Here is a 130,472-nt window from a genome sequence, read left to right on the forward strand (position 1 = left end):
AATGCTTTGATGGGGAAGGAAGGACAAAGATGAATGTAGCAAACGTACAGGAGCAACTACTTGTTTCAGAGGGTGACTTTCTCCTGCTAGCCTTACCTCTGAAGAGGATGATTTCAATCAGTTCCACAAGGTTTCCCATATTATTTCCCTATCACCTTTTTCTAAGCAACTAATTCAATTTTAGGCCCATTCACACGTGTATCACTTCAATGCAGGGCACTGTCATGTGCAGGCCAGGCTAGAAATGCTTTTCCACTGACATCAAGAGTTGAATTTGGTACAGAGGTGACTTTACAATCTCAAGAGTCATCTGTTTCCTCCATTGAATGTGGCCTCCTCTGTTCACAGAAGAGAGTGACCCATGCCAGCTATTGCTCAGCAGAAAACAAACAGGGAAGGAAGGATTTGGATTTCTTGGGTTGCCTACAAGCTGCATTTGGATTTCATGGGTTACCTACAAGCTGGTTCTTAAAGTAGCAGTGAAGGCAACAGAGTTTAAATATGTTTCTTAGTCTTACAAGAAGGAAGCAAGATGATAAGTTAGATTATCTCATCATTATCTGTAGTAAGGAGGGCAGCTTGGTCAGCACAACACTGCTTAGCATTGACAGCCAGTGTATAAATAGGATCAGGACTTACAGATCAGGAGGTTGCTGCTGACCAAGGTTAAAAGAGTAACTAATGTATAAATACACTGTGATCATACTCAGAGTCTGCCTGTGTTTTCTGTGCAGGGGCTGAGCATAACGAGAGTTCATAAATGACCTTGTTATGAGCACCAGGGGACCTCTGAAGGCACCACGGGCAAACAGGGGAGGGCTGGACTCCTGCTAGCTGGTCAGGGTGGATCTGTGCTCCCCATCATCTCCCGAGGCAACAATGGAAATCAGCTCTCCCCTCCCCCTGACCTGGAACAGATGTGTCACAGGACTGTCATGAGGACCAATTAGTTGATAAGTACCAATGTCCCCCAGGCAGGCAGAAACACGGAGGGATGCAGGGATGTGCTTGGGCTGTGCTGTGAATGCAGGGATGCTGGCATGGATCTAGAGGGCTTTTCTTGAGTTTGTGCTCCAATGAAAGCCAAGCCAATGTGTCTCCTGGAGTTCACAGCACCATTCACACAGCACAGGAACCTGATTTAATCACTGGGACTGCTGTGAAGACCAAGAGGGATGGAGAGGGAGGCTCAGGCTGCTCCTTGCCAAGGAGCAGACCTTGCTCCTCTACACTCAGTTGGCAAAGGCAGGGAATAAGGGTCAAAATGATCCCCAGTGACTTCAAGAGGCTTTTAGGCAGGTGAACAAGGAGCCAAAGCAAGAACTCAGCTTGGCTCACAGTCTGCATGAATCACTGTGCCTTGGGAAGCCAAGAATCATGTTTTCTCTTCCAAAAGATGTTGGCACTAAGTGCATGTTGCCACAGAGGGCTCCAGTTCATGTATTTCCTGAGAAACTTCCCTGCCTTAATGGTGACCTGCAGCTGATGAGCACAGCCTTAGCTTTTGATGGTGATTTTCCATCCTTTACTTCCCTCCCCCTCAAAAAAAATTATATAATCCCATCCATTTTTAGAAACACAGCTGCTCAGCAGATCAGGCTGATATTGATCATTTCAGCCTCCATGATTTCAGAAAGCCAAACTCTCCACAGGGCAGGGCAGGGCACAAGTCAGAATGGGAGGGAGGGTGAGCATAGAGCATCTAGGGGGCACAGGCAGCATTTTTTGTGTGGCAGTATGTGCCTGGGTGGAACAGAGAACATGTTATCCTGCTTGCACAGCCTTTTCTGACCTGCTTGTGACCCCAGAAGCATTTGCATTCATAAATACTGGAGCTGTACTCTTGGGAGGTGAGGGAAGAAGAGGAAAGGAAAAGAGTGGGTTTACCAAATCTGAGATCGCTACAGGACTTGAAAAGAAAACTTTCTTCCTCTCTCTTCCAGCCCAACTGTAAACCATACTGCATCCAAGAGGACTTGTTTATTAGTCCTTGAACTGGGCAGTTTTTGCCAAGACAGATCCACAGTGGTGGCCTCTGGCTGAGAGGACAATGAAATCAATTCATGGGATCATCCTGCTCCCCACCATGCCTCCAGGAAGGTGTTGACTGGATTACTTAATTCTGGAAGACTTTAGCCAGTGCTGCTGTTCTTTCAGGGAGAAAAAGGCCTGAGAAGGTTGTACACCAGAAACTACCCACCTCTCCATTTTGCCACGAGAGATGAAGGAACAGTCTGGGGACACCTCAGGTGGGTAGTGAAAAAGGACACTGGAAGAATGGGAGTAAAAGTCAGAATGTAAAGTCAGAAAGGTCAAAATACCACAGACATCCAGGCCCTTCTCCACAAATAGAATATGAAGCACAATTTTTGTTCTCCAAAAAAGACAAGCAAAAGTGGAAGAGATACAGGGAAGCGAAATAGGCCCCTGCAGTCAAGAAAGTAAGTATTTCAGCAAGAAATGGGGTGCTGCAAATGGAATAAAATGCCTAGATGATCATGAGTGGCCTGAAAGAGGTGAATCTGGTGGTGAAGAAGTGATCACTGGATCTCCAGCCTTGTTATTAATGGGGAAAGGATGGGCTACTAAGCCCTTTGGCCCTCCATACCTTGACTACTCCTGTACAATGCTGTGATGTGTGCCAGGCATGGAGCAATCTCAACACAGAGAATCATAGAATCACAGAATGGTTAGGGCTGGAATGCACTTTAAGGATCAACTAGTTCCAACCCCCTGCCATGGGCAAGGATATCACCCACTATATCCTGTTGTTCAGGGCCCTATCCAGCCTGGCCTTGATCTTTGTAATTCCACCAACTTTTACACAGAGAAAGAAGAGGAGCTATTGGAGAAACTCCTGGAGAGCCCAGCAGACTTCTTCAAACTAGCCCAAAGTAATACATCAGGGAGCTAAAAGCAACAGTTTGGGAAAACAGAAGTGATCACCAATCAAACCTTGCTTTACCACAGCTGTTAGACCAAAATCCGGGGGGAACATCAACCCCACCTCCAGCTCCTGAGCCTTGGTTGTGCCACCACTGTTGACTGACAGAGCTATCAGTCCCATATCTATGTGTCCTGACAAGAGGCCTTTGTTCCCAAGGGATTACACTTGCTAACTCAAGCAGGCATAGCTGAAAGGTAATGTTTTTTTCTGTCAAAAAAACAGGCTGGTTTTTTGCCTGCAAGAACAGCCAAAGCATGCTATGCAAAATGAACCAGAAAGCCCTAAGGATGCACCTAAAGGACATCTATTCAAAATTTTAAGATCTTTAGGAACTTGCTCTTGCTACAGGAGTACTATGGCTTTTGTTTAGGATTTGTTTCAGATAAGGCAGCTCAGTGGCAAGTAGAGATCTAAGTTCAATTCCCTGCTTTCTTTGTTGGTTATTTCCTCTGGGGTCTTCAGTACATCTCTCAGTGCGCTTCAATTTTCCCAATGGCTGAATGGAAATAACTCTGACTGTCTGCCTGAAGAGTTGGAGGAGATACAATAAAGGTTGTAGAGTTGAGATAATGTTGTAACAGGAGCTGTAAAGATACCTACAGAAAACAGAGAGCCCTTGATGTCACCACTGGAGCTGACACGTGACGCAGCTTGTGTAAAAGGCAGGTGACTGCTGGAGTGTCTCAGGCTCACTGGGAGATCCCAGTTACATTCAGCACTAAAATCACATCATCTTGTTTCCCAGCCTTTGACAGAGCAGCCAAATGTTCGCACAAAGCTTCCACTTTCGCTTCAGATGCTGTCTGAAAGCTCATCTCTGCCTGGGGAAGCAGCTCACATCTGAACCCACCGCCCATTGTTTTGTTGCTGGTGGTGGTTTTAGGGGATTTTAAAAGGGTTGGAAAAAACAGGGAAAGCATCTTTTTACATAGGCAGAGATATGACAGAGGGTAGCAATTTTAAATTAAAAGAGGAGAGATTTAGATTGGATATTTGGAAGAAATTATTTACTGTGAGTATGGTGATGCCCTGGAACATGTTGCCCAGAGAAACTGTGGTTGCCCCATCCCTGGAAGTGTTCAAGGCCAGGCTGGATGAGGCTTGAAGTAACTTGGCCATGGTAAGAGGGTTGGAACTAGATGGTCTCTAAGGTTCCTTCCAACCCAAACTATTCTATGATTCTATGACTTTTTTTTTTTTTTAGGTAATCACATTGCAAAACAAATTTTGTTTGCACAAAAGCAAGTCCTAAGCATAAGGGTGAGGGAAAACCTGATTTATCATCACCAGAATACACTTTCCCCCTCTTTGCAGCTTTAGCTGAGGTGATGGACTCCATGCAAGGACACGTTCTTCAGTGCCAGATCATGTGTTGGGAACCTGGAAAGGAGTAAGAGACCCAGTCCTGTTGCACTTCCATAACTGTTTTCAGAATTTGATTCTTTGCCTCCCAGGAATTTTGTGCACGAGTAATTTCCCACATGGAAATTTTGGAATGTTCCATAAAGCCTAGTTGCAAAAGGACAGAGTCCCAAGCCAGGTAGGACCCAAAAACATCAACAGCAGAGTCAAAGTGCTCCTCACAGAGCTGAATGCCACCTGAGGAAGAGGAGGGGACATGCTGCAGCCTCGGGGAAAGCCACTAGATGGGGGCACGAGCACACACCTCCATAGGGCTCCAGCTGGACCCCAAGAGCATGAACACCAGGAGGTGACACATCACTGACCTTCTCTGCCCCTTGGCATGGACCAAGACTCTACGGGAAAGTGGATCTACCAGCCATCCACCAATTCATCAGTGAGCCATTAATGCATCCATGAGACATCAAGGCACTCACAGTCTCTCCGCTGGAGTAATGAGACTTGACTGCATTATGATTTTGGGCAGCTTAGGCTGGGCCATGAACACCAGTTAGAGACCTCAGGTGCCCCCCATTTGAGATAATTATGGAGCCATAGAGCTTTGCTCTTGGGATCTGCTCCAAAAGATTTCTTTACCCAATACTTCCAGCCAGCTGATTCTCTCTCAGGCTATAAAAAGTCTGCCCACTTCTCTCAAGACCTCAGCTCTTCCAAACCCTCACTGGAAACAGCCTGTGGGTGCTCTCTGCCGTCTGCCTTTTGACAAGGTGTCCCACAAATTCATTCAGCTCTGACTGAATGCAGCCCTGCTTTCACGGAGCCTGCAGGGATCGGAGCATGTGAAAGCTCCTCCCAACCCCGACACATCCGAGGTGCCCTCTTGGTGAAGGAGCAAGTTCAAGAGGCTGCCAAACACATCAGCCCTGGAGCCTGAGCAAATGTGTCATGAACTGCAGTTTATATGTTCACAGATATATTTGTCCCTCCAAGGAGGGAGCGGGAGTTTGCCTCCTACCGGGAATGCTAAGCCCTGTCTGTCTGACCAGCTTTGCAGAAACATAAGGAGGCCTAAACAGATTCCACTAATAATGTGTCATCAATTAAGCAGTTTTACGAGGGAAGAAGGTTTGGCTAGTGCATAGTCCTGATGATATATCCATGGAAAGGGTCCCTGAGCAGGCACCACTTCATAATCATCCTTCGAGTGATGAATAACCCAATAAAACTATGTTGGAGGCCACTTGGCTTCTTGACCCCATGGAGGGCCAAGACAGTGCAGAGCAGCTTCCCTCCTTGTGTGCTCAAGGATGCTCATATCAGTTTTTCCAGGAGCTTACACAGCCAGCCTGTCTCCTGAAATAACTTTTCTGACCCCCAAAATAGAAAGATCCCCATCATTTCTTCTGTCCCTGCTGACCAACACTGGTCCAGCAGGTTTTCCCTCTGCTCCAAGGCATGAGAATCCATGCCAGTCACTTTGAAAACCTCTGGGAATTTAGTGGTATATGGCAAGACCATATGTCACACAGAGGTTATAATAAATCCACATCCGTTTTCATTCTCCAGCATCTTGTGGTCACCATGGTCTAGGAACACTTGATCTGAGATTTTGGAGCTGCAAATAATTCCATCCAGACATTTCTCAACTAGCCTGACCCTTGATAGCCTCTGCCAGCCAAGGAAACAGAGAGTTTTTCAGATGATATTGTTTTCTCTCTGTGACTGAAGCTCCCTGCTCAATGCAAGAAGAAAACAGCTCATTGTCAAGCCTGTCTTTGCCACCAATGTGTGAACAAAATATAAGTTTCTCCTTTTTGCCAAGGCCCAGCTGCCCCTTTGCTGGCAGAAGGGAAATCCCTGCAAACAGAGAGAAAAGTCAACGACATGGAGTCTGTACCCCGTGAGTCAGCATGGCAAAGTTCTCCTCATTTCCCCTCTGTCAGCCCAAAGCTGCTGAGAAGACATTGCTGTTGTTTTGGGGTGTGTTTTGGTTTTTTCAGCTCAGCATTTTCTGGAGTTGAATGCCCGACCTTGACTTCTTCAGTTATGCTCGTAGTGTCTTCATGCGCAAGTACTGAAGAGCAAGTCTGGGTCTACTTAGCATTTGAATTCAGAGAAAAAAAGCTGTTTTCAACCCTCAGTGGCAAAGGTCCAAGGAGTCTCAGTTCTGCAAGTTGGTATCTTTCACTTCAGGGTGAAGTTAGAAGCAACTTCTCCTTTAAGACCTTCCCTTGCCTTGAAACACCCTTTTCTCTTTCTCTTGTTTTCTCCTCTTTTGTATTGAGATACAATCTTTACTGTGGCTATGTCAGCTGAGGATGGCAGCCTCTGTTGAAATTTTGGCTTGACTCCCCTTCTTGAGGAACTCAGAGGTCTTAGGTCTGCATGCTTGGAAAGCCTTTTGCCGATAGCTGGGCACTCCAGGAGGGCTGTCTGGGCTTTGTGCCCTAAGATTGACAAAGATTTTCTGCTTCATCCAAGGAGTTCCAGGAGAGTGGAATGGGCTTATTTGGCCAAGGTCATCAGCCTCTCTATTCTCTTGTTTATATGCTGACTGAAGAAAAATGCTGTTTCAGCAGGCACAGGAGAAAATATTAACAGGGGAAAATGCACAAGGCATATGTTGGCTGCACTCCTGCTGCTTATTTCTACCTTTTTTTTGGTCTTGTTTCCTTATCTCCTGCATCCAACAGATGCATTTGAGAAAGTCAGATTTTCAAAGCCAATGATGCTCCATTTTACCTATTTTAAACACTTCCTATTCCAAATCACAAAGGGGATTGGTAACTGTGCCCAGAGACAAACTCAAACAGAGCTAGTATTGCTCAGGAAATTTGGGCCATGTTGTAATACAAACAAATAGAGAAAAAAATAGGTGGCAATGGCTTCTGTGAAGGTTTTTGTGATCAGAGGTTCTTTTGGGAGGGCTCTCTCTTGGTCCTCCCTTGCAGGACATGCAGAGTAGGGGCTAAAAAGAGAGGCTGTATCCATGCATCCCCCTGCAAGTCCTGAGATGTTATTCATAGATCCACTTTGTGCTCCAGCTCTAGCACCGGGTGCCCCAGTGACCCACTCTTGGCCCTCCCTCTTGCAGACTGTCAGTCTTGGCTCATTGCTTGTATTCATTTCCAAAAACAACTCTGTGTGAGCTGTCACATGCTCAGGGCAATTGTCCATCTGAAAGACTTCATTAAACATTTCTGGTAAAATGTGTTTGTCACTAAATGGCTTTAGGATGAGACTTTCAAATGAGTCTATGTCTTTCATTGGGTCTGTGCTCCTAGACTAAGCATAAAATTTCTTCTCACATAAGTAAACTCAGATATTTAGGCTGCAAGTGAGATTCAGGTAGTTCAGTCAGGTCAGGGAGATTTGGATAACTCTCTCTTTTCAGGCTCTCTGAAAAAATACGTCTTGCTGGAAGCAGCACAGTTAGAGCAAGACTGAGGTTTCATCAGCTGCAGGGGACCTTTAGAGTGAACTTCAGCAGACATTTTACTTCTATACACCTCTGTTTCCCTGCCTGCAAAATGAGGATCTTGTTCTTCACCATGGTCTCCCCTTGCTTTGTAAAGGTCTCTGAGATCAAGGGCTGGAAACACTGGATAAAACCCTGACAACATTATTATTTACTTAAACAAACAAGGGAACTTGTTCTTGCAAAGAGAATATTTGGCTTTAAGTCATTCCCCAGCTCTACAGGAAAACAGTCTCTTACCAGGCACAACATTAGTCACAAGAGGAAAACAAGCCATGGGGCAAGTTTTGTTTTCCTTTTATCTCCACCTGCTACCCAAGTTTTAGGTGTTTCTCTCAGGGAAACATTTTCAGCCACTACTGCTGCTGTTAGAGAATCACAAAATCACTAAGGTTGGATACCACCTCTACACAGGAATATATGAAAGTGTGAAAGACTGAGAGTGCTGCCTTGTTCCACATTATTTCAAAACATAATGAAATAATGTTTCCAATACTCATGGTCTCAGGCAAAAAAAAAAAAAAAAAGATAGCACTCCAGAAAATACTTGAAAATAATTGACATCCTTTTGGATATTACTTGAGGCAACAAAGATGACTTATGTGTGCATGAAATGTTTTGTCTTTGCATTACTTTCTTTTTATTGCTGTATAAGCACACATTTCCTTTGCCTTCCCCTCTTCCCATGCCCTCAGATGCTTGTGCTGGACATCCACCTTCTGCATGGTTTCTGCTTGCACACTGGGCAGTGAAACTGAAATTGTCTTCTGTCACCCTTGGCATTTGGAGCCACAGTGCTGTGCCGTAGGTTTTAAATGAAGCAAAGGGCAAAGATCTCGAATTGCAGCAGGGCAGAACTTTATGGGCTCGTTAGAAAATTGCCTGTTATTAATCCCGCTGGGAGTAAAACTGTCCTGGTGTAAAACAGCTCAGCAACAATCCTTCCGATCCATCATGTTGATTTATTCCAGTGTGTAGCTCAGGCCAAACTCAATCACAGTCAGACTTGCTGGACCCTTAGATAACAGGTGCCAATCTGCCATGTGTGAAACATCATCAGCTTGAAACCTGAGATTTAACTGAAGCAAGAAAAATCAGCCTGAAGCTGAAACCACTTGAATTACCAAATCTAATTTGCGAGGGAGCAGGCAGCGAGGAAGATGACAGGGGATGCAATGCTCCATGGCGCTTCTTCAGAAGCATTCTCACACCCATTTGTCAAGCCAGAGCATAAATCAGACCCTGCTAAAAAAATTTTTTCTGCTTTTGGCTTCAGGCATCTGCTAGAAAGAAACCCTTGACTCTGACTATGTTATGCACATCTTGTGAAACTCGCAGCGGTTTTATTCAGAATTAGGCAACAATACACAATTCATCCCTTTTTTGTGTGTGTGTTATCAGCCTGAGAGAAGGGGAATAAATTAACAAAACACTGTGAGATCATTCACAGCACCCTCATTCATTAAAAAATGTATCACTGCAGCCTGACCCGGTCAGGGGACTTTAGCATGGCTGTGTGACAGCCACTCCAGGTTCCTTGCCAGAGTCCAGAGCTGGAGTGCAAAGCCAGGAGAGGGATTCATCCCATGTAGCCCAGGGCAGGTATTGCAGAGTCTGTCCCTCCTCCCTCCAGAGTGCACTTGGGATTGTTGACTTTGCTGCAGACAGTCGGGCTGGGGCAGACCCAGACAGCAACAAACCCTTTATGAAAGCAGCCGGGAAAGAGAATCAAAGACATCCAGTAACCACCAGTTCCTGCGGGGCAAATTTAACCTGTTAAGCGTTCCCAAATGTCCAGTTTTCCTGATTTACACCCACTCAGCCTTTGCCTTGGCTCAGTTAAACCCTTAAATTCAATGTCTCCAGAAACACAGGCTACAAAGCACTTCCAGATTCCACTCCATAGTCACTTCATAATCCCATCCCCAATTTAAGTTTCTACCACATCTTTTAAAAGCTGGCGCATGCCAGAGGCAATTTCCCCACTCCCTGAGCTTACTGAGAAGAACTCCCTGAAGCTGTCACAGAACTCCCTGACCTGGTGAATAGAACATATCCTTGGCCCTAAGATCTTGTGGCTTACCCAGGGCATAGAGCACCTGGGAGAACATGGGGAATAACGTCCCATGTTCATTCTTTTCTCCGAGAAACTGTAAGCCAGGGTGGCCCCCAGCTGTAGATGGTGACCCCAATGAGTCAGAAAGGTTGGAGAAGACCCTAGGAAATTGAATCAGAGCAGAGCTGGGGGAAAAGGCTACCTTCAGCCTTGAGGAGCATCTTCTTGGACCTTTAACTTCTTCCACAGTGCTATGGGTGCAAATATTGGCTCTCTGGAGGACAAAACACCTCTCAGTTTATTCTGAGCTGGAATAACTCAGTCAATGCTGGACCAGCAGATGGGTGGACAGAAGGTGACATCCCAGGCAAAGCTTGACACTCCCATAGAGTTCCCCTGGAAGGGAGATGGGCCTGCATTAGAGGTGATAACATGTCTGTGCCCATCTGTTGCAGGTGTCACTGTGCCATTTCACAGCTTCATTTCACTAAGAGATGCTGGACTGGGGCAAAAACTTGCTCAACCCTGCCAGGGTTTCTGTCCCAGAGGCAGATGGTGACCTCTGAGCAGGCAGTAAACCAAGTAAAACTGAGGGAGAAGTGTGGTGGGCTTGGCCACTGGAATCACAACTTGAGGTGAGGTGTTGGATGAGCCAGCCTCCAAATACCCTTGGTGAAAACAGTGCCTGTTTTTCCTCAGCCACTGTGATAATCACAGTCCTTGTGAAGGATCCCAAACCCAAGCTGCACGTGGATTTTTTGCCAGAGCAATGCCAAAGAACTGGGAGTGTTCTCCTACCTTATCTGTTTTGGGTATGTCTTATCTCTCCCACTTTATTATGTCTGGAATAGGTCTTTGCTTTTAGGGCCTCTAAAACTACTATACTTTGCTGTCTATGCACTGCTGAGGAAGTTGTCAATATTGCAGCATCTGCTGAAAGATGCAGAACTGATAAATATCAGTTCTCTGTGGCAGGTCCTCATTTTAAGTCTCAGTTCAGTGCCTCCTCTTCCTTAAAAAGGCCCTCAATGAGATATGCTGGATGGTGCTTTCTTAGGTCACACTAGACATCAGTCTGCAGGAGGCACTTTTAGAAAACAGGAGTTTCTTTAGTAATCCAGTGCATTGAAGCAAAATCTGCTGCATCAGGGCTTAAAATTTTATTCTCAGCTTACAGATTGATCAAAAAATTACATATATGTATTTAACCACTATCATATATATTTATATATATATGCATTACAGAGTGTGTGTGTATAAATATCTATCTATCTATCCCTCATCTATCTATCTATCTATCTATCTATCTATCTATCTATCTATCTATCTATCTATCTATCTATCTATCTATTTATCTATCTATCTGTCTATCTATCTATCTATCTATCTCCATGTGTCTCCATGTACCTCTCTGCATTTTTCAGGAGATTTCTTATTTATACCAAGCAGATTCTAACTGGGATTTGCCCTAACACTTGCCTATAAGCCTTTAGGGCATTCCTACATTCATCTTCCCACTCCTTGCACAACATGTAGGTAGAAAAAAAAAATTAGGTTTTAACACTTGTATGTACCAAAGAGATGCCAAGTGCTGAAAAGCAATTTTCTGAAGAGCTGAAATTGTGATCTCACATGTAATAACATTGATAATTGCAATGATAAGGCTTAGCTTAGGTTATGCACAGCCCTGTTCCTCAGCAGGTTGCAAAGTGCTTTCAAGGAAAGTCACCCTCTTTTCCCTTTTTTAGGACGAACCTGATTCTGCCTGATGCTGGGGTCCCAATGTGGGGATGAGATGCCAGGCTGTCTTCCTTTCACACCAAACCTCCAGACACTAGATCCCTCACTGTAGGAGAGACCCTTGCCCCATCAGCTGGCATGAAGCACCTGGTATATTTGCTTTTATAAGGTCCTGTGCCCCAAGAGATATTTAAGATTTCTGTTAAAATGCCCTGGAAAAGCCTGGGCTGCTCTTCTCCAGAAGGAGCCAACTTTACGTCAGGTGTAAATATGTTGCTCCTTCTGCTGTGCTAATTCAGCAGCACTTGGCTAAAACACTGAGGAAGTGCTTGGAAGTGTTCAAAAGACATGTGGATGTGGCACTTGGGGACACGGTTTAGTGGTGAACAAGGTGGTGCTGGGTTAATGGTTTGACCCAATGATCTTGGAGGTCTTTTTCAACTTCAGTGATTCTGATTCTGGGAGAGAACTCCTGGGCAATATCACAGAAATCCAGGTGTGTTTTAGGTCCTTTCGGCACAGGCAAGGTCAGCATGATGGGAACATATTGCTGGGGTGTGTTCCTCGAGGGAAACAAGGTCCCTCCTGCTTGTGGGACCTCCACCTCTTTACTGCAGAGGACTACCAGGACAGCTCACACGCTTGGAGAGGCCTTCTGATGTGAATTATTTACCTTTCCCATTTTCGTTCCAGTAAACTGGAAGACTGAGCTGGCTCTGTGACAGCCACAGGAGAGCTTCATTTAAATTCACTGGAATTAATTTGTCTGATCGGTGTGAGTGATGTTAATGGTCAGGGCATGAGCAGCCAGCTATTTGGATATTTTTTGGCTCTGGGAGAGGTTAAGTGAGGACAGTGCTGGGAGCTGCATTGAGATTTGGCAGCCCCAAAGGGGAAGTCTGTCTCAGAGAGCAACCGCCTGTTTTTCAACTGAAAATATATTTCCTCAGCTGTCTCTGAAAGCAAAGGTTAAATTTAATTTAAAGTGGAGCTTTAGCAGCCTGGAAAATAAAAGCAGCAGAAAAAAAAAATCAATCTTGTTTCTCTTTCCTGCAACTTTAAATATCTTTTTTCCTATCGTTGTCTTCTCTCCTGTCATTGTAACCACTACCCATCTTGCTCTAACAGAGATTTTTTTCTTTCGAGCCTCAACAAATCAATCATCCAGCACTTCCAGCCACTGCAAAGAGCTTCCAGGTTTCCTCACTAAAATCCAGGAAAGCCATTCACCTGAATACCCCTTGAGCTTCCAGGTTTTGTTACTCCTGACACTGGCTTCTCATGCAGAGCAATAACAATCCCCACTTCATAAGCTTGTTGTGGAAAAAACAATGGAAATACAACAAAATATGTGGGAATCGTAGCTTGTGGTAAGTGGAAACATGCCTGCAGTGGTGATAAACAAGTTTTGACCTGGGATAATTTAAAATGTTGTCATTTTACTGGGGGAATGAAAGGCAAGGCAGGTGATCTGCTTGCACAGTCACACTTGTGCCAAAGCACAGACCTGAACCCATCTGGAGTGTCCAGGGAAAGGGGAAAGAAAGGGATAAGTGAGGAAGGGAGATGACAGGTTTTTGTTTGACCTTACACTAAAATATATAACATCAGGCACTGTCAGATCCAGGATATGATGCAAAAAGAAGATAAATCCAGCAGCCTTTGCTGGGGCCATTATTGATGATGATTATGGACACAGTGAGTACCATCAAACATCCCACACCACAAATAAGGCAAAAGGCTTTTTGAAGGAATTTCCTAACATAGAAAACCTGATAACAGGAGTAAGGTAACCACATATAAACACACACAAACACACACACAAAAAAAAAAAAAAGGTGTAAAAATCTTAGAATTTGAGGTTTCCCCCCTCCCTGTATAAATATGAACAGTAAAACTCTGACAGAACAGGGGACAAACGAGGAGAGATCTTGCCACCATTGCTCTGTGTCACTCAGCTCTGCAACCACTGAGTGTGACTTCAACTCAGGGTGGATGTGATGCAGGACGACAGCTGGCCTTTGAGATCTGGGAGAGCAAACTGCTCTGAGTCTCATTAAAACTGTGGCTTTGCCACTCAGCAGTGATTATTCACACACACAAAGGTTGGAGCCCGAGGGGGGTCATTGGGACCATGTCATCAGCCTGGCGGTGACTCAGCTCTGCTGTCCTGATTGAGCAGGACAACTTTGTAGGAAAATATCCAGCTTGATTTAAGGTGTAGGGATGGCACTCGCTGGCTCACAGATGGCTCTATCAACATCTGAGCTAGTTGTTTCCACTGTCAATGCAGAAAAACAACCGTGTCCAGACTGTGGGTTATTTAACCTAAATAGGGCAAAAGAAACACACTTTCAAGTGCCTGATGTCTTCCAGGGATTAAGAAGGAAACTGTCAGTGGTTGGCTCAGAGGTGACTCTGAACAGTAAACACCAAGAGTGTGATTTAGTTGCCTAAACACTGTTGTCTAAGGAAGGCAAGTCAACTAAATGTTTTCCCCCCTGTTTCTCACATCGTTTCCTGGAAGTGTGTGGTTTTCTGGGATTACAGAAGGGTCAACTGTTCACTGGGAGCACTGGGCAGCTGGAAGGAAACACAGGTCAGGAGCTGGACAGATGGGTTTCAAGCGCTGCCCTGTTGGATTCCCACAGCTCCACAGATTTTGGAGGGCAGGTCCAACGTGCCCTTGCCTCCAGCTAGCTCCCCATCATTCCTTGGCCTCTCTCATCAAGGACAGTATGTAAGGAAACAGCCTTCCCAGTGTGAGTAAAACCAACATGTGTGGTCAGCACTGGCTTTTCAATGGAGATACCTTGTCTTGGGATGAGACATGAACCACATGGATGCAGTGGGATTGTGAGAGAAGGAAAAGAAAACCTCTGGCTCTTTACTTCCTTTTTCAAAGCTGTTTTTATTGTCCAGAATGCCTCCTCACCTCTAGAAAGGGGAACACACCAGGTTAGGGGCCAGAAAATACCTTCAAATCCCTTCTCTGGTCCCTCCATGCCAGGAAAGAGAGAACTTTCCTCTCCTAGGGCATAGTTTCAAGTGCAAGGTCAAGGAATGCTGATCTGAAGGCCTTGCTACAGGACTGAAATCGCAGGGTGAAATCACTTGGCTTCTGATAGGTGTGAAGGTCAGATCAGATTATCATGATGCTCCTTTCTGGCTTACAAAGCTGTGCCTATTTGAAAACCAGCACTCCAAAAGGGTCAGAGAGCTCACACTGACAGGTTTGGTTTTTACGCCGATGTGTAAAGACATGTCCAAGCCTGACCTATTCCACGTGTCATCCAGGATATCAGTTACAACAAAAAATAAACAATTGATTTCATTGGTCTGAGTGAAGTAACTGTGATCACAGCATTGTGCCCAGGACTTATCTGATGATTTTAGGCACTAAAAATGCTTAGGTTGATAAGGGAGACAATAAATCCTGGCAGTCACAAGTGTATTGATGCAGCTGATGAACTGACAGAGGGCGGGTTTAGATCAGGTGTTAGGAAGAAATTCTTGTCTGTGAGGGTGGCAAGGCCCTGGCACGGGTTGCCCAGAGAAGCTGTGGGTGTCCCATCCCTGGAAGTGTTCAAGGTCAGGTTGGATGGGACTTGGAACACCATGGTCTAGTGGAAGGTGTCCCTGCCCATGGCAGGGCGGTTGGAATGAGATGATCTTTAAAGTGCCTTCCAACCAAACCATTCCAGGATTCCTTTTGCCTCACAGCAAGGTTAAGGCACTCCAGTGTAATAACACCCAATGGAATTCATGCCTGTGAGTCCTGGGAGGAGACCAGTCATCTCCATCCAGCCCAGAGCAGGTTTGTGTGATCCTGCTGTGCTGTCAGTGTGAGCTACACCAGTCACAGCACGGCGGGGCAGAAGAGATGAAAGTATCTGTAGCATTGTCCACCCCTCTTCATCTGTCTGGTAAATCCTACCGAAACTAGTTTAGGGAGAGAAGTTGGTTTGCCTTTGGGTCCATCCCCTCCCATTTCTTCCTTCAACCTCTTAGACTCTTCTCTTTCTTATCACTGCTGTCCTCAGCCCTCCACATTCCCATCCATCTGCATTGTTGTTCATGATGTTGTTTTATTTCTCCTCATCATCTTCCAGGTCAAGAGTGAAGCTGAGAATCTGCTCTTCTTGCTGGATGAGGATGCTTTTTTAACTTTTTTTTTTTCGTTTTCATTAATTTCTCTTGAATGCTCACGAAATCAAGCATGTCTGAGCAACCCCATCACTCCACTGGCTTGAGGATTGTCTACCCATTTCTGTGCATTAGGTTAACGGAAAATACTGTTTCTGTATCACTGAAGGTTTATATAATTTGCCTGTGAATTTGAATTCCCACATGTACACACAGTTTTACTTGTTTCCCTTGGGGAAAATGAAAACAAACAACTTCATTTCTGCTTAAAATCACTTGAATCCATTTGTTTTGTTTTGTTAAGCAGAAATGAAGCATTTTGCTTGGGTCATGCTGACCTCTTGCTCTGCCATTTTCATTGCACAGAGACTTCATAAAAGTGCTTTCCAGTGTCTTAGACCTTTTTCTTCAGCTGTGAGGCAACATTCCAGCATGGACAACATTTTCCATGGTACACCCTAGACCTTGATTCACACAGTGTCCATGGTCATCCAGTGAGAGAGGGGAGGGCAGTGCCTGGCTGGGGGTAGATGGGAGCCTGATACCATTAAACCCAAACACAGATGGTCTCTGACAGCTCAGAAAGGTTCAGGTTAATTGTTTTGGAAAAATACTCCACCAGAAAATAAACACAACCAAAAACAATAATTAAAAAAAAAAAAAACCAAACCCAAACCAAATCCAAACAAACAGAAACATTATTAAATTCAGGAATTTGAAAATATTTCCTTTGGACTGGAAATACAAGAATAAGATCTTTCCAGAGACATGTTTTAGGGGAGGGGCAGCTATTCTGGAAGTGCTAATATTTCAGACTGGTTTTGACTTATTTGGGAAGAAAATAATGACATTCCTCTAGGCCCACAGTTCTTGTTTTGACTCTCTGTAACACAGCCCCACATCCAGCATCTCCATACCTTCTGGGAACTGAGCAATCCAAGTCTTTCATGAGAAACACAGTTCACCCAGGCTTTTTGGAGGCTGGGTCCTGTGCAAGAGATGGAGCAAGTTTGAGGAAAACACTGGAAGAAAAATGGGGAAAGAAGATCTTTGGACAGTTTCTAAAGCCAAAAGAGGAAATCATGAGTGTGGACTTCTTTTTGTCTAAAAGGGGAAGGTATAAGTTGAAAGTAGAGCGCACAGCTGAAGCCTGGACCAGTGACACATTCTCTTTTCAGGATCATATGAGAGGCATGAGTCACACGCTGTCCCCATCCCTACCTTGGAGGGATGAAGTGCAGCATCGCAGTTTGCAGTGCAATCTACTGGAAATAATCTCATCGGGACAAAAGGCGTTGTTGGAAGCGGCTGCCATTTCCAAACGCCAGCATTTGGAAGCGTGCAAAGAATGACAGTCACAGGAACTGGTATTTGAACAGGAAAAACAGTGCCAAGTGCTATATTTGGGCATGATTATTGCCCTGTTTATTATTATTATCACCGCTGGAATTAAAGTTCTGGTTGGAGACCGTGCCTGAGATCAGATCTCCTTTTAGCAAGGGCTGTCTGCAAATATTGCAAGAGACAGACCCTTCTCACAGGGAAAAAATAAACTAAGCTATTAAAAAATATTCCTTTTCAGTAACAGCAAGGTTGCCCTGCATGTAGAAGGAGAGTGGACTTTGCAAGAAAGTTCTGCAAAGTGTGGCCCAAATTGTGTATCTGAAAAGTAGCTCCTCTTATCAAGGAGTTTCATCTCCTAGTAGACAAGATGTGGAAAGAGTGAGGTATTTTCATCTCCCTCTGAGGCAAAGTGAGATGAAGCAACTTGCCCCAAAACCTACTAGAAGATCTCCCTAAGGTCAGCTTTCCTAGTTAAGAGGAGCAGAGACCTAGTTTCTTCTAAACTGGAGCTTGGTGGAAGGAGGATTTGACTACAAAAAGCAGTCCCGGGGCTACTTGACCCAGGAGAACCCATCTCTTAAAGTCCAGCTTTCAAGGAGAGCCACTAAGGGAATCTGGTTGGGCTGGTCTCCCATAGCAGAGACTTGATTCCATGCCAGTCTCAGCCCAGTTTGTGCTTTTAGAGATTGTTTCAAAATAGGCACCTGTTTTCTAGGGCACCGGGGTAGTGGAGTGTATGGGAGACCCTGACAGCCCAAAATGACACAGGGACAGGACTCAACTGACTAAACATAAGCATCGTGTGTTATTTTTAACACCCAACACTTTCCGAGGTTTCCATCTGCTGCTCTCCAAGGCATGGATCTCTCATAGACCTCTGTCATTTCTGCCTGCCCCATGTGAGAACACCTCAAATGGCAACAGACACCTCTGTTTAAGCAACAAATCCTTCTCTATGTGCAGGTGTCTCCCAGTGAGGTGAACATCCCACCTCCTGTTACAGTCAATGGAGACCTGGGACTCAACCAAACTCTTGGAGGTGCCAAGAGCCAGCTGAGATGTTCTGGCTTACCTGAAACACCTAATCAGCATAAATGTGCAAGGCATGAGACCTTCAGGAAACTTATTCCCTTTTGGAGTGGCAGCTGGATGTTGGGAGGTACTGTAGGGCCTCACCTATGGCACCAGCCACTTCTGTTGGGAAGCTGAATCACATCCCTACCCTCTGAGATAAATTCCATCCATCCAGTGTGTGCTTCCCTGTTGGGTCTTAGAAATCTCCCATGATCTTTCTTATGAGCTCATCTGTTCTTGTGGCTGGTTTTCAGCAGCACTCCAAATGACTTTTCAAAGGAGAACAAGCTGTTTCACGGATGAGGAAAGTGTGGCACAGAGAGGTGAGCTAAGGTGCCTGTGGTCATCCAGAAGACATAGCTGTGAACAAAGCCCAGTTCTCTTGACCATCAATCCAGGCTTCTAACTATGAGGTGAAACTGTGCATCCCAGCCTCTGATCCTCAGATCCAGCACAGGAGTTAGTGGACTCAAGCTGCTGACTGAAAGCTGTCTTTTTTCCCATAACCATAAATTGAAAAGTAGGGAAGTTTCCAACACTCAGTTTATCTAAGCCCCTAAGCCCAGCTTCACTCCTGAAGTAACTGGAGGACAGGTGTCCATCTCATTAATATTTTGGGAGCCTCAGAGGAAGGTTTAGAGCACGTGGCCATATCACACTGCTTTGATGCACAAGGAATTCCCACTTCTCTTTGCTGCTAGGCTCTGAAAATTTGAAAATTCCCTCTGCCTATTCCTCCCCCCCCCCCGGCTGTGTGCATTGATATTCTCCACCATCCCAGTGCACTGATGTGATTCTGTGCACTGAATTTCAATTAGTGGGTAGGGGGTACAGTCCTCATACAGAAATCCATTAGAAGCTGCCTGCTATTGAAGGGCAGTTAGCAGATAAATGTGATTGTCTATGAGTCTGAAAACAAAGAGAATGTGCTGTGATTTTACTGGAAGCAAGGTACTGTCGGTGGACATGGTTCAGTATAAAAACTCCTCTCAGCTGCTGCATGGAAAAGCTTGGGAAAACTTAGATGAATAAGGAAAGCAATTTAGCTAGGAGGGGAAAAAAAAGGAGGGAAAAAGGAGTTTTACTTTATTAAATTACAGCTGTAACTTTCCTGTTTTTTAAAAAATTCATGGGGTGGTTGAAAGAAAGGTCAGGAGCCTCATTCCTCAAAGCTGATGTTCAAGCCCCACGCACAGCAGTTCAGAGCAGAGGTTGCCTTTTCACACTGTGTTTCTAATGTGCCAGACATCCCTGTGGCTTTCTGGGCAGCTTCCTGAGAATTTTGTGCCGAAGTCTCTCAGCTTTAGCTGGAGCAGCCGCTTCCCCTGGCTGCAGGCGAGTCAGATAAAGCCCCCAGAAAGACCTCTGGGTGGCTGATGGAGGTCCCACACCTGGTTATGTCTGTGGATCCAGCCCTTAGAATTCCATCCTTATGGTATGGAAGCACCTTGAAGGGGGTACCCAGTGTCAACCAACATGACCTGTCTGACCTCCAGCTGACAATCCCAAAGGCAGCCTTGTGATCCTGTAGGTTGTGGGTAATAATTGCCAGCCCCATGTGGATGTCTCATACCTGGGGCAGGTTTGAGCACATGAATCAAGGTCCTGAAGTGGGGTAAGATTATTGTCACTTCCATCCCAAAATATCTTTGGGCAATTCAACTGAAATTGCCAAAAAATGCAAAAGTAAGGCAGAAAGCCTTGCCAGCAGCAAGCTCCACAAGCTGTACTGACATCTTCACCTGCAGGTTCCCAAAGAGGAAATATATATTTAATTTTGACTCTGCATGATGCCCCTGAGTGATGGAAAAACACTATTCCCAGCCAGGGCAGGATGTGTTGGAAGCTATAAATTTACCCAGACTCATCTCTGCTTCACATTCCTGTGCCCTCCAAGCCTGAAATTTCCACTGTTCTGCCCAGCAGTCCCTATTTTCCAACCTTCAAACAACAGCCATGGCACAACATATCTGTCTCTAAGTATCACAACTATAACTTACACTTCAGTACACCCCTCCAGAGTTTTACAGAACCACCAAATAGCCAGGATGACTCTCTGAAAAGCAGGGAAGGTGTCTGTGCATTGATGGTGTTTTCTGCACTTTGTCTTCCTTTGACTTTTTTGTGGACTAGCAAGAAGAAAACTTGTAATAATGACACAAACTGCATACCCAAGCCACACAGCTTTCTGCACGGTCCACAGAGCCACCAGCACCAGTGCCTGAAACAGGAAACAAGTCAAATGAGGAAGGAACCACAGAACAAGTGCAGAGACCTTGTTTTGCTGCCAAGGCATTTCCCTCCTGCCCTTCAATTCTGCTGTCAGTAATAGTTACATGCCCTCACTGCCTTGAGGCTCCCTGCCTTGACACATTCAGACCCTGCTGATCATCTCTTCCAAGCAGACACAGAAATCCAGCTTATGATCCCTTCTACCTTGTGGAGTTGGCTGGGACCAAGTTCAGGAGCTTGATCCAGTTGGTTGTTTCTATAGCACAGAGGCACCCAGTGCAATTTGAGACACCCTTGGGCATCAGAAACGTCTTCAAAGGACTTGAAACATCATCTCTTGGAGGCCAGGAGCAGATGAAGAAAGTCTCTTTCAGGACAAAATTCATCCTACTTTGATGCAAATACCTATGAAATATATAAATAGCTCTATGGTAGACACATAATTCCCAGACATCAGAATAAAAAAAGTGTGAACCCTTATTGCTCTTCCTGCCTGTTTCTCCATACAAAACACATCAGATGACATCCATTTTTTACTGACTCTTAGTCTTCCATTTGCCTTCTGCATCTCGTTCACATATCTCAGCTTTCCCTTCCTATCACGACAGGATCACACATCTGCTCTCATTTCCAACCCTTTCCCATCCATGCAGCCTTTGCTTCAATAATAAAGGTACTTCATGCCTCCATCCTCCTCCTGATTCCTCCTTCAGGGCACCCTGTTCCCTGCCAGGCAGGGCTTCACTCAAACACTTCCTTGAAGCAGACGCTGGCGTGTCTGTTTTAAGATGACACATCCCATAATTGAAACAAACAAGGGGGAAAAGTTCAACAGAAACTAAATTTGGATCAGTGCATGATGTATCACCACTTAAAGACCCAAAGACCTGGTGGGGCTGGAGGAGAGCACAGCCCCAGCATTGGGGTTTTTTTCTCTATTTTTGCAGAGAGTACAATTTTATGGGTACTGATTTCACTTTAAAAATCACATGGTGAGAAATATGCGTGTCCTGCAGGCTAAATAAAAGAACTGAGAAACCCCTTGTGTGTGCCTGATCCTTTTGGAAGGGCAGATGACCAGTTGTGATCAGTCAAGTCCTGGTTTCACCTTTCTATCACATGGTGTGCCACATCTTTGGGCTCTCTTCTAGAGACAGAACAACTAGAAATGCTGCTGCTATCACCCTCTTTTTTTTTTTTTTTTAGCTGGGCTACAGGAATGAAAGATAAGACTGGGATTGCTGGATGGTCAAAATAATGGAGCGGCATGAAGTCATATGGCATTAATGCACCAGAGAGCTTAATGCTAAACTTGTCCTTTAATCATTAATCATCTTGTAAATAACATTAATCTGAGTCTCAAAGAAATTGAGGCTTTGATGCCAGCCTTTTGGGGAATAAGGCCCTTTAGGAGTGATTTTAAAACCACTTTCATTCTATCACATATGATGAATTGAAAGGAATCAGCACCTCCCCCTGTTTTCACCGAGCTTTAAAATAGGACAGAGATTTTTCCAGAGTTAGCCAAAAAAAGAAAATTGCAAACATTTGAATTGTCCTTGTTTTATTCAAAGTTTTATTTCCAGATGTACCTACGAGAGATTACGCCAACCATGTCTGCCTTATCCAGAGTCAGCTGTTCCAGCTTCCCAGAGCGTTTCACAAGTTGGCATGAGGCAGAGATAAACCTCGGAGGAGGTCAGAAAGAGTTCAGAAGAGCAGAACGAGGACAAGAGGCAAGAAGGATCTACGATACAGAAATGCAAATGCATGAGACTGAACAGAAAGGCACATGAGGTGCAGCTGTATCCGCTCACTTTGAACCTCGGGGAAGGGCAGGTTGTCTAGACCGTGCAGCTGTGGGAGTCAAGAGGGATGGAGCCACGTGTGACAGGAGGAAGAACAGCTGGAGAACAGAGGGGAACAGGGTCTGATAGCAGGCACTGCAGTTCCCATCTGCCGAAACCCATTTACATCCAGGCTTCTGGGTCCCTCTACATCTTTGGGCACATCTGTGCCTCTAACCTTTGGGGTTGTGAATGCTCCAGGATGAGGGTTTGTTTTTAATCTGCCTGGTGGGGTGTCAAACAGTGGAGTAGTCCCCGTGCCTGTGACTAGCAGTGGGCACAGAACGTAGGATGGAATCATAGAATCATGAAACTGTTTAGATTGGAAAAGCCCTCTAAGATCATCAGGTCCAACCATTCCTCCAGCACTGCCAGGACACCGCTAGCCCCTGCCCCCAAGTGCCACATCTACACAGCTTTTAAACACTCCCTGGGCTGGTGACTCCACTACTGCCCTCGACAGCCTATTCCAGTGCTTGGCCACTCTTCAGTGAAGAAATTTCCCCTAATACTCCATCTAAACTTCCCCTGGCACAACTTGAGGCTATTTCTTCTTGTCCTCTCCCTTTTTCCTTGGGAGCAGAGCCTGATCCCCACCTGGCTGCACCCTTCTGTCAAGGAGCTGTAGAGAGTGAGAAGGTCCCCCCTGAGCCTCCTTTTCTTCAGGCTGAGCCCCCCCAGCTCCCTCAGCAACTCCTGGTAATCCAGACCCTTCCCCAGCTCCCTTCCCTTCTCTGGACTCACTTCAGCACCTCAATGTTTTTCTTGTCATGAGGGCCCAAAACCGAACCCAGGATTTCAGGTGTGGCCTCACCAGTGCCGAGTACAGGGGAAAATCACTGCCCTGGTCCTATGCCACACTGTTGTTTTTACAAGGCAGGTGCCATTGGCCTTCTTGCCCACCTGGCTCATGCTATGGATGCACCAAAATCAAAATGCACCATTCTTGGCATGACCTCTTTGCAGTCCTTCTTCCCCTTGCAAGGAGGAACATGTGCCCACAGTATCAACAGGGCCCAGATGTCCTCGTGGATGTGGTCTCAAGGTCTTTGGCATGGGCACCAGAACTGTCTTAAGGTTGCTCCTCTTTTTAGAAGTAGCTGCTTACCTTTGGGCTCTGTAAAATACCACAAAAATAATTACAATAAAAAAGATACCATTGCTGAGCATCTCAATAAAAGTTCTTCTCTACCCACCAGAAAGTTCAGTTAAAAAGAAATGCAACCAAGATCTTCACTGAACCACAGCATCAACTTTGGGATTTCTGAGAGGCTGAAGATTGTGAAGAGCTTCTCTCAGTGACTTTGAGAAACTGAAGAAAAAGTTCATGATTTCTGGTGCAGGTCAATCTCACTGGGACATTCCTCTTAAATTTGTTCTCACACCACTCCACCATCTCTATATTGCACACACACATCCCTCAGAGGCAAGAGATGTTTTTATTTTAGACAAAAAAGATGTAAAAAAAAAAAAATCACGTGGCAAAGATGGACACAAAATAAGTCATGCTGTAAAAGAATGCACCTGAAAGGAAACCTAAATCAGCAGCTTCCTCCTTGTTGCAGCTGCAATCCGCTGCCACATACAAGGAGTTGAGAGGAAAGTGAGAACGTGTCCTTTCTGCTCCATGACCAGGCACATCCAGCGTTGAAACCAAAGTCCTGGACTCTCCCTGTGCTCACACCCTCCATTTCCTCACTCAGGGCTGCAGTTGCAGAAGTAAAATCCAATTTAAATCTGCTGTGCTTCGGTGTAGGCAAACAAAAGCTTTGTATAGAAAAATACGAGATGTTGCAAGTGACGGCAAACTCAGACCACAGGCAAAGTTCCCACAGTGAAGTGAAACTTGATTGTCTTCAACAGATCAGGCAGAAACATGCCAGCTCCACTTGAAGGCACCAGGCAGACTTTTTCACTAACGCAGGAGACAAAAAAAAATCTTCTTCTCTCCTTACCTGGTCCTCTGCTTGTCTCTACAAGGCCCTGCACCACTATAACTAAGATGATCTCATTGGGCAAAACTGGAATTTAAAATAAAAGTTAAAAAAAACAGCCTTGGGGTTTTGTTCATACATTGGTTTTGTGGGGTTTTTTCTACTTTTTCAGAAGCCATGGTCTGCCTTAGCCCTGTGTGGTTGCAGACACCCCACCAAGCTATCTGGAAAAGAAGAAGCTCAGTCTGAGTTTATACTCAGTGCAGAGCATCAGGGTCTCATGGGTCCTTGGTTTATCTTCTCCCCGCAAGATTTCCCCCTTTCTCCTCTTTCTCTAGTGATAGAAAACCTCCCACCAATAAAGTGGGTAAAAATGGAGGAGCAAAATTAAAAAACTGCTTAAATTTTAGCAGTCAGTGGCTACTAAAGGATGTCTGAACTCTACCTTTTAAAAGAAATGATGTTTCCAATTTTTTTTCATCTGCAATCATTTGCTGAATTCAGGCAGGATCCACAGCAAGCTTCTGCCCATCCAAAGCTGTGCTTCGTGCCAAGACCACCCTCTCAACCCAAATCCTGAGCCTTTAAAGTCACCAAAGCCCTCAGCATCATCCAGACCTAATCCACATATTGCAAGGCTGGGTCTGGGAGGAAAATGAACAGAGGTAGAAATGGGTTGCACTTCCCCCATCCCTCCACAGAGGCACTGATTGTTTTTCAGCCATCTGAAGTTGTGAAGAAAAAGGACAGTTTACAATCCAGGACCCTGGGTCACATTAGAGCACGTTGTCTCCCTTCTCCTCTACACCCTTAGGCAACATGACAGGGAGACATTACGCCTTAATTTGTCAACCAAGCGGAATATTGACATTTAATCCGCTGCTCTCCAGCTTCCCACAGCTTCTTACAGGAAGCTGCCACCAGCTTCTAACGTGTTTCACCTCAGTATTTACTTCTCTTTCTTCTGCTGACATTTCCTGGCTCTGCATCTTCCACATGACTCAGAGATTTCCCGGACCCCGACTCAGCGGTGACATCAACTCCAAGAGCTGAAGTTAATAAACACCACTCATTATGTCAAACTGTAATTACAGGGGAGGCGGGGGGAAGTTGTTCGGTGGGGTGTTTTTTCTCCTTTTTTTAGAGAAAGGATGTTGAGTTTCCTCTAAAACCGTATTTGGACCTGAGCTGCAGCATGCCTGCTATAAGGAATCAGTGTGATTTTTAATGACCAAACAAGAGAAAGTGGATCACAGTGCTTTGTTTTGGTTCCTGGTATCTCAAGAGGCAGAAGTATGTATAAAGCAAACTGTGCTGCAGAACACCTGGTATAGACATAAGGCAGCTTCGAGGTGATTTCCATGTCCTGAAGTTACCTCTGAGAGTGACTTCATCTCCCTGAGACTCTGTGACTTGTAAAAAAAAAAAAAAAAAAAGAAGCAGTAAAGGTATTTGAGACATGCCCAGCATCTGCTGCCTCAAACAAACGTTAGTAACTCTTTAAACACATCTACTTTCCCTGCTTGATGCTGTACACTCACTTTTTCTTTTAAAAAGAAGCATTTATCCCATCCTACGAGGGCAAGGTGAAGCCAACATTGATGCAGTGTGTGTTAATATCCAAGAGTCACTGAAAGATTTGGAGGGAATTTTAAAGATCATGTAGTTCCAATCCCCTCTCCCTGCCATGGGCAGGGATGCCACCCACTAGATCAGCTTGCTCAGGGCACCATCCGACCTGGCCATGAACATTTTCAGGGAAAGCCCCTGTACATCCAGTATTGGTGTTGCTTATGGTGTGTTTCAGCACAGCAAATTTCGCACCAGCCTAAACACAAGTCACCTAAAATCATTCATCATTTTACAGATTCTGGGTTTCCACTGAAATTTACCTGGAACCACAACTTTTCTGTGTTGTTTTTTTAATTATTTTTGTATATATAAATATATATATATAAATATATATATATTCTTTCCATGATTTTCAGGTTCACTTCCCTGAAATCTCAATTCTTTGTCCAGGTAGAGCCACCTGTAACCTCATCCCCTTTTCTTTCCAGGACAAGGTGATCACCTGCCCATTGCAAACACTACCTGGGGCTGTGACTCAGCACCACAGGGAGTCACAAGCCCCAGGGAGCTGCCCTGCCACAGGTGACACGTGCTCACACCAAGGGTGAATTATGAGCTGTCACGAGAACATGGCATGAGCCTGTTGGAAATGCAAGCAAGGCATCTCCTGTTAGTACAGGAACCAACAAGATTACAGGGCTGGGGAGATTCTTGCTGCACTATACAAGGAGACTTTTAATCTGGTTTATCAGCAGGCTGTATGAATTTCAGCAAAATAACTGAGTCTACCTCATCCCTTAAAAAAAAAAAAAAAGACAAATTAAAAAAAAAATCAGACTTCATAACATTAGCAAGATGTTATGAGAAACGCCCCGGAGTTCTGGTAGGGATATTTGTTTTTTCACCCTGGATTTCTTCTTTTTTTTTTTTTTTTTTTCCTTTTGGGTGTGTTTTTTAATCTTTTAATAACTCTGTCTGGAATTATTTTGCTGTGAAAACTGGCACCCTGTTCATAAAAGGTATAAATAATATTCCAAGCAAGTGCAAAGGGGCACTTTTTCAATATCTTTAAAATATTTGGGGAAATTTTGTGCTGAGGGATCAGAGAAGACATGCCCAGGTCTGATTTGGCTGATGTCAAACTTTTGATTTTGGCTGATATTAAGCTTTCAGGGCAGGGATTTTGGGTTGGTTTTTCCTCCAGGGCTGGTGGTCTATTGACCAGGGATGACAAAGCATCAGCAGCACCTGCTGCCCCTCTGTCACCGATGCAGGTTGAAGCACCTCTCCTCCAGCTTCCCACATTTCCAGGCTTGGGATTGAAGATGGTAAAGCAACTCTTCAGTGCATGCAGAGGTGAAGCTGTCCTCTTCCCTGAGCCATCTCAGCTCTCCCAATTTATCCTCTCCAGTGCCTAAATATGGATACAACCACTTTGACACCCACTGATCGTCATCCTGCAGATCCCCATGAATTTCTGCATAGTTCCCTTGCTGATATTTAAGTTCAGTGCTTTAATCTGAACAGCTGAGACACAGGGTAGAAGAAACAGGATTGAAAACAGCCAACAGCTATGTCCAGAGCTGATCAACCTCACCTTCCAAGCAGCTCAGGCCAAGACTTTCCCTACAACCTCAGCCCTTCCCATGAGTATTTCTGTATATGCCTTGGTCTCACCAACTCTATCTCCACTACAAAGAATGCAGGACTGAGTTGTTTGAGCCTCTGGATACATCAGTTTGGGTGACAACACAACAAGGATGCTGAGTTCAGCATGAGTTAGCAAACACCAGAATCCAGGATGGGCTCCCACTCTGCTTGTTGTTGGCAACACTTGTCCATGACTGCCAAACTCACAGCCACAGGCCACTGGAAGGCTTTCCTAGGAGAAGGCTCCCATATTCTGCTCATTCACTGCTGGCAATAGTCCATGTGGACCATCAATCTGATCCTGTACATCTGCTTTTGTGCTCATCATATTCTTGCATGTTTGTTTCCCCTCATTTCAGGGGTGACATTGGACTGATCCTCTCTCATCCCACTCTTGTGCTCATCCTGTGCACTGTGGACTGGAATCAGAGAGTACAAACAACAAAAGTGTTGTATTTATGTGTAGAAAACAACATAAAAATGACTACACTAGGGCCATCTAGCCCAGTATTTTGGTTGACAGCAGTGACCTAAGGGAAAATATGACAAGATAAACACACAGCCACATTTTTCCTGAATGCTATCCCAGTAATTCGCACAAATAACTTTCAAAACACTGAAAGCAGCAAAATTCTGTCCGTGGCATGTTTGGTGATGGAAAATACGTCCCTGGCAATGGAGAACATCTGTGAATACACACAGATTTGCTTTTCATCCACTGTGATTTAAAAAGACAGAGACAAGGACACTGCAGCTCCGAGAGGAGCACCAGGGTGGGAGTGAAGGTCCCGGGGAAACAGGACAGCAGAGCACAGCACAGGAAAGCCTTGGATGCTAACACTGTCCCTTTTCTATGGTCAGATTTGGGTTATTTGGGTTATTTGGGACCATTACTACTAGATAAATAAGGTTTTGCCTGAGATGGGTTATCTGGAGTAACTCTGTGAAGGACACTCCTGGTGCATGAGCAACAAAGAGTGAATCCAGTTGTTTGATATGCTAGATAAGAAACTCTTTGTGTCCCCAAAAGTAGCCACATCTGTGCTGAATGTCCTCATGGGCAGATGTTAGATTTTGCTGCTGGGTGTGTTGGTTATTCCAGTGTTTGGCTGCAAATATCCCAGAAGAGAGGTTACAAGTGGCTCTGCCTCTTGGAAAACAAACAAACAAAAAAGTCTGAGACTTTAAAGACAACTGAATCATTCTGGAATTTCAATAGTGTGGAAAAAAGTCTTGAGGAATTGTGAAAAGAAAAATGGAACAGGGTCCCCAAGGAAGTGGTGGAGGCACCATCCCTGTAAGTTTTCAAAAAACTTGTAGATGAGGCACTTCACAATATGGTTTAGTGGGCAAGGTGGTATTCAGTCAGAGGTGGGACTTGGTCATCTTGGAGGTCTTTTCCATCCTTAATGATCCTATGATTCTATAATACAGCAGGATCGAATAACTCTTCTTTAAACCTTAAAAACTAAAGGAAAAATTACTTAAAATAACTGAAACTGTCAGGGCATTGCCTGAAAAGCAAAGTCAAAGTTTGGTTCAGATCCCGTTGCGAGGGAAATATGAAAACTGCAAACCTGAGTGATGAATATCTGGTTCTCAGCCAACCTGCTACTTGAACAGGGCCTACCATAGCAAAATAGGTCCCCTCACACCACCTCACTGGAATAATGCTGCAGGAACCATTTTTACCTTACATGTGGCAGAGAAGCAAAGGATTCAATGGACATAAGAAAACCATCATTTGGAAGACCTTAGTATGTCTAAAATTTGTGTAAGGGCATAGTCATGAGAGCAAAACTCTTGGCGGTGACTTGGTCCCTGGAGACTCATTAGTGGGAGCTTTCCACTCTCTGGAGATAGCAAAATGAGCCTATAAACACCAAAATGAATCTGCTTTTTCTCATCCTATTGCCAGAGTTGGGAGGTGCTTATCTCCAAGGAATCATGGATCAGCACCATGTTTCTACCTTGAGCTTGTTTGAAACCCTCATGGCTCACTTGGTTGGACACAGTAGATGCTTAAGTTGTCCACATGTTGTTATAGATAGTTGAGGTCTTGTCTCTCCTCTCTCCAGGGGGAATGATTCTCCCTGTCCAATATCAGCCAGATCTGTGTGGATGTCCAGGGCAACCATTGCATTTGGCAGCTATGTTTAGACAAATGAATCCCACCCAGCTGTGCCCTTTGGGGCAGGATCAATGTCTCTGTAGACACCACTGGATCCAGTGGTTAGTTGCCTGCTGATGAGAACCTAGACCCCCACCTCACATCTAAAAATCTCGGTGCAGGGATCTCCCTGTGCAAAAAAGAGGGAAATTCCACCGATTTCTGCCCCTTGTTCCTTTGTAGCCACTAACCTGGAAAGGTAAAACTAATGACAGCAGGACTCAGCTAATCTGACATGCGATAGGAAGCTTTCAATGAGTCTGACCCATTAACCCTAATCTCATAATTACCCCTCTATTGATCAGGAAGTGTAGGCTAATTAGCAGAGCATTAGAGCTGAAATTCGCACCCTCATGAGTCAGAGTCTAATTACCAACATCTCCTCCCAGGCCTCACAAAGGGTGGAACTGCAGCAGGTAATCTTATTGTGTCTCTCTACTTTTTGGATGGAAATAGCACACAATTACATGAGAAAATGAGTCTTGTCCCTTGTCTTGCATCATGTTGTCCTTGTCAGCTGTTTTAGTGGCAACATGGTCCCAAAGGAATTTACGTGACAGGAACGTCATCATAGAATCATAGAATGGTTTGGGTTGGAAGGGACCTTAAAGATTATCCAGTTCCACCCCACTGCCATGGGCAGGGACACCTAGATCACTAGACCAGGTGGCTCCAAGCCCCATCCAAGCTGGCCTTGAACAGCTCCAGGGATGGGGCAGCCACAGTTTCTCTGGGCAACCAGTGCCAGTGCCTCACCACCCTCACAATAAAGAATTTATGCCTAATATTTAACTTTAATCTACCCTCTTTCAGTTTAAAGCCATTCCTCCTTACCCTGTCTCTGCACACCTTTGCAAAAAGTTCCTCTCCAGCCTTCAGAGTCAGCCAAGGAGAGTCCAGCCTTGCTCTTTGGATGACACTAACCCGAAAGGGAAGGCTGGGGGACTGATTCTCATTTATGCTGTCTCATTTTCTTATGCAAAATAACCTAATGGCCCAGCATGGTTGATCCTTGAAGAGGTCTCCCACTGGAACTGAGTTTCTCTGGATTTGTTCCTCCTCAGGAGGAGCATGGGCTTCTTCCAGCAAGGTGCCCATCAGGTGGGGCTCCTGTGGAGGTTTCAGGGAAGGGGGGATGAAAGTTTTTATCAAGGCAGGACCAGCTCTGTTCCCAAGGCTCTGTTCTCACCAAGATGAAAGGAGCTTTTGGGAAGAAAAATCCTTCCTCCTGAGCTCTGCTGGGCCCAAGGGAACAACAGGTCCATGGGAGGAGCATCCTGCTATTGCTGTGCAGTCTGACCTGGGATTTACCTCAGGGGTTTTCAGATTTCTAGTAGCAGGTACAAGGTGTACAAGGTCCAGGCAGAGGCATCACCCTTCCCTTCCACGTGTTGGTTATCTCCAGGGGAGGAGCTGACTCTTCCTGCCATCTTGAACTTTAGCCCCAGGAGGTTTCACAGAGCATTGGGAGCTGGGCCAACTCCAGAGCTCAGTGTGGATCACCACAGAGGAGAGAAGAGCTTTGGACTCTGCAACTCATCACTTTTTGGCTCAAGTTGTCAGTGCATGCACCACAGAGGTGAATGGGACCAAACAACCTGATTTTCATCTGTAGGGTCTTGTGCAATGCTCAAGGGGAAGAGCCAGAGGCAAATAGCCTTTTGACACAACCATTCCTACTGAAAATAAAGCATTTCTGGTCAATGAGTCTGATGGATCCTGGGATCAAGGGTTCAAGAAAGACCAACTGTAAGCCAGGGCTGCCTTTCCCTTTCCCCTTCTATTTCTTCCAGGGATGTCACAGTGACCATTTTACCACCATACACAGCATTTTACAGTAACTGTGCACACCAGTCCTCCCAGTGCTTTCCACAGTGCTCAGCGTGCAGAACTGTTTTGGGGCAGTGACCAGTACCTGGGTGCCCTGAGCCTTGCTTCTAAGGTGAAAACACATGTGGAAATGCCACACTGGTGAATTTGCAGCACCCCTGCCCCTGCCAGGAAGGACCCTGTGGTGCTTCTTGCCAAAATAAGGCATGCTTTTTCTCTTTTGTTGGTTAATTTTGCAGCCAGAGGCAAGTGCAGTGCAGGATTGGAGCACTTCACAGCTAAGGGCATCCCTAAATCGGTGCTCCAGTATTCCTCAAATCCAGGCAATAAGCTTCCAGGAATGAGTACATGTAGCTCCTTGTTTGCTGAAGTTTTACTTCTGGTTTCGTTTCTTAAAAATTTCTGATGTGGAAGGAAAAAAACAAACAAACAAACAAAATCACGCACACAAAATACATTATTTTGCTAATATCTGAAAGGTGAGAATAAAATCTTCGGATATTCCAGGAGCTAAATCCAGGTCAGCACCCAGACCAAGAGATTAATTTGCTAAAAACGGTGTTATTCCGCCTTGTGTCTTTGAGAACTTCTCGAAATTAAATCTCAGGTTTTTCATCCCAGGCTGACAAATTATCTGCTTGCTTTAAAACTCCATTTTCGACTCTCGCAGGCAACTTGTGACTTTGAAATGTTGTCTGAGGTGGTACAAAGTCCAATTAGCAGCTCACCCTGCAGCAAGGATCAAGTTCCACTGCTGCACGAGGCCTGCAGCTCTCTTTTGCCCTGACCTTGGGATACTTCACGCGCCTGGAAGGCAGAATTTAAACTGCTAATAATGATGTTCTTGTCCTTACAGTCTGTCTTCCATCTAAGGATCTTCAAGTGCTTTAGAACTCCTGGGAGGTTCTGGCCAAGTTCAACATCACACCTCTCTCCCTGAATTGTTTTTGCTCACTATTGTTTCAAGCATCACCATGTTAGCAGTCTCTAAACATCAGGGAGTGGTGAGAAAAATGGAAACTCTCTGTGTTGGATGACTTTGTACCACACGTGTGACTCACATTTGTTCCCCATTATTTTGGTGTGATTCCTCTCAGCACCGCAAGTGACCACAATTCTGTACAATACATGGGTAAAGTGGGACTGAAAAGGCAATTCTACCTCAAGCTATCACTGAAGATGGGTGAAAGACACATGGCAAGCTGTGTCCTTCACAGGATCATTTGTTACTCTTACAGGTCTTCCACAGATAATTCAGAATAGACAAGAATCTGGAAAAAAATGAAAAGGAAATAAAGGAAAAAAAATTGCTAAGGCACTACTGACAGCAAAGGATGAAGGGCAGGTGTAAGAGATGACCCTGTGGTGGATAAGAACAGATTGAAGATGTCCCTTTTTTTTCACAGAGGAAATTGTATCTATTTTTAACTCTTTGTTTGTCCTGCAGAGCCTATTAATATACAGAACTTTAAAAATGTCTGTTACTGTGTGTTTAGGATAGAATCACAGCATGGTTTGGGTTGGAAGGGACCTTTGAAAGGTCAACTAGTCCAACTCCCGTGCTGTGGGCAGGGACACCCTCCACTAGACCAGGTTGCTTCAAGCCCTATCCAGCCTGGTCTCCTGAATAGGGCAGAGTAGTCCAAGTTTTTTTCTTCCTTCCCCTGATTTTGGAGCATTTTGTACCAGCAGTGTGGATCCCTTTGTTCCTGTTGGTTGTCATAAGCCAGAACCAAACTTGCTACCCCAGCATGGATGCTGAGGTCGAAAGTTGAAGCCACAAATTGGAAAGTGATAAGGATCTTTACATTCCCTGGCACTCAAGGCCTCTCTACTCACCTTGCAGACAGTGAGGAATTCACCCTCCTGCAGAGTGCTCAGTGTTCCCTCTGTTTTACGTAGGGGTAATGTGACCCACAGAGACGTTTGAATGTCCTGGACAAGGTCTTGGAGGAATCTCAGTCACAGATTCAGAAACAGAGCTCAGATGTCTCCTTTCCAAATCCTGCTGATTGAGCAGCGTAAAAATCTCCTTGTCCCATCACCTCAGGTAGATTCCTTTGTGCCGAATCACTGGTAGTAAAAAGGATTTAATAATTAGAATAATTAACTCCTACATAAGCAAGACATGATGCAGTTTGAAGAGATCTCCAAGAACTTCTTATCGGTAATTTGCATCTATGTAAGTCGAAGCACTGGAAAGTCAAATAATTCAATCCCAGGCCTGTCCTTTTCAGTCACAGAGATGTCTGGGATCAGAGAGGTCACTGTGAACTCCTGAAACCCAGCTTTCCTCACACCAAGGTGCTGGACTGCCAAAGAAGGATGTAGTTGGAACACCAAAGGTGAGTGAGAACATGTGTTAATCTTATCACATGCCTACAAGGCGTCCCAGAAAGACTGATTAAAACACCTCATCCCTGGAGCATTCAGCAGTGTGATCAGGATCACATTTTGCATGTCAAATTTCCCAGCTGGAGACCTGGGCGATGCCCACGAGGAATTTGGGCCTGTTTGCACAAGTGTACCTTCATCCAGACATTCAGCACACCAGGAGCAGCAGCACAAGCATGTCAGAAAAGGTGCTGCTAAGAATTTGGTGAAAACCATAGTTTTTCAGGAGGTTTTCTGTGGTCTAGAGGAGGCTGCATTACTTGTGCCCTTTCAGACGTGGTCAACAGGACTGCATTTCAGAAGAGGGACAAAGCCAGTGTTTCAGCTGGAGTTTCATTCCTGCAGAAACCACACTGAGGTTTTTTGTTTGTTTTCCTTGGAAAAAGCCTACACGTTGCTATACACAGCACTCCTAATTTACCCAACCATCTGCAGCAGAAGGCTGGTGATGAATCAACACCAGCTGGAGCTCAGCAGAAGCATTTAGGTTGCAATTATACTGGGATACGTTCTGAACCTCCATTAGTGGAAACCTCCTAGTTGTTTCTAATATCTACTGCTGTCCTGACAAATCAGGTTCAGGTTGATCAAATCCTCACTAGAAGGATATGCATGTATTTATGCATCGTATTTAACTCCCAGTCCACAAGCACTCCTAGATGACTGTTGGTGTCACTAAGCAAACTGTTTTTATCAAGCTCAATCTCCAGTTTTCAGTTTCTCCTCCAAAATCTACACTCCTTTTGGGCTACAAGTTCTTCAAAAGCTGCTTCCTTCTATTTTCCAGGACCCAGAGAATCTGACAGCGTACCAGACCTTGGGGAAAGCAAAGTGTTTGGTGTGGGAGCATGCTGAGATCAGTTCCCAAATCTTTCAACCAAGACATTAGATCAAGTCCAGGCCACTTGTAGGATTACCTGCCCTGTTCATGGATCACAGGAGAGGTATTTAAAGTTGAATGTGCACATTTTGTCAAAATTGTGACTTGGAGCCATCCCACAGCCCCTGTCATTAGCTCAAACTGATTTCAATTCCTAGTAATGGTTTCACTAACCCGAAGAATTAAATGCAAACAAATGTAAGGAGCTTTGAGCAGCCTGGTCTAGTGCAAGGTGTCCCTGCCCATGGCAGAGGGTTGGAATTATATGATATTTAAAGGTCCCTTTCAACCCAAACCATTCTTTGATTCTATGATCCTTGGCTACTGGCAAACACAGGAGCAGAAAATTTTGCTGAGTTGGGATCAGCAATTTATGCACCTGGAAGACTTTGTACTCCCTAAATAAGGGCAAGTTCCACTAAAAATGATTGGCATTTTTTTCTGGAGCCCCAGACCACACCTTTGCTCACACCAGAAGATATCCAAGTGCTGCTCATTTCCATTATGCTGAAACCCTTTTAATTCTCTCTGATGGCTTTACAAATGATGTGAAACACTTTAACTTTGTGGTTCGTCTTCCCCCTTGCCTCAAGTGTAGAATGCTGAGGACTTGGAGACGCTGAAGCTTCTGCCTGGCCTTTGACTTCATTCTACAGAAGAAGGAGACTTGAGCAGACTCAATAGACCAGATTACTCCAAACCCTATCCAGTCTGGCCTTGAACACTTCCAGGGATGGGGTAGCCACAGCTTCTCTGGGCAACATATCTGTTTCCCTCTGACCTTCACTGAATGATCTTCTCAATCTTCCCTTCATAACTTTATGCAAACAGTGGAGAAGATTCTATAGGCAGCCACAGATCAGAAAAAAACAACACTGCAGTTCCCAGTTGTTACCATTTGCCTGGCTTTTATCATTGCAAGTTACCAATCCTCAAGCATTTGCTTTTTCTTTCCCTTTCTATGAATTTTTAAGGGAAATGGCACCAGGTTTTTGCCTCCAGACACTGGCATGTTTTTTTAATTTGCACTGAGCCTACAGAAACTCGAGGCAGTTCACATCTTATGATGCCGAAAATATCCTCTAAACCCATTCCTGGAGGGAACACAAGGAAGCGGAGACTTAGCGTGGCAGTAGATGGCGCTGAAGACCTTGGAGCCCATCAAGGAGCCCCGGTCAACCCACTCCCACCCTCCCAAAAAGCCTTCTCCCACTCTGTTGCCTTCTTTCAACAGAACACAGGGAGACTTTGTCACTGAAACCTGGGACACTTCGGGTTCAGTGCAGAGCAGGATTTGAAAGTTCTGAGAAGTGGGACCGTATGCTGTGGATGATGGCTAGAGGGTCTAATTTATACTGGGAGTATGAAAATGGCAACAGGCCATGGATCACAGAAGATCCCTGTTCCTGAACAGCAGCCCTCTATAATGCCTTCCCCACTCCCAATCTCTTTGGAAGGTTCTACATGGCCACAAAGCAGCTCATGGCCTTCCTTCTCTGATCTCAGCAATCTCTGGAGATGCAATTTACATTTATAGCCTCTGAAGTGTGTCTCCAGTTACAGAAGTGCTGCAAAGTCAGCTCCAAGCCACTGTCTGCCACTGTTACCATGAAACCGCCTGGAACTTGTGACAGCCTGTGTGCCATGGGATCAGGTCAGGAGCCAACATAGTTCCTCTTATCTGATAGAACATGCTGTATCTTAAATGGAACTTGACACATCTGATTGAAAAAGAGTACCTTGACCTCCCAGTCTTCCCTGGCCTATTCTTCTGATGGTTTCATGAAAAAAAAATAGGAAAAGGTGCTCCTTTGGCCGGCAAGGTAGGTGATGTACATGTGGTGGTATGACTGGAGAAGGCCATACCTATGGTGGCTGGGATCTGGGACCACAAAGGTTTCTCAGCTAAAAAATGCAAATTTGTGTCTGTTCCATACATGGATAGATACCTACCTGTGGAAGAAATGCACATTTACAGGCACTCACAGCAACAAGCAGTGGAAGGATGACTTCAGGTGCAGCACGTGTCATATTGAACCACTTTCTGGTGTGACTAAGATGAGTTGTGCCTTCTATCCCTCTTTAAAGCAGTCTCCTGATCTACCTGACCCTGGCTCCCTATGAAATCAATTGAGTCAGTGGCACATGGACATTTTGTCACCTAAGTCTGAACTGGGTATCACACCCCCTACTTTCGCTGGGAGCTGGGCATCACTTTCCTTTCTCTTGAAGTTAAACTGCAATGTGGGCACTGCAGGTGCTGGGACAACTCAGTAAAGTCTTGTGTCTTCCTAACTAATTGGTGTCATAAAGACTATAAAAGTAGATTGTCACTGCTAAGGGTAAACATGCCCTTATATAGAGGCAGCCAGACTTGGGCCAGAACAAGAATCTCCATGTTGCCCTCAATGCTTCTTTGAGTCATCAATTCAGATTCACGAGTCTCACCAGGGCAAAGGAGAAATGCCCCAAGGATCACATCTGAATACAATCCCAGATCCACAAACTACTCAGAGTAGCTGACAAATCCCCTCCCTTTCACTTCCTTGGAGACAGTGAAAAAAACCTTCCCCTGGGGCCAGTTCCCTGACCTCTAGCAGTCCATCCTTACTCATCACATCAGCAAGTCATCATGACCATTTTAGGTAGGAAATTAAGCTTCTTACTGAACACCCTTATCTAATCAACATGGTCAACATTTCCACCTTGCTTACCCTAAAGACATTTTCCCTAACATCCATAAAGCTGGGACAGATCAAAGGGTTGTTATCACTGGCTGTGTGTGCTCACAGTTAAAGCTTTTCTCCCAGGTGCCACACCTCCAGGTTTTACCTGCAGCCTAATTAAGTCAGTCTGTGGATGAAGTGCTTTAGTGGTCGTGGGGTCAACCAGGAACTTATCCTCTTTAGTCCCACAAGGACAATACATTCTTCTCTTAGCAGTTACATCCAGATGATCAGGATATTGGTGCCTGCCGTTGGGTTCATATTGATTCTGCCGAACATAGCAGGCCTGTGATTTTTATTTTTTTAGATGAAAAGAAACAGTTTGCAAAGGCATGTAGTGATAGGACAAGGGGGAATGGCTTCAAAGTGACAAAGAGTAGGTTTAGATTAGATTAGATAGTAGGATGAAATTCTTCCCTGTGGGGGTGGTGAGGCGCTGGAACAGGTTGCTCAGAGAAGCTGCGGCTGCCTCATCCCTGGAAGGGTTCAAGGCCAAATTGGATGGGGCTTGGAGCCACCTGGTCTAGTGGAAGGTGTCCCTGCCCATGGCAGGGGGGTGGAACAAGGTGGTCTTTAAGGTCCCTTCCAACCCAAACTATTCTGTGATTTTTAATTATTGTTTCTGCTGAGGTTTACTCTGGCATGGATAACCAGCGCTGTGTGCTAGCTTAATTCATCCCATAAATATTCCAGTAAAAGTACATACTGGTGTTAAGCACACCTATATGCTCATAATTAGACAGATGGAGAAAAGATGTATATGTGTGTATGCCAAGACTGAAATGGCATCATCTGCTACGTATTCACTTCTGCAAACATCAGATTTATGCATCATTAATGCCAAGGCATCCAGATTATCATTTCCAGCACTGTGTTCATACGTAGGTGAATGTGGGTGGATATATACACATGTATGCTAAATACATACGCATGCATACATATGTATGCAAACATTTGTGACTGCAAGATTATAAATGGATAGACAAATGTGTAGTGCAGAAGTTCAGATAGCCAAAGAGAAATATCCTTGTGCATCTAGATGTCAAATTGCTAGAAATCACAGCTTCTTTATAACAGATCTTGCAGGCTCTTTTCCTCCCCTGCCTTAGCAGACAGAAGTGTGCCCAGGGTTGCTGGGAACGAAGGCATCATCCCCATGGATGTGAGTGTGTGCCCCCGTGACACACAGAAACAAATATTTGGATGCTGAGTGGCGATGATGAATAAACACCTACCAGTGTTTATTCCACACCCCAGGGTGGGGCTGGCACTTAGGCTGATCAAGTGAGCCCTTTTTGTGTTTGTTTTGTTGGTCTCCGGGGTTCTTCCTGTCCTTTCCCAGCCCTTCGGGGGGGATTTGGGAGGCAGGTCCTGTTGGACAGCGCTGCTTGGTGTAACAAGAAAAGCTGCAGAGGTGGACTGGGGACCAGCTGATCAGGGAGGTTTAATGAGAGGCGTGGGGAAAGAAGAAACATCTCTCTAAACACAGAGTGAGTCAAAGTCACCTCTGGCAAAGGGAGAAGAAGACCTGAAGCAGAGGAGGCGATGAGGCACCGTGTGTGCTCTCAGTCACATCCTCTGCTGCTTACTCAGGCTGGAGGGATGTGAGCAGAAGTAAAACCTGATTTAGGTCACATATGCCTTTCTCTTTGCTCAGTGCTGGAGCTAAAACATCCCGTGGGCAAGAGAAGGAGGAGACAAGGAGCCAGTGCATTGTCTGGGAGATGAGATAGGACTTGATGCACAGTTTTTGCATCTCTCTAAAAGCTATTTTTCTGTTGTTGTTGTTGTTGTGGACTTCATGACTGGGTAGTTTGGCTTATCTGAGACTTTATTTTCATAACCAAGCAGCTTTGCATAACTAATGAACCCTGTTCCCAGCATGTTCTGTAATGTAAGCAGTAGCTGGCAAGGGATTTGCTAGATTTGTGCACCTAAAGGACGGGTATAGTTTGGATCCTCATCTTCTCCCCTCCCACCCACCCACACTACCTTCCCAGTGCACAGCCTCTGGGCTCTGCATAAAACCATCTGGGTTGTTAATTCAGCATGGCAAAGGCCTATCCACAGCTCCACATCCATGGAAGTCCCGGTGCAATAATGGTGGCATCTTGGTCAGCCTCTAGGTACTGCCCTCATGACCTAATTGTCCTGTAATTTCCTGACTTGAGGACTTGAATTTCCAAAGGCAAAGTCAGGGAGTTTGGCACCTCTGACATCCATCTCCTGAGCAAAGCCAGAAGGAGCTGTGACTGCAGCTCCATCACAGGTAACCCAAAGCACCTGGCCCCATCTCATGCAATTTAGACGTGGGGCATGGGTAGGGCCAAATCCAGGTCCAACAATGCCTCTCCTCAGGCATCCAGGGCCAAGACCAGTTCTGCCAGACCAGCAACTCATAAAATTGTAGAATCACAGAACGGTTTGGATTGGAAGGGACCTGAAAGATCATCCAGTTCCAACTCCCTGCCATGGGCAGGGACACCTTCCACTAGACCAGGTTGCTTCAAACCCCATCCAGCCTGGCCTTGGGCACTTCCAGGGATAGGGCATCCACAATTTCTCTGGGGAACCTGTTCCACTGCCTTACTACTCTTTGAGTAAAGAATTTCTTCATAACATCTAATCCAAATCTCTCCTCTTTTGGTTTAAAATGGTTCCTCCCTGCCCTCTCACTATCTGCCTGTGTAAAAAGTCACCCTCCCTCTTTTTTATAAGCCCCCTTCAGGTAACAGAAGGTGCTTTAAGGTCTCCTTAGAGCCTTTTCTTCTCCGGGCTGAACACCCCCAGCTCTCCCAGCCTGTCTCCACGGTACAGGTTCTCCAGCCCTCTGAGCACCTCTGTGGCCTCCTCTGTACTCTCTCCAGCAGCTCCAAATCCTTCTGCTGTTGGACCCCAGAGCTGGAAGCAGCTCTGCAGTTGGAGTCTCACAAGAGTGGAGTAGAGGGGCAGAATCCCCTCCCTTGACCTGCTGCCCACACTTCTTGTGATGCGGCCCAGGATGCACTTCAATCACAATTCACATGAATTGACTAGAAGAAACCTTCTCACTAAGAGACCACATGAAGAGACATATCATAAGATCAGTGTTGCTGGTTGCCTCTGTTGCAGCAACAACAGAGAAGAAAAAAGGAGACTTCAAGCCCTGTGACCAAGCAGTGGGAAAGCTTTCCAACATCTGCCTGGTGGTAAATTAAACATGAGCTTTGCCTAAGCACACACCAATTACTGGAAATGGCTGCCTGTGACATGTGGTGACATCCTCCCCCTCGCTTCCCCTCTTCCCCTCCCTGTGCGATCGCAGCCGTGACTCTGGTTTTGAGCAGCTGAGCTGCTTCTCGCCTCCAAGCCAGTGCCAGGCAAAGATGCAAATCTCAGTCACTTCTTCCACTCACCGCATGTGAGAGGGCTGCATTTACTGGCGGAAACTGTCTACCCACAACCTGAAATACCACTGTACTCACAGCCCCTGAAATACTGCTGTACTCACAGCTCCAGAGCTTCTCCTTCAACAGAGGAGCCAAACCTGCCTGCCTTCTGCAGGCTTTATACAAACAGATGGACAAAATTCACATGAAGTCCAAGAGTTTTATGGCTTAGGCTGGTTGCTGATAACCTTTTCCAACCCATGGGAGAGTTACAAATACAACAATTAAAGCCTGGTTGTCGACTGCTAAAGAAGCTGCAACCTTTTGCCAGTGGCAGCACCTGCCAGGCAAGGCATAGGTTGTAAATCAGAGCATCAGCACTAATAAATGCAATGTCAAGAAGCTAAAGAGAGGGTAAATATCCAGTCTGGACATTAGTTACAGGTTCTTCTCTGTTTTATGACTCCACTGGTCCATTGGTAGATAAGGAGAGGATAGGAGGGAATGGTTTTAAACTAAAAGAGGAGAGATTTGGATTAGATATTATGAGGAAATTCTTTAATCAAAGAGTAGTAGGACACTGGCACAGGTTGCCCACACTATCAGCTGTGGCTGCCCCACAGCTGGTAGTGTCAGGCCAGGTTGGATGGGGCTTAGAGCAACCTGGTCTAGTGGGAGGTGTTCCTGCCCATGGCAGGGGTTTGGAACTGACTTTAAGATCCCTTCCAATCCCAACTACTCTGTGATTCTATGATCATCTGCCCCATTAGACAATGTCACTTCTGCTGCAATCCCCCAACTCCAGTAGATCCTAAACTAGAAGGCAGTGACCAAAGTGAGGTGAGAGCACAAGGTTGATGTGCCCTGTGGGAACTCTGTTTGATTGGGATTGCTTAATGACAGGTCTCAGGATTGTAGAAAATCCATAACTGGGGCCATGGGGGGGGGAAAGGAGGATATTGTTTTTAGAAAGCAGGAAGGATGTGTTTCCACCTTGGCTTTCTTTTGAGAGATGCCCTGGCTATGTTTGAAAGCAAAATTGGAGTCACATCTGAACCTTGGGTTTGTCATCTTCCCTATAAACATTCATCAGTCACTCAAACTGCTGAAGGTCCAGGCAGACAGGTAACTCTCCCTGGAGGCTATAGCAGATATTTATCCCTCTAGAAGTCAGTGAAATAATCCTGGGGATCACAGAGGATGAGAAATGATGAAATTTAGCACTTCTGTTCCCGGCCCCTTCCTGGACAAAGAAAACAAACACAGGGTTTGGGCACCAACACAGCTATACTGAATCCACTCTCTGGATCCCTCTATGACCTCCTGGCTCCCAAGATGCACGATGAGCTCCTGCCACTGCCAGACATAATAACAGTGATAGTAACAAAGACAACAATAACAATAGTAATAAGAAAAATATGGCCATCAAGGGCAGACCTGCCTTAGGGTGATTTAGCCATATAACAGGCTCAGAGACCAGCACAACAGGCAACTTTCAGTGGTTCAAGGACAAGAGCTGGCAGGCAGCTGAAGGGGAAAACATTTTCTGCTTCTTCCCCTAAATCCTCTGAAACCCTGTGGTTTCCCACAACCATGCCCCTCCACATGCAAGTAATGGGGACACAGCTGTTGGGATGGAGTTTCCCTCTGAATGTTGGGACTTTCCTGGGGCAATGAGTGGCATGGCCATGATGTGCATCATGCTCATGTGGCACCTGCTCTGCTCCTCACCCAGCTGCTCTCAGTCATATCCAGTTTGTCCATCATGTTCATTGTCCTCCTGACAATAGGATACTGCTCTCAGCTGTGTTCACAGACCCTGTAGGTATAACCCACATAATCCTGTGGTCCACAGACCACATCTCTAGCCAAGATTTATCCATGTGCTTCAGAAAAGTAGCTAATCTGAGCATTCTGATTTATTTTTGGAGAGTCCCTTTGGACAGGAGATCCCCCCCAGGTGATGCACATACCCAGACTGGGTGGTGGGTATAGTGTGGCTGCATCCAGGAGCCATCCCTGAGCCATGGCATCCCCTGTACCCATCAACCACTGGTCCTGGTTAGTCCAGGCCATGCACCAGGGATACACCAAAACACCACTTGTGATCACAGCCCGTGCCCTGACCCTGTTGGTTTGCCCATATAAATATAGCCTGGCACGTTGATGCAGAAAGCTTCAACATTTGACAAACCAATACTTTCAGCCAGGACAAAAGCTCACCCAGAAGAATCCCGTATGGCTCTGCCTGCATTCCCAGCCTTACTTAAACACAGATGATTTCCCCCAGCAGTCACAGCCCCTGCTATGCTCCCTGCCTGCTCAGACGAGCTCCTACAGACAGTGGCTATAAATAATCCCAGCCAGCGCCAGAAACGACCTCAGTGACAGTTTTATTTACTGCAGGCATGACCAATCCACAGTGATTTAATCTGCTCTTTGCACATCGTTGCTTTGGTGCCTTGGTTAATTACCTAGAAGAGGATGCTACTGCATTTCCACCCTGGAATATGCCAGTTTTGTAGCTGATTGCTCCAGTGTTGTGCTGTGTTTCAGCTGAGGTGATAACCCAGAGTGACCTGGTTGCAGCTAATGGGATCTACCTAAAATACAGCCAGTACACCAGATGAGACAGAGCCTGATTCTGATAGACCTATTAGGTCCATATCCTTCTGTGGATTTATTCCTAAGCCCTGGCTCATCCAGAGATATCTTAGCCACTGACATTTGTGGACTGAAACGTGAGATGAGATGGTGAGTTAGTGTGGATCTCCCACGCAGCCTGGCCACGGACTTCATCCTACGAAACAGGACAAGACCATCTCCAGCAATGGGTCCCACAGCTCTTTATCTCAAATCAGCTCTGCAAAACAATAGAGGGAGGCAGCAGCTGCTTAATATCTCACCTGACCTTTGCAGAGGGGCAAACACAGCCCCTTTTGGAGCAGATGGCCAGTTTGCTTGTGCTCATTAGCATTCAAACACGGATTTTCTGGTCACTATGTGTTTATTAGTGGTTGCTTATGTTTCCTTCTGCATTGATGATTCAGTTTTAGGTAGTTCTGTGAGGAGTAGGGAGTTGGACACAATGATCTATATGGGTCCCTTCCAACCTGAGATACTCTATACTTCTGCAACTTCGATCCATAACCTGCAAGAGATCCACAGACATGAGAACACCATTCACAGCCAGTGGATGGGGTGGAGATTGTGATTGTGTGGGGTCCTGCATGCTCTTGGCAAACATCACACTTTGGGAAAAATCTTGGCTGTGCCAAAGACAAGCCATGAAGCCAAAGCCCCTCCCCCAGACAAGCCCAAAAACACACCAGCTCAACCAGAAAGGGAAATACTGTGTAAAACATTGCACTGCCATCAGGAAATACCAGAGGGGCCAGATTCCCAGCTCAGATTTGTGAAGAAAAAAAATGAAAAAGGCTCCTACAGAAGCTGCAAAACTCAAATTAGTCCTCAGACACACAGCCAAGCCATGGCAATGGCAGCCCATCGGCCAAAGCCTGTCTGCCCAACACGTGCATGGGCTCATCCCATGGCAGCCCTGTGATTGCCTGGCTTAGTTTAACCCTCCCAGCTCTGCTGAGACAGCCTTTCTGCAGGCAAATCGGCTTCACAGCCCAGGCTAAAAGCCATCCTGGGCTGACTGACATCCTCACAGCCCCTAATCAGCCACCATCTCGTCCTTCCCAGCCCTCGGAGCACAGGGACAGCAGAGCTTTGTTAGGAGCAGCTTCAGGAGGAAGATGCAGACAGGGTCAGATCAGCTTAGCAGATAGGGAGGTAATTAATACCTGTTTTAAAACCACCAAGGGCAGACAGGTGGGCTTTTTGCTTGAGCCCACCCCTCCCAATCTTTCCCCCTATCTGGGGCATTGCTGACCAAAAACTTTTCAAAGGATGATAGTGAGAGACACCACAGCTGAGTCACATCTGCATTCCTGAGGGAGATCCTCCCTGTTGGGTCTCCCAGCCTGGAGGTGACCTGCTGTGTGGACAGGGGGGGTGTCCAACTCTGTGCAAGATAAGGGCAACAAAACCCCCATTTCTTCTTTCATAAGTGATGCCCCATTGTCCATCAATGGTGCTTCTTCCCCCAGCATTACTGCAAGTTAGTCCAGAGTGGTGTTTTCTAACAAAGGATTGTTTTGTCAAAAAAGGCCAGCACTTTTTTTAAAGCATCTTCAGCAAAACAGGGGAAAACAATATGTTGGTTCACAAGGTCAGAAGGAGCTTTGGAAATTTTGAAAAATATCAATTTCCATCCCATTTGGACAGGAAGATATTTTTATTTTTATTTATGTTCAAAAAAGATCTCTGGTGAACCGAGATCCTTGGTTTTCAGCCAGCTGTAACCATGAGTCTTGAAAACCCCTTATTACAACTCTTCTTCACTTTCTTCCCAGTCCCATCTCTCTCCAGGGTTTGCTGACTCCTGCCACTGAGTTTATGTAAGGAATGCAGATGGACCTCTCTCACCTCTGCAACAGACCCCATTGCAGGTAAAATTGTGCCAAAAGTAGAGGTTTAAATTAGTCACTGCTCAATGGCCATGCTTAGAAATATTCACTATAAACCTGCACACCGGTCTAGCAAGTCTGGAAAGACATCCCAGTCATTAATACAAATTAATTATGGAGAATACTAGTGCTTTATTATTTTATTATGCCTTGCTGAGTAATTTACAGCCAGGTAATAAATTCCCTGCCCCAAGTAGCTTCAAAAAGGTGGGGTCATCCACAGCAATGGGGCCTGTGAGGATGTTAAAACATTTCTGAGAACTGTGAGAAAATATTAAAAAGATAAGTCAATATGGTGGTTGGAAAGGCACTGAGGTTTCATGGCAATGACTCTGAAACTGTAGATGGGTCCATCTCAGGTAGGAAGGACAAACTCCTCCTCCAAGAACATGCCCTGGGCATGACTTCCAGGTCTTTTCTGTCACCTTTCTCATGAGAGCAGAAACAAAAAACCCTGACATCTAACACTTGTGCCCAGACAGATTTCCCAGAGAAGCTGTGGCTTCCCCATTCCTGGAAGTGTTCAAGGCCTGGTTGAACCAGGTGTCAAGCAACCTGGTCTAGTGGAAGGTGTCCCTTCCCATGGCAGGGAGTAGAATGAGATGATTTTTGAGGTCCCTTCCAACCCAAACCATTCTGTGATTCTTTGATTCTACGCATACAGCAACAACTGTGCACGGGGAGCTTCCAGTGAAATTGAGCAATTATAGAGCAGGAGAATGAGCAGGGTGTCTGTAGACTGTCAAAGGATAAAAAGTGGCCTTGGGGTTCTGCTCAGGGAGGACAGGTTTGGGAGATGTCTCCACACTGCATAGAAAACACAGAGCAAGAGGAAACGTGTCTCACTTCAAATGCCAAGTGAATACTGAAGGACGAGGCAGTCAGAAGGAGTAAGGTGGATGTGTGGAAGGAGAGCACGTCTGCCACTTGTCACAGGTGAATAAAGGCTGGCAGAAGGAAGAGTGAGTCAGGGTGCTGGTTGATAGTGGGTGATATTAATACTATCTGGAAGGTAAAAGAGCAGCTCTGGAACAGTCAGGGTAAGTCACAGTCCTTGCAGCACCACCAGTGGGAGAGTCAGGAAGGAAATCAGCCATTAACACTTGTGCCATCCCCCTGAAATCTGAGTCAATGGTGTGACTTGCCTGTGGAGACACCCCTGGGGACACTGCTTGAAGCAAGGAGTGGACAAGGTGACCAGGTACCTGTGTGAGAGCTACAGCCTCCTTCCCCCCTTTTTTACTGATGGATCAGTGCCCTGGAGTAATGAGTGGGTAGAGATGGACCAAGAGGCAGAGAAATGCATGGTGACATTTGCTTCTCCATGCTGTCATATGGTGGAACTCCCAAGAGAGGATACTGGTATTTTTAGGTACCACCAACCTCTAAAACAACACATCTCCTCCTAGCCAGAAAGCCTTCTCTTCTCTTCAGCTCCAGCTCTGCCCACAGGTTGGCATCCAGCTTTGGTGGAGGCATTTAGCACAGGCTAACACAGGCTCTCCAGTCTGGTTTGGATGACATTTATCAAAATGCTGGGTTTTCTTTCTGCTGATGCTCAGCCAGTCATTTTGGTGGATAAAGGCAGTGAACAGCAAGACTCAGCTCTGTAAATGTCTCCTCATAATGACCAAAATCACAGCTTAATTGTGGGGTTTGACTTGCAGCTAGAAATATCTGGATGTGGGGCTGTGCTCATTCTTGAGCTGCCCTCCACCATGGTAATTATTTGTTAGGTCTTAATTATTGTTTCTCTTTGTAGCTCTAATTCAACGGTGTTTTTAGTCGCAACCTCTGCTGCCACCCACTTTTTTAACTTCTGCACCAAGCCACCAACATTGATTTCAGTACAAAAAGCACTCACCTCAGAAGACCAAATGTTTGCTGTGTGTCTGGCTAAGAGTGGGTGCAATATCAAAGTCTTCACCTTGTACTAGAGGGAGAAGGAATTCACAAAACCTGTGGGATCCTGAACATTGTCTTACCACCATCCCTTCAGATTGTGGTAGCTCTGAGTCTCAGATCAGCAAGAAACAAACTTCTCACTGTGCAGAAAGTTGGGTGGACAGATGCATCAGTTGAGTTTTATCTGGCTGGTCAGGAAGCTCACCAAACTCAGTAACCTTGTCATAGTCTTAACAGGTTGTAAATTATATTTTCCTTAGGATTGTGGAAGGTAACATTTTAGAAGACTTCTTGAGGGATTTAGGCCATCATCAGCTGGGTTGAGTTTCTTGGTCCTCAAGGGATAGTGGTGGCTCATGATGGAAGAGACTACCAGGAGATCAAGGCCCTGGCAACACTCAGAACCATCCCTGGAAGTGCTGACCCATCCCTGGAAATGTACAGGGTTAGGTTGGATGGGGCTTTAATGGAAGTGTCTTTCTAATGGAAAGTGTCCCTTCCCAAGGCAAGGGTTGGAACTGGATGCTATTTAGGGTCCCTTTCAACCCAAACCATTCTGCGATTCTGTGATTTCTTCATATTCTGTTGCTCTGTCTCGTGTCGACACATGTTGGACAGAGCATCAGACAACACGGAAAGCACAGGGCAACCCTTACAATGAAGGTTTCCCAGGACACAGAGCCCAGCCTGGACCCAGCAGCAGCAAGGATTGGGTCCACCCATGGCCTTCCCAGACCAGATACAGGTCCTAGGGTTGGATCATGGAGCAGGACACAGGATCAGCAGGATGCAGCAAGCAGGGCACTTCCAGGCAGAACATAAGACATTAGGCCTATTTTGTGAATGCAGGAACTGTAAATGAATTTCATTTCAAATGAATTGAATAATAGAACAGAATTGTAGAACAGTTTGGGCTGGAAGGGACATTTAAAGGTCAACTAGTCCAACTTCCCTGCAATGAGCAGGAACATCTTCAATTAGATCAGGTAGTTTAGGGTTATGCTGTTCTGGTATTGACTCTTACCACTCTTCCTCCATCCACGTGGTATAATATTTTCCAGCATTGCTGACAACTAGGTTCAGTTTAAATTCACTTTTTCTAACCAGCACTCCCAGCAGAGCCAACTGACCAAACCTTCAAGGCTCCCTTGAGTCCTGCCATGGCTGTGGAGAACAACAGCTCTGCAAACAGCATCCAGATCATCCAAGGCAAACAGGCCATAACCCAAGAGGGAAGAAATTGGAACGGAAAAGCACATGGCTGAGGAAATGACACAGTCTGATTTCTCAAGACATGTTATATGAAAAAAACCCCTCTGTGCATTTATCCAGGAGGTTGCAAGGAGCTGCCACGATGGGATATGTCACTGTCCAGCTATAACCAAGCAGCAGTTCCAAGCTGAGGATGCTCTGCCGTGGTCAGGGTAAGTAACAGAAAGGCTGCAGATGGAGGTTTCTCCAGCAGGACCAACTCACAGGGCTTAGGAGCATCTGAACAGGTCCAACTGCAGACTGGATGGCTGTTGCTGAGATGAGCAAGGCCAGGGCCAGGGTCAGGGGATCCCTCAATGGGCAGGGGTGAGGTCGGAGAAGGGCTCAGGCAGCCACACCAGGAGGGTTTTATTTGGGGCATGAAATCACCAGGAGCGAATTTGCACCCTCCAAACCCACGCTGAGCCTGACCAGGCATGGAAATGGGCTCTTTCACACCCAGGGAATGGGAATAGGCTGTTACACACCTGAGGAAAGGACAGCTCAGGGAGACAAGACTGGTGCTGCCCCATTACACCCCTTAGCCTCAGAGAAGACACAGATGGACACATGAGCAAGGGAAATGCAAGCGTGAAATACTCACATCCACGCAGCTTTCTCGTGGCCATGGATGAAGCCTGGGCTCTGAGCCCACCCTTGAGGTGGGGAAGGGACCCTGACACTTAGCAAAGTTTAGCATGGAGCAGCAAGACTGTGATTTACGCAGTTCTGTGCAGAGCTGTAGAATAAATTCTCTATATTTCAGCACAAACATATTCCTTCCCAGGACGTGTTGGTTGTAGCAAAAGTGCACAAATGCATCTGAATACCTGGAGCTGTTGCAGATAATTCCCATTAGAGCCCCTTGCAAAGCGATTCCCAAAAATATCAATTTATTTATTTTTTTTCCTCACAGATGGATAAAAAAGAAAAAAATCCCCTCCAATCCCATGACATGAGGGCTATCACTCCCCAGCTGGAGGCAGGTGAGCCTGGTGCCTGCTGTGCACCATCCAACATGTTGCATTGTAAAGGTTTGCCCGTGGTTTATTTAATCCCAGACACATTCCTGAGCCATCAATCAGAGCTGAGTCAGCCAGCGTGACTGGGCTGTCCTTTTTCTTTTTTTTTTTTTTAGCAATCACAAGTTCTCTCGCCCTGTTTGCCAGCAGTGAGCTGGGGGGTTATTTTGTTTTTTTTAAATTTTAATAAAAATGGGACTAGACTGGAAGCAGAGAAATGTTCCTGCTGTCAAGTATAACCTTTAAAGCTGCCCTGCCTCAAGGAACTTCTCCTCTCTGAGATGCTAGAAACTGCATCACATGGAAGAGAAATAAAGGATGCTGCCTGAGATGGCTTTGACATTGACTCCCCTTCCTTGCTTGGCTCTCCTGCACGGACGTCTTGATACAAGCCCCATCACACGCGTAGAAAGAGGAGAAAAGACTTTTTGGAGGTGGCATTTTCTTGCAGAGCAGCCTTGGAAGCGCTGCCCGCAGCCACGCTCCGGGAGGCAAAGCCTTCCCCCTGTGCTCCCCCCACAAGTACAAGGTTGTTATGGCTTCAAAACAGCCCCTGCCTGCCCCGGGGAAGGCAGGAGAGCTGAACTGATGTTGTGGCTACGTGTAACCTCGGCTCACCTCGGCTGGAGGCCTTATCAGGGCCCCCACACTTATGCCAGACTCCCTGTGAGGTGGGTGCAAGGCCATGTCTCTGTTTGGGTCAAGGAGATGGCTGGGCTACTGGAGATTGGAAAAAAAAAAAAAAAAAGAAAAAAATTTAAAATCTTGTGGTTTCTGGATTTCCCAGAAAGAACGGGTCCTCCCTGCCCTCAGGATGGTTGCAGGGATGAACATCACCCCAGTCTCACATGTCTGCACGTTCACCTAGAAAATATTGTTGCAGGTGTCTCAATCAAGCTTAAAATGAGAACCTCCTTCCTGGTGAGAGGCTCTGAAGCACAGAGCAATTAGGAGAAGAGAGAAGACAGATCCTTGTGCATCCCAGCAAGCCACAGCCCAAAGCAAGGCTTGACAGGCTCTGACACCCCAGGGGAGATCAGAGCAAGGACTGCACAGGAGCCAGCAGGAGGTAACCCCAGAGCTGAGCTAGGATACACAGTGGTCTCCACCTTTTTGCCCCTTTTGCTCCTGACAAGCTTTTAAGAGTTACAACTGCTGGTGGAGGACAAGCCTGCAATGACATGGGAAGCACCCACCCAAGATGTGCTCCAGAAAATCACATCAAATTACACCATTCCCTGCCTTCTCCCACTCTTTCTCTGGAACCAGAAATAAACAATTTAAGAAAAACAACCCAAAACAGAACTTTGCACGGAACTTTACAACTTTGCTTGCAGGTGGCATTTGCTGTTTCCTTGCCTTGGGGGCAAAGGCAGCTGTGATCTCAGAGGCCAGCTCTTGCTCAGCCCTTCATTTAGCACCTAGTCACTTTAAGCAGGTATTTGATTTCAAGAACTAGACTAGGTTTGAATAAATGCCTCTCATGTCTAATTTGCAGGCTAGATGAAGATCTAGGCAGGACAGGTTCCAAGACATCACCTCCATACTCAAGGGTGATGTAGCAGGTAGAGCCGTAGACAGGACACCTTCCACTAGACCAGGATGCTCCAAGCACTTCCAGAGATGGAGCATCCACTATTTGTCTTTCATGAGAATTTTTATTTACAAGGCACAGGAATATATGTGTGAGGCAGCACTGTGTGGCACACAGTGACCCTTAGGGCCTGAGAGCATAATTCCTAATACAAGGAAGAACCAGGTCACATCTGTATTTCAACAAGGTATTTTATTGGTCCAGCAACTGCAAAATATACAAATTTCTGAAAGGCAGACCCTGTTTGTAAGCTGGCACAGCTTTATATCAGGCAATTATTCCAGACCTATATACAGAACAGTTAACATACCACAAATCAAAAAAAAAGAAGTAACCCCAAGTAACTACACCCTTCTCTCCAAGCTTTGCAGTATACATTAAATAAATAAAGAATGCTTTGCTATCAAAAAAAATTAAAAAAATAAATTCAAGTATCACAAAGGAAAACAAAACCAGGGGAAAAGAGGGGGGAAGAAATCACCGGTGTGGTTTGACAAGTCCTCTTTCCCACCCTGCCTTGGCTGTTAACCAAAAGCAATGGGCAGTGAGGTTTTGGGGCAGTGTGATGGCACCATCCCACCAACCCCTCCAGCACAAGAGGACCTCAGAGACCAGTTTTCCCATTGCTGGAGAAAATGCCATGTTCAAATTTCATTTTTTTCATGGACCTACTGAGACATCTATTATTCCCAAAGGAAGAAAGTTTAGGGCCATTTTTTTCTGTTTTTATATATATATATTTATATATATATATACACACACAAATACACACCAAAACATCCGCAGAATTACATGTGTACAGGGTTGATCTCAGGGCAGCCAGACGTCATGTTTGTATTTGCTGGCTTATCTTTTTGCAGCAGGAGGTGGGAGATAAAACTCCCCAGGAAGGAGGTTGGAAAAGCCAAGTGAAGTCACCTCCCCGAAACATTCGTTTATCTCAAAGGCAGAGAAACCAAAAGGGTAGATGCCACCCGTGCACACAGGGAGAAAGAGGCTGCTTTTAATGAGGCTATTAAGAAATGAATGAAGTAGGGGTAAGTGTTCTTGGTTTCATCTGTACAGGAATATAATACACATATGCACAAGCTCACACAGGCAGGGCACTGTAGGACACGGGCTGAGCGTGGTCCCGGCCCCCTCCCGCCGTTGGTGCCGCTCCAAGCGCGAGGCTGAAGCGTTAGGCACTGTGGTTCACCTTTTCCCAAAGGAAAAACAGACCAACACCCCCCAAAACCGTGCACACACACAAAAAAAAAAAAAGTCATAACTTCTCCCCAGACCTCTCCGCCCAGCGCTGCAGGAGGGGCAGCTTAACTTCACCTCCTGCCTCCAGCCAAAAAAACCCATGAGATGGGGATGGAGGAGATGCCGCACGTAGGTGGGGAACAAACCAAAGCCCAACCCAAAACCCTAGGAAAAAAAAAAAAAAAAAGATAACTTCAAAATCCACAGACTTTTCCACAAAGCAATAGTGGTTAATTGCCATTTTTAACTGCTGTCTCTCAGCCTAGGGCAGGCTGCCAACAAGGAATCTCTTGTATCAAACCACTGGGACTTTGGCTGATGGAGTCAAAGTCAGGACCTCACCCCATTCCCCCCCCCACCCCCCACATACACACCTTGAACACTGTAACTACTATTATTCTGTAGTCCCAGCTTTCCAGCATGCAAAATACAATTAAAAACAAACGAAAAACCAAAAAAACAGTTGCCTGTATTCAGGCTTCCCCTGTTAAGGGGCACGACTTGAAAAAAATACAATAGTTATGCTCCTGCCACAAATAAAGTGCAAAAACCAAGCGGTTTCTATGTATACACACACACACACACGTATGCGCATGTATATATAAAATTAAAAAAAGAATACAGACAAAACTGTCCCTTCTCATGGCTTTTTGCAGCCAGACAGGGACTCCTGCAACCCAGCCAGACTTCTGGCCACCTCCATGAGACCTGTGTGTCTACAAAACGCATCTAAGCTCAGCCTAGGGATTCAAACCCCTCCCAATACTTCCTCTTTCCTCCAAGAAAGAGGAAAGGGGAGATGGAGTACCAGCACAGCACCTCAAAACAGTGCTCAGTCTCCCCCTAAATATCAACCACACCTGAACTCATACCATCCCTGGGTGCTCCCCGAGATGAAAGCATCACCCAAGCCACCAGCAGTGTGGTTCCTCCTACACTACAGGCAGCTTGTAACCAGTGTTGGCAGCAGACCTACATTCCTTGCAAACCCCTTTAAGGTGTTACTGATTTAAAAAAAAAAAAGAAAAAAGAAAAAAGGAAAGAATGGGGTTTTTTAGTTAAACCTAGCAGTGAAGGAGTTCACACAGCTGCCTTCCTGGTGCTCGCAGACCTGGGTGAGCCAGGCTGACGTGTGCGACAGGCTGTAGCGTGGGTGAAGGACTGCAGCACAGCTTGGGAGGGGCTTACCAAGAATTAATAATAATAATAATTAAGAAAAAAAAAATGCAAAACCCCTTTGCCCACCCTCCCTTCCCCCTATTTCTCCACTAACCCCGCACCATCCACATATATACACGCCCCACCCGCAGACAAGTGGGTACCAATCATCTATACAGAAGATCAAAACCGCTTAGAGAGGAAAAATTAAAACTCCTGTGCGCTAGAAAGCACTTTACAGCTTCGCTACGACCCTACAGGACGCTGGAGAGGAGAGCAAACGCTGCGGCCTGAAGAGCTGGTGCTGACCCCCGGGGGGAGCTCAGCTCCTCTCCTCCGCTCTCCTGCATCCCTCCCCCCGGCAGCAGAGCGGTTTGCAGATGAACGGGCGTGAGCAGGAACAGCCGAGGGTCGCCCTCGCCGCAGACAGAGGAGACCGGTGGATAAGCAAGCTTCGGGAATGGCAGTGGGATGGGAAGCTGGCGTCGCCGGCGGCCTCGCGACAGTGCCAACGGAGTCACGACGGCTTCTGTGAGTTGTTCATGTTCTGAAACGAGAGGGGAAGGAGGAGGGGTTGAGAGGGTTGTGCTTGGGTCAGACCTGCAGCGTTTTCTACGCACACGTCAACACAGGGACGGAGGGTAACAAAGCACGGACAGGTCACTACGGAAGCATCCGCCACAGAGGAGAGGACACTGTCCACCCAGGGAGAGGGACGACCCTGAGATCAGCTCATTTGGTTGGAACACGGTACTGAAAACATCAAGGTCATGAGTTCAATCCCTGTGTGGGGCACTGGATGAAGAGTTGGACTTGATGATCCTTGCGGGTCCCTTCCAATACAATATTATGTGATTCTGTGGGGGGGAGGATATGCTGGCTGGCTACCCACACCTCTCCCCTCAAGCATCGCCTGGGCTTTAACTACAGGGTGGGAATTTGACAGAGATAACCCTAAAAACTGAACTAAACCCAAGGCAATCCTCCCACCCCACCTGCTTTGCGCTTCTGAAGCTGCTCTGTGGTCCCTGCAAGGCAAGGTGACAGAGGACCACGGTGTTCAGTCAAGGTGCCCAATTAAACATCTCTCTTGCTCCCCTTGAGGGTGGGCAGTGTCCCCTCTGCCTGCCAAGGGCAAGGTCATTGTTTGTCCATCCTCGGCACTGACAAGAAGAGGCAACTCCCACCAGCCATGCCAATGAGGTCCCCAGCATGGGGACCAGCCACCACCATTGGTATGGCAGGAGCACACACTCCCTCAATGACAACCCCATGAGGTTTCTTGGGCCCTAGAGACACTCCAGACACAGCCCTGATACAGGGTGGCAACAGGTATCCACCAGTGTGTGGTGGGAACCACAAAACCAGAGACAATCATCTGAACACAAGCAGGACCAGGCCCAAGGAAAGCATCCGCTCAAGGAGAAACCCAGGGGAGATGACAAGGACACTGCCCAACTCACGAAACTACACAAAACAGGGTAGGGGAAAGAAGGACTAGGAAACAGCTAGGAAGGTTTCTATTTTTTGGAGGAGTATTTTTTATTTTATTTGATTTTTCTACCTAAGCTGCCTCTTACAAGCACCAGGAATCCCAGCCATGCTACAAGGTAGAGCTGCTCTCTCTGTTATCTAAGGAGACAGAAGGAGGATCAGGAAAAGCCACATGCACCAGAGCCATTTACCTTGGAAATATTAGCAAAGAGAAAACTTTGAGAAAGTGACAAACGGGTCTTCTTTAAGCATGAAAAGTGAAGGGGAGAAGAAGGGAGGGGATCAGGTGGTTGTTAAAAAGTGCACTTTGGATCACAAACCAAGCAAAAGGAAAAAGAAATCATCACAGCAGGTAGTCCCACAATCCCAAACCAGCTCAATCCCACAGCCATGTTGCCTGCCTTTCCAGGTGTCCCCTGATCCTCCTGGATGGGAATCAAGACCCCAGTAGCAAAGGTTAATGCAACAAAACACTCACTGCCAACCCAGTCCCATGGTGCAAATTGGGAATGAGGTACCTTCCACCTCCCCTGACCCCATACAAGTGGTGATGGGACAAAGCGAGTGACCAAATGTAAGACAACAGCCTCTGAGAGCTAACAACAGCATGAATGTCACCAAGCCTTTAGTTTGGGGTGTCTTCACAAAAGCAGCCTTTCTGCAAGTCCCACACTAGCAGGTGGAGGCAGGCTCCCAGCAGCTGGAGATTTTAAACTTGCCGCTGCCAACCTACGCCTGGGATGGGTAACCATCACTGCCTGCTCCAGTAGAGCTCTTGGTCCAGCTAAATCTGACACAGCCATCCCCCAAATTCAACACCAGGGAGTGTTTTCAGTGTCCCAGCCAGCACTGAGGCATGCAGTGCTTTTTATTGAAATACGGATGGGGAAAAGGTGGATGGAGGGATGGACCAAAAAAAAAAAAACAAACCAAAACATTCAAAGCAACCCAAGAAGACTAGACATTTCATCAGGGACTTTTGTGCCCATGAGCAGCAAGGAAAGGAGCACAGGCATGCAAGCCATGCTGAGCAACTTAATTTCTACATTGGCCCTAGGAGCACGATGATCTTCCCCAATCCAACCACCAGTAAAGCCAAGGGCAATGTTCCTAACTTCCCTTTTTTCAAAAACTTTTACTCTAGCAGACCCCGGGCACTACCCCAGTCCCAACTCAGCCCCAAAGTCTTCTCAGTCTTTGAGAAGACATTTGAGCACATCTCTACAACTGTTGTGCTCTCAAGTCAATGATGTAGCATAAATTGAGTACAAAGGCTTCAAATTCACCCAGAAGTTGTCCTGACCCTGTTACATAAGCATCTAACAGCACTAAGCCAAACCATCAGTCTTGATTACTCATAATTAGTGCATTAAATGCTCAAGGTTTTTTCATTTCTTAATAGAGAAGGAAATTTGCATCTACTCTGCCCATGACACCTAAGCTGACTGTTCCCAAAATCCAGGTTTGCAGAACTGCAGATGCCTGGTTCCAGGATCAGTCCAGCTCCAGAAGACACACTCCTGAGAAGGTCAGAACATTCTCTGGTGCCATCACTCATAGACACAACTCAGAGCCCTTAGGAAGGACAGATCATCCAGGTCTATCACCTACAGCACAATGTGCCATCACAGAGAAGACAGCTCCAGGAAAACCCAACAGTATCTCCCATCCCATGACTGTCCAGGAAACATAGGCATCATCAATAGAATGCAAGTGATAACTTGATTCATTTCACAACAAACTTGGGACATTTAACCAAGCTAGGATATTCAGGGGTTGGACAAAACAACATCCGTAGTCTCCTCTTTACCTTTCCTAAGACAAATTCCCCTCAAAACAGAGAAATATTAACTCCAAAAAGTCCGCACCCCAGTCAGATTTCCCAACAAAACAACCAGTGGGATGGCAAGAGACACGGAAAAGGGTTGGAAGGGGGAATAAGACGCAAGAAGGTACTTACAGGCATGCCTTCCCTAGTAAAGGCTGCAGAGAGACAGAGAGAACGGAGAGAGATGTGTCAGTAACGCCGGGCCAGACTGGGCAGAGGACAACGGACGGCACCCGACAGTCAGAGCTTCCAAACCCGGAGCCAGCAAAGAGTTTGTGTAAGACTCAACCAGCCCAAGCAGACCCCAAAAGCTGAAAGACAGGCTGGGCTGTCCCACTTGGTGCTTGCTGGGGTGGGAGGCTCATGCAAAGCAGCAACCAAGCAGAGCAATTTGGGAGCACAGAACCATTCCTAACCTGCCCATGATCTGGTTGAGGAGGGGCAAGAGGATACCAGACAACACAGATAACAGAAAGAGGGGCTGGGCAAGACAGTGAGATCCAACAGGCAGCTGGTGGGAAGGGCAGCATGGCAAAGCAGCTCCCGTGCTGCTTCTCCAGTACCATCCCAGTGCCTTTATGAGCTCGGGGAAGGGGGTTTGTTCCTGGAGAAGCGTGCATTCAGCAAGGTCTCTCTTCCTACATCTCTTCATGGGTGGGTGAGAGAGGGTACATGAGCACCACAGCAACCACCCACAGGGTTTCAACTCAGGTTCACCACACCAAGAAGCTTCTACTCAATTTTGGTCCATTTTGCCTATTGTTCCAGGAAAGAGATCTCTCCAGCCAAAGATGAGTCTTGGCAGCTCCGTCTCGAGGGAAGCACAAGAACATTGGCTTTATTGCAATGCCCAGGTCTACACTGGAGCCGAGCACACACAGAGAGAAGGCACAAGCCCTTTGGTCCTGCTCCCTCTAGAAATGTAGCTCCCTGGGAGTCTGACACCACGATGCTGGACAGTGAAGGCACTAAATTAACACAGCCCACTGGGGGGAGTTCATGACGCTCTCAAAACCCAAGAGAGGATCAACAGGGACCCTTCGCAGGGCACTCCTGAGACCAACCCAAGGCAGGGAAGGACAGCAGCCGTGGGAGGAAGATGCATCTCAGAGACAGCAGCACAGGTTGCGACAAGTGCAAGCAGTTCCTCAGCTTCAGGAGTGACAGGAGGACAACAAACAATAAAACAACAAGAACAACAACAACAGAAAAAAAAAAAAAAAAAAGAGAGAGTTCAACTAACTTGTCCCGGCATCTGCGTGGGCACTTCCTGAGGAACACAGCCTGGCAGGGCAGAAGAAACAGCCACATGCTCCTCAAAGCTGTTGATGCGAGGTTTTTTGGTGGGCTCTGGGCTTGCTAGAGGGGTAACGCTATTACGTCTCATGAGCGGGTTAGGTCCCTTCTTTGCTTCCTAAATTAAAGTGAGACAAAAAAAATAAAGTAAAATTAGAAAAAAAAGGGAAGAAGGCGACAGTTATAAAGGAAAAAAAAAAAGGAGCAGGTTGTTTTGTTTTTTTTTTCTTAAAGTGGCCTCTGTTTTTCCCCACAATCACTGTCAATGAGCAAACGAAAGGCTCTGGACACACGAAAAAAAAATCCCCATACAAAAGTGTTCAAGAGCACAGAATGGGAGGGGCCAAAAATAAAGTGCCCTGCACTCAGACACAAAAGACCTGCCCCTCACCTAAGTCTCTGCTCACAAAAGAGTAACTACAGATAGCTAAAAACACGGAGCAGCAATCAAGGCATGACTTTGCATGACAGAGAGAGGCACTCATCGGTCTCCTCCTCGAAGCTGGTCCCTCTGCCCAGGGAGAGGTGTGAAAGCAAGAAGAGGGAAGACAAGCCAGCCCAAGCTGATAAGGAAGACTTGGGAAGTGGGAGCAGAGCAGCCAGCAAGGGTTGGCACTGCCAAGCTCCTACTCAAGTGAGGAGGGATGGAGGGGCAGCGCCGACGCAGCCGAGCAGGGGACCCAAGCACTTTGTGTGTGTCTTGCTCCATCCTACCCTTGGCCCTCCTGCCACCCCCAGCAAGGGTGGTGGAGGAGGGCAGTGATGGCCCCCACAGCAGGGGGAAGGACTGGCTTCCCCCTTACAGCCATGGGGAGGGAGAGGTGGCCCAGATGCTGCCACCTGCCAAGGTTGGGAAGTGAAGGAAAGGAGACGTGGGCCAAAAGAGGACGGCTCCGACTGTCCAGCATCCAGTTGGGCTCCATCACCACTAAGCACAAGTTGGAAAGGTCCCAGCATCTGGGACAGGGGCACAACATCCCCAGGGCACCAAGACCCAACACCAAGCTGGTATCCCACTCTCTGGTCTCTGAGCTTCCAGTGGAGCACATGGCAGATAGACCAGCCCTTACAGGAAATTTTTTCAGAAGAGGGGTCTCCTCCCCACAGCATCCCCAGCCCAGCACCACCACACCCCACTCAGCAGAAAGGCATTCTGGTAGCCCCACAGTGCCACGGGCATACTAGGAAAAAAAAAAAAACCAAAAACAAACAATCAAAATCCGCAAAGTCAGATTTTGGGCATTGAGCCCAGGCTCTGCCAGAAAACTGGGAGACCTGAGAGAAGTCACCTTCTCCACCCATGGCTCCATTCCCTGCTTCAGTGAATGGATGACTGTACCGGTAAAAGGGAAAGACCAGGGAGGAGCTTTCCCTGGGCCAGCTCTAGTCTGGGCAAACACACTGGGAAGCAGGCACATGCAACACCCCTTTTCCCTTGGAAAACCCTGAACCAGCCACAACTTTGCCGAGCAGGAACCCATCTGATGCTCCACCAGCAGCACTTCCAAGCACCCAGCTGAGCCATCTCCCCATGCCCACTCCAGGTGTTCCCACTGCCAGCTGACCATAGGGGACAGGAGGGGACCACCAAGGGATGGCTCCAAGGAAAAGCAACACTCACCTCCGGCCGATCTCTGTGGGTGTTGACGGCTTCGATGTTCAGCGAGATGGATTCCACCCGGCAGCCTGCAGAGGGGAGCACAAGGAGACAGAGAGGCCATCAGCAAACCCAAAAGGCACAGGGTGTTGCCCAGTGCTCCACCACAAATCCCTGCTCTTCTCCCAGAGGCAGCCTGGATTCAGGAGGAGGTACAAGTCAAACCCCTCCACATGTTTAGTAGGAAGGTCCCACTTACCGTAGGCCACCGGGGTCAGCTTCAACACCGTGTGAAGGGGACATTTCAGGTAGGGCATTTCATCTGCAGAGACAGCAAAGCAGGAGGGTTATCCCACCTCCTCTCCAAAAGCATCTTTATCAACAGCCAAGGCCACCCCACACCTAACAAGATGTATGCTCCAGGCCCACATTGACCTGAACACATCTCCGCAGAGCTGCATCCATCATCCCTCCTCCAGCAGGGTCCATCCGCTTCCCACAGACAGGGAGCTCACCTGCACTCTTGTCCAGGAAGTATGCCAGGAGACAGCGCATGACAGCCTGGTGACAGATCACAAGGACGTTCTCTTGCCTCTCCAGCTCCATGATGACTGGCTCCAGGCGCTGCACCAGATCCTGGTAGGACTGGGACAAAAGACAGGAAGGAAGATGAGGCATAGACTCAAAGAAACGAGCACCTCAGGAGCAGCAATGCTCCTTGTCTTGTTACATTTACTGATTTCATGCCTCTGACTAAACTAACATAATTACTGCTAAAAACAAGTAAATCCTTATCTTCAGGCTACTCTAGAACACAGATACTTCTTCCATCAGAGAAGAAGCTGTTCCCATCTCAGTGAATCACATCTCAGTACTGGAGACTTTATTAAGGTAAGCAATAGAGGCTCTCAGGATAGCATCCCTCTCTCATCTTGAAATTTGATTTTTCTACAGGATTTCTAAGTTATGAAAAGTCTGGGGCAACCTGAGAAATGCCAGGGTTTTGAAGGACTTCATAAAGAACCATGACAGGCAGTCAGAATGAGCTCCAGACACCCAGAGGCGGTGTCTGACATCTCCACACATTCCTCTGTTTGGAAACATCCTCACGACAGTGTATCTAAGATTTTTCCCAAATGTCTATGTCTATTTTCCCAAATGACTTTTAATTTGGGGATAAATAGCTCAATTCACAGCCTAAAGTATCATCCAGAACTGATGTAAATTCCCACCTCATTGTGTCACACGTTGAAAGCAGATTGCTAATAACAGAGCTGTTACCATCAACCCTTAGGGAATGATACTGAGAACAGGGTGAAAATTACTTTTTTTGGAAATGACAGAAAAGGAAATTGGGGCAGCACAACACTTTGAGTGGATATAATGATGGAACTTGGACTAGAAACCTCCAGAGTCCCTTTCCTTCTAATCTGCTGTAAAGTCAGTGGGACTGTTTGTTAAGTGATGCATTTCTCAGTGATATCTTCACATACCACGATTTCACAAGAGCTCAGCATAGAGGTGAATATAAGCCCTGACTTTTCTCTGTTCTAGTTTCTTGGAGCACTCACTACTCACATTTAGAGGACAGAACGAAGACAAAAAGGCCACATTTAAAGCAGAAGTCATGTCTCTGAAGGTCTCCCTGGGGACCTACCTCCCCTGAAGGATAACGGTAGTAATATTTATCCTGATCACGTAAAGCAAATTCCTCTGGATGTTGCTCCCTGATTTCTTCATACGTCATTTCTTCACACACACCCTGCCAGAACAGGACATCCATGGTTACTGGACATACTCAGGTCAAAAAGCATCAGCACAGTCAACACGCAAAACCTTCTCCAAAGCAATTGTCTGTAACCCTATGAGTGCTCAGCTACAGAGCAGTTCCAAACAAAAATCATTTTAATCCACTATGCTGGATGGGGCTTGGAGCAACCTGGTCTAGTGGAAGATGTCCCTGCCCATGGCACAAGGTTGGAACAGATGGTCTTTCAGGTCCCTTCCAACCCAAACCATTCTATAATTCAAGACAACATTTGAAGAATCTGCAGAAGGTACAACTAAGATCAAAGCCAAAAGGTGAGTCCTGCAGAGGTATCACCCTTTCCCACAGAAGGAAAATCTCCCCATGGCAGCTGAGATTTAGCAGAAGCAAAGAGTCTGGTGCTATTGCTCTCTCTTGTCAAGCAACAACCAGCCTGATCCAGCTCTTCCTACTCCAATCAAAGATACTCACAGCATCAATTTCATTGAGTGCCTTCCACTGCTCGTAGGGCAACTGGAGAGCTTCTGCTGTTTGGATTGTCCTTTTTAGTTGGCTGGTCCAGACTTTGAGGTCCTTCAGGTTCTGCTCTTCTACAAATTTGTTCAGCGCCAGCGCAAACTGTGGGGCATAAAAAAAAAAAAAAAAAAGGTTGATTCCTGGTCCATAGCTTCCCAATGGGCCTTCTTCCCTGCTTCCCAGTAAGTGTTGACTTCTTCAGGTCTGCTTTTGCCCTCCATAAGCAGACAGATTAGTCTTCTGCTCCGAGGTGATGAGCAGCCACACATGCAATGATCCCCAAGAAGGGGTGTGAGAACAGAGAGAAAGCAGAGGAGAAAGAGGTAACCTATTGTCTTCAAGGAACATCAGCACTCAGGAAACAGCACCATGACCTGGGCTTTCCCACAGTGTTATGGAAAATCCCTGGCCATCCTTAACCATAGCTCTGCTTATTTGCTTTCTGCAGCCCACTAGTTAAGGCCTAACTATGTGCAAGACTACAAGTAACAATGATGGCTGGGAAGTCTTGTTTTGAGGCCATGCCCAAACTTAACCAGCCCTATGGATGGATCCTGAGCAACTCAGCTGTCATCAAATATACACTTCATCCAACACTTGGCATCTACTACAGCCAAACCCCTCCTTGAAGCCACAGGGGAGTATTCCCCTTCTCCCTCACCTTCTTGCCCCTGTTGGAGAGGCCAGAGTCCCCTCCAATCTTGCCCATGAGGTTGAACTCGCTCTCTCCGTGCCGACAGAGATAAATGGTACGGGGCTGGACGTGGATGTTCATCAGGTAGTAAACAATCCTGCTCTGGATGTGATCCTGAACCCTGTTGACCAGGAACCGCCGGCCAACGTCAATGACTTTGATGAGAGAAAGTTCCCTAGGGAAAGAAAGAAACATCATTCTCATGAAACAGCCTTGTGACTTATCTCCCTCAGCATAATAATCACCCAGCTAAAAGGATTTCCTGCAGGCTATTTTCAACAGGAAGCCAACAGGTAATGGGGATTCACAGAGAGCTGAATAACACCAGTGTAATCGCTATTCCTCCTTGCAGCAGTAAAGAGGATTAAACAGGACTAACAGGGAACATGCTCCTCCCCACAACAGGGATCAGCAGGAGTGGAATAATCCGGGTAGAGCACACAGACGTGTTTGTGAGCAGTGGAAAGGCTGGGAGGTGCCTGCAGAGTCATACAGGACAGCAAAGGTCTTCCCAGGGCACACAACTAGGCAGAAGCCACAGGGCTTGCTCAGTCCTGTGGTCTGAGCCAACCAATCCCTTCCTTTAAGTGGGACAGTGACAAAAGCACCTCAACCACTCAAACTCAAGTGCTTTTCCAAACCCTTTGTATTTAGACCTGCAGAACAGGGTTGAAAACAGCATATCTGAGCCCAGAGAGCCTGGGAAAGTTTCAGTGCCTGACTCCCTGGCACAGAGCTGGGGAAAACCAGCATTTTCAAGGAAAAAGCCTGGTTTCAAGGTGAGGCTTGGCCATACTTTACTCTAGCACAGTCAGGTATTTGAACACAAAGTGAAATACAGCTTCATCCTTCACTGCTTCTCTCCTGGGAGCAGGAGGGTGTTTAAGCCAGCTCGAAAGTCAGCAAAGTCTCTTACCTGTCGTAGTCATCAGGGTCTAGTGGCTGGTAACTGGCTTGGTAACAGTTGATCCTCTTCATGAAGTCCTCCATGGCATCAGTGGAGTTACAGTCCCGGTAATCTGGGCTGGACAATTTGACTTCCTGTAAAAAAAAAAAACCCACGCCACAAGGAGAGGTCAGGAAGGTCTCCCAGCCAAACAATGCTAATCTTGAATTCCAAAGTCCTGCCAACATTCAGCAAACAGCTGAGACACTTTACATTCATCACTTATCATAGGGCACAAAAGAAGCGAGTTAGACCCAAAAAAAAGCATAAAGTGAGATAATCTGGTATAAACCATTGCATGGTTAGTATAGATGTGCATCAGTCCACTCCCATTCTCCCAGGAATTGTGGTAGCACCTCACCACCCAACACAGTGGGGAAAACTGAGCTTCCTTGTGGTTAAAAAAAAAAAGCATCAGGTTTAAATTCAAGCTAAGAATGGAAAGTGCACGAATTTAGACAAGATGTTTATCCTGGGTCAGCAAAAGGATATTTGCATAACAACATTCAAACCCTTTCTGTGCACTGTTTGCTGCAAGTTACTGGGCTGACAGATACTACAAATGGGCAACATGAATATCCAGAACTCCCATCGACTGAGTTCTGCTTGAACTAATGTAACAGGCTATTTTTCCCCCTGAACTAATCTAACAGGCTATTTTCTCTGGAGATTTGGGTTTGAACAGCAGCATTACATATTAGTAACTTCAAAGGCAATCCTGAAACGAACAGGATAACACAACAGAGTGACACATGTGGCAGCATCCAGGGCCCATGGCGTATTTTCCACACTGATCCCAGCACTACGAGCACCATTCATCTGCAGCACCCCCATGGAGCAAAATCCCACATTCATTTTCTCCCCCTTCAAGCATTAGTTTCCAAATAAAGGGATTAAAATCCTACAAAAAAAAAAAAAATCCAGTTAAAAAAAAAAAAAGATGCAGCAAACTGAGGGTTTTATTAGCGTCATGGAAAAGGTTGTGTGCAACCTCTCAAAGAGCTGGTCACTGGCCCTGGGACAACAGCTCCCAACAGGAGCAAAATCCACGCTCCAGTCCCAGCCCAGCACCCTTTCTCCTTAGGGCTGCTCTCGATCCATTCTCCACCCAGCCTGTACTTGTGCTTGGGATTGATCTGACCCAGGTGCAGCACCTTGCACTTGGCCTTCTTGAACTTCATGGGATTGGCACAGGCCCCATTTCTCCAGCCTGTCCAGGTCCCTCTGGATGGCATCCCTTCCTCCACACCACACAGCCTGGTGACATCAGCAAACTTGCTGAGGGTGCTTCAATCCCACTGTCCATGTCACCAGAGATGTTAAACAGCACCAGTCCCAATACCAAGCCCTGCCTGTCAGGCACGCTTTGCCTTCAGTGAAGCCATGCTGGCTCTCTCTAATCACCTCCTTATTTTCCACGTGCCTCAGCATAGTTTTCAGGAGGATCTGATCCATGATCTTGCCAAACACCAAAGTGAGACTGACCAGCCTGCAGTTTCCCAAGTCTCCTCTTTTTCCTCTTTTTAATAACGAGGGTTATGTTCTCCCTTTTCCAGTCAGTGGGAACTTCACCGGATGGCCATGACTTCTCAAATGTGATGGATAGTGGTATCCCCACTTCATCCACCTGTTCCCTCAGGACCAACAGATGCATCACATCAGGTCCCATGGACTTGTAAACCTTCAGGTTCCTTAGATGGTCACAAACCTGATCTTCTACAGTAGGTGACTTTTCATTCTCCCAGTCCTTGCCTTTGCCTTCTACAACTCCGTCAGTGGGCTGGAGCACTTGGTGGTGAAAACTGAGGCAGAAAGTCATTGAGTACCACAGCCTTTTCCATATCCCCAGTATCCAGGCCTCCTATTTCCTTCTGGAGAGGGCCCACATTTTCCCTAGTCTTCCTTTTATCATCAAATGTACCTATAGAAGCTTTTCTTGTTGTTCCCGACATCCCTGTCCAGATTTAATTCTGTCAAGGCTTTACTGTTTCTAACCTGATCCCCGGCTACTCAAACAATCTCTGTATTCCTCCCAGGCTGCCTCTACTTGCTTCCATCCTCTGTAGGCTTCCTTTTTGTGTTTGTCTAGGAGCTCCTTGTTCAGCCATGCAGGCCTCCTGACGTTTTTGATTACTTCTTTGTTGGTAATGCATCACACCTGAACTTGGAGATGATCCAGCTTTCTTGGTTCCCTCTTTCCTCCAGAGCTTTATCCCCTGGTACTCCACCAAGCATATTCCTGAAGAGGCCAAAGTCTGCTCTGCTAAGGTCTCATTTCATGGTCACTACAGCCCAGGCTGCCCTTGAGCTTCCCATTCCTCACCAGCCCTTCCCTGTTGGTGGCAACAAGGTGCAACACAGCACATTCTCCTTGTTGGCTCCTCTCTCTCAGGGAAGGAAGTTATTATCAACACATTCCAGGAACTTCCTGGATTGCTTGTGCCATGCTGTGTTGTCCCTCCAACAGATACCAGGGTGGTTGAAGTCCACCATGAGAACCAGGCTTCCTACTTGTCTATGGAGGGAAAACAAAAGCAAGACACTTCCACACTTACCATAACATTGGTGGCAACCACAGTGGGATCGTTGCAGACAGATTCAATGAAGAACACCTGTGAAACAAAGCAAACCTCAGCTGAAAGCCAACAAGGCTTTTAACACTCAACCAGCTCCTTGCCCAACCCAACCTCCTCCCTGCTAGCCCAGAGAGCTCTCCCTCTGCCCTACTCCCATTGTTTCCTCCTCCAGGACTTGTTATGAGGAATGAGGGAAGAGTTTCACATTTTTAATCAAACCCAGCAATGAAATATCCCTTACACAGGAGCATCATGAGGACAACACGTTAGTGAAAGAAGATACACCACAGTACACTAAAGGTGGACTATGCAATTCAGGCATCAGCCCCACGGTACCAACCTTAAATCCATTTTCTTTGGCAAAGTTTAGGATCATCCCTCTCCTCTCCCGTGTGGTATTGGTGGCATCGAAAACCTTTAAAAGCAAAGATGTCAGTTAGCACAACAAGTGCCTGGTTTCCCACTGAGCCCCTCCTCAGGGAAGAAACTGCAGAGCAAATGGCACAGGACGTTCAGGACTGGGACTTGCCAAAATCCCATGGAGCGCATCTCCGTTCTTACCGCGATCTGTCCAGCCTCTTCCGTCAGGTACAGCTTGACATCCCTCAAGGCAGCCATGGCACATTGCCTGCAAAAGAGGAGATGTGTGGTCCTAATGTCCTCTGGATGTGCTGGTGACCCAGAAGCTACCAAGCCCACGCAGCTTCAGTTTTGAGCTCTTGGCACCCAAGTCAGGCCTCTTTGGCCAGGCAGGGAGAACTCAAAAGTAGAGCCCTGCTCATCACCCCCGAACAAACTGGGTAACTGTGCTCCAGCCATGGGCTTCACCAGGATGGAGGCAGTGCCCACACTTACCTCCTGACTTTCATGGCCTCCTCGTTGTCAGGACGGAAGAAGTCATAGGAGCTGTAATGCTTCACGGCCTCACGGCGATATTCCCCCACGTTGAAAACTATTTGGGAAAGACAAAAACCATCAAAATCAGGAGCTCATCTCATCTGTACAGTTTCTGCAATTAAAGCAAGCAAAGTGATAAGAAATTACATCCTTAGAGCAAAGGGCTCAAGGGACATCTCTTGATCTTGAAGTGAAGGAGGACCCAGGCTGCAGCAGAAATGGCAAAACGTCAATATTTGGACCATCCGATTTTGGAAAGCTCTCCCACTACATCCCAAGGCACTGAACTCCTACAGCAAATCCTGAGGACCAGACCTCATGCTTCCCCCAGGAAGCCAGTGAATGCCTCACCTTTTGTAGGGACACCGATCCAGTTGAGGTAGCGAGTCAGCTTCTTGGAGATGTAGGTCTTCCCACGGGCTGGGAGGCCAACCATCACTATCACAGTGGGGGAATTGGCAAGCTGTGGCCCACAGGCTATGAGGAGGAGGAGGAGAAAGAAAATGAGCAGCTGTGAATCCTCCAGCTCATCTTGTATCAACCCTACAAGGCACTTGCTCTTCACTCAGCCTTCCCCTAAATCCTTCAGCAGCCGAGAAAATCCAAAACCTGTGTTCTTTGTGCACCATCACCTCTGTAATATCTCTTGTACATCCCTCTCGTGAGTTTGGACAATCAAGACCCTGAGCAGGAGGCATGGTGGATGGCTCCATGGCTTCCCACTGGTGAGACACAGCTGGCCCAGCTAAGCCATGCTGACCCAAATTCACTCTGGTGTCACCCAAACCAGGGAGGGACAACAGTCACAGCCTGAAAGCCACGGTAAGAACATCCTGATGGTTGCAAAGTAGGCAAGGAACCAGCAGCTGGCCCAGGCTCCTGGAGAGTCTCCACACCTCAGTTTCCTTACTTACAACCAAAAAAAAAAGAAAACAAGGCAAACACAACCTCCCATTTCTGTGGATTGGCCAATTCTGTGAAAAGCTGGAGGATGGCCAAGTACTTTGGTCCAGGTCCTGCAGCAGCACACTTCAGACACTGCTGCTGTGCTGAAATACCAGGTCTGCACAGAGATCTTCACCCAGAGAGCATCTTCCAAAATATTTGACTAGATTCTTAACTGATACACGTGCAAATGCAACCAACTGTTTTTCTGAAGACAAACAGGGCATGAGGACCACAGAACCATCAGCATTTAAAAGCAGATATTCAAGTAATTTATCCCTTTTTTCTCATAAACCTATTTTAAGCTGGGTTGTTGGTTTGGGGTTTTTTTTGTGGTAAAGAGCATCCATGTCAAACAGCTGGAAATAAAATCCAGAGGCAGCGCTTAGCAATGACTTGGCAAGTGTAGAGAAATTCCTGTCCAAGTCACTTGAATGGCATGACCAAAATGCAGACAAATCAGCTGCCAGGCTGCCCAGGTGAATCACTTTCTCCCCCCATAAATCCTTTTGAAAGCAAATTCCTGGTTCAGTTCAGAGGAAACTGCTGAGGTTAGAGGACTGGGAATACAGTTTGGGAATTTTTTTTTTTAGTACTTTGCAGCCCCAGTGTCAGGGGATGCATCTGGACCACACATTCCGTGGAACATGTAATGAGGCAGCATCCCTCTCCCTTGGCTGCATCCCTGCTCCTCTCTAGGGCTTGCTCTGAAGAATTGCTTCTCACATGGTGCTGCACACGGGCAAGGCCAAGGCACAAAGCCAGGAAAGGAAGATCTTAATGATGCCTAATGGAATTTAGATTAGCCAGCTGCCTTTCATGCCGCCCAGTGTGACACTCCAAGAGCCCTCCCAGCAGGGGCAGGACAGGCAAGACCCTCCAGGGGATTTCCCTCCCACCCTTCCATCCACCCGGTGAGCCCAGAGACCTCATGGGAAAGGAATGCAGGGAGTGAGTGGCTGGTGGCAGAGCCATAAACCCCAGCTTAATTATGGTCTAGGTGGAGAGCTCTGCCTGCCTGTCCCAGCTGCCTGCAGGTGGGACCTGAGGATGGAGACTCAGATTAGATCTGGAGAGGGCAAACAAAACTGAGCGGTATCCATAAAACATGCAAATTACATGGGATTCCCTTTGCTTTCTAGGAAAAAAAATAAATCCAACAGCTGAAGAAAACAAATTAAGACCACAAGGAAGAGTGACAGCACTGGTACCCAGACAGCAAAGAAGAGCTTCCCATCATCTTCCTCATTGTCTCACCAAAGCAGACTCAGCAGGCAAGAGATTAAAAACTACCTAAAATATATTTTCTCTTTTTCTTCTTTTCATAAATATTCCACATTCCTCAGGCTGGAGCTGCCCTCACACTCACTCCCTTTGTAGAACCTGCCTCCCCAGTGCTGTTTCAAAAGCCCAGGGCAGCTCTCATCGATTTTGGCAGCAAGTGCCAATTTTCCACGCTTGGGTACCAAGGAAGCTGAGCAATATACCCAGAAAAATCTTTGTTTCCCCTCTAACAGTTTCACTTCCTCTCACAACCTATGGCTGCAAGTCTGGTTTTGCAACAAAACCCACACACTTATTAGATAAAGTGAGGAGGAGGGAATAATACCCAAATAAAGAAACCCTTCCTTTAAGAGTGGACAAAGGATCTCAAAGAGCCAAGAGGATTTTGGGCCATTAACAGCAGTTCAAGAGGATGGGGACAATACTGGGTACTGTTCATGTGCCTTTGGCTCCAGACATCTGTGACAGCCCCAGAGGTGGCACATATGTGCCACCTCCGAAGGGTGCTGCAGGAGTTAAACACCTGTAATTGAGGAATCTCCCCACAATTTGTTTTTCTGCCAAAGGAAAGATCAAGATCCAGGTTCCCCTTGGACCATGAAAAAGCATCTGTTTACAGACCTGGAAGCAGCTCCCAAAACACCAGGGTATCCAGCAAGGAACTTTTTATCAGGAATCTGAGCCCAAACCCAACTAAATCACAAAAGTCTCCGGAGAAACTTTGTATCAGGGATGAAACAGAAACCAGTGTTTTGCTCAGTGTTTCACAAAGACCTCATTCATAATTTCTTTTCACCACTGCTGGGAAGCTATCGGGGATTTCAATGGATATTCATTACTGCTTATCCATATCTAGCCAGGTAAGTCAAGGTCAGGGATGACTTTCAGGCTCAGTCAGGATATTTAGAAGGTGCTCATCACGTGTGGCTTACAGCTGCCAGAAAGTCAGCACTGATGAGCTCCTGTGCTTTACCAGAACAGGGGAGGGAAGGAAGCAAAAACAAAAAACACAACAAAACAATACAAACCACAAGAGGGAAGGAAATTTGCTTCTCTAACAGGTCGGATAAAACAGCCACCTCCCCACTTCAGGCACTTTTACGGTCTCCTTGTATACAAGTGATCCCCCACACCACATGTTCTACATTAGCCCTACATTCCCCTTCTGCAGCTTCTTCTCACTGCAATACCCTGACACCTTCACGCATGAAGGTTTCTGCACTTTGCATCACACGCACACCTGGAATCGCTACCGCCCCGAAAACGCGCCAGCCGGGGTTTTACAGGCACAGCCCCCGAGCGGGAGTGATGGCAAAGAGAAGTGATGGGACAGAGAAAGGCAGCGGCAGCCCCTTCCCTCCTGGAGCATCCCCCTCCCGAGCCCCCTCCCCTCGCCTGGCTCTGCCCACCCGGCGCCTGCGACGACTTGACTTTCCCAGCCCCTACGTGAGAGACGTGCAGCTTGACAGCAATTCAATGGATCGCCGTCAAAAGGCCAGATGAAGGCACCGCTTCTGAGCCACTCCAGCCTCCCACTGACGAGGAAGCGACAATCGGACTAATTATTTCACGCGCAGGGAGCAGCTTCCAGAGGATGCTCCCAGGGATGCTCCCGCTCCCTCCAGGGACCACACCGGCCGTGGTCTCCGTTACACCCCCACTTCCCACCCAGCTTTGTGGCTCTGCTCTTTGTTGCTGCTGAGGAATTAATAGCACCTCGAGTTTAAAATAGCCACCCTGTGTTAAAAAAAAAAATAATAAAAAAATAGATCTAAAAAAGCCTAACAACCCTCTTCCCATATTGCATAGTGAAAAGTGCCCAGCATGGCTTGTTCCCAGCCCGAGAAAAAATAATTAGAAGCCACATTGTGTTATTAATAAGCCCCTTAGTGCCTTAATATACTAAATATGTTAGTTTTCTCCTCTACCAAGAGGGAATTCTCTCCTCTGAGAAACCAAGTGGCAAGAAACACTGGGAGACTCTGCGTGCACAAGGCATTTCTTTCAGAGGTGTCAGTCCTTGAGAAAAGTCAAGCCATACAGACACACATGCAAAGCATTAAGCCATTTTACCCCACTCAGACCAAAGCCCCTTGGCAACCCAGATGTTCAGCCTGTTGCTGAAATCCCATTTCCTCAGCAGCTCCTGCTGCAGAGCTGCCCTTGCCAGGCTCAGGCAGCACGTCCCAACATCTGCTCCAGGGAGCCTGACCCATAGCCCCAGGCAACAACAGCTGGCAAATTCATAGGATATCTGCTTTTCCTAAAATTATTATTTTTTTTTTAAAGGGGATACTTTCCAGCCAAGAGAAATAAACATCAGAAGCAACTTTAAATGCCTGATGAGGAAAAGCATCGGAAAGACTGATTCACCCAACTGCCCAAGCCACTTCTATCCTTCATCCAGTGCCATCTCCTCCATCTCGGCTCTGCAGAGTCCTGCGATGCTCATTTAGAGTTACACGGAGTTGCACAACGGGTAGGTTGTCAGTTTAGCTGTTGGGTGAGTTAAAGGAGCTGCCTCCTGAGCTTTCAGATTGTATTATGATTCATGAATTGGTTTATAGTAACACCCGGATGACCCAAACATTTGATTTTATTTATATATACATATATGTTATTTATTTTTTTTAAACACAGAGGTTGGTTTTAACCCCTCAAGGATCTTTCTGAGCTTCAAAGAGCACTGCAGAAGTTTCATCATTAATTTCTGCCTTCCCCTCCACCTGTCTCTTATCTCATCCCACAGGGTTAAATGATAAAGTGCAAACGGCTGGGGTTTTTTTTCCCTAAATCCATTTCCCTAATCCTGCCTCCACTTCCAAAAAAAATAAAAATTTATAATGCACTAATTGGATGGGGCTTGAAGCAACCTGGTCTAGTGGAAGGTGTCCCTGCACATGGCAGTGAGGTTGGAACAGGATGAGCTTTAAGGTCCCTTTCAATCCAAACCATTCATGACTCTGTGACACCCTGAAAAATCCCTGCTGAGCCGGTGACCGGGCGCCGAGGTGAACAACCTGCTCCCTTTCCTTTTAATCCCAGGGCTGGAAGCCGAGAGGGGGAGCGGGGAGGAGGGAGTGGAAATTGGGCCACGCGTGTCTCAGCACCTCCCCGCATCCTCCGCTGCGCGGGGCCATGTGACGGCTGCACCTTCCTCCAGCTCCCAAGGGCTGGAAGTGAGTCACGGGATGGCAGCGAGTGGGATGCGGGCACGGGGATGATGCTGGAGCAGGCAGAGGAGGGGGGAAGCGGGATGCTGCACGGATGCTGAGGGAGGAACGCGCTGCAAAGAGCCCCCTCTGGGAGCGCAGAGGACGGGGACTGCTTCCCACCCACCCCTCCATCCCATCCCGTCCCATCCCGCGGGGATGCTGCGGTGCCCGTACTCACAGCGGCGGGGCAGCGCCGGGCGGTTGTCATTGGGAAGCCAAATCTTCTGGATGCGGCTTTGCGTCAGCTCCATGGGCATTTTTAAAACAAAGGTCTTTTTGCGCTCCGCGTCCACCTTGATGCGTTTGCGGGGGAGAGGAGGAGAAAAAAAAAGAGGAAGGAGGGGGAGGAAATATGTAACAAAAAATAAAAAGGGTTTTTGCTGCAGTCGGTGGCTTCAGCGAGCGGCTGCGGCGCTTTCGGATGCTGCTGCTCGGAGCCTCGTGAAGGTTTTACGGCAGGAGGGGGGAGGAGGAGAAGGAAGAGGAGGGACGGGGCTTCAGGGCACAAAGCCGGGCAGGAACGGCACCAGCGCTGCCGCTGCGCGCTGGGAGGGAGCGAGGGCGAGCAAAAAAAGAAAAGCTTCCCTTTATAATCAGAAAAAAAATAGGGAGGAAAAAAAAAAAGAGTAGGAAAAAATCTCCACGCGAGGCAGCCGGGGAAAAAAGGATTGAGAAGGTCTGCTCGTGGCGCTGCTGCTGCTGCGGTCTCGGCTGCCGCCCTGCCCGGCTCCGCTCGCGATGTGCCGGCAGCTCCGGTGCCGCCTATTTCTATCCCGACAGGCCGGGCCCGGCGGCGCCCGCCCCGCGGGGCGGGGAGGGCAGGGAGGGGCCGGGCGGGCGCTGCGGAGCCGCGGAGGAGGCGGGGAAGGAGGAGGAGGAGGAGGAGGAGGATGGGGAGGAGGAGGATGGGGAGGATGAAGGGGGGGATGCGGCGCGGCCCGGGCAGTGCTGCCCCCCGCCGCCCGCCCCCGGAACTGCAGCGCGGACAAAGGACCCGCTTTGTTCCCCGCGGGGACGCGACCACCGACCCCCCAAACCAAAGGATGCGACAGCGAGGGGGGGGGATTATGGGGGTGTTACAGAGGGGTGGGTGTGTGAGGGCTCCCCCAAGCTAAAAAACCGTACGGTTAAAAAACTTTCCCGTCTCGCTTCTCCCGTGTTAGAAAATTAATTGAGTAAAAGCAATAAAAATAATAAAACCGATAATGATAATTAAATCATTAAAATGGCGAAAAGGAAATAAAAAGTAAAAGATTAAAATGAAATTTTTTTTAAAAACTAATAATTTAGAAAAATTAAAAGGAGGTAAAGCGAAGAAATAAAAAGGGGGAAATAAAAAGGGGAAAATAAAATGAAGTAAAGATTGAGCGAATAAGAAGGAAATAAAAGGGAAAAATATGAAGCAAATAAAATAAACCCTAAGAAAAGTAGAAAATAACAATGGAGTAAGAAAAAAAATAAAATAGAAATATAGAAAATAAAAATGGAATAAAATTTTTAAAAAGGGAAAAAATAAACTAAAAAAATAGAATTTTAATAAAATAAAAATAAAATTAACTGAAAAAAAATCAAAACGAGAGAAACAAAATAAAAATTATTTTAGAAATAACAATATTTTTAAAATAAAATAATAAAGTGATAATAAAATAAATGAATTCCAAGTACACAGCAGTGGGACGGGGGGCTCCGCTGGCGCGCCCCCACACCGCGCTCAGAGGGTTCGGGCCGGGGGGACCCGGGGGGCTCGGACGGGGCTCGAGGGATGCCGGGGGGGCTCAGGGGATGCCGGGGGGCCGGGGGATGCCGGTGTCTGCGCTCCTGCACGTCCCTCACGTCGCACATGCGGTGCCGGGGCCGCCTCCCCCGGAGGGGATGCCCGGGATGCGGCGGCTCCTCCTCCGCCCGCGGCCACCGCGGCTGCTCCGCCCCGCTCCGCGCCCGCATCCGCGCCCGGGAGGCGCCTGGTCCACCCCCCCGCATCCCTCCGTCCCTCCCCGCAAGGGGCTGAAGCGCCGGGAGCGCTGGGGATGCTCCGCGGGGAACCTTTGCCCTCAAACGGGTGCTTAGTATTGATCTATTATTTATTTCTCTTATTATTCTTAATTTATTAATCTCGCTGGTTTCATATTTATTGTTATTTCATTAATAATTTATTAATATTTTAATATTTTCGTTCTATTATTTGTCTATCTGTCATGTATATTCACCTATGATAAATATGTAATTATTATTATTCTTTTTTTAAATTTTCATTCTTCTATTAGTTTATAAAACTCTTTAATCTGCTCACCAGGTTCCTGCAAGTCTCATTTCCACCTTCAGCTAGGCTGCAAACAGCACCCCAGCAATACTCACACCCCGACACAGTCTGTGTTTGCAGCACAGAGGGGTTGGGACATTGTCCAGGAGCCACTCAGAAAATTCCTATGGTGACACTGAAGTCCTAAAGATGCTCAACACCCTCCCCCTGCACCCCAACACTGCCTTAGCTATGAGGATTATCCCACCTGGCACAGAGGGGTCCTTTTGGCAGGATGCTGGGTGGGAACGTGCCACAGCAGGGAGAAGTGGGAATATGTGATAGGTGGGAAGAGCCGCAGAGGCGGGAGCATCTGCTTTGATGGGGTTTAATAAAGCAAATTTTGCTTGAAAATTTAAAGCCCGATAAGGAGCATCTCAGATACTTAAAGCATTCAACCCCCTTCTTTTATTATATAGGGCATTTTCCTCCCCTGGAAGCAAAGGCTTGTATTTGTTAACACATCTAGAAAGAAGGTATTTTTGGCCAATTCCTTACATGGAGCCAAGATGGATGGAGTAAAAAATGCACAATCCTTCCCTCTCCTACACAGGGAAAAAATATTCACAGGCAACAAAAAAGAAAAAAAAAAAAGGAATTTTTAAATAGCTACTATGAGGGAGCTGGAAAAGAACCAGATTTGGGATGTGGGAAGGAAGATGGGAGGGAGCAGTGAGTGCTCCAGCTGGCAAATGTGGGATGGGGATCAGGCACAACAGTGGTCCCTGGACCACTGTGCACAAAATCCATCCTTGGGAAAGGCCAGGAGGGTTGTTTTTTTTCCAAAATCCCCAAATCCTTTTCACATGGAGGGCAACAGAAGCTCAGTTGCCAGCTAAAACATGAATCAGAAGTAGGACAAATATTCACATGATGTTACAGGACAAGGAATTTGGGCATCATCCTCCTTCCTCCAGCAGCTCACTCTCCTCTCTGTGGCTTCACAAGTCACCACCCCCACGATATCAAAAGGAGCCCGAAAGCGAAACCCTGCCTGAATTAAAATCACAGTCACTTCAAATTAGCTCCACCTAGTAACTCTTGGCTTAAAAACTCCTGAATAACTGGAGCGGAAAGCTTCAACTCCTAAATAAATGGCCTGGATTTCAGGGGCACGAGCACCCAGCTGCTCCAAGGGAGGTCAGCTGGAAGAACCATTACTATTTATAAGGCACTTTCACCCTGGGGAGAGGGTGGTGAGCAGGATGTCTCACTAGGTGCTCTGAGAGGATTATTTTTCCCCTCTCAAGTTGTGCCATGCAAAATTCCAGCTCCCTATTAATAGCACCCAGACCGGTAAATAAGATGTTGCTCGCAGCTGCTGTGAAAGGAGCCCACGGGGGTGCTTAGCTCAGCGATTTTTCCAGAAATCAAGTCACTGAGGGGGAGGAATGCTGTCAGTAAGAGGTGTGTCAGCTCGCTGAGAGGCACAACAAGCACAGGATGCCACGGGACAGCCAGGGATGCTGTCCCACATCCTCTGCTGCGCTGTGTGATGGAGCATGTGGAGGGTGGGATAAGCCAGCCAGCGCTGGCTGGAGCTGCTGCTTCACCCATCCCATCTCAGGGACCTTTAATAAATGCAAAGGGACAGGGGTATAAATGTAATGCAGGGCTTAAACTCTGAAAGTCCTGGTGGTGGATGGGGGACAAAATGACCTTGAGTGTCTGAGGGATGAAGGCAGCAGGTACAGAGAGGTGGAAGAGGAAAGGGCAGTGCAAAGAGGGGAAGTCTGGCAGAAAAGGGCGAAATAACCTGTTTCTGTGAGAACAGGATACCCATCTCTTACGGGGTTTACAGGCTATAAACTTCTCCAAAACATCAGAGCCAAACTCCCTAAATTCCCTCTTATGTTCCACTGCTGCTCTAACATCGAACTCACCTAGTAACTCATCCTGAACAGTGGAATTAGGCTTTGGATGCATCCTACCATAAGAATCCTGGACTTAATTCCCCGTCCCCTTTGGAAGAACCCACTGGTCACCAGCCAGCCTCTCCTGGCACCCTGCCCCCAGCATCAAAATGCCAGCACCATCAGCAATTGCTCTGACGAGCCCCAACTCTGACTAAGCTGTGATTCATCCTCCTCTTTTAATGTTTTCTTTTTTTTTTATTTCTTTTTTTTTTTATATTCTCCAAAGGAAACTTGGAAGGAAAGGACAAGTCACGTTTTTGCCTACGTTCGGTGAAACACGCATCACCTCCTTAGGACGCGGCATGGGGGTGCAGTGGGCGTGATTCCTGCTGGGATCCGAGTTGCACGGTCCAACCCTGCACCCAGGGACTATTTCCATGGCTAGAATTTGAAAGTGGTGGCTGGGAGCTGTGTGGACATCGCCCTATGGATGCGGCCTTATGTGTGATCTCTTATTGTCAGGGCAGCTGGATCCGGCAGCAGTTTCCAGCATGGCCTTGGTTTACCATCCTGGAACATAGGTACAAAGTTCACAGAATCACAGAATGGTTTGTGTTGGAAGGGACCTTAAAGATCATGCCATTCCTACCCCCTGCCATGGGCAGGAACACCTTCTACCAGACCAGGCTGCTCCAAGCCCCATCCAGCCTGGACTTGAACACTTCCAGGGATGGGACATCCACAACTTCTCTGGGCAACCTGTGCCGGGGCCTCACTACCCTCACAGTAAAAATTCATTCTTAGTATCTAATTTAAACCTACTCTCATCCAGTTTAAAGCCATTCCAAAGTGTTCCCTAGCCTGGAAAAGAGGTTGCAAAAGTCAGGCAGCAGCTGCCCAAATTCTTGCTAGTGCATTAATGACACTTTCTTGCAACAGAGAAAATTATTCCTCTGAGCTGAACGAGGGGTATTTATACAATTTTTTGGAAAAGAAAAACAAAACAAAAATGTTGAATTTTGCACTTAAAGAAAAAGGGGGGGGGGGGAATACTAAAAAAGCCGAGAAAATTGACTGCAATATTTTCGGGGAATTGGAGATTTTCAGAAATGTCAAAGAGGAAAACAACTATTTGCCCTGTCCTCTCACCAGCTGGATGCTGAGCAGTTTTCACCGCTGATGCCGCTTTCTTTGGAGGGACTTGAAAAAGAGCTTCTGAGGGTCAGGCTCCCGGTGATAAATGGCTGATTTTTATCAGCAAAGGCTGATAAAAATGTTTGGATTTGTAAAGGCAGCTGGAGTTCACGGTCCATTGTGTCTGCAGGTTTCAGCCGCCTCCCTCGCCCTCACAGGTATTTCAATTACAGGAGTAAATAAACAAGGAGCGAAGTGCGAGCTGTGCCTGTATCACCAGGATATCACCGCTCCCGCCCCACATCTCACCCTCACCCTCATCCCGCCCAAGTCCTGATGCCCGGCGTGGGGGGACCACGATAAAATCCTGAATTAATCCCTATAATGGGTCGGAGTGTTTCTGCCATGGAAAAGTGCTTTTTTCTCCCCTCTCGTCTTATCGAGTTGTGTTTTCCTTCCTCATTTCTTGCCTTTCACCTCCCTGCCCTTGTAGTCTCACGCTCCTTTTCCTCCTCAACGGCCTCAAACCGGCAGCATCAGCCCCGCTACTGGGCAAAGAGGAACAGAAATCGGGCAAAGCCGGTTGACGACTCTTTAAGTCTGCAACTGGGAGGGCTGAGCCCTGCCCGGGTGCAGGATCCAGGCAGGGCAGACAACATCGTGTGCTTGGGGCTGCCCCAGAGCTGTTCCACCATTGCAGACATCCGTTCCTCTGGCTGGGGACAAGCCGTCCAGTTTTTGAGTCTAGTGCTCTCTCCAGTTGCTCCTGATGTGCTCATTAAACATCTTCCTTCCCTGACTGCAAGAAATTCAGCTCGTTGCACACAACAGCCAAGCACTGAGATTCCAGAGGAGCAAGGTTCAGGCTACCACACTCCTTCCTGAGGGTGCAGCTTTTCCCTGAAAATAGCCACGAGCAGAGAAGGGGAAAATTCAGAAGGGTGCAGACTCTGACATTGAGAAACAAGTGCTGAGCCCCAGAGGGGGAAATCCCGGCAGAGGCACAGGGCATTGCTCACCCCACGGTATCAGCCCCGGTCAAATATCTCGCCCAGAGCTGATCTTGCTTTTCCTGGCAGCCAAGGGGCAGGAAAAGCCAGGAAGGGGTTGCAGAAATGCACAGTTCAACCACACTCATTCCAGGGGACCTGCTTGGTGGTGCTCAGCCCTCTGCACTGAGCTCCCCACATGTTGTCACTGTCACACTCGGTGCAAGACAGAAATTCTTTCAGGGACAGTAAATTCTGCCTGAAGTCAGCCTCTGCTGTGCTATGCCACTAGCCTCAATAAAAGCAAATTTATTTTTTAATTTCTTTTAATTTAGAGTCCTTCAAGCAGGAGGACAAGGGTTCGAACTTTGTTTCTTTTGAGTTGTCAGATCTGTGCCTAAACTAGAGGTGTTTGGTTATAATCTGGTGAGTTACAGGTATATAAGAAAGGAAATGGGAGACTTACAAATGCATCGCCTGGCTGTGACAAATACGGGGAAGAAGGAAGGATGAGAACCTGGATTCAATCTCAATTCACCAAATTAAAGACTAAATCATTCAAGGTTCCCTCCATTGTCCCCAGAGAGAGGTGGTTGCCTCCAAGCGTGCTCAGGTGTTTGAGGGTCCTTTGGAAGACCCAGTTAAGCTCAAGGCCAGAGCTGTGGAGGTGTAAAATGGGTGTCCATTAGACAGGACTGATGACCCCAAAGGAGCCAGACCAGTGTTAATATTTAAAATCCCAGTTTCATCTGTAATTTTTTTAGACTTATATTCTGTAGTTCTCAAAAAAATATAATTTAAAAACAAAAGTTCTGAAGCTGCAATATCCATTAGAGCAGGGATGTTTCTCAATGCTCAGAAATGGGTCCAAGAGGGTTGAGCAATGTCCTGTGAAAGTTCCCAACCTTACAAGACTAGTGCAAAGTAAAACTCACTCCATCAATGAGATAAATTATAGAGATAATTGGCTCCATGGATTGCAGAGAGGGTAGATTTAGATTTTAATGTGAGGGAGTGAGGCCCTGGCACAGGTGGCCCAGACAAGCTGTGGATGCCCCATCCCTGAAAGTGTCCAAGGCCAGATTGCATGAGCCTTGGAGCAGCCTGGTCTAGTGGAAAGTGTCCCTGCCCATGGCAGGGGTTGGAACAAGATGATTTTTAAGGTCCCTTCCAACCCAAAGCATTCTGTGATTCTGTGAAATATGGTGTTTTAAAAGTGGTTAGAAGGTAAACAGACAGTAAGACGCTGGGATATTCCAGTCTCAGGAATCTAATACTAGTTCCCCTTGCAATGAACTCTGGCTACAGAATTTCAGGCTTGGTTCCAACAGAAAGGGTTGAAGGGTGCAGTTCAGTCACAGAGCCAAAATTCATGTTTTGGCACCATCAGAGTGCCTGAGAAGACAATATTCACGTTAGCCTGACACTGGGTTGTGCCTCCTAGTCCCAGGTACTTTCAGTTACATGAAAAGAACACTTCCCTGTTTGCCCTGTGATTTTTAAGGAGTGAAATTCCGCACTGAATGTCCTGGGATTTATTTAGGGTGTAAATCCACAGGATGTTGAACTTGACTTTAGGTTACCTCATCCCTAATCAAGATGCCACAACCACCTGTGACATGGCACTGATCCAGCACAAAAATCCTGCTGGTCTGAGAGGAAAGTGTGTTTACAAGGTTACTCCGTCCCAGCTGCCAGGTTAAATATTGCATGTCATAACTTGGCATGTGTTATCACAGTGCCTTCTCTGGGTAAATCAGCAGAAACACAGCCACGTGCTCACACCTGAGCCAGACCTAATTTAGGACTGTCATGGTTTAACCCTGGCTGGAAGCTCAGGCCCACACAGCCACTCACTCACTCCCTGCAGTGAGATGGGGGAGAGAATTGGAGGGTAAAAGTGAGAAAACTCGTGGGTTGAGATGCAGTTTAACAGGTAAAGTGAAAGCCATGTGCACAGGCAAAGCAAAACGAGGAATTGATTCCCCACTTCCCACAAGTGTCAGGTGAACTCCAGGAAAGTAGGGCTCCACCACGTGTAATGGTGACTCGGGAAGAAAAATGCCATCACTCTGAACATCTTCCCTTTCCTCCTCATCCCCCCAGCTTCATGTGCTAAGCATGACACCATATGGTCTGGAATATCCCTGGGCTCAGTTGGGGTCAGGCCTCCAGGCTGTGTCCCCTCCCAACTCCTTGTCCCCCACAGGCTCCTCACTGGTGGGGTGAAGTGAGGAGCAGAAAGGCCTTGACACTGTGCAAACCCTGCTAAACAATAACAAAAACACCTCTATCTTATCCACACTGTTTTGGTCACAAATTCAAAACACAACCCCATATCACCTATTATGAAGAAAATTAACCTATCCCAACCCAAACCAGCACAGTGCTGCGAAGCGATGCAGCATGTTGAGGATCTGATGGGAAAAACACAGAATTCCAGCCCTCCTCTAAGCAGAGATTGCTACTGGGATTATTTTCACGGAGGTGCCCAAAGGCTGAAGTCGGTTGTGTTCATGAAGAACTTTATTCCCAGCCCGGTGATGCAATTGGGATGCAGCTCTCCAGGTCTCCTGCCTGCAGGGGCTCAGTGATAGATGTGAAACCCCCTCCATGGATGAGTCTGTTCAACCCATTTAGCAGAAGATGATCACCCTCTGACAACCTCAGCCTGTCATTATCCCATGGACTTTGCTATTGAACTGTTTCCTAACATCTCATTACCACCCACCTTTCATTAAGACCTGGATCGTTATCTCATCCTTGCAGGTTATTAAATCAAACAATAGCAAAGGCTGTGGCCTTTCTGGGGCTGACTCACCTCATGATGTAACAAGCCCAGGCCAGTGACAACCACAGCATTGCCATGGTGACCCAGAAGCTCCTAAAAACCTTGCAGGCAATGACGTGGTGAAGCCAGATACCCTAGAGATGCTGGGAAAGGTCTTCAAAGTAATGCAAAAAAATACAACATGAAGTTCCGGGAGAGAAAATGTGGTGGTTTGTATTGCTGCTGATCAAGGAGGACATGCTTGTAGGCAGCAGCGGGCACCAGATTAATCATAGCCTGGGAAAAAGGGCAATTTTTTATCTCTGCTCTCAACCCCCGCTGATATCAGTTTGGCTTCTGATACAGGGGTTGTTGAACAGCATCCCAGGAGGATCTGCACTACCTGGGAGGCTCAGATGAAAAGGTTCCCTGAGGAATCCTGAGCAGGGAGGAGGCGATGAAGCTGTTCTGCCTCCATCCACCTCAAAGCTGTGGGTAGTATTTGGGAAGGATTTGTGCCATTTTGGGTGTTTACAAGGTGGTCACCTTTGACCACTTCTATGATCTGTGGAGAGAAATGGGCACTCCCAGAGCAATTCACTTGCCCTGCTGTGTGTATTGACTGTAAACCAGGATGAGACATGTCCTGGAGGAGTTTGTATCCTATGAGCACGGAGAGACGCCCCAGTGTTCTCTGTGTCTAAAACCAATGCACATCTCAGTGCTCTCCAGCACAAGGTGACCTAAAACTCAATTCCTTGTTCAATCCTCCATGTAGGGAGGAAGGGTGAAGCTTTGATGAGGAGCTGCATTTCGAAACCGCGTACGTGCTGAGCATCTTCCCACCCACACCCTCCTGAGCACGTCTGCCATATCCACAACCTGCTTGTCCCTGCTTCCTCACAGGGCTGGGATGATACAGGCAAAGGTTGCTCAACTGTGTCCTACACACCTCAACTCTGGCCCAGAAGAACCACTTTTGGGACCAACACCACTGCTGAGGTTGAGCCATTCCCTGGATGAGCCTCCCTAAGGGTTCCCCTCTCCATTGAGCTGATGGAAACCACAAGGCACCCAGAGGTGAGGTGCAAGTGTCCCACTTTTCCAGAGTGTTGCCATGTGCTTTTAAACTTGAGACCTGCAGGCACTGCTTTTAGGAGGCCTGGGAAAGACAACTAAGAGGGAAAGCGTGTGGTCAATGGGCTGAAATTTAGGATAGTAAGGTCTAGTTGAGTTTCCACATCTTTTGCTGGAGCTCCTTATACTCAAAGCCTCTCCCAGGTAACCTCCAATTTCCTAACAAGTCTTCTAACCAATTTTTGGACCCAAATCACTGGGATCAGATCACACAGATTGCTGGAATGCAGAAGTTAAATAATCAGATTTCCTCATCAGGGCTTTCTTAAAATTTTTCCACTTGTAGAGCAAAGATTTTAATGTGTGTAATTCCTAGCAGATGTTTTTAATTTGTGTATTTCATTTATTTTTTTTTCTATGCCATGGAGACCTGGCTGGGAAAAAAAAAAAGGGCTAAAATTGCCAAAAAATATCTATAGAATTTGTTTCTTCTTTCCCTAATATTTTCCAATCAGACATGAAAAATATCAATGGGAAATTTCTCTGGAATTTTGGGGCAAGCTGAAACAATATGGGGAGTTTGCTGCCAACATAATTTCTCAAATGCACTTGTATTTTCCAACACACAACGACAAACTGTTAACAGCTCCTTGGAAAAAAAATAAATGAGCTGAATGTTTAGATTTCTGCCTTGGAGTTTATCATAGGGTAGCAAACCATTATCTGGGTGCCTGGCAGGGATCATGGGGGAGGATGCTGTGCTTCAGAGCGCTGGAGAGTGCTTCAATTTTCTCCCCAAACAACTATGTTCCTTGAGCTGAGAAACAGAGCCAGGAGGGGATGGCACAGGTGGAAGCACATGTTGGCCACTGACTATGACTTGTCCCCAGCGAAGAATGATGGAGAAGGGGGAAAACCACTTTTATTGTGCCTGCTTTAGTGTTTCCAGCAACACCACTCATTGGGGAATCACAGAATGGTTTGGATTGGAAGGGACCTTTAAGATCAACTCATTCAACCCCCCCTGCCACAGGCAGGGACACCTTTCACTGGACTGGTTTGCTCAGAGCCTCACCCAGCCCTGGCCTTGAACACTTCCAGGGATGGAGCATCTGCAGCTTCTCTGGGCAATCTGTGCCAGCACAAACTCTGCGTCACAAATAGGGTTCCACTTCTATTTCTCACTCCTTAAAATCCAAACAAATGACGTCAGGAGACATGGGCCCCCTCCATGTGTTCATCCCCACCTGCTCCTCTGCACTGCTCTGATGTGGCCGTGCGTCCTTGCACATTCCCTGTGCTGATGCCCAAGGTGATGGCATGGTCAGAGCCAGGGTTTCACATTTCCCAGCCCAGCTGTTTACCCTGCACTCAGCCTGAAAGAAAACAACAGCTGGAGAGCAGCCTGACTCAACAGGAGATCTGACAGCCACCCGACTCCCCTGCAGGTTTTCCTGCCAACTTCCCAATAAAAAGAGCCAGGCTCAGGCTCAAGGCATGACCTTCCTTTGCTTCATACTATGCATTTATTACCCAGGTTTGGATAGTCTGAGGTACCTTAATGATGGGCACCTCTCTCCCACTGCTGGGTGAAGGTGCTTTGATGCCTCGTGGATCAGATGGATGGTTGTGCTGAGCCAACGGGAGTTCCAGTCTGCCCCCACGGAGGTTTGCATGGCAGAGCCCAGAGCACTTCCCAAACCTGCCAGCTATGCAACAGCAAGGCCTTTCCACAGTTGTGGCTAAAGTGGATCTCACAAGCATGGCTTTGGGGTGAAGGCAGGGGTGGTCAGAGGGTCACAGCAGCTGCAGTACCGTATCTGCAGGACATGCTTTCAGCACAGATGCCTTGCATGTCTCCTCCCTGTCCTGCCTTAAGTGCTGGTGCTCACCCCAGAGCTGACCAGCTAAATACCCTGAAAACCCATCCCATGCATGGTCAAACCAGCCCTCCACGACTGAACAAGCACAGCTCCCTTGGGCACGTGCAGGAGCACACGCAACCACCTCAATCCCTGGCAGCCTGTGCCGCCGCTGCCTTCGGATGCTGCTCAAAAAATCTGGTCCTTTTGCATTCAGACAGAGTCAGTCATTGGCAGAACAGGGTGACTAAGACTCAGGGCTGGCACACACCAACCTCATCCCACGTTGCCTGGTCTTGTCTTGTTTGCAGCAGGGCCATTATCTGCTGAGGCCACCCAACCCTGTTGCTGCAAGCACAGTGTGGCAGGACACCCAAAGCCAAGAAAAGGCAGCCTCGAGTCTTCCAAAATTTGGGCTAGTAAAGCCATATCCAAAAAGGAACTCTTCTCTCCCTCACGTCTTCCACCTAATTGCTGCCATTGCAACAGCCATAAATGATTTAGTGGTTTATTAACTTGCTCTTCCATTTATGGTGTTTGACTTGGTCAGTTCTGAGTGGCTCAGCTGCACCCAAAAACTATGAAGAGGGAAAAAAAAGGAAAGGGGAAACATGGCAGCAAAAAGAGGTGATTTCATGTTTAAGAGAAACAAAGGCTTTGCTGACTGTGTTCCCCTGTGTACACGTTCTTCACAGCTGGCAGGAGGTGAAAATCCATTCCCTGCCTTTGGCAAATCCACCTTGGATAAACAAATAAACACAAAAATCACTGCTGGCAGGTGCCTCTTCTGTCTCGACTCATCCTGGTCAGGTTGGTTCAACAACATGGAGATTTTGCTGGCAGAGCTACTTCTGAGTCCCTTTTTCCATCTCAAAGCCTTGTCCACAGATGTGAATGGGATCCAGCTCTCCAGCTGGGAAATGGACCCAAGCTGGAAAAAAAACCCCAAACCAACTTCTTTTTTTTTCTTTTTTTCTTTATTATTTTATTTTTTTTTTTGAAAGGGAGCTTTGTTTCATGAGCACAGATCCATCCCTGGGGAACTAGTGTTGGCACAAAGGGGACACTATCCCACATTCCTGGGAGTGGAGAGGCCTTATCAGGCTGCCCAGGCCCAAATCACAGCCCCAGCTATATCCTACTGTTCCTGTCAGAAATCCCTTGCTAATAAGGAGGATTTCTAAGAAAATCAGTGAGCAGGAGAAAAAAAACACAAGCCAAATCCTCAAATTCCTGCACCAGCATGTTAGAATTTCCTATTGGCATCAAGATGGGATGCTTGCCTCGGTCATACTTGGGATGAAGGTACAAGTTTCCTCCAAATAAATTTATATTGGTAAATAAGAAGCCTTTATTATCCACTTGTGCAGGGTAACCTGGCAGTGCCAATCTGCATCTTTAGGGGCAGAAAAATTTGCCCTCCCAGGCACAGAAATCAGCAGCTCCACCAGCTGCTTAATCCCCACCTTCAAGCCCATGAGCAAGACCCAGTGTAACCCATCCTCCTGCTTCTCCCTCTGCAGGAGCAGCCGGAGCATTTTGGCCCTGGAGAGACCAAAACTGGGAAGTCACATCCCTCCTTGGGGGTGTCAGATCCCTCCTTGGGGTGTCACATCCCTCCTTGAGGTGTCACATCCCTCCTTTGTTCTTGCGGCTGGATCTGCAGCAGGAGACAAGACACCCAGTTTTTCTCCCATTACCACTGGGAGAAAAACACCTCTCATCCTGGTGGGTTACCCCTGTTGTTTGTCACGCTCAGCTGTTCTCCAGGCCTCCTGGAAATAGCTGGAAAGCCCAGCAGCACCTCGGCACTGCTCATGCTCCTTTCGCATGTCTTGGAGGAGGTGCAGCTGCTGGGAGAGCCGTGGCAGTGCTGGGTGACAGCCAGCTCGGGAAAGCAGAGCCCGGCAGTGTTTCCTCCCTGCTCCCCGTGTCCATGTGAACGGGGCATGGACAGCCCGTGCGGCTTCCCAGAGCTGGCACGTGCTCCGGCATCCCGGCATCCTCACATCCCCGTCCCTCTCTCGCGTGCCAGCAGCCCGGGCAGGGCCAATAAACTGATAAATAAATGGGTAAACAAGTTCACCACTCTGCTCTGGAAAAGGCTCTCCCTGCGTTGGGTCGGACAAACAAGCTCCAGAGGCAGCCAAGGTGCTAGGGAGGGAAATAAATCAGCTTGGCTGAAGGGATGCAGGCAATTTAACACCAGCCCTGCCGTGTCCCTGCTCAAAGGGGAGCCCAAAGTGGGGCTGGATCTGTGTAAAGACACAACCAGCACCTCCTTTACCCAGTATCGCTTCTCCCCAAACCATTTCACATTTGTCCGTCTCAGCTTTCCCACTCTAATAAACTTTTCTAGGGCTGAGCAAAGCTTTCCTGGATTTCCAAACCAAATCAACATCTCTCCAGGTGGGGTTTTAACAGCCTGCTCCTACCTACATGGGTTGATTTAGAAGCTCCATGTTGCACTACAATGAGGTCTGGTCCAGTAATACACACCAAAATATACCTACATGAGACACACACCTCGGGATGCTCTGGCACAGCCAGATCTGGTGCAGAGAGAGCTGGATCTGTGGATAAGAGCAGCTAAAGGCACAGTCACAGCAGCCTCCAGCCCATCTCTGCAACCTCCCATGCCTCAGTTTCCCCTGCTTCAAGGTACAAAGATGGAAACCATCCAGTGAGAAGTGAAGGACTGGGGAAAGAAAGAACAAAAAAGTCTCAGCAGCCAATCTGAAGAAACAGCATGATGTCCCTGGGGATAATATAATAATAATAGTAATAATAATAATAATAAGGGGGGGGGGGAAGTTAAGCCAAATTCCAAGGTGTTTTAGCAAGAGGTCATTATAGAAAATGCAGGATGTTGGGTTTTCTGGCCTGGATGGTGCTGGTTCCTCAGTACGAGGGAAAGGTACATCTCACTCCAAGCCCTGTGCCTTTGGGAAGAGGTTTAATCCGGGATGGGACATGATGGGCAATACCAAGGAGATGTTTTCAGAATGGGATATATGGGACAGCACAAAATAAGAGTGATTTTGTGTTCCAGGAAGGAGAAAATTGGGGAATAGCCTTCAGCCTGGAAAAGAATGATACAGAGAAAACAATATTTGCTCCTTAGAGCAAAGAATATTTAAGGTACATATAGGAAATGTTGCCCAGGTATTAGGGGAAACTTAATACCTCTTGCAAGGACAAGGAATTCCCCAGGAAAAAACACCAGGGAAATCTGAAGCTGATTGTGTGAGTTTGATCTTGACTCCCAACTGGGGCCAGTCCCCCATCCTCTTTTTTTTTTTGTTTGTTTCCAGCCTTAAAATGTGGCTCTGAAGGGGAAAAAAAAAGCAGGTGCCCTGCAGAGATGTGTGTGCCTGTGTGTGCGTGTGTGCAGGCACGCACCAGGAAAACAGGGATCACACCTTGCTGGCTGCTGGGTTTGGAAATCCTCCCACGTCCCTCCGTGAAAGACCCGTGGTCATCTGATTTAAAGCCTTTGGAGTTGTTTTATGCCAAGATTAATTTCCCCATCACGGAGGGCGTGTTAGGGAAGGGTTTGGCAACTGCTCTGCCAGCATGGGCTCGTGGTGGCAAAGGCATGGTGGGATGCCAGGTGGAAAAGCGGCCTGGGAGCTGTTGGTGGTGTGATCCAAGTACTGCAGTGAATCCCAAGCCAACTCTGGGTGTCTTTCCCATGTGACAAGGCCACTGAGCCTGGTTTTCAGATGGTAGAGGCATTAAAAGAACCAGGGTCATGCCAGTGCCTGTTTACCACACAAATACAGCAATGGAGAGTCCTTCTCCATCCCTGCAGAAGGGAGGCAGGACTCCAAAAGGAGGGTTTTTCCTAAAGGTGGGATGCTGGCCCTGGCAAGGCAGGTCGTAGGCATGTCTGCCTGCTCCCAGGTTGGGAGATGAGGATATGCTATCAGCGACTGCATCTCTGCGTGGTTTAGTTTGCAGACTCAGGAAGTCTGAGAGATGGTAACAACACGTTTCTCCCCACCAGATGGTTTCCGTGGAGAGATTGGAGTGCAGAGTGGGCCCCAATTCACCCACTGGACCTCAAGGGAGCTGCACACCCCTTGTGAGCCTCCTACAACACGTTCTAGTGGAGTGGTGGTTCCACCTGCAGCTGGTGCCAGCAAAGGTTGTCCCACCTTCCCACCACAGCCTGGCATGTCCTGCCCTGCACCAGCACCACGAGATGTGTTGGGCTCTGCTGCTTGGTTGTGCAAAACCCCATCAGCACCAACGGGAACACAACCACTGGGTGTGATAAATCCTTAAATCCGCTAAAAACTCTCCATGGCTTGTAATAAAAGCTAAAGAAAGTGCAATGTCCAAGAGGCAGTGGAGAGGTTGCGCTCACTGGGTGTTTTCTTGGAGCTTCAGGGAGCAGGGAGGTGCTGGGAGGGGTGCAATGGGGGGACAGACACCTGTTCCTTTGGGTTGTTTACTCCTGTTTGGCTCAAGGGGCCAGTCAGGTGAAAGGGGATGAAACAAAACCAAGAGCAAGAAGGAAAATGCCATGGCAAGAAACACTGGCCAGGGGGCAAAGCAGGACACGAGGGGATTTCCAACCTTCCAGGAAAGGTGTTCATTGAAAACAAGGCGATGGTTTGACTCAGGCACGAGCCGGTGAGTCAGGAGAGCTGGGGCCAATTCTGCCACACGTTTCCTCCCTGCCCTTTGAGCAGACACCCACGCTGTCACTGTCACCAGGACAGCCCCTACGGGGAGCTGCAGCAGCCAGGACTCCCCTCAAGCAGCTCCTGACTCCACACTTGGCTTCTCTGCATCGTGTGCTTTGCCCATTGGTGCTCATAAATCCTCCCTGGTGCCTCTGATGGGAAATGCTGGATAAAAAGTTTTTCAGGGTTGCCAAAAAAACACGACGACGAGGAGTGGCGTGACTGGCAAAGGCAGCAGCATGTGGGTTTGCAGGGCATTGCCAGCAAGCCAGAAGGCATCCCAAAGTGACAGAATTATCCCTTTCATTACCAAAAAAAGCTGCAGAAAGGCAATTCACCACCCTTAGCTCTAACCACTCTGCAAAAGCAGAGTTTCCCATCAGAGGGTGTTATAATCTGACTCACTGCAGGAGCTGTGATAGCAAGGAAGTGTTCTGCAGAGAAGGGGACAGGCAGCAGGAGTAACAATACCGGGATGTGGCACAGTCCTGCCCTTTCCCTTCATGCTCATGGGCGAACAGCACCTCTGCTCCTGCTAACAAGAGCCTCCTTGATCTCAGTAAGCAGAAATGAGACCAGGAGATGTCGTAACTTCTGCTAACAGAAAATAAAAAGGCTTAATAAAGAGCAGTATTGTTACAGTGACCAGGCTCCTCCCACCACGTGTCTGGAAATCATAGTGCTTGGTGGCAGGAATCACCTCTGGAATGTCATCCCCACCAGGCCCTTTCTCCTGCCAAAACAATCCCCATTATCAGCTTCTCTGCTGTGTAATAACTTCTGCTACCTTTGAATACGAGCTGCATGCAGGAGATCAGAGAATCACAGAACGGTTTGGTTTGGAAGAGATTTTTAAGATCGTGTAGTTACAATCCCCTACCATGGGCAGGGACACCTTCCACTAGACCAGGTTGCTCTAAGCCCCGTCCAACCTGGCCCTGAACACTTCCAGGGATGGAGCAGCCACAACTGCACTTTCATGGGAATTTTTTATGCTGAAGGAATCAGCCCTTATGGAGGTAAGGATGTGGGGAGGAAGGACCCTGGGAAAATTAGGGATGGTTTTCAAACCCACTGCTCCCCTCTGCGTGGGGGGCTCTCAGCTCCTCCAGCCCCTTGCTAGCCCTGAGGTTGTGCTCATCTCAGCTACATGTTGCCACCTTGGAGACAAGTGTTCAGCTCTCCTTGTGGTCAATGGCCATGGAGAAGTTGCCACTGGGGCCACTGGGCCCATCCATCATCAAAGCACCCTCCTCTGGGTTCTGCCCACACATTGCCTCCTGGTGGGACTGGCTCACACTGTATACCTCACTTGAGAGGGCTAAGGAAGGTGAGACCCCTCTCACCCCATGTGACATTTGTGAGGACACCCACTAGATTGTTCTCAGCCTGGGAAGAGATGTTTAATCCAACTCATGTGTGCAGCAACTACGAGGCACCACTGGCTTTCCACTGCCAGCCCAGCAGATGAAGGACAGAGCTCAGGTTTCAGCCACAGACCCCTCAGGAGCTCCCTGGACCCCTCTGCTTGTGCTTTTTTCAACATCCCTCCTTCTTTTGCCACTGCAAGATGTGGCTGCTCCTCCAGATACTGTTCAGGACCCCAGCCCTGGTCCACTACATGCCCAAGGCTCTTCTAATCTCCACCTTGCTGTGAGTTCTTGTGTATCCTGCAAAGATAGAGTGCTCAGCACAGTTGGCTGCAGCTGTCCAAGCTGACTCTGCTTGTGGTTGTACCAGTGTTGCACAACCACAGCCAGTGTCCGTGTTGGCAAGAGCCCCTTTGCAGAAACACAGTGTTTACCATCATCTCTCCAAACCACAACCCTCATCCATCCAGGCCCAACTCTGACACCAGCATGATCCTCCTTCGCAGTCCCAGAGAAGAGCATCAGCAGCCAAAATCAACATCAACCACTCCAGAATCTGCCCCCTCATCAAGCAGGGCCCTGAGTCCTGTCTCTTGCCCAGTTCAAATCATTCAACACCACTTTTGCTCACAGAATTCCAGCAGTGACATGCCCTGGTGACCCGCAATCCAAATGGTGTCCAATGAGTTCTCCATCCAACAGCTTGAAGTCAACCCACACCTTTACATATATCCATAAATCATATATTCACAGCGTCACATGTTTTGTTTCCACTTGCACCAGGCATCTGTCATGCCCTTGGCAGCTTGACAGTGGCTGTACCCAAACCCTGCGGAGCCAGACCTGTGTTGAGGCAACCTCTGATATCAATCCAGGCTGGGGGATGAAGGGATTGAGAGCAACCCTGCTGAGAAAGACTCAAGAGGTACTGGTGGATGAGAGGCTGGACATGCCCCAGCCGTGTGCTCTGTGTGCTGGGCTCATCCCACAGTGTGGGCAGCAGGTGAGGGGAGGATTCTGCCCCTCCACTCCACTCTCATGGGACCCCACCTGGAGCACTGTGTCCAGCTCTAGGTTCCCCAACATAAGAAGGATGTGGAGCTGCTGGAGCAAGTCCAGAGGAGGCCATGGAGATGCTCAGAGTCTGGTGCACCTCTGCTGTAGAGACAGGCTGAGAAAGCTGAGGTTGTTCAGCCTGGAGAAAAGAAGGCTCCTGGGAGACCTTAGAGCCTCTTCCAGTTTCTAAAGGGAACCTATAAGAAAGATGGGGGCAGATTTTTTAACGGGGTCTGTTGCAGCAGGACAAGGGGTGATGGTTCCAAAGTGAAGGAGAGTTGATTTAGATTAGATATAAGGAAGAAATCTCTCACAATGAGGGTGATGAGGCACTAGCACAGGTTGCCCAGAGAAGTGGTGCATGCCCCATACCTGAAAGTGTTCAACACCAGGTTGTACTGGACTTTCAGCAGCCTGATCAAGTGCAAGATATCCTTGCCGTGGTGGGGGGTTTGGAATGAAGTGATGCTTTATGTCCTTTCCAACCCACACTGTTCTGTGCTTCTGTGATCATGCATTCAATCTCTGCTCACTGGCTTTCAGTCTTATCTCCATTTCCTTCCAGCCAGCAATAAAACCAGGGTTTCATTAGTCCTCTGACAGATGACAAATGTCCCTCTGGCAATATCCTGGCAGCTTATCACCTGCACACTCCCAAGCTTCCCCGCACCAGCTGCAGTAATTAAATCAGATTTTTCAGGAAGGGTACTTTAGGTGAAAGCTCCCAACACCTCCTGCCAGCAGAGCTGCAGCCCTGGATGGGCCTTTGCCAGGGTTATGGCATTTTTTGGGGACCAGGACTTTCTCCACTTTTTCCCCAGTTGATGCAGCAATGCTGGAAGAAATTAATTCCTGCTCTAAGCTCATTCCTTATGTTGTACTTGGGCATCCCTGCTAGAAATACCTTTCTTTAATATTTGAAACTGCCAAATGCCTTGAGATGGGCAAATAGCAACTGTTGTACAGACATGAAGTGCAGATCCTGGGGCAATGCCACTGGCTATGATGCTCAAGGAGAAAGGAGGCAACAGAGCCAAGGCAACCAGTATTTTCCACAAACTTGTCGGGGAGACCCAGACAAGTGATGCCAAAGCTGCAAGCAGTGAGAAACTGGCAGAGATAGGGGTGTAGTTTGCATTTTACTCTGCAGGATACTCCAGTTCCACACACAGGGCTGTGTAAAGAAAGTTTAGATCCTCTGGAATATTCATCTCAAAGCCTCCCTGTGCCTCAAGCTACCTGGGGTGTGCAGAGCAGCAGCCCTTAGGCAAAGCCTCCTCCTTGCCCCCCGGATCTGTGTGGCAGTGAGCAAGCCCTGGGGTCAGACACTGTTCCCAAAAGGCTCCCAAAGGAAAGGTTCAGCCTCCTTGCCAAGCTGGCTGGAGTCCTATTTTCCTCTGGGAGGATCAAGCACACAGCCTGATTCCAACCCGGCCCAGGCCACCACCTTCAGCAAGGATTTTTATGCACCAAGTTGAGCTACAAGGAAAATATCTTCATGCTCAACTCTCCTGCAAACTAAGGACGTGCACAGCTGGCTCTGGGCAGCTTCTGAAGGGTAGCCAGAGGTCCATGCTCTCCATAACCCTCCTGCCTGGTGGCTTACAGATGTGCCCATGGGAAGCCCAGGCAGCCCAGACACAGCCCCTGAGCAGTGCTCCAGGCAGGGCTGGGGACATGGGGTCTCACCAGCCCAAGGGGATGCTCTAAGCTGGGGTTACAGGATGCAGCCAGGTCACAGACAGCCTCTACAAGCATTACTAGGGCCAAATTCACATAGGCCTTTTCTAGGCTGAGTCTTATAGTCTTTGTGAGAAAAGGGGTCCTCAGAGGGTCTCCAGCATGAGCTGAGCATGCACGTAGACTCACTTAGGTTGGAAAAACCCTGTAAGATCATCAAGTCGCACCATTAACCCAGCACTGCCAAGTCCACCACTAAACCATGTCCCTAAGTGCCACATCTGCATGTCTTTTAAATCCCTCCAGGGATAATGACTCCACTACTGCCCCGTGCAGCCTGTTCCAGGGCTTGACAACCCTTGTGGGGAGGAAATTTTTCCTAAAATACAAAAGCAACGGACAAAACCCATCCACAGTGGCCTCCCTGCCACCTTGGACTTTCTGGAGCTGCAAGTTGATGCACGGGGCTGCCGGCAGCTGCTCCGGCATTTCAAGGTTGACCTCTAGAGGAAGTTTGTGGACAAGCAACGGCTGCGAGAGTGACACACAACAACTGCAGAACCGAATTGCCAAGGACTTGGAGGTTAGCTGTGCCCCAGGTGTCCAGCAGCGATGACAGGCACAGCACGGTCCCTCAGCAAACGGGTCCTCCCCAGTTCATGGTGTGCTGGGCAGGACCGCATGGAAAAGCAAGTGCTGGAGATCTGCCTGTCGTTTCTATCACTGGGATCCCTGCTGAGGCTGCAGCGGGGCCACGGGACCTGCCCTCCAGCATGAGAAGGTCCCCTCCATCTTTCCGTGCTCCCTACCAAGGGCTCAGCGCTTTTAAAGCCTGACAAGTTCTGCTTTCCTCCCACCGCCCACCCCCCAGCATCTCTCCTTCTGCTCTAAATTAGTCCGTTTATCACCTAAAATTAAATCAAGATCTGCAGTCTGCTGCTCTGTCAAGATGCGAGGGTGTGAACCACATCACGCTTCGCTGAGCCTTAAAAGGCGACAGAAATCTCCGCGCCCAAGATAAAGGTTCTGTGAACATCACTGCGGGCAAACTGCCGCACACCCAAAACATCCTCCCCAGTAGGCAGAGGTGAGAAAAACAAATCCAGCCCTCTCTCCGCAATTTTCGCTCCCTCCCTGCTGCCCTTTGATGTCATGCCAGCCTCAGAGTGTGACATCTCTGCAGTGTCCCCTCTGCCTCTGTCCCGTCAGCCCCAGCACGGCACTGGCTGTCCAATGGTCCAGGGACACCGATCCACTCTGGCAAAGCACCTGTGTGGGATCTGAGCAGCACCTTCTCCCTGTGTCCTTGCCCATCCCAACTTAACCCTGCTTCCCTGGCTTTTCTGTCTCCTGGAGAAGAGTTTTTCCCCTCCCTTTCTCCTCCCAGTGGAGTTGCCAGGGCAGGGGACCACTACAAGCATCCCTGCCTGTGCCTCCACCATGCCCGCACATCCCTCCGGGCTGAGGAGGAGGTGACATTAAAGTCTCCTTCACAGCAGCCCGGAAGGGACGTAAAACTCATCCATAGCCCCGTGGGGCAGCACAGGAGCACCCACCAGGGTTTTAGGTCCCATAACTGGGTCCTTCTTGCCCACAGTGTCAAGACAGGGGATGGCAAGGGGGAGGTTTCTGTCAGCTGCTGGGATGGAGTTTTGGGGAAAAGAGATGGTTTGCTGAGCAGCTCGGAGAGCACCACGGCGTGAAAGAGGCTCGCCCAGGTGAGGTACCCTTCCGAAAAGCCATTTACCTCCCCAGTCTCTCCTCCCGGGCTCCCAGCCCCTCCGCTGAGTACCTCCCAAGGACACAAATGTGCGCAGTTCTCAGCCTGCATCGCCCCAAAACAGCCCCCGGCAACAACCCCTGCCCAGAACCGTCCCACGTCCTTTTGTCCTCAGCCCTTGCACCACCCAGAGCACCTTGCACCATCCAGTTTATCCCCACGGGCAGGGACAAGACGAAAAGCCCCTCAGCTCAGGGAAGGTGGAGGGGGGACAGTTGCCCTTTGCAGGCTGCACAGAAATACTGCCCCCAAACACAGCATGGAGGGGGGTCCCTCATTCTCCCCCGAAAGCCAGCGGTGCGGCAAAGCCGGGCACAGCCCGGTGCTCCCATCTCCTCACATCCCTTCCGGGACACGGACCCCAGCCCCAGCCCTGGACAGGTCCTCCCGCCGCTCCGGGGGAGCATCCCGGGGTGTTGCCCCTCCATCCATCCCCTACCTTTGCGGAACGGCATGGGGCAGGGGGAGGCAGGGCTGCGCTCGGACGCCTGGGTTCCGTGGCTGCGGACGCCTTCTCTTAGATATTATATATATTAAAATATATATGTTTCTTCTGTATTTGTGTTTTCTTCCTTCCTCCTCCTTCTTCTCTTAGAAGGAAACGGACATATTTGGGCAAAGCCCGGCAGAAACCCGCGTCATTCGGAGGGTGGCACTGCGGAAAGGAGGAAGTTCTTGCAGTTTCAGAGCTTTTAACCCTTCGCTTCCTGGAGACAGCAGGGCTGGGAGAGAGGTAATAGGGACAGGACAAGGAGCTGATGGCCTTAGAAAGGGATGGAAGGCGCTGGGAACGGGTTTTTGGGTTGGTTTGTTGTGGATTTTTCCTTGGTGGGACCAGTACAGAACTGAGTGTAATGGATGTGAGTGGGATAATGGAGTTTTAGGGTCTTCTGCTGATTTCTGAGCTCAGCAGAACACTGATCCCATCTTCTTTGTTGTGGCACTGGAACCAGCTGGGAAAATTCAACCGCTTCCAAAACAAGGGTACCAGAAACACAAATCCCCCTGTTTAGCATCTCCTGTCTGCCCATGTGCAGGCTGGATCACTGAAGGCAGTTGGAAGTTCAGATCCTGTTGTTATAACCCCCATGCTGAAGATGGGCAAATCCCTCTCTCCCAGGATCATGGGGCTGGGATGAGTTGTGAGCTCAGCCCAGAGTCTTGGAGCACCAACGGGGAGTATTATCACCTGGGACAGTTGTTTATTTTTACTGTAGCTCCTTTACTGCCCTCCCTGGAGGTAGAAATAGGCATTGGCTTGGAGCTAGTTCAAGAGAAACTCTTTGAACTGCACATGACTAGACTCCAACCTTTCATCTTGGTGGTTAACAGGGATACCATGAGCTCCTTGCTGTGTCTTTGCTCCCTGCAAAACTGTTTTTCCCTCCTGAAGTCACTAAGACTTTCCCCAAACCAGCCCTGTGGTGTTCTAAAGCCTTCCTGCCCATCTTCTACAGCCTCCAGCCCCATACAGACCACCATGATGCTTGTGGTGAGCATTCTTCATCCTCTCCAGTGCAGAGTCAGCCAGATTTGGCTTAACTTCCCCTGGAGAAACCTGTTTAAGCCAGTGATTGAGGAGCATTGCAAAAAAAAAGTGCCCCCCATGCTGTTATGAGAGCTGTGGCTCCAGGGATGGCAGGGATATCAACATCTTACATGGCATTGCTGCCTCTGCCCTGCTTGGGGAGTGATGCCCACTGCACCTGGAAATATTCCTGAGCCCCAGCACCCTTTGAGGGAAAAAAGAACATAAGATTTGGTGGTCTGGGTTGCTGGGTTTCCTTTCAACAACTGGAACCAGTTATAGCAGTTGTTTTTTTTCCCTGCCCCCCCAGACACGGTTGGACAGACTGGAGTTGCATCTGCCCAGGCAACTTGAGCAGGCAACCATTTTCTTGGGGAAAAATCATCCAAAAATGGAATTTTGCAGGACATTTAGTAACCTTAAGTGGTCACAGGCTGGGAAAGTTTAAGGCAGGTGGGTTGGACATCCATGTGCTGCTGCCACACAGCCCAGAAGGTAAAGGAGATCTCTTCTTCACTCCAGGTGGTCCAACATCCAGGCAGAAGGGAAGGACACCCCAGCCATGCCCAAGGCCAGGGCAGCATGACCCAGGAGCTCTGCTGGTTCACCCTGACTCTAACCCAGTCCTCTGCTTTGGCAAATGAGTGATATTCCTTGGAGTGATGAGCTTTCAAATCCCTATAAAACACAAAAATAGATTTTTACAGTTTTATTACCCAGTATAAATGTGGATTAGCAGTTCATCTCCAGGAGAGTATTTCCAGCACATGACTCCAAGGCCTGGCAAAAGAAACAGCATGAAAAATACTCAGGGTTAGACCCAATAATGAACTTGATTGTCTTGTCCACCAAAATACGTTTGGATGCTCATGTCCAAGTCTGTTGTCCCTAATATTCTGCTCAGTGCCTGCACAGTTTGGAAGGGGTTTAACTCCTTGTGCAGTTTTTTTTCTGCAGCACTAATCTTGCCTGGACCCTGACACTTCAGCTCCAAAAACTTCCCAGCAGGAGCATTTTAGAGCCTTGTAGGTGTGACCAGGTCCTTTATCAGAGGATGATGGATCAGGTCCCCATTAAGGTGCTTCTGCCACGTGGTCCCTGCTCTCGGATTTGCTCCAGTCATTCTGTGCCTTGGCCCAGAAAGATCTGAAGTGGAACCATCTTTGGTGTCCATTTTCCCTATGGGAAAATTCCAGAAATCAGCTTCCAAGCTCCAGCCAAGGCCATCACAGGAATCAGAGCATCTTGTTGCTTCATTCCCTGTATTAGATACTATTGTTTTTCACCCACAGAAAGCACCTCAGGCATCTCAGTGGTGCCAGGCAGTTTAAATAAAGAGAGAAGACTTCAAACATAGTCTGGGTACTTCTGGTGGATGAGGATCTTCACCCCTTACTGACTGTTCAACAGCTTTCCTGTCTGGGATCTAAAAAGAACAACATAAAAGAACAATAATAATGATAATTAAAAAATTGCTGAGAATCAGGCTGGACCCAAAAAAAGGTTTAGATTAAACTAAACAAACTATGGTCCAGGACAGTGAAATCAGGGCATCTCCTCTCGGCAGAGCACAAATGCCAGGCTGCACAGTCAGAGAGGGTGGCAGTGGCTCAGTATCACTTGAGGTTTTCAGAAAAGTTGGGTAAACATGGTGGGAAAGGTCTCAGCCAGCACTGATCACGCCCTGGGGCTGAGGGATGGTCCAGATGCTTCTGGAGATCTTCCCAAGTGCTGGTTTTCATGGGAGAGGCACTCGGAGACTCGATGTTTGCCAGCACCTTTCCCAAATATGTCCTGGAGGAAACTGTCTCCAAAGGACATAAAAGCATAATTTAATTACTATTAATATTTTAGGGGGGTTGTTTAGTTAGAACTGACACAGCAAGGGGTCCTTTTACCTATCTCTCCAGGCTTAAACCCATATTTTGTAGAAACACAGAATGGTTTGAGTTGGAATGGATCTTAAAGACCATCTCATTCCAAACCCCCTACCATGGACAGGGACACTTTCCATTATCCCAGGTTGCTCCAAGCCTCATCCAACCTGGATTTGAACACTTCTAAGGAGGGGGTATCCACAGCTTCTCTGGGCAACCTGTGCCAGTGTCTCACCACCCTCACAGGGAAGAATTTCTTCCCAATATTCCATCTAACCCTGCCCTCTGGCAGTTTGAAGCCATTCCCCCTTGTCCTGTCCCTCCATCCCTTGTCCAAAGTCCCTCTCCAGCTCTCCTGGAGCCATTTTAGGCACTGGAAGGGGCTCTAAGGTCTCCCTGGAGCCTTCTCTTCTCCAGGTGAACACCCCCAGCTCTCCCAGCCTGGCTCCAGAGCAGAGGAGCTCCAGTTGAGATGCAGTGACTGCAGCCCTCAGCTTCATCCTCAACCCCAGAAAAACCCTCCTTGGCCAAGATGGAGATGGAGCCTGGATTAGCGTTTCCCACCCTGCACCAGATCCATAGGGATGCACAACCAGGCTTTGTATTGAGGGGCACAGAGATGAGCTCAGCTGCTCAGCATTTCTGCACATACCTGAGGGAAGCTGAGATATCCTTATCCATACAGGGAATAATTGATCTTTATATCAGTGATTGCCCAGCCAGGAAATCAGTATCAACTCTCCTCCCTTTCCAGTCAGTTAGATAATGGGTGGGAGCAGTCTGGGAGACAGGAATGTCAGTGCTTTTCCTGAGCTGGAGCCACGCAGTCATTTCAGCTGAGAATCAGTCACGGGGATCTCCTTCAATACAGGAGTTGTACTCTACAAGCAAAAAAGAAAGCAAACAGCTCCTTTGAAATATTTATAACATCTTGAATGGCTTGTGTGGCACAAACCCAAGAAAGACAAGGGTGCTCGTAATTGCTTGCTCTGGGTATGTCAGGAGACATGCTTACATTGATTGATCTGCCTTGCATAATCCTATTTTGTCCTTTTATAGGATGTTTGGGTGCTGGGGCAGGCTGAGAGCTGCTCTTGTGCCTAAGCCAGCCTCCAAGGTGGCACTCCAGTGACCAGGCACTGACAATCACGCTTCCGTTTCCAGCCCATGCCCAAGGTGTTTGCTAATTTTCCCAAGCTGCAGCAGCCAGAGACACCTGGTTGACAAGGAGGTGTTAGGTCATAGGTTGGACTCGATGATCTCAGAGGTCTTTTCCAACCCAGTCGATTCTGTGTAATTCTGTGCATGGTACCCGGCTCCCTTTCCCACAGCGAGCTCTCCTCACATGTTGATCACCAACCTGGTTCTTCAGCCTTGCAAATTTAGCAGAAGAGAAAGTTGCAGAGAGGCTCGTGGCCTCTCACTGGCAATGGAAATGCTGTTTCTGCTGGGAGAACAGGCAGCACAACCAGGTATCAGGGCTTAATATGCAGCAGGGACTGGGAACAATAAGCTTTTGGAGACTTTGCAGCCAACCTCCCCCCCCCCAACCACTAAAACCTGACCTTGAGAGATTACTTTTATTAACCTCTGGTATTAGAGCTGTCCTCTTCATATCTCAAAGATTAAGAGCTCTATAAAGGTGTGGGGATGAGATTAGATTAGAAAGATACAGGTCAAAGACTTAGGACAAGGGGGAATGGCTTTAAACTGACAGAGGACAAGGTTAGATTGCAGATTAGGAAGAAATTCTTCACTCTGAGGTGAGACACTGGCACAGGTTGCCCAGAGAAGCTGTGGATGCCTCATCCCTGGAAGTGTTGAAAGCCAGGGTGGACAGGGCTTGGAGCAACCTACTGTAGTGGAAGGTGTCTCTGCCCATGGCAGGGGGTTGGAACTGGATGATCTTTAAGATCATCATCCAGTCCAAACCATTCTGTGATTCTGTGACCAGGTATTCTTGGTGCCTTGCACAGCTCCAGATCCTGGTCTCCTGTTTTGCACAGTTATCAGCTTTTGGGTTTTGGAGAAGAAGAAGGAACTGGACAGCATTTCCCAGGAGTGGTCTGCAGGCAGTAGTTACTGCAGCTGTCAGGTACAAACCCTCATAGCTTTTCTACAGCTGCCAGTTCCAGCAGGTTTCTAACGTGATTTTGCTCTTCCCATGCAGGAAACTCACTCTCCCTTCTCCATTGATTTCCATGGCTTTGAACTGCTACCACATACCCAACCTGGCACTGAAGAGGAAATGTCACATGTGGAGAAACATCTGCATTCTTCTTCTGATGCATCCAGAGCGACAAATAATCAATTTTACTTCACACGCTCCAGGCTTGCTCCTTGCCATGGAGTTAAACCCCCCTATTTTTTTTTAATCAGAAAAAAGAAAAAGTATGTATTGATTTTATGATGCCAACATCATTACTTTTTAATATAAAAGCTGATAGCAGCCTCAAGTTTCCAGGCTTTTGTATTCCCCAACACTGCAGGAAAAACAAAAACCATCAGGCTTTTGCCCATGAATAAATCAACACACTGGATAGAGAGAAATCGAAGCAAAACACTTCTAAATGATCAGGTAGAAATCCAAGTGTAGAAAGGGCAGGAAATACATGACTAGCACTGTGATAGCTGAAGATATTTTCAAAACTTACTTGATTTCCCTATTAGCTGTAAATTCCTGACTTCCTTGGAAGAGCTGAGCCGCTGCAGGAGAACATGATACTTCTGGGACAGCACCAGTGGATGCTACTGTTATGTGGGACGATGTGCAGAGCTGTAACTGGTGTGGTGCAGGGAGAAGGGCTGGCTGCACAATCCTGGGTCTTCCTCGGAAATTTGTGCTTGAAGCAAATCCTCAAATCCCAGTTTTAAATTTTGCTTTAAGTCTTTAAATTTTGCTGGGCAAGTGCATCACCCCCTCCTACAAAGAGGGAAGACAAGTTACTGGGAATTGCTCCAGCCCATATCCTCTCCCAGTGATTACTCTCCATCACTACAACTGCACAAACCCAGCACCCTCCCAAAGCAGAAAAACACAAATCCCCACCAGTTTTCCCTTCCCATCCTCCCAAGAGGAGCAGGTGCTGGAAGAGCCTGGTGTGTTTTGCTAGAGTATCATTTGAGTTTTGGTTCACAGTTGCTATACAAGTTTTACAAGTTCAAAGCAGTGAAGTCCAAAAATGCTGCCCAGCTTTCTGCCTGGGGCAAAAGGTGGAGAAATCCGTGATGAGATGAAGGCCTTTGTCTTGGCAGAACCATGTGGATTCCTGAGCTGTTGACTTGCTGCAAGCTCCCAAATGGAGGCCAGAGATCACACCTCAAAGACTGGGAGAGGGAAAACAACTCAGGGGTATGAAGTGGCAAAGATGCTTAAAAAATGCTTTGGCAAAACCCCCCACATTCTTCCTAGGGGAGGAATAAGAATCAGGAGAGAAGAAAGGAAATGGTTCGGCATCTTCCTGGGAAAGATCTTGTTTTCCATACAGCTGACGTTGTCTTGGGCTTCAAGCATGGGATACAACTTGTGGGAGATGGGGAGGAGCACCAGCCTTCAGGCTGCCCAAGCAGGGCAGTGGGATGTCCTGCACAGCCCAGTGGGAGCAGAACAGTGGTCCCCTGTCCCCTGCTGCCCACAGGTACAGGGCTGAGAGTCTGGAGAGTGGTAACACTGTTTGGACATAAGACATAAGGCTGTGCTCTTACATTTCTATACTAACTACAATGAAACGCAGCACAAATCCTCGTGCTTTGGGATTTCCCCATTTCCTGATGCTAAAAAGAAAAGGAAAAGAAAGGAAAAGCCATAAAGCTGCAATTATGAGCTCTGCAGGGATCAGAAACCAGAGAAAGCAGGTAAGAGAGGAAACATCAGCAGGAGTATACAGGCTATCCCTTCTCCAATTAATGCAATGTTTCCTTTGGCTTTCATGTGTGTTCTTCCACTGCAGCTTTTCCATCTCAGTGCCCACTTCCCCCCCATTCAAGTAGGACTTTGCTCACTAAAATGGAAAGCTGTGTTTGCACCCGTGCACAGAAAGCCATGAGCAAGACTCAGCCCTTCCTGACACAGACAGACAGCAAGATCCCTAAAGGAGCACAGCTCACAATGGGATCACATTTGTATTTACTGTCAGCTGCTGCACAACTCTGGGTAAGTTACCAAACACAAGCACACAGACAGGGATTTTATCATCCATTTTTCTCTCTTGAGGAACATAAGTGGAAGAATTTGTGTTTGCCCAGCTTTCATTCCAGCTGTTATAAGTCCTGCAGACTTTACAGTAATTTTTTTCTCCTTGCCACTAACTGCACACAAAAGTATTTTTGCAGTAAAAAGGAGGTAAAATCATGCTGGGCATTCAAGGCAAGTGGGCACATCTATCCCACTGACCTGCTGAAAAAGAAAGGCAACCTTACCAACCTAAGCACTCATTTAGAAAAAGTTTCAGAGTTCATAGATCCTTTGGTGAGGAGGAGGATCCTTTGCTCCTGACACAAGGCATGAGTATCTATCATTACATCTAGGGCTGCCCAGGGGTTAAAGGCTCTGGAGCTGGCTGGTGTTGTGAGCAACTCATAATTGCCAAGTTTTGCATCCTTAAAAAAATCCTTTCTGAGGCAGGAAATGTCACTGAAGTCCTTTGAGCAAAAGGTCCATTTTTCAGCAACCTGGTCTAGTGGAAGGTGTCTTTGCCCAGGGCAGGGGGTTGGAACAAGACAGTCTTTAAGGTCCCTTACAATCCAAACCACTCAATGACTTTATGAGTCAGAACAAGGCAAAGCAGGTGAATTTATCCACTAAACTACATCACAGGTGAAAAACACTTGCTTGAAATGCATTTTTAGGCCAAAGTGGGACAGAGATGAGGTTCACATATTAAACAAACAGTCAAGGGTCATGTGTCCTGCCAGGAGCTGCCTGACCATCTCCAGCTGGGCTTTGCAAACCCCTTCTACAGCCATAACCAGAAGCCAGTGGTGGTGTGTGAGGATAAACCAAACTGATGGGATGATAAAGGCACTGGGATTGCTCTTTAACTGCCTTGCAGCTTGAATAAAATCACAGCATCACAGGGCAAGAGGGAAGTCCTTTATTAGAAGTCCTGTCTACAGGACACATAAAAAAAAATTCCCAAGCCCAGGCACTAATCTCAAATCCATCTATGAAAAGCCACCTCTCCACAAATCAGCATAGCTGAAAGCCAGATCTCCTGGCTGTATCTTTCCCTGCTCAGCAACAGCAAATTAACAGACAGCACACACTGCCAACACAGTCAACCCCTACTCCTCTTTAAGGACAACTGCCCCATCATCTAAGGCAGGAATTCTCCTAAGGACTCAATCATTACCACACTGTACTGCAGTTACTGGTACAGAAAGTGCTTGTAAGAAACACAGTAAGTCCTCCACGATCACAAGCAGTTCCTGCTTTATTGGGAAAAGGAACAGAGAATTTTAATTCATTTCTACAATTCTGGAGTAGCTAATCCTGAACACTGTTTTTTATGAAGGACAAGAAAATCATTAGTAGCAGCCAGCATGGATTCACTGAGGGGAAGTTGTTCTTGACCAACCTGATAACCTTATAGGATGAAATCACTGGCTTGGCAGACACTGTCACTAATTATCTGGATGATGGGGCAGAGTGTGCCCCCAGCATGCTTGCAGATCACACCAAACTGGGAGGAGTGGCAGATACTCCAGAGGGTCCTGCTGCCACCCAGAGGTGCCTGGAGAGGTTGGGAAGAAGCTGGCAGGAGCATCATGGAGCTCAACCAGAAGGGCCAAGTCCTGCACCTGGGGAGGAACAACCCCAGGCACGAACATGGGATTTGATTTAAAGCAACTCAGGATGATCTGAGTCTTGCTCAGGGCCTCTTGCACCAAGTGCTATAAGGACAAAGTACTCACTCCCTTATTAGACTTCTGCTTGTGGAGCAAGAAAGATCTGAGAGGTTTAAGAACCTCTTTGAAACCTTCCACGTTTGTCCTCCTACCTTTAAGAAAACTATGTGGGGTTAAAATGCTTATTTTCTCCTGCAGACAAGGGTAAAATACCCCGACACACTCAAACCTACCACAGGAGCTTGGTTTCAGATAAACCCCTCCTAAAGCAAGCACCTACCCAGACTGCAGCACACAAATTACAAATCCTCCTGAATTTGCTTTAGAATCTAAAGTTCAAGAGAACTTGCCATTTTCTGTTGTCAAAATAAAAAGCAGCACCACAAGGAATGTGGTTTTTGGCTGCATAGTTGCAAGTACAGGGCAAGAGGGTGTAATCCCAACTCTCAAAACGACCTTTTGCATATTCTTGGGCAAGACACTCCTTGTACCTCCCTCTGTGTTCAAACAGCAAGTTCTTTGGGGCAACAGCTCTCACCTTTCACATAACAGTGGCAAAGCAAGCTTAGATTTTGACAGTAGTGTTAAAAATGTTCCCTGTGAGCTCCAGCTCATCAGATTTTAGTCTGACATGGAGGAGGCAAGTGATAAACCAACAGAAATTCAACTTAGGCTAAGCACATAGTACAATATATCATAACCTGTGTGCTAAATGATGGGCTCTGAAGTAGCTGCTACTGCTCAGAACACCTTGGGGTTGTAACAATTAGGGAAGCAATGAAGTCACTAAATCCCTGCTGTTAAAATAGCAGCCAATGTTCTCAATTAGGAAGAGAACAAGGCAGCAAAGGGTGATGCCACTATGCTCTTAAGACCTCAGCATTGCTAATGCACCAAGCACCTCATTCAGCCCCGGGCTGACACGTCCTACACGTCCCTGTCAGCTTCTTGTTCCCTTCAGGACACTGTCAAACCTCTCCAAGTTGACATCTGATCCAGATTCCCAGAAGCAATGAACAGTTCATACTTAGCCCGAGAGAAGGTGCAGTTATTCAGCACATTATTCAGCACACAGAGTATCACAGCACTTGCAGAGGCACTTAAAACATGGAATTAAAGCTTAACTTTAGTAAATCGTACCTGAAAGACATCCAACGCTTCAGCTGAAATAGAATAACCAATCCTGCAGTGCCAATAAGGCAAATGCTCTTAATGGCCCATCACCCTCTTCATTTCCTGTAAAATCAGAACCTTCTAAGGCACCACACAAAAAGAGGAAACAAAAATCTTATTGCTTAAGACCAGAGTCACCACCAGCATGTACCTTACAGAAAGAGGAGGCTGCACAATTTCCAGAATGCAAAGACAAGCAAGCAAGTAAGCAAAACTTGGTGGCTGCAAAGAACTCCAAATTAAGTGCTGCTGAGCCTTTTGAAAGGGCACTGATGAATCACAGAGGAGAAAAATGGATGTATAAGCAGGGAAAGCTGGAGGTGTTAGATAAAAAGTCATATGAGAAACTACTAGAAATAGAAGTCAGTAACAAGATTCCAGAGGAGCCCAAATTCTCCAGCAGAGAAATAAATTCAGAAGCAAATTTTTCAAGGCATGCAAGATACAGCCATGCCTGAGGAAGTGTGAGCCAACACGATGACGGTGTTGAAGAACAGGGAGAATGTACATTTGCAAAAAAATGCTTCCTGCCAAGGAGATTATCAGTGATGAGACCTGACCAAGCTCAGTCAGTGTGTCTGACCCTTTGCAGGTCTCCACACCTGTGTACCTGTTTGTATTGGCTGTGGTAGCACCCCAAGGCCACCTGGCTCCAGTGCCATGTCTTTGTAAAGCACCCACCACAGAGATGAAACTCAGGTTTGCAGCTCTGCTACCACTTTAGTAGGTTTGCTTGTGATGCTTCAGTGACCCTATTGTACAGAAAAATATCTCATTTATAGCATCAGTCTCCTACACAAAACACTAAATGAACAAACCCTCACCCTTACATTTTCATGGATAAATTTTACCCTTGTCTTCAACCACAAAAAGGATTTTTGGAACAAAATGATTCAAAAGTTGCTGATAAAGTGATTCTTAGCAAATGGAAAACCTCCAAGTTATCAGACTGGAAGCTCAAAAGCTGGTATTAAACAGCAGAACAGCTGGTTAAAGACACAAAAATTAGTGTGTGCACCTCAGGAAATGTTTACAGCCAGTCACCCAAAGGTATTTGCTGAAATAAGAGCCATAAATAAATCACGTTGCTTGAAGCCAAGTTGTATTTCAAGCCAAGTTCAGATCATACTAAATCTGCTATGACTGCTTAATTCTTTACAGCAGCCACTCAAATTATCTGACTCCTATAAGCAAATCTATGCTAATTCATATCAGGCCAATCTCCTCGTTTTACTACAAAGCAGTAAAGGCCTTAAAGTGTTGCTCAAGGTCAAAGAGAAAACTAAGAACAGTAGAATCTCTTACTGTCCCAAGTCCTGTGGTTTTGGTGTTAGTCAGGCCTGTTCCTCACCTCTGTTCATGAGGGTTCCTCGGGGTGGATTAAGGCCTGACTCTGTGGGCAGGCCTTGTGCAGCAAGAGAGCAGAGTAAGGAAGCCAACACACAGTAGGTAAAATACAAGGCTTTTTTTAAAAATTCTGTTTTACAAGCGAGTGTTTGTACAGAGGTTGGTGGAACACAAGCGGACAAAATAAGCCAAACACAAGACCAAGGGTTTGTCATAGAGATCTGCAGCCAAAACTTCCTAAAAGGGCAGCAACTGGAGATATTCACAGCGTTGAACTAAAGGTCTATACACCCTCCCCCCAACACATGAAGGTAACAGGAAGAAGACATCCAGCATCAGCTTTCAAACAGCTAAATTGCCTTCAGAGCTCACAAAAATTTCAGCATCTGCACAATTCTGGGTGCAAGGGGGCAGAGAGACAGCTGCCACCATTGCAGAGCCACCTCTTGCCAACTCTTTGTCACATGCTGTTCCCAAAAGAAAAGCAAACATAAAACCCGAGAGCTATGTAGTATTTTACATTTATTTAAAAATAAAAGAGTTGTAGTGTTTAGCAGTTCAGTTTGTCAACTCTTCAGATTTTCACATGAGAACTTACCTCCATGGCCTCCTACTTTGAAAACTTCCACAGGCACTCAAGAAAAAAAAGAAAAAAAAAAAAAGAGGCCTAAGCCTGATGGTATTTGACCTCAAATATAGAAATATACACAGAGAGAGCAAATGCCAGGTTTGAAATGATTAAACAAAGTTAGTTACCTACGTGTGATGTTGGAGGAAGTGAGAATTTGATACCTAGCCAGATATAGGAACGAGTGTCCCTCAGTTCTACCTACAGCATTTCACTAAGGACCTGTAATCAGTTATGCCTGGGTATTTCTAGCAGACTGCCTGACAGCACAGAGCTCCTGCCAACAGTCCATTAAATTCCTCCCTCCTTCCTTTTAAACATGGATTTTCTTTGGATCTGGGAAGACAGACAAACTCATTCCTTGTTGCTTTAGTCTCCATCCTGGCATAGAAAGTATTGTCCTGGAGTCAGGAGAACAAACTAACTGCCAACTGTCCAATGAGCCCAAATCACTGGTGTGCAGAGATGAGGACTTAGGAGAGCAAGGCTCTAACTCTAGGAGATACCACCAGGGAAGAGAAGCATCACAGCACGTAGTCCTTGTCCAAAGCTTCCCACTTATCGTGGATGCAGCACAGGGACTCCATGATGAAGCACCAGAACAAGGAAAGCAGGAATACAGACAAAGCATCTCCTCAGCAGAGGGTTTTCAAAAGAACAAAGTCATCTGAAAGCGCAACAAACCCCAGGATCCCCAGAGCAATAAGCAGAAATGTGCCAGTCAAAACCACACAGATGTGAATCTTTCAAAGGGCTTTATATTACAAAAAAACATAGGTCACAACGAATGTGAAAAATCCATTCAATGAGGCTTGTTTCCAGTTTGCTGGGAAAGCTACTTTTCTCTTCTTCATTCCCAGCCTACTGCTGAAAACGTGATTGCCAAAACAGTGACACCTCGAGCCAGATTTTTAAAATCAAACTTGCTCCGCCAGATCCAGCACTCTGAACTTGTCCAGGTTGTAGAAACAAGCCTTCACGACTCTGCCTCCAAAATACCTTCCATTTAGATCCACAACAGCTGGAATTGAAACCAAGAGCACATCAGCAAGCAGCAATTCAATAAAGTAAACATCTCTTTAACTAAACAGTCCAATAAGTGAGACTGTTTAATCTCTCTACAAAAGGTAACTCTGAGGGTCACAGGACACAATTTAGGATCCCACCTTTGATGGCAGATTCAACCCGTTCAAACTCTAAAAATATTCTTACAGCTTCATCATCAGGGGCACCAGGGATCTGAAACAAAACAAAAGCCCCAAACCAGAAGTGATTAGAACAATAGTAAGCCCACTGTTTTAAAGTGCTGTTCTTCACTAAAGTAGTGAAGGGAACAAAATAAAAAGGTTCCAAAATTACAGTACCCCGAGATTTTTGCCCAGATTCTGACATCGAAAGTTTGTATCTTACAGTATGGAAAATCCAGAATCCCAACACAATGAAGCACCCTGAAAGATCTTTTATCTATGTCCCTTCTCTTAGGCAGTAACACACCAGTTGTGAGGGACAAGGGCCCAGTTTTACTTTCAGAGCAGCCAAAAAGATCCTCTCTTACCTCAAAGATGACACATTTCCCAACCTTGCCATATTTCTCGCATTCCTCCTTCGTTTCAGCTTCAAGATCTTCATCCACCTCCCCAGCACCCACCATGTTCTGAAAGTTAAAAGAATAAACCCAAGTCACTGGGTGGAGTCACTGGTGTAGATAAATTAGAGATGCCCTGTGAACTGTGACCATGGATGCTTTAAAAGCTCAAGAGCCACAGGAGGAGAGAGGGGAACTGCACAATTTAAAGCAGTGTTAATTTGAAATACTTATCTCAGGAATACACATATTTTCTCCAGAACACAAAGCACCACATCTGTGCAGGCCAGAACCTCTGAACTATGCAGAGTCTTGTAAGAGGAACATAAGTTTTAACATTTCAACATCAACACATGTTCTCTGGCTCCCAACTTACCCTTAGTAAGACCACTTTAGTTGGGCATTTCAGTATCTCGGTCAATGGGTTGGAATCTGCTTTCTTGCCCGTTTCTGTTACAAAGACAGAACAGTGAATCGTGGGTAAGATAAGATTAAAGCTCAGTTGGGGACTTTTATCAGAATCTTATTGATTGAAAAATGGAATAAAAGCCACAAAATGTAGTTTCATATTGTAGGGGAACAGTTATTCACAACTTGTAGCTACTTGGAAGGACAATAAGCAGAAAAATCAATTCTAGTTATGTGAATTAAGTTAGAATACTGACAATATACTGACAACGTACTGCTTCTTTGGGGGAAACAATTCCTAAGTTCAGAATTTCATCAGATTCCCTAAGAACTAAAAATCAGCTCTCCTGACTTCCAACACTTGTGCTCAGGCAGAGGTGCTGTGGGCAGGGTCAGCTAAAAAAACGTATACAGGACTTTACAAGATAAAGAAGATAATTTCCACAAGAACGAATATGAGCCATTCTTCCAACTCCAGTATTTTCTCCAAGGACAGATGGTAAAAAAAAATCCAGGAGCTTCATTTCTCCTAGGCTTGTTGTAGGACACAATTACCTTTCTCTGTAGACTCGCCAACGATGATCTTGCCACCCCTCTTGCTCGTTTTCTCTACTGACAGTGCTGTGCTGAGCCCCTGTTCATGCTTTCCCAGCCCCTGGCCCTCTCTGAAACCATACTTCTGCATGATTTTGTGAGCTACTGTCCCCCTGCAAAGAGAAAAAACATCAGTTAGTAAAGGTTTTTTCCACAAAACATTAGCACTGCATTACTCCCGAGTGCTCAAATATTCTACCTCCTAAAATCTCCTTACACAGAGACAGAAAACACAAGAGCTTCTACAATTTACAACCTACTATCTATTAGTTCCAAGTTGGTGTAAGCTCCAGAGGACAAGACCTTACTAGCCCTTCCTACAACAAATCTGGATATCCTCAGTATTAATTTAAACATGTCTAATTTTTCTGAATTTTCCAGAGCATCTTGAGGCAGCAACGTCCCCAGCTATTTAAAGGTACATTTTCGTAACTACCTTACAAAAAGCACCTCCACTGACAGGTTTTGAAATTCCCAATGAAGGAATAGTTGGAATCAAAACATATCTACAGGTGTCAACATTTCTTTGGTGACCACAGCTTGACAGGTCCAGACGCAAAAAACATGTCATGGTGTACTAGTTTAAACCACAGTAAATATTCTGTGCTCAGTCACCCCCATTTTATCAATGGGCAAACAAGATAATAGAGGAAATGCAGGATCAGTGACTACATGGTTATTTCCTAAGCATAGTACCTGAAACACACATTAAAAAAGGCCAAGAAGTCTGGCTGTGTAATGCTGAAAGATTAAAACACTAAGTCATTGAATAAACAGACAATTGTGTGGTCAGGTTAGGTCAGATTTTTAGCCCTTCCTTCAGTAAAGTGAAGGTCCCAGGGTACTGCTAACTAGAGGTGGTAATGACAAACAAACTGGTCCAACAGTACCAAGTTTGGTTATCCTTTTTTTGGACAATTAGAAGAAAAACAAACTCAAAACTGAGGTCTCTAAGCTGTTTTTAACTATAGATTCATCTTCACTTTGTTGCCACAGTAGGAACACAAGCCTTACACACAAGGCAGAAAAGTAAATGGGCAGGTTTGCAGCCACAGCTGATACATTCAGGCAAACATGCTCTGAATTTCTGAACAAACAAAGCAGAGCTGAAATGATTTGCCCACTGGTATGTAGCAAATTTAAGACAAAGCTGAATAAGAAATCTAGAGGAACTAACATACCACCTGTGTTTTCCTGTATACTCCATTAACTTGGCTTGTACAGGCCATAAACATTTTAAACTGGAATCTGGCTTCAGAACTCACTAAAAACACAGCCTGGAGTGCAACCACCTCAGATGTGTTTCCCTCAATCCAGTTAATCCACTGTTTTCTTCTGTATCCTGCCAGTTTGGACTCTCTGCACTCAGAGTAACCACATACATACATGGGCTGTGTTCTTCTCCACTGACAAACTATTTTAGCTTTTGGTTTCCACCACCTTCCAATGCCTTTTTCCACAAAATGTGCAGCAGTCAGTCATTTACCCCATGTTAGCAAGGAAGGAGTTGCTGGGTCCTGTGGGGGAACGAGGCCTCTCTGGCTCATCATACACTGGAGGAGGAATTGCTGCTTTGGAAGATGGTGCCCGAGGTCTGGACTCCTCTTCATATGGGAATGATGCTACAGCTGAAGAAAAAAACCAATTTGCTTTTTCAATAAAATCCCAACAAACTATGAATAAAAGCCTTCCACATAAATCCAAATCAGAAGAATGTTTCCTTTGCATGTGCAGTTTTAACATCCTGTCACCTCTCTCTCACTCTCAGAAACAAGATTTGAGTTATTCTGGATCTTCCTATGGATATAGATACCCACAACTCTAAAATGTATTTATTAAACTCTCATTAAATGGAGAAAAAAAGCATTAAGAGGCCACCTGGACTACAGTGAGTTTATCCAGGCAGAGGCCAAGCAAAACTGAGAAGGTCCATTCATGAGGAACAGAATTACAACAAAACTGGATCAACGTACACAGCTCCAGGCCCAAAGACTGTGAGTAAAAATACACTTTACATTTACACAGAAGAGAAACCAGTCTATCAAAAAGAATGAATGCAACTCATCTCACTGAGAATTTCTGAACTGCAACTCTTCCTGGCGTATGGAGATATACCTGGATATCTCAGTCATACTGGTTAGATTGCTAAACTACCTTCCACTGACAAGTCTAATGGAAAAATGTAAAAAAAACAGGTTACAGAACACCAAAGAAAATATGCAGAAACACTTTTGAAAAGTCTTTTGGACTTCTATGAGACTGACTTCATTTTAGAATATTTTCTTGGGAACGAGTTCTTGGATCTTATTAAATAAAAGGTCAGATGTGAAGTTTGGGGATGTCATATGAGGAAAAGAAATCCTATTTGAGCAGCAAATGGATTGGACTTTTGGATTTCTGCTACAGCAATATTTTCTCTTGTTTTTCCAGCCTAGATTTAAGCATCAAGTAAGAAGCTGTACAAAGGTTTCCTTGTGGGATCATGTCACATTTTAAAAGCTCTCCCCCTCAGGATATTTGTACCATTTCCAGCCTACATTTACTTTTCACTCAATTGCTCTTAATTATTTACTCAAAACATTCTCTTTCTGTTTTTAATGTTTACACATGTCAAATGCCTTCACTATTATATTACTCACTTAAGCTTTGGGTTTTTTTTTTTACATTCCAGTCTTCTCATAAATAAACTGAGGACTCCCAAAGGAAAGTTTGTGCGCCTAGGATTCTTTTTTTCTTATTATTTTTTAGACAACATACTGCTAATTATTTTAATTTTAAAGTACACAACAGTTAGGCATGGGGATAAAAAAAAGGGAATGGTTTTGTTCCTATGGCAAGATGATGCCACCTCGTGGACAACTGTGATCTTCACTGAAGGAAAAATCAGAGCACACACATCTCTCCAGCTGAACTGTACCCCTGAAAAACTTACAAAATTTTGTCTGTAGTGCATAATCCCTTCAGAAAAGATACTCACAAAGTACTTCCTAAAGCAAAGGGCAACAGAAAAATTCCCTCTCCACGCTGTGGAGGCTTCTAGTCTACCCAGAGAAGTAACTGAACATGGTTATAACACCTCACTGCGCCAAACCACTTCTCCAGCAACACAGAAAGAGTCCTTCAGAACAGAGATGTGAAGCACAGCAGCATCACAGGTTCCCCACAGCTTCCCCCCATCAACAAAGAACTAGTACAAGTCCTGCTGCCACAAAGAATCCTCTGGGAAAGGCAGGAAGACTCAACTGAATAGCATGCTGAGTGAGAAATAAACACTGCTGGGTTGAGAGAGGAGGATTTTGTAGTACTCACGTTCTTTGTCCTTCTCAACCAGAGAAGTGGGTGGTGCAATGGCAGCTCCTCCCATACCTATGAGCAAAAAGGAAGGCAACAAATTTGGATGACATCACAACAGACATGAATTATTGACTGTAACTTTGCTGCTGAAAGAGAATAAAGCTTAATTTTGTTTATGCAAGACATATTTCACCACCCTGATCCACATCATCTGACTGGCTCTGAGGGCACTGAAGTAACAAAAGCAGGAATGATGAGCTGAAAACTCAACAGTGATTCTCGTAGCCTGATTTTATCTCCTGGCTCACTCCTTTCCTGGAACCTACACCATGCAGAAACTTAACAAGTATCTCCAAACTAAGGTAAAAAGAGGTCTTTTCACAAATAATCTAGCTGCCACCTGCCTCCAAGGAAGAAAAAAAATCAGTTTTCTGCATTACAACAGTAATGCTGTAACAAAATGCCAGGTTTATTCTAAAGGCTCAGAAACAACTGTGGACTCATCTGAGGAAAAGAAACACAGAATCCATGAAACAGGAATGATATTGTGCATTCTCCCCACCCCTCTTTTTCCTCCTCCCCTGCCTCCCCATCAAAACCACAAGCAGTTCCCTTACTCCTTTTCCGTCTCTCCCTTTCATAATCTTCATCTTCATCAGAATCTGGATCTGGTCTTCTGGAAAACCCACTGGCTTCATGTCTGTCTTTACGTCTTCTAGGAGACACAGTAAGTTAGGATAAGAAACCATCAAAGTTAACTCTGTGCCTTAATTTATGATCCCACCTTTGCAGTGTGAATTATTCTGCCCCACTCCAACTGGCATTTTACCATGTTTCCCATGAAGGTGCAAGTAAACACCTCTATTATTTGTTTCTCTGCTTTTATCCTCATGGGGCATTTTTTAGTAAAACATAAGATGGATCTAAAGCAAGATTGTTTTCCACTTACAAGTCAGCCAGGAAGAATGTATGGAAAGGAGGAAGCACCTGAATAAATCTAGTTCAAAGAGAGTAGAGTTAACTGAATGACTACAGACATTAATTAATCACCCTGCTCTGGACAGAATCCCTTATAAATTCTCCACCACAGGCTATACAGAGTCATATCATTTACTCAATTAAAAAAATCATCATGCCTAAACATCCTTGGCAATTAAAGTAAGATTCAGGCATAACTTCTAACATTAAGTGAGGAATTCTTCAAGAATTGTTTGCACTTCAACTGTTATCTAATGTGACCATGAAATCACTCATTTTAATACTTCTGAAGAAAAAGGAAAAGTATTTTTTCCCAAAAGTTAAGAGCATAGCTTGCTGCATAAATCAGATCTCACTCCTAGCACAGCCATCAGAACTGTGCTACAAGATGCTAAAAACAGCTATACTGTGGAACCACACACAATTTCTGGATCTCTACCCTGTGAATGCAAAACAAATGTACAGCCTGTTGTCCCAAAGCAACATCTGATGCAGGTTTGGCTGAGATTGCTTCCCCAATTTGAAGTCAGAATGCATTATGCATTTTTCACTTCCTTTCTCTAATGTTATGTATAAAGACTCTTGGCCCACACACAAGTACAAACACGACTACAGAGCAATCAGTGCTGAAGCTGTGGGAATGACATCCCAGATTTCTGAGGTCTTACATGCCAATGGGATAGAGCCTTAGGCTTCCTCCTCCATCAGAACAATGATCACATAACAAAGAGAAGACAGAGAAGTCCAAATGACTAGAAATATTAATTTCCACAATCTAAACAGGGCAACAGATCCATAATTCCACCAACTTTGTACTGTGACGAAGACGGTTTATTAATTTCACTTAAATTAAGCAAAGATAATCTTCTGCCTGAAGATATTTTACCACTTATTTCAATCAGACACTGAATCTGCATTCAACTTCCTTAATATGATTAGAAAGATTTCTTACTGCAGGGAAAGGGTATTAAGGTAATTAAAGATAAGTATATTTTTTTTTGTGCAGAGACAAAAGAGTAATAAACACATAATTAACTTACTTAAACTGAATGCAGAGTATCAAAAAAAGGAAATACAACTATGACTCTCAAAAACTCTGCTAATTACATCTTTAAAACTGAAAGCATTCCTGAATCAGTTTGTAGTATTTAGGAGCAGAAAGGATTTTTTATCATTGAGTGTTGAAAGGTTTTCTGCATTCTGGTTACAGTGACATCTAATACTATAAAATACCTGCAAGGTCAAAGTCTGACAATGATGCATGAAGCACCCAAATATTGCTGCTATTATTGAAACAAAGTAAATTTAGAACACAGAAATGTCAAGTTTAGAAACCTGACATGTACCTTTCAGCCAGAGGCTGCAAACTTGATAATTCTCATAATTTTTGCACTGTTAGGTGACTTCAGCAAGAGAATTAAAACATTAATAAAAGCACTGCACTTGTTTCCACAAGCACAGTGTTCTTCACTAAACCTTTCAGAATTTCCCTGAAATCGTTTGGAGGGATAAAGCTAAACAAACTGATGTGTCTGAGTGTCAATATGCCACGAGTTCACACAAAAGCCTTACTTTTCTCTTTCTTCAATCTCCTTTTGCCTCTCCAGCTCACGCTGCCTCTGTCGTTCCTCTCTCTGGCGTTTCACCACTTTCTCGTAGTCATTTGGGAACATGGGATCATACTCATCTGCCAGAGGAATCAACACATCTCCTGCAGAAAAACCACTAGGGACGGGATCCTTTAAAAAAAAAATAAATGGAAAAAGGAGCTTGTTCAGCTGAGATCTAAAAACAACATCCAGTTGGAAACCAAGAACTAAACACTTCCAATTCCTGACTCCTATAATGGCAGGTAACATCCTGATCCCACTGTGACTAGAAGAAATCTTTGCTTTACTTAAAACTAACGCTCCATCCAGTCTCTCATTACCTCACATGAATCACCCCCTCCCCTTGCCAAACACAAAGCAGCAGCAAATCCTCATGGACAAGAATTTTTCAACCCCCATTAATTCATTATTACAAGCTTTACAGTTTCTTGCCGTTGCAGCCATCTGCCAGGGTCCTCCCACACAATCTCATCAGGCTTTTTCATCAGCTGCTATATGATACCAGGAGAGGTACACAGGCTGTTCTCCTCTCATCTGAAAGAACTGTTTCAGAACTATCACCTTTGAAAAAGCTTCAGGGAGAAAGTTTCTCTACATTCCTCACCATGAGAAATCCATTTTAAAAGGTTAGGTGGCTTTTCTTTTATTTTTCAGTTGATTGTTTTACAGGTCCAGTTCTAGTGCAATCACAATTAGTCATTATTTACCTGACCAAATTGGTGTCTTGCCAAGTACTTTGAAGCTGTCCAGAAGAAATACTCCAGGAACACTGTTTTATAACTGCACATTAACCTTGGTAATTCCATGCTGTACCACATGGAAGTCTGTATTAAATTGAAATGCTCATTAACTAAAGAACTCTGAGCAGAAGACGACATTTTCAGAAAACAATCACTTCTCTGACCACTAGGAATGATGATGAAAAAGTAAAAATAGAGACTGCAGTCAAAGAATTCCATTTCCAAAACATTTGCTAACTTTTTAGCTGCCTTGGTCTTACCTTTAAGCCAGCTGCTACATGAGGTGGCGTGTCCACGATCTGCCTCTCATCAGATGAGTTCCCTCGTTTCAGGTCAATCACTGGAGCAAGGACTGTGCTTTGTTTTGTTCTCTGACTCTGCAAAAAAAACCACCAAAACACAAAATGTCTAAAAAAGATAAAACAGTTTTCTAAAAAGCAGCTTGATATACTTTGCAGTGGTAGGTGAGTGGTCCCAGGTTCAGACTAGAACCAGAAACACACACTAAAAATTCAGACCACCCCTTCAGATGAGTTTAAACTGAGTCAGGTTGTCAAGAAGTGATTCAGTTTTATTCCAAAAATCTACTGTTCTTCACATTTATCATCTGATAACATCTATTAATCTATTCTGAACTCTGAGTTTTCTAATCCTATTCTATTCTTCCACTAGTCTATGGATATCCTGTACATCAGTTACATGGACAAAGAATATAACTGATACAGTAGTCATTGGGATTTTATTCATGCACTTTGTTCCAATTATCAGCTAAATCCTGCCCTCAATTTCACCAGCATAAATCAGGAGTAATTCCAGTGAAAAAATGCTGTGCCTACTTAAGTATTTGGCTACTACTTTTTTAATTAAGTAATCCCACTACAGAACCTACACACCACAAAGAACACAGTGTCCTGCCTCAACCAAAATATCAACACTGTTCAAAGAAAAAGGGTGAAATACTGCAGCAATAAAAAGAGAAAATGGTTCTGCCAGAGTTTAAACTCAAGGAATTTGCTTGTACTCCTCCTTCTCATGTACACTGGAAATACTTGCTGTAAAAATTTCTAGTGCAGGATGACTTGCACTTTAGCACTGAAAGCCTTTTAAAAAGCAGCATAAACTGATGCAAACATGTAAATATCTGATGCAAAATGCCAAGAATGACCAATAGCCAGTAGTGACAACTATCAATCACAGCATGACCCTTATTTACTTTTAGAACAAAGAAAAAAGCTTAATCTCACTATCTTTGACAGTTAAATCTGAAGATCAGCTTTTGGCTCTGTTCATTAAAAGCTCTGAGGTTTGCAGCACATACATCAGCTCTTCATTCAGTTTTAATTTTGCAAGAAACCCTCTAACAGACTTCAAGAAACACACATCTCACCTTTTCCCCTGCTCAGTTTTGCTGGGTTCCTTGCTACAAACTCACAGACAAATCCCAGCAAAATTACCCCAAGTTGGTATTCTAAGGTCACAAACACAATGCACTGATCAATAATATGCAACAATCATAAATAACAATAAATCAAAACCACAAAGGGACTATACCTTTGCTTGTGTGAGAGCTGCTTTCTTCACCTGCAGCTGAGACTGCAGCAGTTTGAAATTCTTGGACCAGCCTTCTGTTTTAGAGTCGCTGGTCTCAACTCCCAAGTCATCGTAAAGTGACATTTTCTCTTCAACTTAAAACTGAAAGACAAAAGGAAAAAAACTCCAGATGACACTACAAACCTACTTCCAGGTTATTTGCTATTAATTTACATATGTTGGTACACCATATTTTCACATATTTTTTTTTTGAAGCCAGGGAAAATTTAAAGTAGCAACATTTTTCTGGCTGGTAGCAAATAGTCATAACTGCATTAAAAAGTAAGAGTTTGAAAGGTAATGAAAACTGCTCAAGCATTAACAAGTGCTGGAAACTTCCCAAAATTATGTTTGTACCATTGGATATCAATCATTTGAGGCTTTGAAGGAGTTATACAGCAAACACTGGTTCACAAAGAAATTCAACATTATGCATCACATGGGCCTCAAGACTTCTGAATCAAACACAAATTATTATTTCTGCTGACCTTAAAAAACTGTCCACACAAACATGCAACCACTGCAATCAGCTTCCTAAATTTCACTATCTTTTGCATCATAAAGGAGCATGCTTTTTATACTAAACAGACTTGCCAGAGTAGTATTAACTAATAATTTCTACAACATTGAAAGGCTTCTCAAACACAGAGAATTCACACACACACATATATAAAAAAAAATCAGGCAGGTAACATCAAGAACATGACATGAAATATATCATTTTGTCTGATATTGCATCTGACATGGATGGAAGAAGAGAAATCTGAATGTCACGTGAGGTCTGTCACCTGTGGCACAATCTGTAAGATCATTATTTAGCCTCTGAGAGGTCTGGATTGCAGCACCTTCACCACAAAACTTTAACTTCTTAATTTACAAGCATCACAGATTAACATCCTGCATTGAAAGCTTATAAATTCATCAGGAAGATACTGATCCCAGAGAAGTGACAGATACTTGGGAGGGAAACTCCTGACATACAGGAGATGGCTATTGCTGTGGGTTTAACTTATGTGCTAAACCTGTGGAAAAAGTCTCAGAGGCAGCAGACACCGAATAAATTACAATACCAAAACGTGGCAAGCTCAGCACAAATTTTTAAAAAAACAACCACAAAACACAACAATTTAATCCTGCAGTGGAATATGAACAACCAGGCTCAGCACAAAGGAGTTTAGAGCAAGAAAAGCAGGTGGCTGCACTCCCTGGAGGTATTAAATATATGGGCACAGGGAATGAGCCACAGAGGGGGTTACAGGGCACAGGGTGAGCACAGGGCACTGCAGGAGTTCCCACCTGCCACAGGGGAGCAGGATTTAGGGAGCAGGAGTGCTGCTCTTCTAGGGGAGACAGGATGCACTGCGGGGGGATCACAAAATCAATTAGGCTGGAAAAAAACCTCTGGGATCATCAAGTCCAACCTGTGACTGACCCCCACCGTGTCACCCAGCCCAGAGCACTGAGTGCCATGTCCAGTTGTTCCTTAAACACCTCCAGGGATGGGGACTCCACTACCTCCCTGGGCAGCCTATTCCAGTGTTTAATCACTCTTTCCGTGAAAAAATTTCCTCCGAATGTTCAGTCTAAACCTCCCCTGATGCAGCTTGAGGCTTTGTTCTCTCATCCTGTCCCTTGTTCCCTGGGAGCAGAGCCCGACCCCCACCTGGCTCCACCCTCCTGTCAGGGAGTTGCAGAGAGCGAGAAGGTCCCTCCTGACCCTCCTTTTCTCCAGGCTGAGCCCCCCCCCAGCCCCCTCAGCCGCTCCTGCTGCTCCAGACCCTTCCCCAGCTCCGTTCTCTTCTATGGACAATGATGGATGGATGGGGGCAGGGTGCAGTCATCGCGGGGAAGCGACAAAGGAGCTGCACCCAGGCTAAAAGAAAGGTTGGGCTGCGATCTCTGTGGTGTCCAGCCCTCTACGGACACAGGGGCCGAGGCGGGGGGGGCAGGCCCTGACCGCCCCCCCCGCTCCACACAGGCCCGGACCCCTCCCAGGAGTCGCTGAGCGGGGTACATCCGCCCTCCTCCTGCCGCGCCCTGCCTCTCCACACCCTGCGGACTCCGGTGCCGCCTCCCCACCGCCCAGGCCGAAGCCAAGCCCGGACCCGCCGCTCACCCGTCCCGGCACCGCCGCCGCCATGAGCCGGCGCTGAGGCCGCCGGGAAGGGCCGTCCCGCGCCTGCGCACTGCGCCCCGCGCCGCCGCCGCGCTGCCGCCCCCTGGCGGCGGGAGGAGGGAGCGGCACCGATTACCTGCCTGCACACACCCGCCGTCCCAGTATGAACCAGTGCGGGACACTCCGTCCCACTATGAACCTGTACGGGACACTCCGTCCCAGTATGAACCAGTACGGGACACTCCGTCCCAGTATGAACCAGTACGGGACACTCCGTCCCAGTATGAACCGGTACGGGACACTCCCTCCCACTATGAACCTATACGGGACACTCCGTCCCAGTATGAACCTGTACGGGACACTCCGTCCAGTATGAACCAGTACGGGACACTCTGTCCCACTATGAACCAGTATAAGGCACTTCGTCCAGTATGAACCAGTGCGGGACACTCCGTCCCAGTATGAACCTGTACGGGACACTCCGCCCACTATGAACCTGTACGGGACACTCCGTCCCACTATGAACCAGTATAGGGCACTTCGTCCAGCATGAACCAGTACGGGACACTCCGTCCCGCTATGAACCAGTGCGGGACACTCCGTCCAGTATGAACCAGTGCGGGACACTCCTTCCCTGCATGAACCAGTACAGGGCACTCCTTCCCTGCATGAACCAGTACAGGGCACTCCGTCCAGTATGAACCAGTACAGGGCACTCCTTCCCTGCATGAACCAGTATGGGGCACCTCGTCCCAGTATGAACCAGTACGGGACACTCCATCCCAGTATGGACCAGAATGGGACCCTCCATCCAGTATGAACCAGTATGGGACTGAGGAGGGAGCCCAGCGCCCAGGGGAGATGCAGGATGCAGTCCCCAGATGGAGGCAGTGGAGGAGGCGGTGGGAAGGCTGCTCCCCCCTTGAACTTCACGTTGTTTTGACAGAGAGAACCCAAAGAAGAAAGCGGACCCCAAATTCCTTTGGGTTTTCACATTCCTCATGGTGTGTGAGCTGCGCTCTCAAAAAATCACAGAATGGGTTGGGTTGGAAGGGACCTTAAAGATCATCCAGTTCTGACCCCCTGCCATGGGCAGGGACACCTTCCACTATCCCAGGTTCTCCAAGCCCTGTCCAACCAGGCGTTGGACACTTCTAGGGAAGAGGGATGCACTTCTCTGTGCAACCTGTTTCAGTGCCTCACCACCCTCACAATCAAGAATTTCTTCCCCATATCTCATCTAACCCCATCCTCTTTCAGTTTATAGATGTTCCCCCTTGTCCTGTCAAAAGAGACGGAAGTTATTCCTCTCACAACCTGCACACGACATTCATCAGGTCTCTAGGATGTTCCCTGCAATAACCTTTTTAAAGGAGGTGTATGGAATCATGAAGCTAGAGACAAACAATAATAAACAGAAAGTAAAGTTTATTTTGGTGGGATGGTTCAATGCCAAACGGATGCTCCATGTAACTCATGTAAAGAAAAACACTTCAAATCCCATTGGCGACAGCAATAACAAACCCCTCTTTAGTCCCACGCTCAGAAATTGAATTATTGTTAAGGACTTTTCAGATCTAAGAGCCCCTGTTGCTGCTGAGGAGGGAAGAAATATCATTACAGCTGAATTGTGAGGATTTGGGGAAACAGACTTAAGTTTAGAGATATGTCCCTGCCATATGATGAGCTGCCATTGACCCTTATTAGTTGGAACTATACTGGAGTTCGATTTAGGAATTCAACTGGCAGAGGGCAGGACTGTATTTATGCCCAACACTATTTTCCTTGTATGTTATATCACAATTTTCTACAGTGTTTCTAACTCCTTGAGAAATCGGTGGTAGCTTATTGAATGAGTAATCTGACATCTTGTCTCCTTGGGCATTCAGCATTTCCAGTTACTTAACAAGAACATCTTAAATTTGGGAGGAAAATATGGGAACAATGATATTAGACTCCTCTGAGTTTGACAACGCAGTTGTACTGAGAAAGTGAAGGAGAAAGAAAATTTCTTTCCCATCAGACATCCCTGTCTTATTCTGGCATGTTTGTTGCCATCACTGCCACTAATACTGAGGTTGCTGGGTAATTGTTGTTGCACAGTATTTAGCTATTTAGAAGTATTTATTGCACTATGTCATTTGGGCTTAAAGACTGATTTGGTCTGCAGAAATAATTTTTGTTTTCTGAAGCAATCCTTAAAATTCTGTATCTGCCTGAGCCTGGATTTTACCCAACCACACCAAATTCCCACCCCAACGTCTTGCACTAATTATTCAATGTCTTCTCTTTGACAGTGGCAAGGATGGATTTTCGTTTTTGCTCATACCAAGCATGTCAAATCAGGTGAGCTGAGCTTTCTAAGAATTTCGGCCACTTGCACCACATGAAAAAGCAGATAAACATGCAAGATTGTCTGCAAAGCCAGGCACAGCCTCCAACCCCAAAGCAGATAGATCTGGCACTTCAATCTCAAAATGTTACAGACACTATCTCTATATGAATCAGAAGGTCCTTATCTCCAGCACTGCTTTCAGCTGTGCTACTGTGCACTTTATTTCCCCACAGGGAGCTGAAAAAATGGTGTTAGTAAGTAAAGATGCTACTTCCTCTCCTACTTATGCTGCTTTTTATTAACACAATCTTCCTAAACACATTTACAGGTATGTCTGTTTTCATAAAAACAGTGAAAGCTTCTTAAACACCAGAAGAAATTGTTTTCACTTTATTTATGGAGGATCTCCCAAGTATTTTCCTTTGGTTTCTTGCCTTAGCAATGCCTGCATTTTTTAAAGGAAGGCTGGGTATAATTCACAATCTGTAACCTTGTGGAAGAAAAAAAATCAGCAAGACACTAATTTTACAGTGTCAGAATCCCATTAGGAAAAGAACCGGCATCCTATGTTAAAGGAAGGAGTCAAATAATTAATTGCATCAAAAAGGACTGAGAGAAATCACTGTGGATTGAAATGTCACAGAGCAATAGCACAGAATGACAGTCACTGGGAGAAACCAAAATGAGGTTAGAGTCTGCAAAAATGGAAAACATGGCAACAGCAGGAGATTTCAGTTCCTCCTTGGAACAAGTCACAACAGGGAGGGCAAAGGCTGAGTTATTAGACACATAAATAACTACTTATTAAAGCCATGAATCATAATTCACAAGAAGAGAAGCAGCTCTTGGTTAGGTCTGGAAAGTGCATTTGTCATGGATCAAAATTGATCCATCACTGTTTGTGATAATAACCACCATGTACTTGTACACACCCATTTAGGAGCAAAGGATCCAACAGAATCCTGCTCATTAAATTGAGGAAGGCTGCAGGCCGGTAGAGAAATCTCACCAAGCTGCCAAGTCTGAAGGTCCCAGGTAGACTGGAAATGGAGGAAAAATTTGTGAGGTTACCCCCAGCACTACACATCTTGAAGCCTACGGATTTGTGGCTGAAATCTCCTTTTCAGCTGTATCTGCCAAGGTGGGGCAGCACTGGCCAGCTCCGTGCCTCCAACAGACCCTTGATGGTACTGAAGTCTGATCTTCCAACTATCTTTATTTTTTCTGTTAGGATTTCAAACCTTTCCATCTTGGTGCTTTTCCTCTTGAATCCCACTAACGGTTGCTGTATCAGCAGTCCTACCTCTGTACCTGCTTTTCTTATCTCATGTGGCCCTGTCTGTACTTTTTCTTGCAGTTCCTTCTCCCAGCTTAGCAATTTTCCCATCAGTTTGACAGGAGTTTGGTGCAGCTGGGTCTCCTGAACTCGTGGGAGAGGAGAGGAGGGAGATTATGGAGATGAGGTTACAGGCAGGATCAAAAAGCTATGAATAAACTCCCGATTTTCCCACTGTGAGAAAGAACCACCAGCCTTGACTGGGACCCCTCATTGTGCCAACAGGTAACCTGGAAAAAGTGAACAACCAAGGTGATAAAATTTGCTGTGGATCCCAAATTATTCAGAGTAATCAGCCAAAAGCTGAAAGGAAGAAGTTGCAGAGGGATGGTGTGACGCTGGCTGGGTGATGAGATGGCAGATGGGACCCAGTGTTAATGAATGCAAAGCGATGCACACAGGAGAAAATAGCACTGACAAAACACACACAGCAGCAGGCTCTAAATCAGCTGCTTCCATTAAGGAAAGGGATGCTGCATTCATCGTGGGTAATTTTCTAGAAATGCCTACTCAGTGCTCTGAAGGAAACAAGGAAGCAAGCAGGCTGCTAGGAAGCATTAAAATTTTAAAAAAGGGGAAAATATCCTCATAAATCCAACACGCACATGCACCTTTGAGTGGCCACCTGCACTCCTGGGCATGTCATCCCCTCCAAAAAGCAGCAGTGCAATACAAAAACTCAAAGAAGTCAGATGCGTTGGGTGAAAAGAAGCAGTTGAAGGGGACCCTGAAAGCATCAAGCACTCAAAATGGTACAGAAAAGGTAAATGGGGAGTTCTCATTTTTCTCCCTGCTGGTGATCTTCAAGAAGATGTAAAATGAAGCAATGCAGAAGGGGAAAAAACCACAAACAAACAAAAAACAAAACAAACAAAAAAAAAAGCCCAAAACAAACAAACAAAAAACCACAACACAAAAAAGTCAGCCTGTAAAAACCTCATTTATTATAATTTTCCTGAAGCATCAATAGCAGTGTGTGGTGGATGTGGATCATCTGTACTACGTTACAGATCCCCTTTGAGGGTGAGGGTTGCTAATATGCCAAAACGGCATTAGAGGGCAGCGCATAGCAGCCTAACTGGAGTTTTTTGAGGTGGCAATCGTGGGAAACCACCCGTCAAAACCTCTGAGCATCAGGAGAACAGAGCAGCTCTCACTCCCACAGGTGGGAAATGGTGGGGACCGCAATGTGGCACAAAAGCAAAATATCAGGACTGATGAGAGCACTTTATTTGCTTTATCCCCGCCATCCCCCCCGAAAATACTTGCTTGATTATCATTGTCATCTTCCCAATGATCTTCATTCAGCTTTGCCCACGTGGCAAAAATGAAATACGAAGAGGAAATGCCAAGGGAAAATTCATCCTGGCTTCGGAAGATTGACTTAAGTTTGCTGGCTTGAAAAGCTACTCCATGAAGTAGCAATCTGAAAGAATTGAAAATAGTTAGAAAGGCATTTGAAATATTCATTCTTCTGCTAAGGGAATAGCTGAAAATGTGACTATGAAAGCCATGATGGAAACTTTGTCTCTTTGCCATATATAGAATAACCCAAACCCCCCAAAAATTGTGGGTTTTTTTTCACTTATATTACTTATTTCACATTTCTACCTAGTTTCATACTTGGCTGAGTTCCATAACTAAAATGAGTAAGAAATGAGTAAGAAATGAGTAAGAAATCCGAACAGAAACATTTCATCACAGATGAAGTTTCCAACACATATTTCAATATATTTGATCACAACTAAAGGAAACTCCATTTCTATTGACACTGCACAGTGGAGTGTTTTTGTTTGGCCAGCAATGGGAAAAAAAATGCTGTAAATGAGGAAATGGCCATTTTGTCCTACTTTCACTGTCTCAAGCTGGTTTGAGGAACTGAGAAAACGTGTGAAAACGTAACAGTGTAAATATTACACATGACTAGACTCAGTACAGATGGGATGTCTGCCATCACAGAGAAAAAGATGCTTGTGCTGCTCTGCTGGAGGAAGGATTTGGATAAGAAGTTATTCAGAACCCTCCTGTGTTAGCCATAAAGTGAGTCTTTGTGCCAAAAATGCAGGTTTCCTACAGGCTGAAAATCCCACTGTCTGGGGCATCAGTAAATTGGGGGGATTTCAGGAGGTTTGTCTTTCTAGAATCTCGGAAATCTGTGTTGAAAGGGACCTACAAGGATCATCAAGTCCAACTCCTGGCCCTGCACAGGACCACTCCAAGAATCCCACCATGTGCCTGAGAGGATTGTCCAAAAGCTCCTTGGACTCTGTCAGTCTTGGTGCCATGGCCATTTCCCTGAGGAGCCTGTTCCAGTGCCCAACCACCCTCTGGGGGAGGAACCTTTGCTGGGAGTTGGACTCGATGATTCTTATGTGTCCCTTCCAACTTGAGATATTCCATGATTCTGTGATTTTATGGAAATGAGAGGGGACAGGGGAGGGTTAAGCCTGCATTGCACTGGTCATCAGCTTTAGAACTAATAGCTTTGAGACAGATTTTGGAAGCCAAGGCAAACAGTGAGGGAGGGTTTGGAAGAGAAGGAGAAAATCAGCTTTACAGTCTGGCTTGTCTTCCTTCCCAACCATTACTGTGCATGCCTGCAGTGAGAACTTTCATTTGAACATTACCATTTTCCCTTTAGTTCACTCCTATCAGAGCCAAACATTGGCTGAATCCTTTTTTTTCCCCAAAATTTCAGTAGCTTCTATTTTTTTTTTTTAAAGTTGAGTGGTGTTAAGTGTTACAGTGGAGATCCTTTGCTATTTGACTTTTCTGCAGGTTTGAAGATTTTATGCCAGGTTAAATTTAGAAGGGCTAGTTCCCTTTTAGAATCATTTATTCCCTTCCTAAAATATTGCTTCAGTCTGTTGCAGGTTTAATAGTGACTTTAAAGCATTTCCTATGGGTTTCAGATCCCAACTTGAGACCATTTGAAGGATTCTGGTCATCTATTCTCTGTCCATGAAAGAAAAGGAATCTCAGGCAACAATTTTCACCATCCATTGAAACACGTGAATGAAAGCTCTATTCAAATTTACAGGTACATTTTTTGGACTGAAATAAAATTCTGGATTTGAGGTTAAATTCTAAGAACTGTATATTGTTACCAAACCATGTGACACCACTATGGAAACGCATTTGTACTGATGATTCACAGTTAGGGAAGGTTATTCTTCCGCTTGCTGCAGATTTATATCAAATTCTCCTGAACAACTGTTTTCAGCCCAAAACAGCTGAATCCAAGAGCTTTGGGTTCAAAGAGAATTCTCTGCTGTCCTGTCATGGTGGCCATCACAACACTCCTGGCATAAACAGAACTGTTTGGTGTTAATAACACATTTATGGGCACTGAGGAGTTCACAGACAGTACCAGGTTGACCAGAGAGGTTGTGCAGTCTCCATTCTTGGAGGCTTGCAAGACCCAACTGATTAAATCCAGGTGAGATCTCATAACCAGCTTTATCTTTCCAATCCAAATTATTTGACGAGTCTATGATAATTTCTATGGCTTTGTTACTTGCTATATTTCTCCAGGCAGATGAAGGAGAAGATATACCATCCAGGCTTGCTCTGGGTTACTGACCAAGTGCTCTGATCACTGGGTAAATTTGCAAAAGGAATTCTGCTCCTCCATTAGGGATTGCCAGCTCTTAAACAGAAGTTCAGCTTATTTTCCACATATACAGCTTTTTTTGCTGGGGCATGGTCTCATCTGTCTTTTTCTATGGATTTCTTCCCATGTGCTTTGTGTGCAGCATCCTTGGCCCTAGAGTGTGTCCAATGGCATTGATATTCTAGGTGAATTTTTGAAGCCAAGAAAAAGCTGTGATGTTCAGAATCTGCTGAATGAAGGACTGCTGGTTTAGGGTAGTCCTGGAGGACTTACACATCAGCCCTTCAAGATTGTCTCTGCCACAAAGGTGTGTGGTGCAAACAGAGACAGGTACACTGGAACATCCTCATCCTTGACCAGTCTAATCTACGTGATATGACTCTGGTTTAGGATTCAGACCCAGGCAGCATTTTCCAGCTGTTTCGAAATTACATTTTCCATCTCATAAGAGGACCATGTATATTGGATATATGGACAATTAAGATCAGCTATGACGTCTTATACAATTATAATATAATTAATCTCATCCAGTTTTAGCTCTCTAAAACCGAGATGCCCAGCACATTTTCAAGCACATGCTATGTCCTTGTCTCTGGAAAATAGTCCCTGGAACAGCACTTTCCAAATGTGCTGGGACACTTTCCATATTCCATTTTATATCCCAGGACTTACTCTTGTTCATAGTTTTTCATGTTATAAGAAAAAAAAAAATCATTGTGTGTGCCTTGAGGTTTTTGGTAACTTTACAATTCACAAGATACTGCTGGAGTAAGAAACAAAGAGCTGTGTGTTTATTCAGAGTATACATCTCATAAAAGAGAAAAAAACTTTTATATGTTATAGAACAACCCAATAACTGGAAGTTAAGACAAGGTTAAGGACAAAAGCTGATTATTTTGCATTTGTTTAGGTAGGATTTTTTGTGTCTTCCTTCAGATATTCTCCTGATTATTGAAAAGGGCCTGATACTGAACTACACTGATGGGTAATCTTGCCCAGCCTGTCAACTCTTCTGTTTCTTAAAAAAAAAGCAGTGTAGGCAGAGACAGAGTCCCTTAAAGTCCTTACTATCTGATCCCACCGTGGATCAGATCGTGTCATGGAAGGCAAATGGTGAGAATTGAACACTGAGCTTTCAACTTTTTAAATATGACAATGTTCACCATGTGCTTTCTTTTTCCTTCTACTCTCTTTCCAATACCTTAACTGTGAGCATTGTCCATCCTTCTGTTCCTGAAAAACAAGGAAGACATTACAAAAACCCAACCCAAACCTGCTCTTCAGGTAAACAGCATTATCTCCACCATCAGAGCAGACCACATGTGCGTAAAAGGATGTGCTATCAAAAATATCTGTAATGGTGACCTTAAAAAAGTACAAGAAGTGCTAATGAATTTCTTGTTATTTTAGAAAGGGACTTTCTTCTCCGTTGGTGCAGAGAGCTTCCTGAAGCAAAAACAAATGAAGCTCTTCTTTCTCTCTCTTTTTAAAAGATAAGGTAGAAACATTTTGACTAAGCTTGTGCTCTGTTGTTTTCTAGCTACTCAGAATTCGGAGGAGATGCTTTGAATGATCCTTTGCCCTGGAGAAGAGAAGGCTCTGAGGAGACCTTAGACCCCCTTCCAGTGCTTAAAGGGTCCCCAAGAGAGCTGGAGAGGGACTTTGGACAAGGGCTTGGAGTGACAGGACAAGGGGGAATGGCTTCCCACTGCCAGAGGACAAGGTTAGAAGGGATATTGTGAAGAAATTCTTCCATGTGAGGGTGGTGAAGCCCTGGCACAGGTTGTCCAGAGAAGCTGTGGCTGCCCCATCCCTGGAAGTGTTCAAGGCCAGGTTGGAGCAACCTGGTCTAGTGGAAGGTGTCCTTGCCCATGTCAGGGAGGTTGAAACTGGATGATCTTTAAGGTCCCTTCAAACAGAAACCATTCTGTGATTCTAAGACTGTTAAAGTCCTGTCTTTGCTCAAAGACTGCATGGCATCAAGCAACAGAACACAGAGACACCTCTGCAGTTAAAATGAATATTTTTACAAGGAATTTATTGTAATCAAGAGCTTACAGGTGTAGGGCAAGGAGAAAGGCAGGGAAGTGACTTCCCCAAGCTACATTTGGAGTTACTGGAAGAGCCAAAATTAGGATGAGGTGCTTAGATATCTCCTCTGGGCTCATTCTTCTGATGCTTGTTGCCTTTTGCAGCAGGTCCACTCATCTGGTTTCCCAGCTACATTTGTTGGTTATGATTTCTCATTTTAAAGCCTCACATTGGAGCTGGATGTTGCAGGGATGAAGCATTCCAAGGGCAGACCCAGGCTGTGACACCATGGGGAGCCCATGGCAATGCTTGTGACCATGAGTCAGTACCAGCAGCTCTGCTCTGACAATGTCACTTTTTGGGGACCATGAGAAGCTGAGGTTTGGATGTGCATGACCTCTTGGGATGCCACAGCAACCAGAATGCCAACCTAGTTTCCATTAACACAGATGCAATTAATGTCTTTGTGCAAAGATTTAATTTTTGAATCTTCTTTAGCCCACTGAAGAGAGATGACACAGAAATAATGATCTTGGTGGATACTCTTTTAACCCTAAACAGTCAAGCAGGTAGATACTATCATTCTGTTACAAATTATATTTTTATATTATTTTCCATCTGTTCTTTTTATAGCATTGGAGCTGCACATATCTGGTGTAGCATCCGGAGTGCTTTCCACTTCTAATTTTAAATGACCTGACAAAACACTCCAAATTGAGGAGGCTCAGTGTATGGCTTTTATTAGTCATATCAAAT

At 46.3% G+C, this 130,472-nt stretch overlaps 2 protein-coding genes and 2 long non-coding RNA genes across 15 annotated transcripts; 1 reads left to right on the forward strand and 3 right to left on the reverse strand.

Annotated features, from left to right (window-relative positions):
* Nucleotides 1-51,230: 51,230 nt before the first annotated feature.
* On the reverse strand, nt 51,231-95,705 carry PFKFB3 (6-phosphofructo-2-kinase/fructose-2,6-biphosphatase 3). 9 transcript variants are annotated; one of them, XM_064656557.1, is made up of 18 exons: nt 95,526-95,705; nt 72,698-72,812; nt 67,427-67,552; nt 67,034-67,130; nt 66,740-66,806; nt 66,519-66,593; nt 66,158-66,214; nt 63,573-63,697; nt 62,624-62,831; nt 61,918-62,064; nt 61,336-61,440; nt 60,194-60,323; nt 59,938-60,000; nt 59,703-59,767; nt 58,029-58,199; nt 56,918-56,940; nt 55,149-55,199; nt 51,231-54,010 (listed from the first exon to the last, which is right to left on the reverse strand). In XM_064656557.1, exons 2-18 carry the CDS (start codon nt 72,774-72,776, stop codon nt 54,004-54,006), a joined length of 1,596 nt encoding a protein of 531 aa, XP_064512627.1. In that variant the 5' UTR covers nt 72,777-72,812; nt 95,526-95,705; the 3' UTR covers nt 51,231-54,003. The 9 variants fall into 9 exon arrangements, with proteins under 9 accessions (XP_064512627.1, XP_064512632.1, XP_064512629.1 ...); XM_064656562.1 differs by lacking the exon at nt 72,698-72,812 and having other exon boundaries at nt 95,526-95,704; XM_064656559.1 differs by lacking the exon at nt 95,526-95,705 and having other exon boundaries at nt 55,149-55,196; nt 72,698-73,306.
* A 1,609-nt stretch (nt 95,706-97,314) lies between these two features.
* On the reverse strand, nt 97,315-99,965 carry LOC135415315 (uncharacterized). Of its 2 annotated transcripts, none has more exons than XR_010431078.1 (3): nt 99,852-99,965; nt 99,144-99,372; nt 97,315-98,040 (listed from the first exon to the last, which is right to left on the reverse strand). It is a non-coding gene; the product is annotated as an uncharacterized LOC135415315 (long non-coding RNA). The 2 variants fall into 2 exon arrangements; XR_010431077.1 differs by lacking the exon at nt 99,852-99,965 and adding an exon at nt 99,507-99,734.
* LOC135415314 (uncharacterized) lies at nt 99,758-100,942 on the forward strand. Its single transcript, XR_010431076.1, has 3 exons — nt 99,758-99,963; nt 100,446-100,586; nt 100,662-100,942. It is a non-coding gene; the product is annotated as an uncharacterized LOC135415314 (long non-coding RNA).
* Nucleotides 100,943-107,365: 6,423 nt separating this feature from the next.
* On the reverse strand, nt 107,366-120,478 carry RBM17 (RNA binding motif protein 17). 3 transcript variants are annotated; one of them, XM_064656568.1, is made up of 13 exons: nt 120,402-120,442; nt 119,582-119,644; nt 118,247-118,387; nt 116,956-117,072; nt 115,918-116,084; nt 113,985-114,082; nt 113,383-113,439; nt 111,560-111,701; nt 110,035-110,186; nt 109,448-109,521; nt 109,042-109,140; nt 108,653-108,725; nt 107,366-108,507 (listed from the first exon to the last, which is right to left on the reverse strand). In XM_064656568.1, the coding sequence occupies exons 3-13, from the start codon at nt 118,367-118,369 to the stop codon at nt 108,404-108,406; spliced, it is 1,206 nt and encodes a 401-aa protein (XP_064512638.1). In that variant the 5' UTR covers nt 118,370-118,387; nt 119,582-119,644; nt 120,402-120,442; the 3' UTR covers nt 107,366-108,403. The 3 variants fall into 3 exon arrangements, with proteins under 3 accessions (XP_064512638.1, XP_064512640.1, XP_064512637.1); XM_064656570.1 differs by lacking the exon at nt 119,582-119,644 and having other exon boundaries at nt 108,225-108,507; nt 113,985-114,079; nt 120,402-120,478; XM_064656567.1 differs by lacking the exon at nt 119,582-119,644 and having other exon boundaries at nt 108,225-108,507; nt 120,402-120,478.
* Nucleotides 120,479-130,472: the final 9,994 nt, after the last annotated feature.

Source organism: Pseudopipra pipra, chromosome 5 (genome assembly GCF_036250125.1).
Source record: "Pseudopipra pipra isolate bDixPip1 chromosome 5, bDixPip1.hap1, whole genome shotgun sequence".
NCBI classification, from domain to species: domain Eukaryota; kingdom Metazoa; phylum Chordata; class Aves; order Passeriformes; family Pipridae; genus Pseudopipra; species Pseudopipra pipra.

Excerpts from the sequence above, each read along its gene's own strand:
- PFKFB3 (XM_064656557.1), bottom strand. The coding sequence starts at position 72,776 with ATGCCCATGGAGCTGACGCAAAGCCGCATCCAGAAGATTTGGCTTCCC. Across the intron at positions 61,441-61,917 it reads CACTCAATGAAATTGATGCT|GGTGTGTGTGAAGAAATGAC; the intron begins GTGAGTATCTTT and ends CTGTTCTGGCAG. Across the intron at positions 56,941-58,028 it reads CCACGCAGATGCCGGGACAA|CCTTTACTAGGGAAGGCATG; the intron begins GTTAGTTGAACT and ends GTCTCTCTGCAG.
- RBM17 (XM_064656568.1), bottom strand. The coding sequence starts at position 118,369 with ATGTCACTTTACGATGACTTGGGAGTTGAGACCAGCGACTCTAAAACA. Across the intron at positions 117,073-118,246 it reads CAGCTCTCACACAAGCAAAG|AGTCAGAGAACAAAACAAAG; the intron begins GTATAGTCCCTT and ends TTTTTTTTGCAG. Across the intron at positions 109,522-110,034 it reads TGGCGAGTCTACAGAGAAAG|AAACGGGCAAGAAAGCAGAT; the intron begins GTAATTGTGTCC and ends TCTTTGTAACAG.